Below are 144,179 nucleotides of genomic sequence, written 5' to 3'. Positions count from 1 at the left end.
GTGGAAGTGCTGTGCTGAAGACAGAAATTAGGCAAAGTTTATATGATGAACAGTGGAACCCTCGGCCCCTTCTTTCTCTCAGTTCCCAGAATGCTAGCAGCTAGGCTCATATCCCTCAGGAAAGACAGTAAAGAAAAACTCTCTGAAACAACTGACCAGCCTAAACGAGAAATAAAACCTACAGATATTACCATTTTGAGGACCCTAATCAAGAAGCCCATTCAGGTTACTCAACAATTCAGGCTGCTTTTCGATAAACCCTTCCCCTCCACACAGAGCTTACATGAAGTTTTTTTTACTCAGTCTCACACACTTCAGTATACACCAACGGCCTTGGGTATCATACGTTCAAGGAAAGGTACTAACAAGAGAGAGCGAGACCAAAACAAACAAAAAGAAATTAGGACTTTAAGACCACATACATAATCCAGGAAGACAAAGCAAATTTTGTATCCATCCAAGAAATAAAAGGTGCTGTTTTTTAAAAAGTTAATTTTCCTCAAAGTTATAAAGTTTATGTTTAAAAGCTAAAATACTTCTCTATGAGATACATGAAAGTAACTCTTCAGAAGCAAACATAGTCACCTCTCCTAGCTATTTTTCATGCTAGTTACCTCCATATTCTAATATTTTACTAATAGTTCTTGATACTTCAATTTTAGATCTCATTTATTGACCCACTTCTATTTTAAAAAAAATAGATTTAGCTCTTTTATGTGAGACTAGGCAAGTGTGTTATAGGAAATGATATCATTGCATGTTTATAGTAAAGAATGGTGGTTTGTTCACCTGTAAAGTGTTTGTATAACAGGACTTTTTGATCCAATTTAGAGCATAGATGCTGCTGGGGTAAGTTTAACAGCTGCGCCACCTAGGTTTCAGTTGCATCCAAGGATTTTATACAGAAATAGAGGGACATGGAGAAAGAATAAAAGAAAGAGAAAGCAGAGATTCCAATCCCGTCACTCTGAGGTTTAAAGTGGTAAAAATCTCTCTAGGGACCAGGGTGGCCCCCAACTGAAGCTAGATGGCAGTAAAGGACACTGAGCTTCCTGGAAAAAAAAAAAAATCCTCTGTGCAAGCAGGGGGTTAGATTAGATTGAACGAAGACAGCAAAGTAATGCTCTGAATAAGAAAGCTAAGCGGCTCTGAGAGCTCATCTACGTTCAGTGAATATCAGCCTGGTGGCAGCACATGTTTATGTGAATCCTTACCCTCTTCTCTGGGGACAGCTGAAGCTCTTCTACACTTCCTGAACTTCTCAAGAACTGAGCATCAGTAAATCACACTACGGGCATCTGAGAATGACTAAGGCAACTTGATACCCATTTTAAATTTGGACTAAGAGGGAAATATGAACAAAAGGTGGGGGAGAGAAGTAAGGAAAGTATCTCAGAGAAAGAATACTGTTATTTTACAAGGGCTCAGCATACATGGCCATGCTTTACCCAGAAATGGTTCTTTGGATCCCAACTGCAGGGGCGGGATAAATGGTCCTTCCAAGCATTCTGAGAGCAGAGAGCAGAGGAATCATTAATATCTTTACCATAAAACTCAAGAAGCGAGCCATGTGAAGAAAAGTCCAAGATCAGGATAAAGATTAGAATTATTTGTATTTAATCAGCAGTAGGATTAATTGAGTGGGCTTGGGGATGGATAATTAAATAAGAATACTCCTAACTATAATTAGTTATAGTACACCTATGTTGATTAAGTATATAATTTACCCATTGTAATTTGGTATCTTTTCAATAAATTGGAACTTTTCATAATCTCTCTTAAAATAATCCTTTAGAATGCTGCTAACATGGAAACTTCTGAGATAGGCAGGCTGCACTGACCATCTGAGACCATCTTCTTGTTGGTGGGTGCATAGAAATAACCACATGCCCCTTTTGTCCACCAGTTATCTAAATACGAAATGTATAGGTGGCCTTAGGAATAAAACCTCGAATATTGCTGTAAGTATAAGCTAGAGCGTTTTGTCACAAGCAACAGAAACCAAGTCTAACTAACTTAAAGCCCAAAAATATTTATCGAACAGATATGGAGGGAGATCACAGAATTGTAAGAACAGATGAACAACCAGGCCTCAGGAAGAACAGGCACCTGGGAGCTCCTGCAGAAGCTTATGAGTGTCCCCTCTGAGGTACTCCCCACTGATGACTGTTCCATTTATTCTCTGCTATAGAGAGACTTGAGATTCCAGAAAGGGTTGGAGCAGGACTCTGATCTGGCAGCTGGTCCAAATGGCCAAGCATAAGTGGTGCAGGGAGCATGGTGAATGGGAGAGTTGTCAGCAGAAAAAAGGGGATCAAAGAGGAGTTGGGCAGGCAGAACAAGTAACCCCTACACCAAGCAACCCACATCTCATTATTTCTCAAATAATGGCTTCGCTTTTAAGACTTTAGATTTAGTCCCAAAGTAGAAAATAAACCAATGTTAAATGGCTGATATCTGAATTATACAATGGTTTTCTTGAAGAAAAAAAAGTAATGTAGCAGTTCAGTACATGGGCTTTGGAATTAGACAGTCTAGGTGCCAATCTCAGTTTTGCTCTTACTAGCTGTGAGACCTTGGATGTTTTCTAAGAATCAGTGTATCTAGCTACACTCAGCCTTTATGAGCTTCAATGTCTTCATCAATAAAATGGGGAGAATGTTTACCTGTGTCAGTTAAGATGCTTAAAACCTAAATAAACAAGAGAATTTTATGTCTTATGTAATTTAAAAGTCCAGTGGTAGAGAAGGCTTCAGTGGCTCAACAATTTCATGAAACACCAAGCTTCTTCATCAACATCATTCGAACGTTGGCTGCACTGTGATGACAAGATGGCTTCCAAGAGCTTCTGGAATGTCATGTTTCCTCATTCATTTTCAATAAACAGGGGTGTACCTTCCCTAGCCATCTAACCAAACTTCTGGACTGCCCTTTAATTGAACTGTCTTTGTTCATATGCCACCAGTCACTTTGGCAAGAAGGATAGGTCTGAGAATCAGAGCAAAACATAATGGGAGAGGGGCAGAGGAGATACTGAAAAGACAACCACAATCCCAAATCCATCATATTATGTCCTAAAGTTAATCTGTGGACTAAACGTATATAAAGTGCTCAGTAGGTGCCTAGCAGATAAATGTCAAATAAGTGTGTGCATATGTGTGACCAGAGGCCTAGAGACAGAACTCAAAATAGAAGTATAATCTCTAATTTAAGACCAATAGAAGCCCTAAAAAAAACTAAAAAGTTATAGAACTACTACTTCCAATATATACAATATTAACCCATAACATAAGTGTAAGAAAATCTATTAAGGCTAATTTTTCTCAGAATAATTTTACTCAGGTTTTTCATGTATCAAATATCAAATTCTTTCTGAAACACTTTTGGTACCACTGCTAGATAACCCACCGAAATGTGTGTGTATCTGGTGGATGTTAGAATGGAATGATAAATAAATGATAAATAAATGGAATGATAAATAAATGAAAGATACATAAATGAATAGAGGATATCTTTAACTGCTCACATAATATTTTAAAGCCCACTTACATGTGGGTAGGAGATTAATACATTAGAATGTTATCTATATGCTTTAAGTACCTCAAAAATGACTCATTTTCCGCAAAGGCAGATTCTAGAATTCTAAAAGTGGAAGAGACTCCAGAAATTATTATACCAACCACTTTCCCAATGACAGCATTTAGGTTCTAGAGATTCCTTAGCCAGGATCATGAACTGGTGAGAATTAAACTAGATCTCAAATGTCCTGACATCCAGGAAAGCACTTCTCCACAATACAATCCCACCTCCCTTGATAATATTAAATGTTTTAGCAAACAAGATTTTCATAAATGGTGCAAAGATAAACTTCCTCTCAAGCAAATAATCACAATTTTAGAATTAGTAAAACCCAGACAATGTAAACATCATCCTCCATTCAAGTTGTCCAGGATAGGACAGTCAAGCTGGAAGAAAATTTTATTTAATAGCAGTTTCCCAGGTCTGGGAAACATGGTAAGAGGTAGGATTTATGATTGCGTTGGTGTTGCTTGTCAATTAGTGAGAAATGACATGTTAATCGGCGAGGGACAAATTATGGCTGTCATTTGTTTTTGCCCTAAAAAGTAAATTATTATTAACAAAAATCATGTCCACAAGAACTTTGTTTTTCACAGTCGCTACCATCAGTTTGCTCTCTAAGTGAGGACCCAGCTTTAAAATAGCTCTGAAATGAATGGCTACTCCAGGTATGAAATATTCCATGGAGCAAACCCAATATCCCACTTTTCTTGAGTGCTCTATTATTCTCACTTCTGGGATGGCCACAAATAGCTTTTTGAAACTGAACCAGGTACAGAAGCTAGTCAAAGAAAACAAGAGTAGAGGATAAAATTTGGAAAAGCCTGTCATAGATTTTAACTTCCAAGCACACCACCAAAACTTTAATATTCAACAACTTAAGCAGACCTTCTCAATGACTTAAATTGACTTAAACAAATCTTGCTTCAGCTTACTTGCCATAAAACAGTACACCAAGGGAGGCATGCTACAGAGAAGGACCCTCCTACGGCCAAACCAAACCAACTTAGGTCTGAGGTCCCAATACCAAAATCTAAAAAGCGACAGAAAAAATTCATTTGCTTCTGGAGCCTATTTTTTGGGGGGGCGGGGGGAGGGAGGGGTGAGATGTTTCACTCTTTTACCCAAAGTGGCAGAATCCACTGTGTGTTACCTTTGCATGCTCCTTGTTGTCAGCCTGACCTTTAGTGGAACATCGAAAGCCTTTTTTCTGCTGTGAGACAGATAATGAATCACCACATTATACTCGCTGACCCTGTGGGGCCATAGTACAATATTATAATGTCAAACTGGGTCTGAAAAGAGCTTTGTGTGGCATGAGACAAGACTCTAAAGATAGAAGAACTGCTAAATCACTTAGGATATGACCACAAATAGTGCTGCACTCAGCTCGTTGGGTAATGCTCCTATCAGAAGACCCTGGTAAATCTCCGTGCTAATTATGGAGGGTGGGAGGGTGACCTTGCAAGCAAGTTGTATTTAACACGGAGATCAGGAAGCCTAAGGGAAGAAACCCATGTTGTAAATCTGATAAATAAAATCTCAAATTTGCTGATTTAATAAAAGCATGCTGTCATATGACGAGGTAGTTTCCTTAGGAGCAGGTGCATTGCAATTATTTTTTTAATATTAAGTCTTCAGAGAGTTTACACGATAGATGGCAGACTGGAAATAGGCTGATGTGTCCTGGCAGAATTTCAGATATAATGATTTTTTTTTTCTTTGTAAAACCTTCCCTCAGTGGGAAGGCAAGCCCTGCCAAAACCGAGGAACCCAAGCTGGAGGCAGAAGGCTCCGCCACTCAGACCGCGGCGATGCGCCAAGATTTCAAGGCCAAATCGGAAACAACCACATTGAGCTCATTAAAACGACTGAATGATCAAAGGCGTGCAAGCCTTCACAAAGGCAAAAATTAATCTGTTTAATACTTGGCTAAATTCTCAACTGTTGAAGTAAATTTGAAACGAAATTCATCAAACTTCCCCCTTCCTGTGGAAAAATCCTTTGAGTTCCTCAGAGTGTCCAGGAGATGGCAGAAGCGTTCTTTGCTTCAGTTCATGAGACACAGCTACAGCTCCGCCCCCAAAATTAATATGAGTGAGTATATCTGGGGATAACTATAAATAGGAATATAAATATACATTTTCAGGATATCGTAAATTATATTCAAACATGGGTAAGCCAACCCTCACGAGGCAATCACTTTTTGAGGGAGGAAGTGATAAGAATTAAAAAATGAATCTTGGCTATGGATGAAAAGGCTGATAGAAGAGCAGCCTGAGGATTTGCACGCTGTTCATGACTTCCATGAGCCTCAGCTCTTCCAATACACCTATCCTTCAACTACCGGTCCTTAAAGATGTTACACACATTCCTGGGTCATCGGTGACCTATGGCCTCCCCACTAAGCTGATGAAGCTGGAAGACAGGCAGGGAAATCCCCTATCCCAGCGACTCCTAACCTCTCCTCAACCTGCCTTCTCGGAAAGGTCAACCTCCACAACCTGGGGTTTATCCACTGCCCTGAGCATTATGAATGTTGATTCCTGTTGGAAAAACTGAAGCTGGTGTAAGATTTCAGATTCCTGCATTTCCTGAGAGGACAATATATAAAAAAAGATATTAATACTGTCTATCATGAGAATCAAAGTTCATTAAAATATATAGAAATTCATGAAAAGTCACTGTTTATTTCATGAAGTGAAAACATTTATTCCAACCAGATCAAGGAGGGAAAAAAATGTTTTCTATAGCTCCAATTTTACACACTCTAGTATGAAATGAGTCAATAGTAGCTGGGAGGAGCGAAATCAAAGATTTCCTTTTCAACAGTAATAAATCCAGTCAAACCCTATTTGGTATGGCACTTAACATGGCTTGTAAAATCTGAAGTTACTAAATTATGTATTACAATAGTAATCCCTTACAAAATTAATAGGAAGTGCTAAATTAGGACAAATGGCTTCCAATGGGATCCAGATGGTTAACCCTAGACTAGGCAGAAAGTGTGAAAAATTAAGAACTGTACTGATTTTTCCCTGAGTTCCCTGAAGGAGCCAGAGTTCTTCAAACATGGAATGTAAACACTTGGGAAGGTAGCCTAAGAAAAGCGTGTGTTATGTAGCAGCTTGAGTCCCAGCTGTGTTTATACTAAGATTCCAAAATATCTAGGCCTGGAAGGAGAACTGTCAGAAGGGATAGAGGAGCCTCCTGGGACAGCCTGACCCCAAGGGGAAATAAAGAAGCTGGTTCTAGACAAATGGGGGGGGGGCGTGATTGTTGATAGCATACAGTGCCTGTCCCTCAGCTTATCATGTAGCGCCCTTCCAAGACTCACAGAGACACAGTGCCTTAGGGGGTGGAGAGATGTCTGTGGTACCTTTTGTCATTGGTGGCAAAAAGGAGTCAGCAGCAAGTGAAGCCACATTCCAGTGACTCGATGTAGGAAGAAGAAAATAACAGACATCATGTTGTAACCAAGAGACTAGTTCTCAAAGAGCCGATTGTGGCAGGTTGAACGAAGACCTACTAAAGATGTCACATCCCAATCCCCAGAACCTGTAAATACATTACCTTACATGGCAAAAGGGACCTTGCAGATGTCATTAAGTAAGAGATCTTGAGATGGGAAGATTATCCTGGACTGTTGGGGTGGGACAATGTAACCACAAGGGTACTTCAGAGGAAGGCATGAAAATCATAATCAGAGAAGGAAATGTGACGACGGGAGCAGAGGTCATAGAGAGAGATTTGAAGGTGCTATACGTACCGCTGGCTTGGAAGATGGAGAATTCAGGTGGCCTTTACAAACTAAGAAAAGGCAAGGAAATATGTTCTCTCCTAGACCCCTGCCAACCCATTGTAGACTTCTGACCTCCAGAACTATAACATAATAAATGGGTATGATCTAAAGCAATTAAGTGTGTGGTAATTTGTTATGACAGTACTATAAAAATGATACACTAGTGATACACTCCTTCAAGGGCTTTCACAATCATTTGTGAGGATAAGGTGGCTTAAATCGCCGCAGAACAAGGAGAAGCAGAGCCTAAAGCTTTGGGGGCCATTCTCACTCACAGTTGGTGTGCATAAGGGGATAGAGGTTAGAATAGAGAAGACTAAGTCTACAGATCTGTTTGACACTCCAAGTTTCCTTGGCGGAACACTTTATCTTAAATCTCACGTTGAATCTTCATGTAAATCATCAGCTTGTTTTCTGCAACACTCTAAGATTCCAAACCAAAGCATGCATTACTTTGCTCTCTTCCCTTCCCTTCAAGGAATTCTGAGAGGCAAGTTGTGCCATGAGTACCTCAAGGAATACCACACATGTCCATAAATGAATTCCCAAGTCATTTGAAATCCTGAGAACAAAGCCCATCCTTATCATTTGGATACCAATAACGTAGCATTTCTCAGAACTAGATTTTAGTTCAACCCTTAAAAGCATTCTGCTGATGAGACATTCTGGAAATGTCTTCAGAGGTTTGTCCTATGACTACAAAAGAAACCCAGCCTACCCACCTGAGTTTTGAGACTCCCTTTTCAGCCAGATCACCATTAAAGATTGAGGGCTGTTGTTCAGGGCTCAGAAAAGTATTTGAATTGGCTGTACTCATCCAGTACTTTCTGCCAAATGAATCGGTTATCTCTTCTCCAAAATCCAATGTGGTTCTCGATGCAAAGAATATATAGTCTTCCTGTTAGTAGCCATTACAGTACACTTTCCTCATATCCAACTCTATTATCTCTGATAACAATAAGGATCAGGGAACACACAAAAGGTTATAATTAATAAATGACTTCCAAACTTCATATTGGCTTTTATATAACTTCTCTTAATCCTTATACAAGAGCTATCAACAAGGGGGAAAAAATGATGTTTATTCAAATTCCTCTTATTATTTTCTCTGACCACCTTTTGGCAGAGTACTCAGATAATATAAAAAGAAGTAATGGTAAGATAAAAGCAAAATAAACACTTCTATTCAAAGTCTAGGGTCAACCTGCTCCACAGCCCATTCCAGCTGGACTTGTCCTCTGAGCAAGTTAGACAACCTTGGACAAGTCTCAAACCTTTCTGGGCTTCTGTCTCTTCAGCTCTCCTTTATAATACTTCTGCATTTGTCCTAATAGTAAACATTCAGTTCACCTGTCAGTTAAATTGTTTAATATTTCTTCTTCACATTTTCAAGTTGAAATTGGAGCTGGAGGAAATGCTCCCCATTTTATCGTGCAGTCAGGCATTCCATCAGCATGGGCCCGTGTACTTGCTGATGTCTCTAACACCCCCCGATGTCTCTAACACCATAGGCACCTATATGCTTTATAATCCCAACTTCACTGCTTTGGTTAATGTCATTTTTTCGTCTTCTACTTCCTTGGCCATTTGGAAGTGCCCTTTTCTTCCTCCACTTTTCCTACCTTTGAAGGACAATTTATGTCCCTCCTCCACAAAGCCTTTCCTGACCACAACTGCCCAAAGAAGTTCCTCTTTCAAATTCATGGCGTTCATCCTATGTAGTATTCAGTCAAAATATGGTTATATCTACCTTGCCTTTTACTGTTACTTAAATCTTACATTATTTCTCTTGTTTTTGTATGCCTCTGGTCTTCCAACCATATCAAAAACATCCTAGAGATCAAAGGCCATGGAAGTTATTGTCCTGTATTTCCCCACAGCACCTAAATCTGTGCCTTGCACATAAGAAGCACTCATTCATTTATTATTTACCTGTTCAATATTTATTCATTAAATCATGGGCCAATTCATAATTGTTGAATGAATAAGGGGAAAAATGATTCACATAACCTAAAAACTGAATAATTCAACTCTTAACAACTCAATCTATCCTTCTCATTTCATGTTTACTCTTTGTTATAATTTCCCCGATTGGAAAAACTTAAACTGCAAATATTCTAAACATGTTTCAAATATGGGATGACGTATATGTTCTTGTAATCTGACACAAAGTGTTACAGGTTAATCAAGTACCTAGAAGAACTGATTTTGTAGACTTATAAACTGCAGAAATCAAGACTAAAAATGAGAATAACACTCCCTACGAGTGCTCAGTCAGTAAAATGCATGTTAAATGACAACGTAGTTGCTTTTATTTAGCCACAGTTTGTCTTTTATGGAACATAAGTGTGTACTTGTTCAATTCTTTCAGGGGCAATAAAATAGACATCCTTGCTCCACCGTGTAATCAGAATTAATGGCTACCTGCCATTTCTACCATGAATCTCAAGAATCAAGAATTACAGCTAAGTACCTGAAAATTATATTAAACTGAAGCTTACCACCAAAATTATTAACTATATGCTAGTTCCATACATATCAAAGTAAATTACATTCATTGAATAAATCGTGTACCTAACGACAGAAGTCCCAAAATAATCCAAAGGGTTATTCCCATATTTTTCCACATAGAATACATCAAATAGAAACCACTTCAAAAATAAATCCATTTACTGCATTTTATGGACTGCTGCCTTTTTCTATTTCACCTACATGGAACCTGGCAAATTATTTCACTTTAGAATGAAGCTATGTAAGGGGTTCTGAGCTGTGAGTCTAATTGGAGAACTTTGGTCAAGCGCCACCTGGTGGTAAGATTAATATCTTTTCAACCATAGTTACGAGTTTGGCTGAGAACCTAGTCAAATTACATCAAATTACCAAAAATAAATCATTATAATCAATAATATTTTATAAATCCTTAATCCTGTGGAATATTAAGCTACTAGAGGAAATATTCAGATCAGATTGATATTGGTTCAAAATCTCAGCTCGAGGATTTTTTTTTTCTTATCAGTTTCTTTATCTCGGGCCAGTAAACTCCCTAGGGCTCAGTTTTCTCAACCATGTCATAAACTTAATTTAAGGAATAGGCGAAAGAAAGACATAAAGGGAATAAAATAATGCTTTGGATATTATTTTGTGGTATCAACAATTGCTATTATTATCACTTGTGTGTATTGAATGTTTATTATAGGCCAAAAGCATAGGTTCTTTACCTACATTACCTCAGTTAATCCTCACAATAACACTATCAAGTTGGCATTATTATTTACCAGTTTAAAAATTAGGAAGTTAACAATAAGAAAGGTAAATGATTGGCTCAAGATCACACAGTAAGCAGCACCTAGCTCAGAGTGGCAAGACAAGAACAGCCACAGTTCAACAAATGTAAAATAGTCCTGGGTACCTGGAAAATACAATAAACAGAGAGCCTGCAGGCATGCTGGTGGAGGCTAATGAGATTGTTCAAGCTGCAAATGTAAATGTCTCTGGGCCAAACTAGTATCCGAAATGAGCAATGTGAGCTGAGTGGTACCTGTGGTGAACTGGGAGTGCATGTCCTGTCTAGCAAGGGCCACTGCTCCTCAGCACCAGCTGATGGAGGCTGGGTGGAGCCACAGAGCAGCGGAAAGGGGTGCTGGGCTTAAGGCAAAGCATGGACAACATCTGACACTTACCTTCACTTGGTACGAAATGGGAGACTAGCCAAACACCCACTCTCGAAATGCCTCCAGGAGAAATCTAATATTGGTCCTGAAATTCCAGATCTTCAAGTCGCTGATTAACATTCCAAGTCTGGCATCTCTACAACTGCTGCCGACTCTTGAATAGCACGGGGGTCAGGAGGTCTAAACCACACACAGTCAAAAATCCTCATATATCTATCTTGTGACTCACCAGAAACTCAACTACATTCAGCAGGTTAGCATGGGCAGATTCAACCAATCACAGATGAAAACAGTTCTTTGGATACCTGGTAGGAACCCACGGATGCAAATGTAGAAACAAATTTTTCAGCAGTGGTTGGTTGAAGCTCTGGATACAAACCTACAGAAAGGAAGGGTCAAGGACCAAGTAAGTGGACCTGCGCAGTTCAAATCCATGTTGTTCAAGAGTTAACTGTATAAATATGTAATGGGATATTGACTTCAGCCCCCACGAAGAAGCTGGTGACACACGCTTTCCTCAATGAACCAGGAGTGCCTATCAAGGTTCTGGGGCAAGGGGATAAGTGACGAAAAGTAGGAGCGCCTCAGCACAGGCTACCACTGCTGGCGCCAAGAAGGCAGCTCACTTTAGGGTGCTGCGTCTGGGTTCAAGACCTGCTAGTTAAACTGAAGAAGGACAGGAGCAAAAATGACAAAGATAGGTAAGACTTCCCAATTAAAACCAGAGATGGTTTCAATAACTCGGCACACGCATACATAGCTAATGGAGTTATACGTTATCTCCTGAAAATCAGTTGAGTAAATCATGAATACCTCACTTAGTGCTCACCTGTCCAGTCCTCATGGATTAGTGCTATAGTCGGCAGCAAAGTAGCATGGGCACAGTGGGACAAAAATCACAAGCTATGCCACTTTCCTTTGTCCATGCCTGTTTCCACCATTTAAACAGATTTTTCCTCTTACAATTTTTGAATTCTAACAAATGATTGTTTTCTAGAGGAATAAAAAAACCTATGATTATATCAATGGTTAAAATACACACTGAACGTTACAGCAACTCAAGGAACATAAATCTCAGGTAGATGTGGGGTCATGCACCAGACCTAACCCCACTGACCAATAGGACAACCAGAGAGAACGCCAACTAGTTCAGACATTAGGCAAATAAACCTCTAATTAACATCGATTGTACGCAATAAATTGATAATGTCAGGAAGATATCTCCACAGAGATCATGCTGTGATGACCTCATATAGTTCTGATTTAGTCAGCATTCCCATTTCTAAATATGATTCTAACATTAAAAGTCTCAGAAATCATAGAAGTGGTTGGCTCATTGGCCTGGTAATCTCCCCACAAGGTTCCTAGAAAGAGAACTACTGTGTCAAAGATATGGATATATTTAATTTTCTTGGTATACACCCGATTGAGAAACTCTTGCTCATTACATCAAAAATATATGAACAAAAATATTGTGACAAAAAATTAAAAGCAACCTACATGTCTCAACAGGAGAAACTGTGGTGTATTTAAACAATGAAATACTATATAGCAGTGAATATTAATGAAGTAGAGCTACTTCTATCCAGATAGACAAATATCACAACATAAATTTGAATGGGAATAAACAAGTTGCAGATAGATATGAACATTATAATACCATTTACATTAAGTTTTTAAACATGCAAAATAATATTATATTGTTTATGGGTATATACGGATCATATTGTGCTGGGGTATACATGTAGTAAAAGATTAAAAATACACACAGGAATGAGGAAAACAAAGTTTAACATAGTGTCTACGTCTGGGAAGAGAACAGAGGAAAGAGAGCATGCAAGTGACTTTGGTTATATCTGTAATGTATTTCACATAGTAAAAGCAATATGAAGTGAATATCATAAAACATTAAGATTTGACAAAGTCGAATGTTGAGAGATACCTGTTGTATTATTCTATTTACTATTCTGTATCACAGTGGTATACCAAGGGTGAGACAATGGGAATACTCTGTTATAGGTATGGGCAAAAAGAGGGAGTATTTTCTATAGAATGGGTCAAAAGTAAATATCACAGTATGACTATGTCCCCTTCAGCTAGCAATTATAACAATATCACTAATAAAAGACTCTTCCCAGCTAAGTAAAGAGCTCTCACCAGTCCCAGTCTTTGCCTTGCTAAGTCATTTGCTGAATCTTTGAAATATTTCTTAATTCAGACAGATTCAGTTCATTAATGTAAATATTCTTTATCAATCACAGTGCACAATGAAATCCATATGATCATCTTAAAACATTTTAAGATCTCAAATTGTCTTTTTTGGTTACGGTCTACTGAATAAACCAGGAGAAAATATACATTTTAGAAATGTTCAACAATTACGGTTGACATTTAAAGCATCTTCAGTTCACTCCTTAGTTTAACTAGAAATATTTCAATGTACCAGAAAGCTTTAATCACTTAGTAAATCGTGACATTGCTATAAGAATGATATAGAGATTATAGATTACGTTAGGATTAGATTGCAAAAGCAACATGGATGGCAAAGGCAAAGAACAACTGAAGAAAACCCTTAAATTGCCCATAAAATACAATAAGCACAGTTTCATAAACACAATCTTATCTTCATACTAATTCTTATGCTCACTCAAACTTAAGACTTGAAACAATAGGAATGTCTAGATTTCTGGGCCTGCAAACCACTTTGCCATAAAGGTAACCGTCAACCCCATTCAAGGAGGGTGTGGGTGGATGGAGAATGCCGCAAAGAGTCTCATACTTCAGTGTACATCAGAATAGCCAGAAAACTTATTAAAACAAGATTCCTAGGCCCTACCATCACAATTTCTGATTCAGCAGTCTCAAGAATTTGCATTTCAAACGAGCTCTCAGGTGATGTTGATGCTGCCTGTCAGCAAATCACATTTTGAGAACTGTTTTAAGGATTTTTTCCTACCCTTTTTACTTTGCCCTACAGGGTGCCTTTAAAATCTAATTCTGGCATCATATTAGGTATAAAGTAGTGCCCAGAAAAAGCCAGGCCACAATAAGACCATTATCACATATTAGGTAATCAAATTAAATCATGCAATATGTAACAACAGAACCATATTTTATGTTATTGTAAATATTTGTATAGAACCTCCTGTCTTTCAAAGAGCTCAAGGTGCTTCCTGTCTCCTCTCACTACTGGATATATGAGAATTATAAAATTTATTTGATAAAGAAGGAATTTACAAAAACAACTGATTTCTAATTCGACTACCTGTGACTGCTTATACCATGTAGCTAACTGTTGTGTTTTTTATTAACTTGTATACTTGAATGGTTTAACAGAAAAATTTAATGGTGGTATTACATTTGATAGTTTGCATTTGATAAGATATATGCCAAATAATACTTTATTATCAAAATAATTGAATCATGTCATTAAAATGAAAGAGGAAATTTACTTCAAGAAAGCAGGGATATTTTGATCTTGAAACACAAAAAGAGAGTCAGTCCATTATCTACTGAAAAATACCTACTGCTGTAGAATTTTATTGCAGGATCAGTGGCTCTTCTCCAAAAATAAGCTCCGTAATTACAGTATTAGAAATACACATGTATATTCTGTTAATTATGATGTTCCAGCTTATAGGTGAGAAAAAAAATGTTATTTGGCAGCAAGAGACCACTTCTTAAAATTTTATTTAAAAACTAAGACTTCAGGAAGTAATTTAGCTAAAATGTAAAGACAACAGCTGAAAGAAACAGCAAATTGCCTTAAAGGGAAGTTTCCATAATGTGATATTTACTTTTGACCTATTCTAAACATAGGATACCCTCCCTAAATTCAAGGACAAAATTTCCCAAAATATTTTCTGAAAACTTCATTTAAAGATATTGAATCTTTAAATACTAAGGGTTTTCTCTAATTATTTTGTACAACTGAAATATGTAAATGATTTAGTAGATATTAAGAAATACAAATTCTGTTACATTAAATAGAAACTGAAATCCATATTTTATGTTTCACGTTTGCTTTTTTATAGATCTAAGCAACTTTACAAGATAAACCTAAATTCTAAACATTAAACTCTACTTATTGGCAGTTTAAATATCTTTCTGACCTTATGTAGGCACTATATATAAGTGAAGAATTATTTTTAAAAACACACAGATATAAACTCTACCCCAAATGAAAAAGCAAAAAATTTTTTTAAAAAAAAGGTTTTTATAACTACAGAATTTAATATATAAATTACTCAATATAGGACATTATTACTATATGTAAAAGAGAGGATCTAGTATAGTTTTCCAAATTATTCTGAAAATTCCATAGCCAAATGAGTTTTGGAAACACTGACTCTGACCCATAAAGTCATAAGTAATTCTAATATATGATAGAAAGTGGCAAGGACCATTAAAAACAAAAAAACATGACTTTTATAAAGTTGACTTCTTCATTTGTCTCCCCTTCCACTAACCATCACCAAATCTTATGATTTTATTTATAAGATATATCTCCAATCAGTTCATGAAAAGATACCATGCAAAAATAACCAAAGGATTTATATATAGTACAGTATATGTTCTCTTACTTCGTTAAATTAAAATAGAGCTCAATAATAGAAAGACACTTAGAAAATATCAAAATATTCAGATATTAAGTAATGTACTTCTAAATAACAATGACTTAAGCAAGAAATCATGAGTAAAATTAGAAAATATTTTGATTAAAACAACGAAAACACAATATATCCATACTTATAGAATATGGCTAACTCAGTGCTTAAGGGAGAATGTATAGCTCTAAACACATTTATGAGAAAAGAAGGACAGTAAAAAATATGTAATTAGCTCCTCCACCCCTCCCCCAAAAAATAGCAAGTTAAACCCAAACAAAGGAAATAATAAGAAAGAGAAAAACTCAGTGAAAGAGAAAACAACATGTAACAGACGATGAACAAAGACAAAAGTTGGCTCTTTGAAAAGCTTAATCAAATCAATAAACTGCCAACAAGACTGATCAAGAAAAGGCACAAATTACCAATAAAATAAATAAAAAAGGAAACATCACTGAAAAGATAACAAGAGACTATTATGAATAATTTATGCCAATATCAAATAATAATCAATAAATCAGATGAAATAGAAATAGCCCCTGAAAAATACAATTTACCAAAATCAGCACAAGAAATTTAAAAAAACCTAAATAGTCCTGTATCTATTAAATCCTATTGAAATTGAATCTATAATTAAAACTCTTGTACCAAAAATCTCCAAGATTCAAAAGCTTTGCTTGTGAATTTTCCAAATACTCCCAAGTTCCACACAACCCTGTCACATTTTTTACCCTCCTTTCACCTCAATGCTCTGAACCTCACCATCATGCTCTGCTTTGAGACTGACCACAAGGACCAATGCCATCATTCCCAATACACCTGTTTATGTTAGTTACTACCAAAAGCCCAAGATCATCTCCCATCACCCCTCACCTCCACACAGCTCTGTACATTCCTCAAATGAATTCATTTCCCATCCTTCTTTAACTTTCAAAAACCTTTGACTGTGCCCTCTGGAACTCAGTTCACAATCAACTGGACTACCCATAAACACAATCTCTTCTCTGAATAATCTTTTCATCTTAGGGCTCTAATTGAAACTGGCTCTTTCCTGAGGACATCTTTTGCCCTTCAGCCCTCTCAAATGGTGGCTGTATTCTTTCCTACAGCCCTTGTACCTGAGTCTGGAGTGTAGGTAGGGCACTAACCATACTGGAGTGCAGATAGTCTAGATCTGGACTGGAGTACAGACAGAGGGTCACCTCTTGCTCCTCAGTGCCACTTCTATAACATTGTTCTTACTTTCCTCCTAAAAAAAGCTCGTCTTGAAATTGTATCCTCAGACTCCATACTTCCTTTTCCTCATTGTTATAGCTGTCTACAGACCCCTGGATCATCCCTCACATGCATTGAAGAATATTAGTACCTGGTCACTATCACTCTCAACTGTACTATTTCTGATATATTACTTGGCGATTTCAATATCCATGTTAATTTCTCTAATTTCTAGCTTTTCAATTCCTTAGCTTCCACTTCCCAATCTTTTTCTCCACTCCACCTCAGTCACATGCCCCTGTAGACACACCTTAGACCATGTTTTTATCATAACTTCTTTGCTTCACCTACCCTTTTTCTAGCTTAGATGCCATGGACTATTATTATAATCATTTCCTTCCTTCAACCTCCTTGTCTCTCTCTCCCTTCATTATACTTCTCTACTGTATTAGTCAGGGTTCTTCAGAGAAGTGAAACCAATAGGATATAGATAGGTAGGTAGGTAGGTAGGTAGGTAGGTAGGTAGGTATGTGGATATAAGAGATTTATTATAGATTGACTGATGCCTACTAATGCGGGGGTTCACCAATTCACCCAGAAATGTTTTAAGAGCTGTTTCCCTTAGCCAATTCAAGTTGACACATAGAATTATCCACCACACCTACTAAAATCTAACTCTCCACCCACTCTGCACCTGCAGCTGAATGTGGGCTGAGAAGAACACATAAATATGTTAATTAGTCTCAAGTAGGTGTGCTTCTGGGCAACCATAGTGCATCTCCCTACTAGTGGTCACACCTTAATCTTATTACTTTAGACTTTCCTTCTCTTCATAATCAGTTCGTGACCTTGCTACCTATTTCAGTGAGGAATTTCACTGTGAGAATTTCCTTGTGATTTCCCCACCACATCTCCCCATTGCTGTACACTGATTTTCCTTAGCTCCTAAGCTAGCCTTTCCTTAGCTCCTAGCTAAGCCTAACTTGCGCACCATGTCAAATCCCCTTTCACTTACTCAAAGATATCATACTAGGAAATGTCCCTCTCATTCCTAAATCACTGAATGTTTCCTCATTACTGGGTTGCTCCCATAAATCTGCTATACTATCTCCCATTATGAAAAGAAAAAAGTAGCCCCACTTTCCTCTCCAGTTGCCACCCCATTTCTATGCTCTCCTACACATGAAAAATTCTTGAAAAAGTTATCTACACTCACTGTCTCCATCTCGTCTCCTACCATTCTCTCTTGAAACCATTCCTGCCACAATTTTTTCCCCACCTCCTCTGCAACTACTTTTGTCAGTCATCAGTAATTACAAGTCAAACTGTCAATTCTCAGACTTCGTTTTATTCAACCTCACAACATCTGATCCATTGATTACCTCTTCCTTCTACAGCTGTTTTCTCCTCTTACTTTCTAAGATACCACTCTCTCAGTTCTCTTCCTACCTCACTGATGGCCTATATATCAGTTTCCTTTGCTGGAAACTTTCTCTTTGACCTATAGATGTTATCATTCCCCAGACTTAGCCTTTGGGCCTCCTTCTTTCTTTGTTTACATATTTCCCTTAATGATCTCTTATATTTCTATAACCTTATAGTATGTGCATGTTGACAATCCTCACATTTCTCAATTCCTGGCTTTTACCTTGGGTTCCCAGCTTACGAAACCATCTTATCTTTGGGCATCCAACACCCAAACATACTCTTCCCATTGTCTTCCCCATATTGATAAATGGAAAATCCGTTCTTTCAATTAATCTAGTTTGAAAACTTGGAATAATCTTTGACCTCTTGTTTTCACATCCCATATGCAATCTGTCTATTCTATTCCAAGTATTTCTAAAATGCCACTACTTGCAACAGTTTCCACCATTTCCATCCTTCACAAACCACCATCTCCCTTAAGTTTAAGAATAACTTCTTAGATGATCTCCCTGCTTCCTCTCTTGCCCTCTACTTTTGGTCGTCAATATAGCAATCAGAATGATGTGTAAAAGAATACATCAGACTATGACATCCCTCTGCTTAAAACCCTTTGAAGGCTTCCCATCTTCCTCGTAGTAAAAGCCTTACACTGACCTCAAAGCCCAATGTGATGTGTTGCTGGTACCTGATCCTGCTTCCTGTAATTATCCCCCTGTTTAAGAGGAATAAGTTCCCCTTCTTTTTCTGGAAAAAGGCCACACATGCTCCCACCTCACAAGTTTGCACTTACTGATCTTTTTGGCTAAAATGTTCTTTCCTCGCTAATCACTTTGCTTTCTCCCTTACTTCAGCTCTCTGCTCAAAAGTCACGTTATCATCAAGTCCTTTCCCGACCAATCTATATAAAATATAATCTCCTCCCCATCCCAAAGATAATGTTTCCCTTATCATGATCTTTTTGCTCAAATCCCTCATTTATCACCTAACATTTGATATATGTATATTTAGATTAATTGTTCTCCCTAAGAGAACAGCTTTAGCTGTTTTGTTCACTGTGATATACTCAGCACCCAGAACTTAGTATAGTAAGTACTCAATAAAGAGTTTTAGATGAATAAATCGATTTCTTTGCATTATCTGTGTACACCTTAGTTGTGACTTGATATTCCTTTATAGATATATTTTTATTATAACAATCTTTGTTATAAATAAGTTATGTTCTTTATAGCTTTCAAGAAAATTTTCATTCCAAATGGAATCATCATAAAATAAATCTTCTTATGATAAACAATAACTTCTAAAATGACTTATTAATAATATACAAAATAGGTCCATGATAAGTGGTCCACATTTAAGAGGAAAGAAGATTTCAAGAAAGTAAGATTTAAATAAGAGTATGTAAAATTTTTAAACCAACTCTCTTGCAAAGAACAACTAGAAAAGCTAGATGAAATATTTTTTTAAATCTGCTGACAGGCATTGGAGACCTCTCTAAACAATGAGAATTATAAAATCCAAATCCAAGAGAAAAGAAAATCCAAGAGGGTAGTAGAGCATTTGGGGATGATTTTTCAAATTTTCTGATTCCAAAAGCAGCATTTGAGTTTCTGAGTAGCTGAATAAAGGATCTTTGGGACTGGCTCAGAACCTCAGAATTGGTATAAAGATTATTTTAAGATGAATACATTTGAGATTCAACAGATAGAGAAAGAAACCTTCTTGGAGTTTCACATATCTGACTGAAAACAGAGACTTCTGAGAAATGAGGCTGCAAAAAATTCCTTTTTCAAGTTGGGTCTATTCCCAGGAAAAAGCCCAAGAGTAAACCTACCATAAATCCTCTTTCCAGAAGAGTTTAATGGCTGTGAAAAAGACAGAAAGACCACTTGCACCTACATAAACAAATACCATAAACTTATCTTCCATTTGTTTTTCTAAATACTTATTTGTTCTTTCCATAGAAGCCTTTTCTCCCACTTTCCTTTCTTCTACTATATTAGGTATATAAGCCCCAAATTCTAACCACCCCTTTGAGGTACTTATTACCAAACACTCCTGCATGCATGTGCTTTGCACATGTAAATATCCTTTTTCTCCTGCTAATCTGTCTTTTGTCAGTTTAATTCACAGTCCTCAGGAACTTAACCTAATAGGGTAGAGGAAACGTTTTTTTTCCCTTCCACCACAACTTAAATAAACTAACAGGCAGGAGGACAAAAGAGGGGTCAGGGTCCAGAAAGAAGAGAGATCCTGGTAAGTACAAAAGATTTTCATGAGTGACACCAAAGAACTATACTCTAGGATAAGAAAGAACTGTAAATAGACCAGTCCTCACAATAACTGAAAACCTGATTTGAATCATTCAGTCCTAATTAGAGTGTGGTGAGCTGGCTTTGATTACTATTCTATGGGTAGCTGAAAGACAGAAACAAAAGTAAATTCTCTCTATAGTAAGATATCATTACATAGAACTGAAATAACCTTTACTGAGTTTTAATGTATAATTTTTAACTTTTATATTCTTAAAAGCATACAAAAATATGACATAATTGAAACCCAAGAAGGAAAGAAAACCCCAGATAAATGAAATAGATTGGGTAGGGGAGGTACAGAGAATGGGGAGTCACCATGCTAAGGGGTATAAGATTTTGGGGGGATGATAAAAATGTCCTAAAATTAGATTGTGGTGATGGCTATACAACACTATAAATATACTTAAAAACATTAAATTGTACACTTCAAACAGGTGAGTTTTATAGAATGTAAATTATTTCTTAATAAAGCTCTTTTTAAAAATTACTAATTAACTGAAAGGAGTGGGGAGAATGACTGACACTTTTGGCCCAAAACACAGAAATAGTGAAGCTATCTTAAACTCAGATGGAAAAATCTGTGGGTGATACAGGTCTGGGAAGAAAACGAGGAGCTCATCTTTGGATATGTAAAGTTTGAGGTGCCTATTTTACATCCAAGTGCAGATATTAAGTAGAGAGTCGAAAATATAAGTCTAGAGTTTGGAAGAGAGATTTGGGCTGCATATATAAATGTTGGTCATAATACATAGATGGAATTTAGAATTGTGAAACAGGTGGAGATCACCAGGGGAGTAAGTAGAGTTTTAAAAAAAGAGAGAAGATGAAGAAGTTAGTACTGAGTCAATCCAAGATAGAAGGGAAAGAAGGGAGGAAGAGAAGGACAATAAAAAGATAAAGAAAAAAACAATGGAAAGCAATAAGGGGGAAAGAGGAGGGGAAAGCAAGAGAGGGAATAGGGAAAATAAGGAAGGCTTACAGCTGTGGGCAACTGGAGCTTGACTCCAGCAAGGACCCTTGGAGAAACCATGTGAAACATGCCTCAAAGTAGCCCAACAGAGGACAGGAAAGTGAGGCTTTAATCTACCCATTCCCATTCTCATTTGGTGAAGAGTCACTATTTGGGGTATTAACTTGCCAAAGTAGCTATATTAGACCAAGTCTAAGAGTTAGCTCTTGAGTGACCCTATAGAATCTTTGGTCTTTAACAGAAAAGGCAGCTGATACAAGATTGTTGAAACATCTGTCTTCATAGAGTACCTTAGAATAAAATGATTAATTATAGATCATTAGCATGTTTGTATTCTATTGCTGCTATAATAAATTACTGCAAATTTACTGATTAAATAACATAAATCTATTATCTTATGTACCTGTAGATTATAAGTCCAACACAGGTCTCACCAAGCTAAAATCAATGTGTCAACAAGGATGCATTCCTTTCTGGAGGTTCTATAAAATAATCCCTTCTTTGTCTTTTCCAGCTTCTGAAAACTATCCATAATCCTTATCTTGAGGCTCCTTTTCTCTATTTTTAAAGCGGGCAATGTTGCATCTCTCTGACCATTCTTCTGTAGTCAAGTCTCCTGACTACAGCCAGGAAAGATTTCTCCTCTTTTAAGGACCAGTGTGAGTAGATTGGGCCCACCTGGATAATCCAGCACAATCTTTCATCTCAATGTCCTTAACCTTAATCACATCTGCAAGGACCCTTTTTCCATGTAAAGTAACATATTCACAGGTTCTGGAGATTAGGACATAGACACTTTTGGGGGAGCCTTCTCCATTATTCTGCCCACCACAATTATATAAGAATTTTTGCAGTATCCTTGTTAATTCTTATTAATTGGTCTACCACATACCAGACACTGTGCTAGGCAGAGAGATCCAATGGTAAACAAGAGAGACCTTCATGGAGCTTCCTTTCTAGTAAGAAGACACATCAGTCATTCTTCTTTTTAAAAACTATACCAAGTATTATAATAAAAGAAGACTATAACACAAGACCTAACTAATCTCTATTGAATCGGGGGAAGTTTTCATGTGGACAGAGCATTCAGGCTGAGCCTTAAAGGAAGACAGAAAAGTAAGAGTGGCCCAGGCAGCTACATGTGAATGCCCTTGGTCTTTTTTTCGAGATGTTAACCCGTAGGGTTTCTGCTGCCCAAAGAGCCAGGTAAAATGCCTCAGTCTGGCCTCTGCTCTCAAGGGATGCCAGTAAGAGAAACTCAAAACTCAACTCATGATCTCCTTGTTTCAGAAATCTAATGATCTTCTTCGAGGTTGAGTTTAATTGAAACTTAAATTGTCTTCGAAAAGTTTACACTATAATTTGCCATTGGATAAATTACACACACACACACACACACATACACGCAACACATACACACACACTCATATATATATATATATATATATATATATATATATATATATCATATACAGAAAGGTATAGAAGCAGTGCAATAGAATGCAAATTTGATGAAAGGAAAGCAAATATCTTTGTTTGATAAATGAGTGCAATGTTTATTTTGTTGCAAAACAATAACCAAGTGCTCTGATGGACCTATGAAAGGAAGATACTCACATGTCATTAAAACTAGGTTACATCATTTACTAACATACTTACTAAAGGATTGCCTATCATTTGTGATCATTGTTATTAAAGGTGAGGCAAGAGAATGCAAGTCTCTCAGTATCGATAAGAGATTTCACTTCATTAAGAAGCTGTCATGATCGACTCAGCCTTCCACAGAACTATCATTAAGGCATCGTGCCATAGTCTTAATTGTATACAAAATAATAATGCATTCTACAATCATGGCATTTACAAATTGATGAAGTGCAGAAGTCTTAAAGCCAGGCTTTATTGCTGACAAAGAAAAGAATTTTTTAAAATTATTAGCCTCCTTTGGCATTCCAAGATTCAATCTTGGTGCCCTAGATCATGAGCTTTTTACTTGCTTTGCTAAAACGAACTCAACAATATAGAGGAAATAGAAAGTCTGTCCCTTCTTGCCAAAGAACTATAAAAAGGAAGAAGATGTAGCTATAGGAAAAATAGGTGGTAAAAGTGTGTACTCCTAGTAAAAATCCTAGAAAAAGAAATGTATTAGCTTAAGAAGGAAGCTGAAGGCAGAGTATGAGGAACTTTTCCCTACTTCCTAAAACAGAACTGTGAAAGGAAACCCCCTTAGTGGTTGCAGTGCCGTTAAAGCCAAAGGAAGTTCTGAGTTCAGGGTCTTCCTCTGCAGATATGTGATATGAAAGCTACCCAAAAGTTCAAAACTTTTCATCTGCCCTTGAAAAGTAAATGGTGCTGGCTAGCAAACCTATGATAATTGTCTTAACAAGAACAAGTGACCCCGTAGCTTAGAGCAGAAGGGTAGATATCCCTAACTACGGACCAATTAGGAGTCGCAGTCAGATTTCAAGGAGGCATTCAGCACTCAACACACCAAGGCGGACTGAAGGGCACTGTGTAAGCAAGAAGAGGAGAGAAAGAGTTCACAAGTTGTCGAGTTTGGCCAAATGCCAATTAGGATGAGCAATGGCCAGAAATACAAGGGACGTTATCTCTACATAGACCAGCAAGGACTAAGGAAAGGTCCATGCGCACCATGTGGACTCAGGGACCACTGGCCCTCCTCACTACAAGGACCTGTCAAGTGCCCCAGTATACACGATCACCACCTTGGGAGGGAGAAGGAAAAGGAAATCTGAAAGACAAGTAATTTATTTTTTAAGAAAAAGAGGCAGGTGGAGACTTTAAGTTATTACATTGGACTAAGTTGATTGAATTGGTTCCCCCCCCCCTTAATCTCAATCTTTTCATAAATTATTATCTCATTTTACATATTGCTTGAAATTTGTTTATTTTACTTGAGACCATATCTTAGAGATATTCTAAGTCAGTACATGGATCTCCCTCATTCTTTCTACCCACCAAATGATATTCCATTTAATATAACAACTTATTTAACTAGCACCCTAGAAAAAGAGAGTTAAGTTGTATTGGATGTTTTTCCCAAAACAGAAAGATCTGCAATTCACATCCTTGGGAAGCACTGATCCTGTACCAAACTCAAGTGCCTGGTTCTCATCCCACAATTTCCCCAGCTATCTTCTCAGTCCCTCATTGAGACAAGCTCAGGGCCCATCAGACCTGCCCCGGGAGGGAATACAACTTAAACTCAGATTTGACTCCCTGGTACCAGAAGTAGAAAGTCGAAGTCACCTGAGAAGTGCTGTGGCCTGGTTATTATCGCCATTAACATAATGGTGCTTACCATGCTCCAGGCATGTAGTTACACGTTGTTCTATGTTTCCTCCTTAAATGGATGGGAAATACGTGGCTGGCTCAGAGCTATTAAGCATGATTAATTAATCACATGCCAAGAGATTGAGGCAACCCCCACCTCCCAAAATGAGTTTCCTGAGTCTCCCCAGCTGTCCTTCTCAGGTTATGCCTCCCACAGCGAAGAAAAGTCAATGGATCAACCTCTGCCACTATTTCTCCTCCTTGCTGCCTAATGGACCCAAAATCAAACCAGTCTCCCTGGAGCCCTCCAGATTACCCACGAATCTGGATTAAAGCAATTTCCTTTGCTGGAATGGGTCTGAAATACAATTTAAGGATGTTAGCTCTGGGGATTCAGATCTGGGTTATTAAACGTCCTCGTATGACCTGGACTGCCCACCCACATGGCTATAATGTGCCCCAGACATGAGGCACTACAGTGTTTCAAATAAGGAACACTCATCAGAATTTAAAAGTAATTTATTAATTTATTATTTAATTGAGAGCCTTGAACTAAAATGATTGACTATATACATTGTTCAGAAATTAATGAGTAATTGGTATAGCCACTATTAATTGATTTATACTAACATTAATAATGGATCATTCCAAGCAAATCACAATTGTGGGTTTACTTTCTTCCTGTATGCATATTACTTTTTTTATTGATGTAAAATTGGTATATAACATATTAATTTCAAGTACACAATATATTAACTTGATCTTTGTATACATTATAAAGTGATCACCACAATAAGTCTAGTTACCATCAGTCACCATACAATTGACTCCCTTCACCCATTTCTCCTAACACTGAACCTCTTTCCCTTCTGATAAACATCAATCCATTCTTTGCATCGTTGCTTTTGGTTTGGTTTGGTTTTCTTTTGTTTTGTTTGTTCATTTGTTTTGTTTCCTAGATTCCACGTATAAGTGAAATCATATGAAATTTGTCTTTCTCTGTCTGACTTATTTTATTTAACATATATATAGATATATAAATACACATATACACACATCACATCTTCTTCTTCCCTTCATCCATCAATGTATGCTCAAATTGTTTCTATATCTTGGCTATTGTAAATAATGTTGCAATGAACAATGAATTTGTGTTTTCATTTTCTTCAGAGAAATACCCAGAAGTGGAATATCTGGATCATATGGTATTTCCATTTTCGTTTTTTGAGGTATCTCCATACTATTTTCCACAGTGGCTATACCAATTTACATTTTCATCAAAAGTGCACAAAGTTCTCTTTCCTGCATATCCTCTTCAGCACTTACTATTTCTTGTCTTTTGCATAGTAGCCATTCTAACATGTGTGTGATGATATCTCATTGTGGTCTTGATTTACATTTATCTGATAATTAGTTGATTTTGAACATTTTCTCATGTACCTGTTTGCCATCTGTATATCTCTGGGGGAAAAAAAAATGTCTATTTTGGTCCTCTGCTCATTTTTAATCAAATTGTTTGGGGGGTTTTGTTTTGTTTTTGTTGTTTTTATTTGTTTGTTTTTGTTATTGAGTTCTTTGAGTTTTGCATTTATTTTGGATCTTAACTCCTTATCTGATATCCTATTTGCAAATATTTTCTATCATTTAGTAGGTTGCCCTTCTATTTGTTGATGATTTTCTTTGCTGTGTAGAAGCTTTTTAGTCTGATATAGTCCCATTTGTTTATTTTTGTTTCAGTTGCCTTTGCTTTTTAGAGTCAGATCCAAAAATTCAATAACAGAAATAATGTCAAGGAACTTTTGGGAAAGGGTTTCTTCCTACATAAAAAAATAAAACCTTTTAAGAGATTCCCATTGCTTTCCCCTATGCCTTGCCTTTCTGCTATGGTTATAATTATGAGGCATTATTCTGAACTAAGGTGAGGGCCATGACTTAACCAGTCTGAAAATGAAAAACCAATATACTCAGGATGGCGAAGAAAAAAAAAGAAAGAGTTTGAATCCTTAATGATGTCGTCAAGCTGCAGCACTGGTCCCACAGTGGCTTACCCTTGGACTTCTTTTTAAATGATAGACCTTAATGTCTTTGCTGCTTAGACACATTTGATTGAGTGTTCTGTAGTTTTAGCTAAAGATATTCCCAAATCATACTTTATACTTCTGTTACATGCCTCACAATCAGCTAGTATGAAGCAAAACTGAAATATGAACCCGCGGCTCTGGCCCTAAGGTCATGAACTCTCTACTCCAGCATTAAGATGAAATCAAGACATTCTTCCCTCGTTCCCCACAAAGATGTTGTTATGAAGGAGAAAGAGAACTTGTGCTTTTCCTGCAATTTATTTCCTATACATACTATAAACACACACACACACGCGCGCGCGCACACACACACACACAATTTTGGCAGCCATAGCCAACAGAATCCATTTCTCTCTCTTTTGTTACTCTTAGATGCCTGTCAACTTTCCTCATAATTTGACAGAAGCGTTCTAATGAAGACATTTCCAAAATGTCTATAAATGTTATTCCTTCTTGCCATGGCTCTTGATACAGCAAACTTGTATGTAGGTGTTTGAGAAAGGAGTGGTACCTCCCCCCAAACATATTTTTTTCTTGCCTTGTTTCTGACTGGGTTAAAAATTAGTTGGTTTGTGAGGTTCAACAAATGGTACTTGACCCTTTACTTTACTCGACATATTATATCACTAGATACCTTTGATTTTGAAACTGCACTTTCTCCAGTGCAGCCCTTTATTCTCCACTTGATATCCTCTAGCTGTTTGCTTAAAAAGAAAATAAGTCAATAGAAATCTAAAATGGTAACAAGAAGTACATAGCTGAAATACTGTCTGTACTGTCCAAATCACCTTCAGATTCCTATACACTTTGTGTCCATGTAACACATTTTTCACATTTTTTTTTCACTTTATAACTACATAAAACAAACTTCCTCCCTCTGGTCACAGGACTCTCTGGCACAGATCTCTTTTGCTCCCATTTAATTTTACTCCCACTTAAGGAGCACATGAGAGGCCAGCACATCATTTGAAAGGATGTTATCTTGCTCATCTGGAAAAAAAGGACACTTTGTTGTTTAAATTCAATGTCTTAACCTCAAAGAGATGCTCTGGAGGGCCCCATCTGTGATAATCTTTCAGATTAAGAACTATGTTGGGCATTTTTGAGATATGCAATCAAACACTGTGCGACAAGCTTCTACACATCCTCTGCCACCACCTATTGTATAGGAGAAGACATGGCGAAGGTGAATTCCTCAGATACAAAAATATGTCCCACTACTGAGAAGGGCAATCAGGCTCCTGCAGCTAAATAAATAGTCTACAAAAGGGAAATGACACATATGAACTCTGTTTCTTTCCTCTGAATTCAGAGAGTTAGCAGGCACCTCAAGTCAAGTAGAAAGACACAACTTAAATTTTTACCTCATTTAGTGGTCAATGAAACCCAATCATACAGAATGAGAGAGAAAAATAAAACTCTGACAAGTTGACTTTTCGAAAAGAGTCAGTAGGAAAGAATTCAAACTAAGAATTTGGACTCTCAGCTCTTAGTTCCTGGTCTATTACTAACAAGCCTTTCCGTCCTTAGGGAAAATAGTTGGCCTTTCTCTCTTGTCTTGGTTTTCTCACATGCAGAATGATGGTGGTGATAATAACATATTCACAGCGCATTTCATGGTTACAAGTTTCTTTTACATACAACAATCCTCTGAAGTAGGTTAGACAAATATTATGCCCAATTTAGAGATGAGGAACTAAGTAAGACTCAGAGTTTTAATGACGTGGCTGAAGTTTATACAACTGGTAATCGTAAGGCAATATTCAAATGTAGTTCTAAGTCTAAAATCAGTGGCCTTTCTGCTAAGCCTTTTTGAGCAGGAAGATCTTCAACATGATTCAAAACCTATGATGCTATAATCAAAATTCCAAGAAAGTCAGGTTAAATTATTTATGCATGTATACTGAGATTAAGTAATTGGTTTTCTTTTTCTTATTCTTGTCTATTTGATTCTTAGAACAAAGTCCACATACGTGAAATGAGAGTAAGTAGAACTACAGAAATAGAAGAAGAGGCTCTGTAATTACACAAAAGAAGAGAGAGAGTAATGACAAGTTCAAGACACTACAGAAGGAGTTGTTGAATGCTTCCAAATAAGATTTTTTTGTGTATGTGAAACAGGAATTATTTCGATTCCAGCAAATTAGTTTTTCTCCCTCATGAAAGATGTCTTAAATACTTTCACGAAAAACTTTTTTTGTTCTATTTTTTTGCATTCACTTTTTCATCACAGGCATTTTTATCATCTCAAAAGAAAATCCTGCTGCAGATTGAGCTGTACAGCATAATCAGCTACTATTATAAATGTTTTCCCCCTTCACTCATAACCCTCTTGAGATATACAAATATAATAAGATGAATTAACTTAGCAAGCTTTATTACTCCCCTGATCTAAACTGTTGCTCATTCTGAAAAAGAGAAAGAACCAAGATATAAGATTTCTGAGACTTGAGACATGAGGGATTAGAATCTCAGAGATACAGGTGGGGCGAGGGGGCGGGATACTTATACTGTTTCCTTCATGAATTTATTTAAACTTTTTAATATATAAATATATATTTTCTAAAATGAATTTGAGGCATCTTAGAATAAACGGTACATAGGTTAAGCCACTACAATTGAAATAGAAACAGCCTCTATTTTTTTCTCCATCTTCTTTATTTTCAAGGGAAAGTTAGGAAAGTTAGGAAAAGTGAATAATATTAGGAACCTATATTGCATCCTAAATAACAATTTTAAACCCAGGAAATATATTTCTAGTTTTACTGTCTACTAGTATAATTGAATGAGTTCAGCAATGGGAAACAAATAAGGATTTGTTTCTCTGATACCATTATTGTTGTCATCAATCTTATGAAAAAGTAAGTGCCTAATTGCAGAAGTCAATATACTTAAGGATTATGGTTTCTTAAAAAGTTGAATAGACCTGGTCCCTATCATCATGGAACTCAAAATGTCACACAGGAGGCAGAATAAGAACATTAAGCCAATCCTTAACTGGACAGCAAGATACTTTGGCTAGGTCGAATTCCCATTTGACCTATCAAGGCATCTCTTCCATGGTCATCTGGGAAGGCTTCATTAATGAACTTTGTTTTCAGGAGCTTTTTAAATAAGGGGAAAGGAATGGCTAATTAGTTATAGAACAGATAATTTTTATTAAATGGTATTGCCTTGAAGAGATTTAAAGGTTGCAGTGGCTGAACTAGTCTAACCAGACCGGCATTGGTTGACAGGCCGTGGAATGAATGTCTTTACATTGCTGATACAGAGAAAAGATGGGAGGGATATAGACATGGAAAATCTGCCCACAGATACTTCAGGGAACTTAACCCAGACTACTTTTCTGAAGAAATGTGGCTCTGTCCATATCCATAAAACTCAGGGTGAAAGTAAAAACAGAACAATCACAGTCATTTGATCAAGATAAACACCCATATTCAGATAATTTTATGACAGTCAAATATTTGCCAAAATTCCCCTCTATGATACATGTATATTAGCCAATTTTAATCTGATTTATGAAAATAGATGGTATGTCTAATTATCAGAATGGTGATAATCATGTAAAATGGTACAAGTCGCTCTAAACATCAGAATGCTATGAAGGATAAAATGAATAAAGTATTAATGATAAAGTGGAAAGTAGATAGTAGAACGTATCCTGTAATTGGCGTTAGCAATATAATGTGAAATCTTTTTCACATTTTCAATTCCATAATGTAGGATTTAGTATCTTCCAATTTTCATTACTAGACTTAGAAAACAAATAGCCACTTCTTAATTTTGTCAATTCAGAACATGGAAATCTCTGAGCAGAAAGAAATTAACATGTTTATCTACAGAAGCAGAAATGAGGAAAGATAATAATTATCCTATAAAGTCTAACACTGATATTTCTGATTACTACGTTGAAGAGATTTATTATTTCAGAATTCTTATCCCACTCTGATAAAATTCCTCTATCCCCCTTGCTCTGATCACTATTTTTCCAGCTCTTCACTCCTTTATTTTGACCTCATTACTTCCTACCCCCCACAAGAGCTCCAATCCCATAGTTCCACTCTTTTGATCTGATTTATTAGCTCTCAACTTCCATATTCAGCCAAAACAGACCCGATGGTTCTTTAGTTCTGCTATGCTCTTGAAAGAATATTCAGACCTCTTTTTCTTCACCCATAAATCAATCCAGTTATCTACTGTATATGCTCTACATGTGGCAGCCAGGTGGGTTGCTGCCAAAATAAATGCATGATCTCCCAATGCAGCCACTTAAGTGTCACTCAGAAATACCTTTTCCCTGCTCCTGTTTCTCTCACGCTCCTACTCACACTCCAACTGTCACAATAACCTCCCGCCGTTGCTCATCCTCCCACACATTCTCTGAACAAATGCCACTTCTCCCACTTACCAAAAAAAGAGGCTATCTCTCAGCTTCAAGGCCTCCCAGCCTACAGGTTTACTTACACACTCTTCTGCACCAGCAATATTTTTCCTTCTGATTGAGTCCAGTTCCCTTGTGAATGCTCTGAATTTTTATCTTCCGATTCCTAAACAATGTGGCTGCAGCAGTTGACTCCCATTGTCTTATCCCTCTCACTTCTTCAACCCGTCTCTGTTAATTCCTTCTTCTTGCTGATCAACACATTCAATGATCTCCCATGTGACAAAAAATAGTGATAAACTAAAACAAAGCAAAAAGCAAATCCTGTAATAAAACACTCCTACAACCCAGGAAATCTATTGTACTTTTTGTCCTGTCTCTCTCATTTTCCCCTCCATACAAAAACTACTTACTTTTGAAATAATGTCTATTTATGTCGTCATAATAGAAATTCGTTCTCATTATTTTTATATAAAGATACATACAACTAGAAAAAAAATCACTCATAGTTAAATGCTCTATTAATAATTCATTGCATTTAGGTACAGTCTTTTTGCTATTATATTAAAAGTAATTTTAATGATAGAATATAGTCACGCATATATATATACATATATATATACAGATATATATAGTGATTTTTTAAATTAAAAATGTAGTAAGGACTTCTAGATAAGATGATTCAGTGAATTCACCCTTCAGTTTACTCTCCTCTAAATATAAAATCACTAAAAATAAAATACAAAAAAAGAGAAAATTAAAAAGAGTTAGCTAGATAAATCACATATGTGAGATTAATATTCAGAATATATAAAGAACTCCTACAACCCAACAACAAATAAACCTGATTAAAAAATGAGCAAAGGACTTGACTAGACATTCCTTCAAAGATGATATACATATGGCCAGTAATCACATAAAAAGATGCTCAAACATCACTAATCATTAGGGAAATGTAAATTAAAACCACAATGAGATACCACCTCACATGCATCAGGATGCCTACTTTCAAAAAAAAAAAAAAAAAAACCAGAAAATAATAAATGTTCATGAGAATGTAGAGAAATTGGAATCCTTGTGTACTGTTGTCAGAAATACAAAATGGTACAGCTATTATAGAAAACAATCTAATGTTCCCTCAAAAAATTAGTAATAGAATAATCCAGTAATTCCATTTCTGAGTATATAACTAAAATTTAAAAATAAGGACTTGATCAGATATTTTGTATACCTATATTCATAACATTATTATATACGATAGCCAAAAAGTGGCAGAAATCTAAGTGTCCATTGATAGATGCATGGATAAACAAAAGATACTATGTCTATATAATGGAATATGATTCAGCCATAAAAAGGAAGGAAAATCTAACATGTTGAAACCTGGATGAATCATGAAGACATTACGTTAAGTGAAATAAGCTAGTCACAACAGTACAAATATTGTATCATTTCATTTGCATAGCACCTGGAAGTGTCAAATTCATAAAGACAGAAAGTAGAATGGTGGTTCCCAGAGGCTGAGCAAGGGAGGAAAAAGAAGTCATTACTTAATGGGTACAGAGTTTCAGTTTTGTAATATCTCCAGGGTACGAAATACTACTATGAGCTTATTAATTGACTCTAAATTGATAATAATTATTTTATTAGAAAGTTGAAAGACTCTGGGGAAAAGTCTACATTTACTCAACAAAATATTTATTGAATACTTAGATTATTCCAGGCACCTTTCTATATTCCAGGAATGCAACCATGAACTAGGATAAGGGATGAGAGGGAGGAGAAAGGAAAGGAGCTGAGAAGGGAAGCAGAAAGATAGATGGCCATGGTGTACCCGAGCTAAGAAACTAGATAAAAGTTCCCTTGTATGACCTCTGGCACATTCTAAAGAAGTCTTTCTGCCAAAACTACTTGCCTTTGGCTCCTTCCCTGGGTCATGAACTGTTCCTGCCATCTCTCTATACTCTCTCCACATCCCCTTTTCATCCCTTGGGATAAAAATCAAAGGTATAGTCTAGTTTGTTATTGTTGTAATTAAAGCATTAATCTATCTTCTTCCTGCATAGATTGTCACTTTAATAGGGCTCTATGATAATGAAAAAGCCATTTAAAAAGACCCAAAAGAATGAAGTTATTATAATAAAATGAGGGGCAATTGGAACAAATATTTAGGGAAAGGAATGCTTGACTTCTCTGATCACTTCAGGTGGACAGCACACTAAACTTAATATAAATGTTACTGCTTGTAACAAGAGCTCACTTTGACCAATGGGATAAAATTATGGAAGAAGGTGATTATTTTCCTGTGTACAGGAGGATTTAATCTAGATCAGTTCAATTCGATGAATGTTTATTGAGCCCTATGTCATACATTATTAGGCAGAGAAAGTAGGGAGATGAGTAAAATGCCTGTCTTCAAGAAGCTCAAAGTCCATAGAGACAGACCAGTTAGCCAAAACTTACATGAGAAACCATTACACATCCATCAGAATGGGTAAAATTAAAAAGTCCCATAACACCAAATGTTGGTAAAGATGTCAAGCAACACATTTTTGGTGGAAACGTAAAGGTAAAACCACTTGAGGAAAATCTGGCAGTTTCTTATAAAACTAAATGTAAATATTCGATGACCCAGAAATTTCAATCCTAGCATTTACTCAAAAGAATTGGAGACATATATCCACAAAAAGACAATACAAGAATATTCATAGAAGTCAAAAACTGTAAACTGTTAATTGTAAAATCAATGCAAAATTCTTTTAGCTTTTCTGTCTGCTTGAACATTTTCATGATAAAATGTTGGGGAAAATTATAAAAGAGTATGGGAGATATATGAGGTTCAGAGATGCAGAGAAGATATTTCACTCTAGTTATGGAGAAGAGTGGATAAGGTATCAGAGACAATGTCAATGAGATGCATGAGTTTTACTAAATGAACAGGGTTTCATCAGGCAGTCAAACGAATTGGAGAATAAGTATGTTTGCCTGGCTACGAGTAGTCTGATTTTGCTGGAGACTTGGGTATGTAAGGAAGAGTGTGAACAGAAGTAGGGATAAAGTGGTAAGCAGAGGCCAAATCATAAGAAGTTGTACATACATTGTTAAATTCTTATCCTGTTAGTGATGGGGAGTTATTGTAGGTTTTAAATGTAGGTTGTGGTGTGATCCACCTTGCACTTTAGAACGATCACTCTGGAAATAGCATGAAAGAGAAATTTCTAACTGCAAGGCTGAAGACAGGAAAACCAGAATGAATGTTGCCAATAGCCCAGATGAGGATTGAGAATGGCTTGAATAAAGACAATGGAAGTGCAGGGAGTGAGGAAGCACTGGATTTGAAAATTATTTAAGAGGTAATATTGAGAGGGTATAAAATTAACAAATTGATGATTGACAGAGTGAATTGTGGGGTAAAAGAAAGAGAAAAAGTTGAGGATAATCCTAAAGCTGAGCAAATAATGATAGAATATAAGGGGTGGGGCGGGGAGCAAGTTTTAGGAGAGAATAAGCATTCAGTAACCTCTTCAATAGGAGGTTACTGAACATAAAAACTAGGCTTCAATAGGGATTCAAGATGGCATACAATGTAGAGGCAATGCATACTTCCTCTAGCGACCACACCAAAATTATAGCAAAACTGCAGAGCAACCAGCATATGGAGTCACCAGAGGTCTGGCTGAATAATAGCTCTACAACTGGGTCAGCTCAAATTAACAGGTCACCTCAAAATGGTAGAAGGGGCGCAAATGTGAAATGTCTGGTCCCACAGCTGTGTATGGAGATCCAGAATCGGGAGAGCTATTTTGGCTGCAGAAACCCCTCCCTGACCTGAGGAGCAAGGAGTCCTGGCCTCACGCTGGGCTCTGCAGCCCAGGGTTCCAATGCGGAGATTAAAAAAACAAAAAACAAAAAACAAAACAAAACAAAACAAAACAAAACAGGGTTTCTCAACCTCTGGCTGTGAAAAACAGCAGTTACAGCTGAGTGAGACGGAGAGCTGTGGGAAGCAGAGACCTTTTGAAAGAGCCCACACCCAGCCTTACTTGCTGATGGGCTCACTCGCTCTGAGCTCCAGCACCGGGGCAGCTGCTCGAGAGGCACCAGGAACATACGGGGAGGTGCTGAGCTGTCAGGCTTCAGGGAGAGGACTGGAGGGGTGGCTGGCTCCTGGACACAGGTGCAGGCAGGAGTCTAGATAACACAGGTTGCTCTGCCCAGGGGTTCCCTGGGACCCTGCCTCTCCCAATTCGTGGGCCCATCCAAGTTTCTTCCAGTGATTTATTCCATACAAACAGGCTGTCTTGGCTCCTGCTTCGAACTTTCATAAAATCTCTCAAAGGCTCATAAAACACAAAGAAACAGCATCTGGCCTCAGTGTGCCCTGTACCTCTTGCTGAGTGGCCCCAAACCCCACACCAGTGGCAGACAGCCTTAGTTTCTGGCTTGGCCTCTCAAGACACCTATAAGCCCAACGCAGGTGGCAGCCATATGTGGATTGCTTAGTGACTCTTACCAGGTGGTCTGGAGGTGCCCAGGCTGTGGCTGAACTTTACCTGCAGCTGGACCCCTCCTGGGTCTGTGCCAAGGAGCCCCACAGGACACCTACTACATAAAGCCACTCTACTAAGACTGGGAGACTTAGGAACCCTACCTAATACATTGAAACAGACTCAGGGAGGCAGCCAAAATGGGAAGGCAAGAAAGTAAGTCCCATATGAAAGAACAGAACAAAGCTCCAGAAAAAAAATTTACCAAAATGGAGACGAGCAATCTACCAGATGCAGAGTTCAAAGCACTGGTTATAAGAACGCTCAAGGAACTTAGGGGAAGAGTAGATGAACTCAGAGACAACTTTAACTAAGAGATTTAAAAAAAGAAAAGAAAATATAAAATTGGAGTTGGAAAACATAATAGGGAGCCACTAAGAGATGAAGAATATATCTGAAATGAAGAGTACATTAGAGGGAATCAACAGAGTTGATGAAACTCAGAATCGAATTAGCAACACAGAGGATGGGGTAGTGGAGGACACTCAATCAGAACAGCAACAAGAAAAAAAATCTAAAAAAAACCCACAAAGTTTAAGAAGCCTCTGGGACATCAAGCGTGACAACATTTGCATCATAGAGATACCTAAAGGAGAAGAGAGAGAGCAAGAAATCGAAAACCTATTTTGAAGAAATAATGAAGGACAACTTCCCTAACCTGTTGAGGGAAATAGACATACAACCCCAGGAATTCAGAGAATCCCAAATAAGATGAACCCAAAGAGGCCCATACCAAGACACATCATAATTAAAATGCCAAAGAGAGAATCTTAAAAGCAGCAAGAGAAAAGTAGTTATATACAAGGGAATGCCCATAAGACTGTCAGCCGATTTCTCAACAGAAACTTCGCAGGCCAGAAGGGCTTGACACAAAATATCCAAAGTGATGAAAACCCAGGACCTACAACCAAGATTACTTTACCCAGCGAAGTTATTATTTAGAATTGAAGGACAGAATTGGAGGGATTCCTTTAAGAAAAAGAAAAAAATATGTATCAAAAGTCTAAATAAAGAATGGCAATAACTACATATCTATCAACAAATACTTCAAATGAAAAAGAATTAAATGCTCCAATCAAAAGATAAGGTGGCTGAATGGTTAAGAAAACAAAACTCTTACATGTGCTGCCTACAAGATACTTCAGATTAAGAGACACATACAGACTAAAAGCACTGGGATGGAAAAAAATGTTTCATGATGGACCTAGAGGGTAGTGTGCTGAGTAGAGTAAGTCAGATAGAAGAAGACAAATGCCATATGATTGCACATATACATGGAATCTAAAGAACAAAATTAAAAAAAAAAAAAGAAACAAACTCATAGATACAGAGAACATTTTCAGGGTTACCAGTGGGAGGGCAGTTGCGGGGGGAGGGGTGGGGCAGCGGGCAGTGAAAAAGGAGGAAGAAATTATGAAGTACAAACTGGTAGTTACAAAACAGCCATGGAGATAGAAAATACAGCATAAGGAATATAGCCGATAATATTATAATAGCTATGTATGGTATCAAAGGGGTGCTAGATTTATTGGGGTGATCACTTTATGAGTTATATAGATGTCTAATCACTCTCCTATACATCTGAAACTAATATAGTTTTGTATGCCAACTGTAACTGAAAAATGAAAGATTTTTATTAATTAAAAAAAAAAACAACTGAGCCTCAGTAGAGAAGTCAGCATCGGATCGATTGACTTTTTGAATTTACTTTTTATCATCAACCTACTCTAACTCATTCCAAAGAGAATTTTGGAAATAAAAACCAATGTATAAGTAAAGCCATCAAATTGAAAATGATGTGGTATATTTACTAGCCCTTTACAAAGGGAAAAATCAATCATTATATTCTATAGCCTCTCAAATATGGTTTGTGCTTTCTCCCACAGGGATATAATCTATTGTATGTCCATGGCGTAACAGACACCAAGAATCAAACAAGGAGTTTGAAAATGTGGTTTCTGGTTTTACCTTCTCCATTAGCAGCATAACTGAGCACACACTTAAGCTTTCAGAGGCTTCCGATATGAGAAAGCCAAATCATTAGATTTTTATGATCTCGTCTAGCTCTCGAATGAGAATTTTCTTTTTAGTTCTATCTTATGGTTCATTATTCAGGCACTTTCCCTTTCTTCAGTCATCTCAACTTAGCCTCCAAAGTACCAATTAGCGCTTCAACTTGAGAAGAAGAGAAAGGAGAATAAAAAGCGTTTGCTCTTTCCTAGATATTATGATAAAATATAAAAATGGAAAAACTGACAGTACTAGAATTAATGATTGGACCCAGAGGTTTTGATTTATACAGACTCACACTATTCCATAGGTCATAGGCAACATAAGTCCAACTCCATACCAAGAAAGACCATTTAAAGCAGTTTTATTTAAAGATAAATAAGGATGTCCTTATGCTGTGGTCTTCCCACACATTTCTATAGAAATCACAGTGTTTTCCAACTATAACAAAGAGCTTTCACCCAACTGCAGAGTTTAATTTTCAAAAAAGAAAATAATCAACCAACCAAACACAAAGCTCTCTCTTTAAACGTGATCGATACCATGACTTATGACCAAAAATAGACCTAAAAAAAGAAAGACTAAGCTTCACAGGACAATAAAGATGCATGGAATAAAATGTTGAGCAAAACCTTTAGGAAATTTCTAGTGTAATCAATACGCTGTGGTCAAGCCATGGCGAACTTTATAGTACATTGCAAATGAGCTTTATTCTGATTTGGGACAGTTTTCCTGCAATGCTCTTTCCCCCTCTCCTCCACCCGGAAAACACTTACACCCACTATTCTCAAACTTGAGCATGTATCAAATCCCATGGAGAGCTCATTAAAACACAAACTGCTGACCCCTACCTTCAGAGTTCATGGTTCAGTAAGTCTGGAAAGTATTCAAGAATTGCCATTTCTAGTAAGTTCCCAGGTGATGCTGCCACTGGTGGTCCGTGAACCATATTCTAAGAACCACTGGCCCTACACTTACTTCTACTTCAAAAACCCAGCTTAAATCATATTTCCTGGGTGAAAAGGAGATGGAAAACAGAAGGGTTTCACCTTTCTCTTCTCCTCCCAGAAGACTATAGAAAGCTCTATATTACGGCTATATTACAGCTCTGGTCCTGAACCTGCTCACCAGTCTCCGCCCCACCCCTATCCCCAATCCTTTGCAACCTTCTTGAAAGGAAGACCCAAATATTATTCATACTTTTATGTTTCCCAATATCTAGAGCAGTGTCTGCCTCTACCAGATATTTAATAAATGGACCAAGAAAAAAAATACATGAATGCATAAACAAAAGAATGTCTATGAAAGAAAGCACTTTTAAAGTCAATATGCTTTGAAAACTATGCTGCAAATCAATCTCTTCAAAATCTAGTTAAAATGCAGATTCTGATTCAGGAAGTCTGGGGTGGAGCTTGAGAGTCTGAATTTTTATAATTTCCACACTGTCCATAGACTACACTTTAAGCTGACAGGTTTTATAACAGGGGTTCTCAGCCTTGACTGTATATTAAAATTACCTGTGGGTCTTGGACAACATAGCGTCTATTTCCCAGACCAATTAAGTCAGAGTCTCTGGGTATGAGGCCCAGGCATCAGTGTCTTTAAAAGCTCCTCAGTAATTCTAATTCACAATCATAGCTGAGAACACTTGATTTCTAAGCAATCACATGTTATATAGTCAAATTACCTTAAAATACAAATTTGTGTGGTCCAAATAATTGGAGTTTAATATTAGTTATGATTGTATTAATGCTGATACTTTCAAATATATAATTTTGTACTCTTTAAGTTACCAACATAAAATCATATCCTTATCCAGCAAATATTATCAAAACTCAGCTAGGAAAAAAAAAAAAACCAGCTAAAAGAGAAATTTCTGACAGCTTTTAAAATAAAGTTTTTCAAAAAATTTTTTTTTAAATGAAGTTTTAGTTAATGTTTACTTAATGGTTCTCAAATTACAATATTAAAAAATATCAGTAACTATTTTAGACAATTATAATTATGATATATATTTTTCTTAGAAATAAGGCAGTGTACTCCCAAAAAAGATACTGTCAACATTAATGGATGCCAAATGTCAAATTTCAGGGCATCTGGCCCTGAAATGCTGTCTTCCAGCATGAACCATTGTGTTCACAGTGTCTTAAAGAAGTAGAATAAAGCTTTTTAAAAATTCATTTTAATAAAAATTATCAAATAAAAATCCATATTTACACAAATGATATATTAGTGTTCTTTTACACTACAAAAGAAAGATCTTAATAAATACTTTCAACTATTAAGCTAGCACAGTACCTTTAATATATACTGCAATCTACCACTCAATTTCCATCAAGTTTTCACAAATGCACCTGTACCACGATGTAAGGAACTTTGATCTCGGTGTTCAGAAAGAGCAGCCTGGATAACCCTAATCCTTCCAGAGCTGGGGTGATCTGTTTTAATATTGCCCTAGAAATAGGCTGCATAATCCATCCCAGGTCTCTGATTCCTGGCCTCCAGTCGGCAGGTTCCAGAATCACCCTTTACCAGAATATGTCTAAAAATATCACATACAGTACTGGGTAGAGGTACTTGGCCAAGACTTTAAACCCAAGTGTTCTGTAGCTGATTCTCAGGATGATAAAGAGGAGCTTAGTTATGCATTTGGGCAAACCAAAGCTGAGTGCTAGGAATTAAGCCTCTCACAGCTCTCTTATTCTTTAAGAATGAAAGATAGAAATGAAAAGCTTTGAAAGACTAACAGTTGAAACTCTCATTAGGTAAACTCTTATGATGTTTCTTTTCTGATAATCTTAACTATCCAGGCAGTTTTAATCATCAAAGACATTTGAAAAGCGTGACTTGTATATAAGAAAGGGTAAGAATGGTGCCAAGTTTAATAAAATGGTGCTGTTATAAAATAGCCAACTGATAGAAAGAAGTGCCAGAAATAAATTTCCTAATGGACTGAAATTCTTATTCTTATGGATGAACTCAAAACAGAATGGAGCTTTGAACATATTAAGGGAAAGCATTATGAATCTAAGATTTTGCTTTTATTCACCTCTAATTAACACAATACCTTAAAACCTGGTTTCCAGTTTTATCCTTTTTCTGAAATTTTTCTAGATCATCAATAGCATCCCACAGAAAAGAGAAGAGGTGCCAGAAGTCTAGAGTATACCTTTTTTTATTATTCCTGATTTTCAGCAAAGGGAAGGATATAGATTTTATAGAACCAAAGTGGGTGGTAGATAAGCCTGCCATTAATTCTGGAAAGAAATCTAGAATGGATTATTTAAAAGATATTAAAGAAGAAATTGTGATCACTAGGAACTAACCTAAATTCAAGGACTCATGAAAAAAAAAAAAGATTTTTTCTAAGAGTAGTGGTGTGGTAGGAATTGCAGAGCTACTATAGGTATTATAAATCTGCATTTCAGCAATCGGGATATCTTTGAGAAAAAGATGAATTATAAATGTGGACTTCTTAAAAGCACAGGTAGAGCTAAGCCCAAAGAATGCTGAGTTATGAGTCACAGTCGACCCAGAGAGCGATTTCCAAAAGCATTCAGCACAGCTTTACTCTTATTCATGCTTTTATAGACTACTTGAATGAGGGTATTTGTAGCCCAATGATCAAATTTTCAGACAACTTAAAGATGGAATAGAGCTATAATGGCAAATGAATTCAATCACAAAAAGTTCACAACAGTGTGTACAAACAGGCCAAATCTAACTGGGTTGAAAGTAAACATAAAGTTCCTTGATCCAGCTCATCTACTATCTCCTGGACCAGAACTGGAAAGCTTGAACCTCTCATGGCCACCACATGAGAATAAACACTGGATAGGAGAAAATGCCAGGAGAGTGCTTAGCACAGGGCCTGGCACATAGAAAATGCCTCCTAAGTGCTAATTATGATTTGCATCTTGATTAGTCTTTATGAGAGACTGCTAGAAAAATAAATCTACCTTTTGAATGAGTTTCTAGCAATTGAAAAACAGAGTCATGCCCTTTGCTCTGTGTCATGTTTCAACTCTAGTGAATGTTTGAATATATGTCCTCTAACCTACCTTCTTATATTGGAGGAGGAGAAAGGTGTCAATCATGCACTTTGTTTCTATGTTAATATGTTAGTAATCTGGCCTCCCACAAACCCTTTATTTGGACTTAACTAAATTGCCTACTGTATAACTATTTCTAAGAAAATCTGAAAAATATTTATGCTCATAATACCTACCATTTATTCATTGTTTCTTTCGTACCTAGCACTCAGCTAGGTATTTATAGATAGATTATCTCTAAACCTCACCAAAACCCAGAAGTGTAGTATTATTACTTCCATCTTATGCATGAGGGAACTGAACCTCAGAGGATCTTGAAGACTTTCATGTTCAAAGAATTAGAGGTCAAGTGCCTAGGTAACCTTCCTTCTTCTCTGTGAGGCCAGAAAATTGTCTTCAAATATTTAGACATAGTACAATAGGTAGCCCCAACTCCAGGTCCCAAACCATCAAGTTCCCCAGTAGTTCCTAACCTTAGTAGCATGTCTCTAACAGATGCATTTCACACTTTGTCACCTTGATGCAGAATGTTCATAGGTTTACCTGATTGCTGAGGATCACCTGAACCATAGCTGTGGTGAGACATCCAAGATTCTGAAATATTTCCTCATTAGAGCTTCAATTCTCATTTTGCTGGACTCATGAAGGCCATTCCTTACTGAGATTGATGTCTTTTCATGATGGTCACAATAGGACTCCTGAACTAAGGCCCTCCCTTCCTGCATTGTCTCTCTCCCAAAAGTTAAATGCTCTCCATGTGAGAAAATAAATTTCTGACTAAAAGACTGCCTTTGAGCACCCAAACCCACCTTATGGTAGAAATAATGCCCCTAAGGGATAGATTTCATTGAGTTACATAGAAAGTATCAGGATAATATGTAATGAAAGATCCATTTTCAGCTGAGATTCTATTTAGGAAGTAATTAAAGAAGATTTTGAAGGCCTCTTCACTGCAGTGTCCCAAATTGTTTATCCGTAGAGACTAAATTCAAACATATGCACAGACATCTCTCATGAGAGACCAGAGCTAAAGCAGCCAGAATTCTTGGCTGATAAATTAAAGCCAGATTCCCAAGTCTCCAACCTTCTGGGTTCATCTTTTGTTTAACATCCAAATTCATCGTCTGAAACTCCCATCCTAAGTATTATGGGCAGTTCAGAATCTCTAGTGAGAATTTGTTCATTCATTTCAACAACTTTTACTGAGTGACTACTGTGTGTCAAGCTCCGTTCTAGGAACTAGGAACTAAAACAGAGATAGAGCATGAAAAACTCCTGCCTTCATGGATCTTACATTTTGTGTGTGTGTGTGTGTGGGTTTGGAGTAGGGAAGTTGGGAAATGGATAGGCTGTTCTGGTGGGTCCACTCTGAAGCCCACTTCCCTGTAGTTCCCTGTATTCTGATAGCTCTCTCCCCTGGTGGGAAATACCACCCCCACTTTCTTCACTCCCCATAGAGCACCACTAATACTAGCGGGTGTGTATAATAGGCTTTTGTAACAGAAGGAGATCATAGCATAATGAAATGTAAGCAGCAACTTAAAATGGAATATTAAAAATTGCTGATCTAAAAAGCCTCTATTCATTCTTCCTGGTGGACAGTTCTTGCTCGCTTTATTCTCCCCCAATATTCTCCCACCATATTCTGGCCTATTTCCACCTCCTTCCATCTTTCTCCCAGCATTCTTTTCCCAGCCCCTGCTTCTCCTATCCGCCAGCCTCTGACCCTTAATTACCTTTTATTTTTCTCACGCAAAGCAATTCACCCATAGTGTCTGGGGTGAGACAGATGAAGAAAGAGGGGCTTCACTTTTCCCATCCAAAAAATTTGCCCATATTTTTTAAAACAAAGGGCCATCTTCTCTCTTGTGATCCATGCCACTCTCCTACTATGTGAAGGTGGCTGCTGTCTGTTCTAGTTTCAATAGAATTTTTTCTCATTGGCTGTCAGCCAGCATTTTGGGGAAAATAATATGCAAAACGAATTGTTAAAGACTACCCCTCAGGTGAAATGTAAGCACTATCATTAACAAAGACTTGGAAAAACAAAGTTAGAGATCTTGAACAAGTAAGTAATCAATTCCAGTACACTCAATACTGAACCAGTAGAAAGTGAAAAAATAAAACTGAATCACTACCTCACATATTACAACAAAACAACTTTCAAATATATCAAAGATTCAAACATAAAAAAAGGGATCACAAAAGTAACAGAACATGATTGAGATTTTTAAAATAACAAAATCCCTGGAGTAGAAATGACTTTCTAAGTATAATATTGAAATTAAAAAAATACAGAGGAAAAAAAGGAATCTGAAGCAATAAAGGAATAAAGCAATCTGACTCTATATAAATATTAAACTTCTGTAGAAAATTACCACCAACCAAATTTTTAAAGTATGAGAATACCTGATAGAATAGCTATTAGCAACAGGACAAGTAATAACAAGTGTTAGAGAGGATGCAGAAAAAAGGAACCCTCATACACTATTGGTGGGACTGCAGATTAGCACAGCCACTATAGAAAAGTGATCTACCATATGATCCTGCAATTCCTCTATTGTGTTTTTACGCCAAAGAATTGAAAACATATATCCAAAAAGATATTTGCACACTGATGTTCATAACAGCATTATTCACGGTGGCCAGGACATGGAAGCAACCAAAGTGTCCTGCAATAGAGAATTGGATAAATAAGCTGTAGTATATATATACAATGGAATATTATTCAGCTATAAGAAGGGATGAAATACTGCCATTTGCAAAAACATGAATGGACTTTGAGATAATCATGCTAAGCAAAATAAGCCAGACAGAAAAAGTTGAAAACCACATATCACTTATGTGTGGGATATAAACCAAAAAGCAACAAACGAACACGACAAACAACCAGAGACTCATGGACATGGACAGTAGACTAGTGGTTACCAGAGGGTGGGAAGAAGGAGGAGGTAGATGGAATAAATGCGGTCGAATACATGGCAACAGAAAGAAATCTAATTATGGGAGGTGAACATACAATGCAAAATATATATGACTTACTGTTGAGTTGTACGCCTGAAACTTACTGGATTTTGTTAACCAATGTTACCATAATAAATAATAAAGAAATAATAAATAAATAAATGTGAGAACACGTTGCAACACACACAATCAATTAAAAAATAATTTCCTCAATAAACAAAGACTTCAAATCTCACCAGAATAAACAACAAAAAAATTTAATGGGTAAAGATACGAACAGTCAGCATACACATACACACACAGAGGTACACGTGCACGCAAAACTGGTCACTAAAGATATGAAAATATCTTTCAGCTTCACTACTAAGTAAATAAACTAAATTGGATCCTTAATTCTTCTAGTTTCCTCAAATATTTGGCTGTACTTTCCAAACTAATGTTTTCAATTTTCTCCCATCCTTTGATTTGAAATCAAGGGGAACTAAAATCGCCCTTTTCCCCAAAGTCCTGCAAACTGCAGCTAGATTACTTGATATAAACTTCAGAGAAATCGCCACAATAGCTCATGCTTAGATAATCTTCATGCCTGATATTGTGTAAGACACTAAAATTTTGCCTGAAGACCCAATGACATCATCACAGACATTTCAAACTGCAAAAGATGCTTTGATCCTGACAGGTAGGAATCTTCTTGACTGGCTGCCTTCCAGGCTCAGAAACTGGTTTATAATTTGCTTTAATCATTAACTTTCATTTATCTTTTGTTTCCATAGGAATGGCTCTTATTAAATACCTGACTACTTGGTTACACAATCCAGGCCAACCCTAGGAGCCCACCTGCATCAATGCCTCCTGAAGTGAGACACAATGGTTTAACTGAACTTACCTATTCTTAAAACTGAGTAATTGTTTCAATGAAATATGGATCAATTGACCAACTTAGCATCTGGATTGTGAAACTTCTAATTCAAAATTTCAAAGGCAGACAGGGAGAACAGAACATACTTTTCTGGAATAGTGATTTTTTTTTTTAAGCCGGTTATTTTTAACAAACAAAAGATTCAGAATTTTTGTCCCTCTAGTAGCAAACCCAAATACTATTTCATCTTTGGTGCCTCTGAAGTTGTATATTTTATAGCTGTAGATCTGTGTTTTGCTTTCTTTAGTGTTTTTTTGATCAAAATCGTCAGTACTTGTTTGCCATATCCTAGGAAAATCAGTAATATACCTGAACTGTTAGCCCTCAGGGTTCATTGAGGTACTCTCCTAGATATCACAAGTCTTCCACAAGGAAGTGTGATTCTGTTCTCATGTAATATTTGGAAGACCTTTTTGTTGTATCCCACAAGTGAGTTAAGTTGCTGTTTTAGCTTAGAAAGATGGGAGATTTCCAAAAAGAAGTTATAATTTTGTTGTTAGCTAGGACAGGGTTTATCCAGAGGCAAATCTCTTACTCTTAACAGACTAGAAACAATTAAAAAATTTCCCAGACTGGTAATAAGAGATAATTAAGAAAATTCCCGGATCTCACTAGCAACTGAAATTGCCATGCCATCATACGACTTAACTAAGTCATAGGGAAACAACCGCTTCTCTGTGACTCCAAACATTAAAAGGGCTGGGCTTGCCTAATTTAAAGTCTACTTTTTTTTACTTGAGAAATCTAGACTAGTCCTTGTTGTTCTGATTCACCATCTTGGAATTCGTCAAACACTAGTAACTTACTACAATCTCTTGAGTCAGTAGTAAAACCTACTGGCCTTGTCTAAGGGTGACAGCTACAGCAGGTTAAGTATTGGAGGTTTCTGTTGACTTGGTTTTAGGGTCTACTTTAAACCTAATGCTCCTTTATGTTATATAATCTTTGCTAAACACTGAAAATATGCAACGTTCTCAGCTAGTAGGGTTACCACTTACAAAATCCTATTGTATTCTCCTATTCATCATGTGGTCCTTTAAATTATGCTATTCTTCCATTATATGAAGGAGAAATTCATGGCTGGTCAACCTCTGTTTTTGAACTGTCTGCCCAAAAGAGACTTACTAAAATTCCTTTAGAAAGTTCAGACTTAATCTTGTTAGTTCACAGGTTATACCTTAAAACTGAAACATGAACATATCAGAAGGAATATACTATAACGGATCTCACTTCATCTCCAATATTTGACCCCTTGCCATTGGCAAAAGTCTGTGCAGGCAGCAGAATTCACTGCACTCATCAGAGCTTGTCAATTAGCTAGGGATAAGAGAATTAATAAATACATATATTGGGTAAGTTGATGGTTTTAGAATGCTTTGGATACAAGAAAAGTTTTTAACTTTAGTAGGAAATCCTATTAAAAGTAGTCAGAAGTTTAAAGAACTTTTGACTATTCTAATACTTCTTTAGGAGGTAGCTATCATAAAGGTAGGAGCTCATGCAAAAAGTGAGTACATGAAAGAAATATTCTGACTGATCATTATGCTTGATTGTCAGCCCTTGCTAAGATCTTATCACCCATGAAAGCCAGAGGCTGAATATATGCAGAAATTCAAAAAGGCTATTATAGAATGGCAGTGATTGATTTCAGAGTCAGAAAAATATACTGAGAGACATCCAGATGCCAATCACATGAGAATAGTCTTTGGGACTATGGTTCTTGACAGCACCAGAGGTTATCAAATGAGAACTTTTAAAAATTTTACATGAAATTACCCAACAGAGTAAGGATAAATTGGGTGCTATACTTAAGGAATATTGGTGTGGGTGTTCTGGTTCATTCTCATTTGTCACTGGTATAATCCTGGTAAAATTGTGAAGGTAGGATGTGGACAAGAGCCCAAACCTCAGTCCCCTTTGAAAACCTTGTTGGAGTGGAAAAATAAATTTTTCTTCTACCCTCCTAAGTTCTTTTGGCTGGACTTGTTGCAGAAATGTTGCAAAACAAGACCAGAGAGAAACCAAGCAGCACTCGGAGAGCCAGAGAACTCAGGTTTATTATGCCTACAGTCCCAGGAGAGCTAGTGCTCTGAAGATCTGGGCTCAGAGCTCAGGGGCGATTTTGCTTTTACATCCCACTATTACAGTTAGCATGGGCTATGGGCAGTTACAGAGCACATGATTTAAGAATTTAGGTAATAAGTCTTTTATCTAGATAGAACAATCACAGGGGAGGATGTGTCTTCAGTTGTTCTGGAGATCACTCTGCCTTAAGGCCTATGTAGTAAGCACATCCACAGAAGCAGAACAAAGAGGGGATTAGCTTTTCGAGTGCAAATTCCTCTTCAGACTAATAATGAAACTAACATGAGTCAGCTTAACAAGGGAAAATGTCAAATTTATTATGTATGCACATATGGGGGTTACATGAAAATATGAGATTGGAGGATGCATTGGCAAATTGAGGTTTACTTGCCATTCTGGACAAAGAAGAGGGAAGCGGGAGTCTGGGACTTCACAGAGAAAGTAGGAATTGACAAGAGCAAATATTCGGTAAGCAAATTCTTTCTGAGCCACCAGAAACAATGAGATACACAGGGGAGTCTAACAAATAGACTTTGCTCGATTTCTTCCTGTTTGCCACATTTAGTTTGTATTACGATGCTAAGATGATGATCCCTTCCTTAAGCAGGTTTTTCTATTTGAATTCTTATAGGCAGTTAAAGGGGGGAGATTCAAAGGCTTTGTGTTTTATTTTTTTCCTAAGTCTTTTGTTTCTTAAAAATAACCAGTTTAAAATAATTAAAATCCTAAAAGACAAATTCGTGGTTAACAAACTCTGCTTCCCTTTTTCCTTCAGTCCCGCTTTTGAAACTTTGAATAAGAAATTTCACACTACAGAAGCAAAATTGGGAGATTGCTTCATATTTCATTGAACCAATTCCTCAGTCCCAAGAATAACAGGTCAGTTCAGTTAAACCATTGAGTCTCATTTTAGGAAGCACTGTTGCTGGTAGGCAGGGTTAATGATTAAAGCAAATTATAAACCAGTTTCTGATCCTAGAGGGCAGCCAATCAAAAAGATTTCTAACTGTCAGTCTCAAAGCATCTTTTGCAGTTTGAAAGTCTGTGATTGGATCTTTAGGCGAAATTTTAGTGTCTTGCACAACATCAAGCATGGACACTATCTAAGCATGAGCTATTGTGGCAATTTCTCTGAAGTTTACATCAAGTGATCTAGCTGCAGTTTGCAGGACTTTGGGAAAAGGGCGATTTTAGTTCTCCATGATTTCAAATCAAAGGATGGGAGAAAATTGAAAACGTTAGGTTAGAAAGTACAGCCAAATATTTAAAGAAACTAAAAGAATTCAGGATCCGGTTCACTTTACAGCTAAATAAGAAAACTTAAAGTAGTAGGACTAGAATTTAATATACGTAAGTATGTATTTTATAAAATTCCTCTCTAAAATCACTCTGAATTTTATCAAAGATAGCCAAATTAAAACTAACTTACTTGTAAAATAAGTCTAGTTTCAAAAAACTTGCCCTTATTATGTGTATAAGTACAACAAAAATAGAAATAGATCATATAGGCTCTTTTAAATCTGCTTGGCTGGAATTTTTCAGAAGGAATATCCAGATTGAACTTCTAACAGCCTTTTGAGGCTAAGAGGCCTCCAAAGCTAAATACTCGCCATCAGACTTTGCCTGTAGCAAGCACATTTAGTTTGGGGTTAATTCCTCTCCTCTTGAGGTTCCCCCAAATATCCTGTGTTCTTACATCTTCCAGGAAGTGACCTTCTTCACTCACCTGATAGTGTTGCTGGGAACCCTGTAAGCAAGATACCATGCTGTTTTACCAAGAGCCTTTTTTAATTCCATAAGTTAATCTGGTTCCTTAAAACTGTCTGGTCATATCTGAGTCTATGCAAGTTTTTAGTCTTTCATGTTTTTAGCTTCTGGTTTTAGAGAGTATTGTGTAAGTTTTGGTAGAGTTTTGGATAAGTAAATCTGAACTTTGATGGGTTCAACTCCAAAATCCTACCAATATTATTACAATTTTTGGGGGTTGGCATTCTTGATATCTTCAATTTTGGTTTGATTTAGGCTCAAAGATACCTGTAAGTCAATGTCCAAATTGGCTATGACTTTAGTATAAATAATGGAGTCTCTAGAGATTTCAAGGAAGAGACCATTGCGTGAGCATTTACAACAAATGTGACTACTTTGATCAACTAGTCAACAAATACCAGGTTGGCATGATGACCTTACCCTAAGAAAAGCAAACAGAGAGTTCTTGTTCTCCTCTGTGCCCCTGGAAATCTGTTGAAAGGTCACCTCAGAGAGGTTGCTCCACTAACAAGGTCATCACAGTAGAAATTGGTAGAAGAGCAGATCCAGGCAGAAAGAAGGACCTAAGACAATATTCCTTGAAAGCCCTCAGCCTATTCCTCTATGAGTGTGAAAGAAATCCTGAAAGTTATTATTTTCAAGTAGAAAAAAGAAAAGAGCTAGTAGTGAGAGCTGGTGGGCCTGCCATGGCCATGTGATGTCTGGCCTGATAGCCCAGGCTACGAGGGGATGGCCCAAACCCAGAACTAGGCTGGAGTGTGAGCAGGGCCAGAGCTGCCAAGTCAGAGGTGGAAGGCTGCCAGGTTCTCCTTGAACAGTCTTGCTGCATTGTCAAGGCCGACAACACAGACAAGTACCCAGCAGTGAGTGGATATCAGCAAAAAGAGCGCGCGCGCGCACGCGCGCGCACACACACACACACACACACACACACACACACACACAGGATAAGCACCTGGAGCTGAAAGTAACCCCTGAAGAGACAGAAAGAAGGAAAAGGAAGGGAGACCTGAACATGCCTGTGCCCTGAGACTAAGGTTCAGTCAGGTAATGACTGAATAAATTTAAATGACACAGTTAGGTTTTAATCGTCAGTGGAAAAAGGGACAAGAGAGTAAGCGCAAAAGTTTAGCTGTTTTTTGAACACTCCAGGAACACTCCAGCCCCCGAGCTTTGCCCTGGCTGCTATCTCCGCTCTTGCCCCAGATATAGTGTACCTCCCTCAGTCTCTGCTCAAATATTACCCTCTCTGTAAGGTCTACCCTGATCGCCCTGCTTAAAACCAAAGTCTTCCTTGTCCCTAAACTCCTGGTATCCTTCGGCCTGCTCTAGTTTTTCTATGGCACTTTTCACTTCTAACATACCCTGTGTCATCTTGTCTTTCTCATGGTTACTGTTAATTGTCAATCTGCTCACTCCTCAAGAGCAGGAATTTTTTCCATCGCTTTCACTGATGTATCCAAAACAGCTAGAAGAGAACCTGGCACATGGTGCTTAAAAAATATGTTGAACAAATAAAGCACTTTAAAAAGTACCCAGTCTGTCTTAGTCCATTCAAGCCGCTAGAACAAAATACCACAGACTGAGTAAATTATAAGCAGCAAAGTTTTATTTCTCATAGTTCTGGAGGCTGGAAGTCTGAGATCAGGGTACCAACACGGTGGCATGAAAGGCCCTCTTCTGTATCTTCATACAGCAGAAGGGGTAAGGGAGCTCTCTCAGGCCCCTTTTATAAGGATGTTAATCTCATTAATAGAGCCATCATAGCCTAATTACTTCTCAAAGGCCCATCTCCTAATACCATCACCTTGGGGGTTAGGATGTCAACATGAATTTTGAGGAGACACAGACATTCAGACTACAGCAAGGCCCATAGTCAGTGCTATATAAGAGTTAATTTTCAAAGAGGACTCTCTAGAGAAAAAGGAAGAAGAAGGAAGAATTTTTTAACATAAAAATAAATTTCTTGAATTAAATTAGCAAAACTAAACCTTCCTTAACTCACTTTAATTTAGGAGAAACCAGCTGGTAAAAAGTTACATTTGTGTGATGATTTAAAAGAGTTAGTTACCTATAATCATATATAGTGTTAACCTAAAAATAAAATAAAATAAAAAGCCTTTCAAAGTGAGAGGCAAGCAAGCATTTATTTAAAATCAATAAGAATAGCTATTCAGGAATCATTGATTCAGACAGAAGCCCAAATAATGTTTCGATTAGGAGACAAAGGCAATGGGTATTTATGAGAAAGGGAAGGGGAACGACTACATCTGTAAAAGGAAGGCATTTCTCCTGGCGCAGAAAACATAACATAGTGATGTTAGTTCTAAATATTGTTTTCAATTTTCAGTCCAGTAGTCATTAGTCCAGTAGTCTTCACTGCTTTCTTGTTATCTTGCAAACAGTTATTTTGGGAAATAAGTTTGCTTAAGCCCAGCCCAAAAGTTATTTTGCTCTGGTTTTAACATTTCAAGATTTGAGGTATAAGACGGGCAAACCAGTTCCTCTGGTATGGCGGCTCCAGCTCCATTTAAAAGTGGTTCTGTTTACATCACTGCTTACAATAGCTACTCTTAACAGAATGTCAAGGCAGCAATTCCTCTGGATCGGCTTTAAAAACATATTTTAATTAGTGGATATTAGCATATAAACAAGCACTGAGTCAAAGCCCTTATAACACCCCATTTCAGAGACAAGGGAAAAGTTGATACCTACAAGGTCATCTCTAGAGCAAGATTAATTTTGTTAGTTTGCTAGGGCGATTGTAACTAAGTACCACACTTTGGGTGGCTTACACAGCAGAAATTAGGTTCTCACTTTTCTGGAGGCTAGAAGTCTGGAGGCTGGCGTCTTTAGAGACTTCTCTCCTTGCTGTAGATGGCTGCCTTCTCCTGGCGCCTTCACCTGGTCTTCCCTCTGCACATGTCTGTGTCCAAATGTCCTCTTCTCATAAGGATATGAATCATATCGGATTAGGGCCCACTCTAATTTTAAATTCATTACCTCTTTAAAGATCTTATATCCAAATATAGTCACCTCCTAAGGTACTGAGGGTTATAATTTCAACGTATGAATTTTCAAGGAACACAACTCAGCTCATAACTCTAATAAAATTAAAATCCAAAGATATTCATGTTGACAAGAAATAAAATTAATCTAGGTCTTTCCTTAGATAAGCCTAAGAAGACAAGGAAGATGGATAAGGCACAACATGGATCTCTTTTGAAATCAATTGTTAACTTTAAAATACACACTTAGAACAAATTTGAAATTTCTTCAATATTTTTTGCCTATAATTGTACATTATACTTAGACAATGTGACTTTTTAGGAACACTATTTGAGCAGCTTCTGAAACTTTGAAGAAGGGACTCTTATTTGAGAAAAAAAAAATGCCTTTTTGTAAATGCCATCATTTTTTCCTCTATTAAAAATAAAGGAAATGGATCATTTTTAAATATCTATATCCAGTCTGGGTTTATACACTTTTGTAAGAAATCTGGCATTTTTTATTCAAGTTGTGTATTATATTTTAAAAAGTCATTATCAGTAAGTAATACATTTTTGGTCCTCTAAGCATTAGTGATTCATAATCTCTAGATTAGCATATATCTTTCTATAATAAAAGAAAGTGACAGAACTACTATACAATTGTAGAGATTCCCTATTTGATTGTATGCCCTGCCCAACCTCCTTTCTGGGAATTGTCTTTTCCCTCACTTGACACTGTTACACAGAAAGCAATTGCCAGTGTTGTTCATCATTTGAAAAGTGGATGTCTGTGCAAACTGAACCAGTGAGACTTTGATATCTAGATCAAAAGTATATTCAGAAATCAAGAAATAAAAAAACAATACCCAGAATGAGAGAAAATGTTTGCAAATCATATATCTGATAATGGATTTTTACCCAAAATACTTAAAGAATTCCTATACTTAACAAATATTCCAGTTTTTAAAATGGGAAAAGAATTTAAATTGATATTTCTCCAAAGCAGATATACAAATGGCAAATAAGCACATGAAAAGATGTTAAACATTATTAGTCATCAGAGAAATGCAAGTCAAAACCACCAAGAAACACCATTTCACACCCACTAGGACCACTATAATCAAAAAGACAAGGTTTAGCAAATATGTGGAAAAACTGGAACTTTCATGTATTGTTGGTAGAATTGTAAATCAGTGCAGCCACTTTGAAAACAAATGGATGAACCTTGGAAACATTAAGTAAGCCAATTGAAGGAATGGAGACACAAAAGACCACATACTGAATGATCTTCTTTACATGAAATATCCAGAATATGCGAATCCATAGAGATAGAAAGTAGATTAGATTAGTGGTTGCAAGGAGCTAGAGGCGGAGGGAAGTGAGGAATAACTGCTAATGGGTATGGGGTTTCTTTGAGGGATAATGAACATGTCCTAGAATTAGACAGTAGTGATCGAAGCATGATTTTGTGACTATACAATAAATTCTCAGTTTTTATGGTACTTGTGTTCCATAAAGTTGTCACAAATACTGAACTAGGAACTTCTGAGCTATTGCTTGGCATCAGGAAATATAGGACTAGGTTCCCACAAGCTTCTGGTCATAACATTTCACCAACCAATCAGTACATAGCCTTATATAATGTGTTTCTATTTAAAGACAGCTTATATAATCTATATTTCTTATCATTAATTATATGCAGTATTTCTTTATACTAAAATACTGGCTAAGAAGAGCTTAGCATTTTCCTCGCCCTGGGTAATATGACAGTAAATTTCTTTGGCTTTCAGCCTTAGAACAATGCTACTCACTATACTTTATGCCTTTTAAAAAATGGTTATCATCTCATGAATCCGCAAATTTAGCCATTTTTCCATCTTCTCCATACCCTCATCAAACACTATAGATGTTACTTTAGCACTTTCCAGAGCAACCTCATGTAAAGATTGGCAAGTTTCCTCTTCCTTTTACTAGATGTACTGCACTGTTGATCCATTAACATTGATTGAACTCAGAGCCAACAGCATTATAATTCATGCCTGAAAAGAGCTAATCTAACTTACGTATTTTTCCATAAACCTTCTTTGCTTGGGAACACAAGACAGCACCTCAGCACTATACTTGGGGGTCATTTTAAACAGCATCATCACCAATAAAAAGCACAAAAATGCAAAAAAAAAAAAAAAAAAAAAAAAAGTACACTCAATAGACCACAAAAAGGGCATTTGTATTTAGTATGAGAGTGTTTCAACATCAACTGGAAAAGTGTGCATCCAGTAATTTGAATTTTTTGCCACTCTGTGAATACCCATGAATGATCAACTATACAAAAAAATCACTGAGTTACACACTTTAAAAGTAAACTTTATAGTATGTAAATTTTAAAATTACATCTCAAAACCGTTGTTGTTGTTTTTTTAACTTAAAAAAATATTGAGTGTTTCAGTGGGCAGTTTCATAAGCAACATGTAAAATTCATGATTGTGGCTTTTTTTCTCTGTTCCATGAGAACAATGAGACTGGCTAGAGGAGAGAAGCAGATGGAGAAGAAACACAGAAAGAGGACTTCCTAGTCTCCTTACAGTACTCTAGACCCTGGTTCCTACCCTTTTTGAGGCCTCCTTGCCCAATTCTTTCTCTGATCCCACTGTTATCAACACCCCCTTTTTGCTTAACTGGGCTCAAGTAGATTTCTATTTCTTGCAGCCAAAATAATTCTAAATAATACAATTGATTTTTAGAGAATTTTCTTGACTCTTTTGATAAAACAACATTAGGTCTTCAACTAAAACTTGAATAGATATTAAAATGACTACGAACCATCAGTCTGAATTTCTTGTGAGTAAGATATCATCTTGATCTTTGGTCTACCCAGATTTTAGGCCTGCCATCCATTTCATGTAAGGAAAATGATGAAATTTAAGTGTTTAATGGTCTTAGGTATTCCTGGCACGGTAGACGGTGTGTTAGAATCCCTAGAACAAGCACTTTTTCATGAATGGAAATAGCTTGGTCTGTGGTTCTGACTTTATCACTAACTGGCTATGAGACCTCTGTAAAATAAGGAGATCAGAAAAAATAATCAGTTCCTATGGCCTTTTGCACCTCTTGATATTTTTTTGTTATATAAATTAGACATACTTAAAATAGTTCATACATTATTGATTATCTTATTGAACCCCTTCATGGCCATCACAAAAGATAAATGTCAACTCAGGCTGGCTTAGCCCAGTGCATGCAAATCAAGTCACAGTACCATACTAAGTGGTATTCCAGCTCTCAGCTGAATTAACAAATTCCCATTAAGATTAGAATTGATAATTTAAGTGTTATTTTAGTGGAGAGACCTTTGGGGTATTTCTATTTTAATAAGACAAAAAAAAAAAAGAGTAAGTTTCATTCTCCTTCTCACAAACATTCATTGTCTCCAATTGTTCAAAAGCCTATAGCCCAAGGGAAATTCTCCCAGGTGATCTGAGCCACTGCACAGCAACAGGAAGGGTCAAGGTGAAGCAGTGTTCTCAAACTTTAGCCTGCAGCAGAATCACATGTAGGGCTTATTAAATAGCAGGTTCCACCACAGGGTTCCAGATTCAGCATTTCCCAGGAGAGTCAGAAAGTGTATATTCCTAACCAGTTCCCAAGCAATATGAACCATTAGTTGTTGGTTCACAACCACACTTTGAGAACCACAGATTTAGAGAATGTCAAGTAGTCGATACTTGGGACCAGGTTATATGGCCTCTAAGAGGTTGTCACATTGGAATGTTGTTATATCAAGAGATTTCAGGTGAAGAAGGCCTTCATAAAGGCTTCATTGTGGCCTTCATCTTTCCTATTTTTAGCTTTCCTGAAGAGGTAGGGAGCTTCTTTTAAGAGCTCTCTAAATCATTAGGTGTATCGCCTTTCAAAGTCCCATGGGATGACATACCACTTGAAAGAAACCTGTTCCCTCTTGAAGCATCCGTCTAATTGCTATGTAATGTGAGAACAGTTCTTTAATGAAACTGGTATGTCGAAGCCTTACATTAATGTTTTATGCCACATCCTTTATCAAGTAGTGACTCTCACCCCTTAGGTTAATCTTAGAGGTGTAGTCTTCTGACACTCCTTTATGGGAGCCTATTATGCACAAGGTACTAGACTAAGGGCTGTGGGAGATGCAAATGTCTAAACATACTGGTCACAATGCATTTACATTGCACTGTGAAATTAAGGGTTAAGTAGAAAGTACAAAGTTGGCAGTGGGGGCGTACAAGCAAAATTGTATCAGGGTCTAGAAGGAGTCACATTTTGAGGAGGGAATCATGGATAGCTTCATAGCATTAATTTTTTTTTTTAAGGTTTTGAGCTGGAAATGTGGCCCTTTGTCACTTGGTATTTAATGCTTTTTACAGTACTAGGAATGATTAATGTAACATTAGTAGTATAACATTGTCTAAGTGATAAAAAGAGAGCTAGCCACATAAAATAAGAAAAAGTAAAGGGCTACTTACCAAAAGGGAATTTAGAAGTAATAGTAAGATGACTGGTTACCCATAGTAGTTCAGTAGGACACACACTCTCTCTCTCACTCTCTCTCTCTCTTTCTCTCTCTCTCTGTCTCTCTCTCTCATGCATGAGTATGCACACACAGAGACCTCCACCCACACTCCCTTTTCAGCTTATTAAAGGGCTAAGCTAGCTGGGCAATTTGTAATTTTAGAAAGAGCAAAGAAGAGCATAAAAACAGGTTGCTCACTTTGTGATTTGAGGCCTTGTAGCTACTGAAACAAATATACTTGCAATTCCACTGGGATTTGCATTCATATTTATAAATAGCACTATGCATACTAATTCTTGAATATTTCAATACAGAAATAAGTAAGAATGTGTATGAAATCCAAACTGTGTCAAAACTTTCCACTCAATATGTATTTAGTTTGTTTAGATACAAGTTCTTAAAATTGGGATGAAGAGGAAAATAGTAGCCTAAAAAGCAAACTTTGAAGATTTATGGTTTCATGACTCAAGGTATAGAAATTTTTCTTTACTCATCATGGATTCTTTATTTTCCAAAGCATTTGAATATTCATTCTCTATTTTTATCCATAAGACAGTCTTTTGAAATACACTCAGAAGGCATTTTTATTCTGATTAAATAAATAAACTACACAACAGATTGGATCACCTTTCTTCCATGAGCAACTTGAGTTCAGGAAATATGGATGATCTTCGTGGCCCCAATGCCTAGCGCACTGCCTGGCATAAAGTAGGTATTCAAGAAATGTTAAGATAAGTGAGTAAATGGATGTGTTGCCGCCTCCTTCTCTGGCCAACTCTCCCAGGCAAGAATAGAGAGAGCAATCCAAACAAGTGACTGCCTCGACTGCTCTGAATCTTTACACAGGGTACCAGAAGAATAAGCACCAAACTTTCCTAGCTTGGGGTTCCTAATTTCTGTGGTTTCCTTCCAAGCGGTGATGCAGAGAAAAGACCAAGTGAGACACTGGAATTGCAACCACATGATTTATTATTTTCATTGCCTTTGACTTAAAAGATTCTTTTCATTGCCTCCTGGGGCTGCCTCAACCTCGCTTGCCTTTTGTAGCAGCTGCAGAAGCTACAACTTCTGAATAGTTCACAGCTGCTAACAGCTGTTCACACTTACTCATCTTTGTATGCAGGGCATCTAACACAGTGCCTAGATTTCGGATCAATGGGGATTCAATAATGTTGGTAAACTGAATTGCAGGGGCTGCTATGTCTAAAAAATACAACTTCTATGCTTAGAGATTCTGATTTAATTCGTCTTGAGTATGGCCTTGCCATAGAATGTTTAAAAGTTTTTCAGGTGATCCTAAGGAGCACCCAAGGCTCAGACTTCACACACACTCCTTCTTATTAAGAAAGAGAGATGAGTTAGTTCATCAAAGTCACAAAGTGTTAAAGAGATTAGCACCTAATAGAAATTTTCTCTATGATGTAGTCAGAATTCAAAGCTTAGAAATAGGTGATGCTACAGAGAGATATGGGCACAATTGTCACTCCCTTTAATTACACCTTTTGATGGCATCACATTACTCCCGAGATAAGATCCAAAATCCTTAGCATGTTGTGGTAGTGGCAGAGCCTCTACCACAACACCGACCTGGCTTTCCAAACGCATCTGGTACTACCTCTTCCTTTACCTTCTTTGCAGCAGCCTTCTTCCAGTTCCACATCCCTTCTCACTTTAGATCCTTCCAGCTATTGTTCCCTCTTCCTAGAACATTGCCCACTCCTCATCCTTACTCCCACTCCACCCATCCCTTTGTCCTGCTCACCCCTACACACTGTTTAGGTTCACTTTGCCAGGGAAGAATTTTTTCCTTGACCCTTCAGACTAGAGGTTATGTGCTCTCAGCACCTACATGGCATTCATCAATGGCTATCATCAATTATGTATTTGATTAATTATTCAACGTCTGTCTTCTCTGTTCAGGGCTGGGATGAAATCTATTTTGTTTACCTCTCCATGGGGCTCTGCTGCTGGATTATTCTATAACTTTGGGCATATCATTTAACCTCTCTAAGCTTCAAGTTTCTAATTAGTAAAAGGGTGATATCAATAGTACCTATTTCATAAGATGGCTGTAAGAACTAAATGAGACCCTCACACAGAAGCTTTGTGGTTCAGTGCCTGTCATGTAGTAAGTGCTAAGAAAAGTGTTAGGGATGATTATTCTGCAGAAGTCTTTAGCTTAGATGTGGTTCCCGATGATCTCTTAAGGGCCCATCTAAACTTCATCTTACAATTGTGTAGTGCCATATAGTTTTGGAGTTCAGGGTCAAAATAAATAATAGCTCCTTTCTTCCTTTACAGAGTCTATAAACAAATAAGATATAAAACACAGGAGACAAACTATAAATATCTGTTAAATTCATAACAAATAAAGCTGATTGGATAATGTGATTTTATATATGAAGCCAAAGGGACTTATAACACCCTCCCAAATTAAATTTACCCCAGCTCCAAAATAGCAGGCTTCAGTAGGCAAACTATAGGGAAGAGCAGAGGAGGTGGGCATCCTGAAGACAGAGTAGCTCTAAGAGATAAACACAAAAGGCACACAGCAAAACCAGTTCTCCAATCAGATAAGTCATCTTATTTCCAAGGAGAAGGAGAAAGTGAGGGGACAGAAGATAAAAGGGGTCCTGGTGTGCCTATCTCCTCTGGGGGGGAAATAGATGGCCCATTCTCTCTGTGAAAAAAATGAGGAATGGGAAATAAGTACTCTCTTCCTCACAGTATAGTTTCAATGCCAGTAGAATGGTGTTTTTCATAAAATAATTACAAAATTTACTTTGAAAAAAAATCAATTCATAGTACACTAGAGGTGGTTTGTCTAACATTAGCATGCAAGTAAAAAGAAGTTTGCCGAATGATGTCTTTGGTTGTCTTTTAAACCAACTTGTGTGTCTTTCTGTCTATATGTAAACATTATTTGAAGATAACATTAAAAGTCTAAATTTGAGGTGCCTGATGAAGTTGACACCCAATCCTACTCCAACCTCCCACTCCCACCAAATACCTCTTGCCCCTTCTTCAAGAAATACCCTGATTTTCAGATGAGTGCAGGTTTGTGACCATGTTTTCACCTGCCACTGTCAAAATTAGAAAGATAAGTTATATGAGCATTGTTTTACCAAAGCTACATGTACATAAGACCTTATTAAGTAAGGCTTTTCACATTGTTTTTAAAATCATAGACTCTAGAGAAATGAATCCTAACTCTACCATATGAACTGTGTTACTTTAGACATGTACCTCTTTGTATCTCAATATTCTCATCTGCAAAGTGGGAATAATAATGGTATCTCTCTTACAAGTTTATATGAGTAAAATACTACATTCAAATGGCTTAAAATAGCACCTTGCATGTGTGTTCAATAAATGTTAGCCACTATTGCTCAATTTGAAAGACGATTCTTTATTCTGAAATTGTATCCGCCCTTTTATTTTGGTATTCAAATGTCTTTCTTCATGAAATTATTGCAATAGTTAATAGCAAATCTCTTTCTTAATTTCCTTACTTGACAAAATTTGCAAAGAAGTTAGCAACCTTATATCAGTCCTTTTTTTTTATGAATTTAACTAATTCGTGAATAATAAATATCTAGAAGCCTCTGAACAATAGTACACTGCCTCCCCCTTTCCTTTTTTGAAGACCTTAAAAGTAAAGAGCAATATGTATTTTGTAGTTAAATAACTTTTAGAATAGTACCAACCCTCCTGCACATTTATCCATGTAATTTGCCTTTGTTGCAAATTAGCACCCTTTCAACGTCCCATTATGGTATTTCACAGGGGTCTAGAGTGCTCTGTGAAATGATCTGTATGTTAAACAGTCTTTACTCACAGGCAATTATTCTGTCTATCTTCTTCGCCTTGGCATCATGTAGTGGTGAATTTATGATAAATACTACTCAATGACAATAATGTCTGTGGTGACAGTTATTCTTTGACTTGAGCCAGTAGAGGCACTGAATGGACAAACCATTCATACATGTTAGACTGAAAGGCAGTGGAAGACACTGAGTGAAAACCTTATGAAATCTCTGTCACTCTTATGGTCGCTAGTGGGAGGTAAACTTATATTTTGAAGTAAGTTGATTATAAAATAAGAAAACAATAAACCATATAATAAAGAAGTGAGAATCTGTGACAGCAATAACACTCAGAAGCTCTACAAATTTTATCGAAATGAATTTTAAAAGGCTAGAGCAATTTTCCGGGATACCTATTTGCAGATTAAAGCTGTGATTAATTCTGGCCATAATAACACTTAACGAGTAATATTTATCATACAAACATATAAGCTTTTTCTTCAAATTAATGTATGTAAGTGTCTTTTACTATTAAAATATCTGGACTTCTCCAGCCTATTTCTCAAAGCTAGCTCTGAGCACCTGGCACATCTCTACGACTGGGCAAAGGAGTGATGGCAAAGCATCAGTCCCTTATCTGAAGGCTTGATTCGCCTTCTCTTACAGCCTGCTGGGAGAGGAAGAGAGAGATTAGAGAGGTGCCCAGCTTCTGGGAATGTGACAAGTGACAGTTTCCATCAGCAGTTATCTCTAGTTGGCAAAAATAAGGGAAGTCTGGAAACTGGCCTCTGTGAAACACATTGACAATCACAGACAATTCTGAGCTGGGGCTTCAAATCCAGGAATATTTGTATATTATCTGTCATAACCAGATAAAGAACCTGGCAACTGTGAGAGTGATTAGAATTTGATCTTCTTTCACTGAAATAAAAACAATCATTTAATGACCAAGAGATTTATGTGCATTGTCTTTAATCACAATACCTGAGATCACAATACCTCTCAGGTGAGTATTACTACCCCTGTTTTATGATTGAAAAAACTGAAGCTGAGAAAGATTTGGTCCTCTCACCCTAGAAAACACACCTGATCTATGGAGGGGCCAGGATTTTGACTAGGGCCTGTCTGGTTGTGACCATGGTGTGAATTGACCTTTTGCTCTCTGAGTAAAACTGGGTAAGACTGTTCTCTGCAAGATAGGGCCGCTTTTGTGAAACTACCTTTTTCTATAATCAACCTTGTCCAGAATTGTTTCTCAGAAAGGACCACCCTCTGAGGGATCTTAAGTGTTTGGCTGGCTTGTTTGTTCCTGTCATTTTTCTAGAATCAAAAGCCAAGAATAATGTGTGTATTCGTTTCCGTGTACCAATTTCCTCTTTGGTCTGAAGTTGACTTGTGCTAACTGTCATTTCACTGCAGGAGAGTCTCCCAAGCAACCTGCAGCCAGTCATCTCTGTTGCTAATAATTCTTAAGAAGAATCTGATTCTAAAAGTGTGTTCTGCTGTCTTGTCACCCAGAAAAATGGAAGCACAGAAAATTATTTGTTTTATTTCAATTAACTAACCATCAGTGATGATAGGACTACAAACGAGCTATTGTGAAGAAGTTTTTATAGGGTTACTAACATAATGGTATCCAAAATATGATATTTTTTTCAATAAATGAAAACAAGTACAGGGAATTAGATTGTGGCTTAAATTTCTTTATTTGGGTTCTACTCCCAATCCTGACCTTCATTACCCTAACAGCTGGGCAGTAATATACCAAAGAGAGGTCCTGGGCTTAGCACGTGCATCCAGAATCTAGCCAAGAGAAAAGAACTGCAATCAGGAAGGCAGGCAAATGGTGCTGAAGTCTAGCATCACAACCGGCCATTAATCTGGAGGGTTGGCTAAGCAGATGCAGATGCAAAGAGATGAGCTAAGTCTACAGAGACATTGAACCAGCTGTGGGCCACTCAGTCTGGACAGCGGGTACCTGAAAATTTTCTAGGTGATTGCTTTTATACTGACCTTGGCCTACTTTTCCGGGCCAAAGGTGAAATAAAAGGATTCAACTATGCTGGAAGGTGTTAGAAGAGGCAAGACTATGTTAATGTGCTGAATGCTTGTGTCCCTCCAAAATTCATATGGTGCGATCTTAACCTGCAATGTGATAATAGTAGGGGGTGGGACCTTTGGTAGGTGATAAGGTCATGAAAATGGAGCCCTCATGAATGGAATTAATGTCCTTATAAAAGAGGCCCAAAGGAGCTCTCTCACCTCTTCTGCCATGTGAGGACATCGAAAGAAGATGGCTATCTATGAACCAGGAAGCAGACCTGAGCAAGACAGTGAATCTGCCAGTGCCTTGTACTTCCAAATTCCAGAACTGTGAAAAATAAATTTCTGTGATTTATAAGCCACTCAGTCTATGGTATTTTTATAATAACATCTCAAATAGAATAAGAAAGACTTCTTACAATTTTTACAGTGAGACTATAGGTCATAAGAAGATACATCCGAAAGCCATTATATTAAGATGAACTTTGCTTGATAATTAAGGAATATGCCAAATAGTAACTCTTGAAAATAATTTCTGACTGTATTTCAAAAACCGAGAAATAGCACACTTGCAGGGCAGGGGTTTTCCAAGAACACTAAAGAGAGTCCACTTCCTTCATCATCTTGTCATGACCTCCAATGAGTCTGGCTCAATTCCTTTAAGCCCACAGCACGTGCCAAGTGCCACATAAAGCACATCTCCTTTCCTGTTTCCTCTTGTAGACCCCACCAGGGAAGCCCCTTTAGTATTTCTCAACCTGTCCTAACATTCTAGAGTAGCAACTGGGTTCCACGCCCAGCTCTAGTTGGCTCTTTCAATCTGCAGCTCTGTGACTCTGCCCCTCACGTCCTTGCAGATACTCTCTCACATCAGTGCACTCTGCATTGGGGCGCTCCTTTGAGTTGTTCCTCCTTTAGCTGATTTGTCCCAGCCTTTCAGGAAAGGGGGAGAGAGTGTCATTCCTTTACCCTAAACCCTGGAGTAGTTACTTCTATAGTGAGAAAAAGGTAAAACTATCTCCCCTCCAATTATCTTAAATTCCACTTTAACTGATTCATTCCTTTGTAGTAATTAGGCTAATTAAAATTTAATTTCTCTTGCAAGACAAAGACTTTTAGCATGAATGAGTTTATCTCATTTTTCTCCCTGGGACAGAAGAAACCGAGGTGACAGAAGCAACGCAGGGAAGAAAAATCACTAAACAAAAGAAAAAGAGAGAAGAAATAGAAAATAAAAGCAGTAGGCAACATCATTCCTTTCCAATTTCACTATTAATATGAATAACATCGGACTTTTGAAAACAATATCCTATCTTAGCTACGTCTTTGGAATGAAAAAGTCAAAATAGTTTACAAGTTTATTATTGCTGTCTTATGCCAAAAAATAAGGATTAAATATGGACTCATTAATATTGTATAGTGGGATAATATTTTGATATATTAGCCTAGAGTTCTCCCCCTCACTCCCACCCTCCTCTACCCTCTCCTACTCACCCCTAGACTAGTACAGTTGACTCTTAAACAATGTGGGGGTTAGAGGCTCCGACACACACACACACACACACACACACACACACACACACACACGTACTCCCACTCAGTTAAAAATTTATGTATAACTTTTGAGTCCTCAGAAACTTAACTACAGTTGGCCTTTCACATCCATGGATTCAACTAACCACGGATGAATAAAATGTATTTAACTGTAAATAAATTGTATTTATTAAAAAAAAATTTCCATGTAAGTGGACCTGAGCAGTTCAAATCATGTTGTTCAAGCGTCAACTATAGTTCCTAGTACCCTGTAGGCCCTTCCCTAGTACCCACAAATAGGACCTTGTTCATTCACTTTCCCAGGGGAGAGCTAAGGGAGCCTGCTAGGACTGTCATCTCTGTATACTCAGCCGAGAGTGAGAGAGTAGAGATGGTTACACAATGTCTCCCCTTACCTCGAGGGCCTAAGACATCCTCACAGTTTTCCATATGCCACTGTGATACTCAGGTTTAACAATGCTCAATCTACAGCTGAGAGAGGATTAGCAGGCCTAAAGAGGGCCTGAGGTTGGGACAAGGGAGACCCAATAGTGACCCCTTGATAGACCATCAAATATCTGATAGGAATGTAGTCATAGATGTTGAATTTAGTAGTACGAATAACAGCCATAAAAGAAATGACTTTGGCTCAATTTTCTCATGTTACAAATTAGAAAAGTCAGACTCTGTGAGGGTAAAAAGGTTTCCAGGGATCACATGTCTAGTTAGTGGCTGACCTGAGTCTATAATCCAGTTTTCCTAATTTCCTTTCCCACACTTCTGCCACTCCTTCATTCCCACATGCTGCTGTTTACTATACATCTTGAAACACACATGCTTTCCCTGATGTCTGTCAATAGTACCAACTTTTTTCTTTTCATTCTTATGAAAGACACTGCTAAGGACAGCTGGAATCAGCAAGGCCTGCTGTACAAAAAGAAAAAAAAGTTACTATAGCCCAAAATTCTGTTTTTCCATACATATAGCTCTGCCTGGAAAAGTTCTGAAAAATATTTTCATTCAATAGTAATAAGTAATTTTTTTAAAAGTAGTTAATTCTATAGTCACTTGAGCACAGCTGACGGTCTGGATGACAGCAGGCCTCAGTTGGGGAAAGGGTAAGCCATCATTGCATCACCAGGTTCTTAGTGGGGAACATAGTTAAAATAGAGGAAGTAAACAGAAGAAATCTAAGCAGGAAAAAAATGGAGTTTTGCTCAATGTTATTGTCAATTAAGCAGAATTGCTATTTAGCTATTTCTTTGAAAGAAAGAAACAATATTTATGTTCATTTAGGGAACGACGTCTTCTAAGAAGATTGCAATATTTTTTAAAAAAATATCTATCAGAAAACTCTTTGTCCTTGGAGGACAGCCAAATTCAAGAAACCCTCATAACAGTAGACTATCTTTGCAATGAAGCATGCCCCTGAAAAATGAATGGCACACCCATTGTAAGAAGGCTGAGAAAATTGTCCCTTGTGGGTCATGGACATTAAAAAAATAAAGAGAGAGAGAGAGAGAGAGAGAGAGAGAGAGAGAGAGCAAAAGAAAAAGAAAGGAAGAAAGAAAGAAAGAAAGAAAGAAAGAAAGAAAGAAAGAAAGAAAAAGACAGAAAAAGCAGTTTTTGAAAATGGAAATCCCCTAATTTTTATGCTTTTGCCTCTTAACTTTTGTGGAAAGACAAAATTCTTTAAAAGGACACCTCTTTTTAATTTGAAAAATGAGCTTGGGGCTGTTCTTTCATGATAGCAATTTATACAGTCTTATGATACATTAGCATCACTTATCAGGCAGCAAGGTCTGCTGAAAGACAGAATAATGGATGGAAAAAGTCAGTGCATAATTCAGTCCTTTCTCATGGGTTTTTCCAAAGCTGTATCTCCAACAACATGCCTACACAGACCATTTCTGAAACTGTTTCCTCATCTTTACAATTACGGCAAGCAATCTCATCTTCTTTAATTCATCCTATACCCCATTGATTAATTAATCTTCCTTTTTAAAAAAAGAGAGGGAACTGAGATGATGTTACTCTACTGCTAAAAAAAAATCTGTCAATGTCTTCCTATCACAGAATAAATTCTGGCCTCATGACCATAGCATAGCAGGTCTTCTGTGACCTGGCACAAGGTTTGCTTGGCACAAAGTGGCATGCAATTATTGTTTTACTATATATATATTTATATAGTTTTATTTTGTCCACGTGCCAGATGAACCTTTTATCCTATTATTTTAAACATTTTTTAAGTTTTCATTTCCTCTTTGGCTAATTTTCTATTCATAACTCTGCCCAATTTTCTGATGGGGGCTTATTAATTTTCCAATCCATGACTAGGAATTCTTTATAAAGATTTGTAATCTATGTCGGTCATATTTATGACAATTTTTTTCAGAATTTATTGATGATATTACCTTATTGATGGTTTAGAAAGCCAAACATTTACAGTTTAATTCATTGGGCCTGAGTTTGTCTTCCACACAATTCACATCTAGAATTTCGTTTTGTAAGCTTTCCCTCTTACCCTCTGCCCTTCATGTTTTCTACCAGATTCATATAGTCCCAGCTACTTCATACATTGACATTGACTGGTCTTAAGAGTTTCGTGCCTTTGTTCCCTTACCAATCTAACAAACTACTGGGAATTTATTGGGTTAATAGAAAAGTGCTATCTTTTTCCTTTCAGCTGGCACAGCTTCCTTTGGGCTCAGGTGTGCTAGCTAGGCCTGGGCTTTAAGATTTTTGAAACCTGCGTGAATATGAGTGAGGAAGATGTGATTTAAGAATTGCAGTTTCTTTTGTACTCAGAAGTAGAGACTTTTTCTTCACCTTTAGAGGAGACCCCTCCTCTCTTTCGCAGAAAAACTATTAGGATGCTTGATCTTGTTAGTGTATTAACTTGACAACAAATGCTCTAGGTTTCAATATGATCACATAATGTTCCATGCTGGTTAACTGCAAGCTTTGTCCTTGAGGCTTTTTGAGATTTTACTTTAGAAGGGGAAGAGGATATATAGATGGGGAAGTGAAGCTAAGAGTTGACCCTGGGGACTGAAAATTGAAGTGAGAGGTTAAAGGGGAAAGTTTGCGACTATAGGCAGAGTAGCAGTTCTCTAGGTTCTAGGTGAAAGGTTTGGCTCAGAGCTGGGAGGAGAACTCATTTCCTTTCTTTCCAACTCAGCCTGGTACTGTTCTGACGCCTGGATGTGGAGACTTAGGGGGATTCAGAGTACAGCACCTAGGCAAGGTCATGACCAATATTGGGAAGGGACAACATCATTAGCAAGGCAACAGCAAGCTTCTTTCAAGCTACTTGGATGCCATGGCAAACACAGTGTTGTCAGAGCAGGAGAAAATAAACATGGTGGATCAGAATAATTATTGTAGTGCAGAGAACAGATTGTAAGTTGATATAAGTCATCTTTTTGGGGCACGCATTTGACTAGCAATCAAGTCAGTGGAGGCCCAAGATATAATTTGGGCAGTAAAACTTTAATATGACCTCGTTTATACTTAGTAAAAAACCTGGCCATACCAATTGCACACATTTTAAGGATACATATATAAGAGCAATGCTCCTACCTACTTTTTATTATATAACTCAAGACAGTGCTTCAAGATGTGGGTGTATGTCAAACCAGGTAGGAGGGAAGAACCCACCATGGCAGGCCAACTGAGCAAATATTTTAAAGCAAATTGAGCTTTGCAATGCCCTTCCCATCAAAACCCCAACAGTGACTTACAGAGATGAGTCCCTGGTAGGACCAGGTGAAAATAATGGCAAGGTCAATACAGATCACAAATGAAATAAGTACCTGGAAGTGCCCTGGTTAAGTAATACAAATTGAGTGGCAATTATATGCAAGGCTCAGAACTAGATTATGCAGCTATCACAGTGCTTACAGTGGGGTCATTTAAGGAAGGTCATGTCTCTGATCATTGCTAGTGACGTAAGCCCACTATTTAAATTCAGTGTGATGTGATCATCTCAAAGTAGCACACATAAAATAACTTTTCATTTTTTAAAATACATTAGATGTCTGCAGTATCTATATGACCATTATTTTATATTGTTCAGCTTTTTCAATAATCTATATTTGCCCATCTCTCCTGCTCTACTCTCCATCTTCTAGTTCTTCGAATCTTTCTTGATTCTTTCTACCTAGAATATTCTTTTGCACCCCACTTCTACCCTTTTTTCAGCTACCTTTTATTCATCTTTCGGGTTCTGCTTTAGGCATCTCTTTTTCTGGGAAAGTTTCTAGGACTGAATATCCCCATACTTGCCCTCACAGATGAGTGGGGCATCCACATTAAGTGCTGCAACGGCAAACTTTCAAGCTCTTCTCGTGACTCCTTTTAACCAAACAAACATTTGATATATATATTTATTCATTTGAGTTGATCTTTTGTCAGTTTCCCCTAATAACTAAACCCCTTGAGAGAGAGAGAGAGAGGTTATTTCAATTGTCCTTCATTTCACTGGCAGGAAAATATTGCCTGACTATTATTTAAAGAAGCTGAAAGATGCCACTGAAAATAAAATTCTATGGTACAAATTAGTAGGCGATAGATGGTCATAGAGATGGGGAGGATGGCATAGGGAATGCAGTCAGCAGTAATATAATGGCTATGTGTAGAGCCAGAGGGAAGAGAGACTAATCAGGGGGATTATTTCATAAACTATATAAATGTTTAACCAACATACTGTATACTTAAAACTAATAATAATAAAATAATTTTTTTACAAGATAGAAAATTCTATTTGCGTCTTTTTCCTCCCTGAGAATTATAATAATGACTTCCACGTTTTCACCTCTGACTCAGACTACTAAGTCTTCAAATCAGAAGTTTGTAGATACTAAAGAATCTTGTGGATCCCTGGACTCCTCGAAAGAAGATTTCAAAGCACGTTGGAGAGTGAGTTCAAACTTAGCTCTTAACCCCACACACTGTGTCACTCATATTAAGAAGGCCTGGTCTAGGCCATGCTACCCTGAACAAGCCCGATCCCGTCTGATCTTGGAAGCTAAGCAGGATCGAGCCAGGTTAGTACTATGCTGGGAGACTACCTAGGAAGACCAGGTGCTGTAGGTGTAAAAAATAAAAAATAAGGGATTGTAAACTGACAAGGTCCTTGCAATCTGAGAGGTCAACCAAGGGTTGCCACGCATTAAAAAAAAAAAAAAAAAAAAAAAAAGCCAGCAGTGTTAGGTAGGGGAGAGGGCAAAGTTGCAACAAAGGATTCCATGTTACCTAAAATTCAGGCCTATGGCCTCTCCAAGGAGTTGCACTAAGGTAGCAAAGCCAAAATGGATTTGTGAACAGCTCTGGAGAGGAGGTTATGAGTATTACAGGCCCTTTAATTACTGAGGGGTTGAATCCCTTTCCTCGATTACTGTGTGGATTGGCCAACAGTTCTAAGAAGAAAAAGGCTAAGTAATTGAGGAATCACAGAGCTAGTTAAAATGTAAATTAGTAAGGTACTTTAGATGCTGAATACCACCATTCTACCATTTATAGGTAAATAAGAAGGATGCAAGAACAGAAAAAAAAAAAGGAAACTTTTTAAAACAGAGGGAGGTTTTCTGTTGCATAGTGTGTCTGCTGCCAGCTATGGCAGGCGACAGTAGTGGGAGGCCCCATAAGAGCTTTCCTATACATTATTTCATTTTGTCTTAAATAATCCTTACCACACAAAGTGAGGCGAGCTGTCATTATTCTCATGTAACTGATGGTGAATCTGAGGTTCAAAGCTCACATAGTCTTTGACATGACAGAGAATCGAACCTAGATCTGTCTGCAACCTGTGTGTGGTTTCTATGACACCTGTGGACAGTGAGTTTATTTTTAAAATGTTACTCAACTAGATTGATGCAGAGAAGAGAAACCTCTAACGCAAGTGGGAGTAGTCAATACTAACCAATATTATTCTCCATTTTATCTCGCTTGCTTTTAAAAGTTATTTTTTTAATTATACAAATAATATATAAATGTATCCTAATCCTATGAAGTTCAAATAATATAGAACTTAAGGTCCAACTTCATTTCCTTCCCACCATCCAGAAGTAATTATGTGGATAACTTGTAGCTATCAATGATTTATATATGTAGGTGAATATCTACAAATATATAAACATTTGGAGTGTGAGTTTGTTTGAATTTTAATGTAAAAATAAGATCAAAACACAGGTCATTTTTCTGTAACTTGCTATTTTCACTTAAAATGTGGAGATCTTTCTGTGCCAGTTTGTTCTTTCTAACTGATCTTTGCATGGTGTTCCATAGTCATAGATGTACAATAGATTATTTAACTATTCTACTTTCAATCCAGCGACGAGATATTTCCTACTGTGGTTTGGCTTTTGGTTTTATTTGTTATTATCATTTTGTTTTCAAAACAAGGATAACACAGTTTGAGTTATATTTTCTAGTACTATCTGTCAGTTAGGGTTTTAGAAGGATTCTCTTATTGCCCCTCCCCCAAAATGTTTCATAGAAAATCTATGACTTATCTAAGAAATCTCAGAGAAGAATATTGAGAGAAAAGTATTACAATAATATATTTATCACGTAGAATTCTAAAGATGAAAATAAGTAAATCCCTTTGCTGAATAATGCTTTATTTCCTTTTTTACATAGAAAGAATATCAATAACCAATCGTTTCATCTAATTAAGACTATGGATTACATAACCAATCTAGTGGAAAACTCAGAGCCAAGTTATGGCTCATCTCTATTTCGCAAATATATGGAACTTTACCTAGTATGTGTTATTCCCAACTTATTTTTTTTTAATCTCACTTGTCCCCTTTCTCCAATTTTCTCACTTACATTCATTATTTTGAAGGTATTTCTCAAAATCACCTTACATTCTTTTTGAAGCTGAGGGAATGAATAGATAATTGGATGAATAGATGAATGGAAATAGTTGAATGAGTTAAAAGGCACATTTTCCTAAGCTACCTCTGTCAAATAGTATTTGTTTTGTAATGAATCACTGACTTTACTGTAGTAAACACAATACAAAATCTCCTTTGTGCAACACCTTTTCTGTATTCAGAAGGTTGAACTCCTGCATCTGTATTTATGATTTTCATTTTCATTTAAATATACAAAAGTGCTCCAAGTGAAAATTAATCTAGTAATTGTTCATATGTTTAAAGGTTGTTTAAACACTTGTGCTTGCATATTCACATTCACTGTCTATAGTGTATTGAATAGTGTCCTCTCAAAATTCTTGGCCACCTGGAACCTTAGCGTGTGACCTTTTTTTGGAAATAGAATCTTTGCAGATGTAATTAGTTAAGATGAAGTCACATCGGATTAGAGTCGGCCCTAAATTCAAAAGCCAGTGTCTTTTATAAGAAGAGGAGAGGACACACCGAGGAAGACAAAGAAGGAAGAAGGCCATGTGATGATAGAGGCAGAGACTGGAGTCATAACTGAGGAATGCGAATACCAAGGACTGTCGGCAACCATCAAAAGCTAGGAGAGAGGCATGAAACAGTTTCTCCCTCAGAGCCTCAGAAGACACCAGCCCTGACAACACCTTGATTTGGGACTTCTAGCATTCAAATTGAGAGAGAGTAAATGTCTATTGTTTTCAACCACACAGTTTGTGGAAATTTGTTATGGCCACCTTCAGAAATGAATATACTGTTTCCTATGTCTTCATTAAAAATTATCTGAAGAGCATTTGTGGATTACAGTTTCTAACCTAGAAGAACAGTGTGAGTAATCAAAGTTTATCATTTCTAACTTGAGATTTAAGTAATGTAAGTAATCGGATGAAGGGCTGTTTGTTAGGTCTCGTTGGTGATTAAGAATTAGTTTGAATCTAAAGTTAAGAAGAAAGGATCAGCTTGATTTTGAACTTAAGAAGAAAGAATAAGTTATAAATGCAAAGCCATTGTTATTTCTTATATTTAAAATATAGCTTTAGTCTTAAAGAAGATTAAATTTCTGCAGAACTTTGTTTTCCTTCCATCCTACTTTAATTTATTAATGATACAACTATAATGGCTATCTAGTATGGCTGAAAAAGCCAGTGGGAGATCCTGTAGAAGGGGCTTCTGAACTTGTGAGTCCAGAATCATATATTGTTCAGACTGAACTCTTACATTTGAAATGCTGACTTATGGATAAACATGCTTTCTTAAGCAGCAGTTGCAAAAACAGCGAATCGATTCTGCCATTCAGTCTTTAAAAAACTCAGCAAATTACCCAGAGATGAACTAGTGAAAATCCCTATTGAAACATAGCATTTTTTTTCCGTTTCACTTGTTATATGAAAATTAGAATAAACTACGCATATGCAAAATACTACTAAGTCTTTCTCAGCACACTACTATGATTATCAATTCCTTTTTGGTGAAGGCCTATATTAGTTATACACTATATATTTTGTGAATAAAGATGTACTTTCAGTTTATCTCTGAGATAAGAGAAGAAAAAATCCTGGAGCATAAAAGTCATCAAATGCATCTACAATAGATGCATAATGTGGACTTCACAGCAGCCTGTGCTACCATCTAACTCACTTTTTTACAATGAAAGGTCAGGAATATAGCCAAATCTTCTCTTCGATATAAATAAGCTGATAAAGATTTTGTGGCTGCCTCCATAGAGTATGCATCAATATTGTATTGATTTATATTTTCTTCCATTCGAATATATATCTTCAACACCATTGACCTTTATTTCTAGAAGAAATATTTTTAAAAATTATGGGGTTTTGGTATGTACAGTTTTGTGAGCAGATCTCTTACAAATCTTTAAGTAAATGCATTTGATAATTCCACATTTTAAGTATGATTCCATATAAACATAAAAATAAAAACAAACTATTGTCAAAATAGCACTGGACAATAAATATTTGTTGAATGAATAAATAGAAGCATAAATGACTTTATTCATTACATACTCCTATGTTATTTCTGCTTGCCTAGCTACCCTTTGGTTGTAATTTGGCTTCCTCTATTGATCTGTGTTTAGTGAAAGAATGGCTCTTGTGGTCATTCTGGCATTACATTATATTCCTCATAAGAATAAAAAGTTGTCATTATGGGATTTATTTAAAGATATTTCTAGACTGTATATGCTTCACTGTAGGTCTTAGTATAGTACCTGAAACTTAGTAGACATCTAATACATATCAATAAATGTTCCCTACTTCGGTCTAGGTTCTCTTCCCATTTAGTCTATGCACCAAAGAAGACACTCTCTGGTATCAATGTTTGTGTCCCCCGCAAAAAAAAATTCACATGTTGAAATCCTAATCCCCACAGTGATGGTATTAGGAGTTGAGACCTTTGGAAGATGAGTGGTTCATGAGGGCCCTCATATAAAAGGCCTCACAGAGCTTCCTAGCTCTTCCTGACACATGAAGACCCAATGAAAATATGACCAGGAAGCTCTCATCAGACACCAAATCTACTGGCACAATAATCTTGGATTTCCTAGGCCAGAATTGTGAAAAATAAATATTTGTTGTTTAGAAGCCATTCAGTTTATGATAGTTTATTTTCACAGGCCAAACAGACTAAGATGGTCTAATTTTAAGAAACTAGATAAATCATAATACTAAACATAAAAAATAAAATAAAATTTAAAATGTAGTGGATGGATTATCAAACAAGAGATACAAGAGATGATGGTATGGTTATATAACTGCTCTCTTTCTTCATTCTAAATATTCCATCATATGTTTAATCAAAGCCATTTCAAATGCAGGTGTAGGTTATTGGCGCTGAATAAATTACATGGCATTAGGCTACCTCTAATATTTTTATGCAGGCAGAAAAGTGGTTAAAATGAACAATAAGGACACTCTTTATGGGAGAAAAAAAGAGAAAGGTGGCAGAAAATTGCATCATGTAACTTTGGAGGAGTGGGGAGGGGAAGATGGCTGTTGCTTGCCGGATAGCCCCTTATCATATGCCAGCAGGGGAAAGGAGGATAGTAGGATTTGCAAATGAGCTGCTTCAGTCTTCTACAGTACAAACCATCTGGCTTTGCCTCTTTTATTATCTGGCACCAACCACTCAGGTTTGGTTCCACATTTACCTGGTTATTGCAACAGCATAGGTCCACAGATGCCAGAAGTCTGAATCAATCATTCTTATCTGGTTTAAATGAAAGAGGCTTGGTCTTCGGTAATCAGTAAAATACAATAGAACGCTTTACATACAACCATGAAAGTTCATATACTGCTGTGTCAATTGGATGCACTAATGATATAGAGTAGAGAGGAGCCACCGACACCTGTTTCAACAGGTGGGGACTGGAACAGAGGAATCCTTCCCCCTCTTGTCAGGATTATATGACCTGAAAGACGCTCTAGAACGCAAAAGTAGGAGAGAAGCAGCAGGAAGAATAAGATAAAGGATGACTTTTTAAAGCAGAAAAAATAGTTGAGGAGAGAGGCTTTGGAGCCTTTGCCTCGATATGGCTAAGGAATAACAAGGAAATACACACATACAGTTAAATGAAATTAGATATTATACATTCAGGTATCTTTTACTGTCAGCATGGGGCTGGCTACTTGGATCTGTCTTTCTAGCCCCAGCTCATTTCCAAGGGGCAGAAGCAATCTCACCTCCCACAAACACTGATTAACATCTCTCCTCACCAAAGGTCTAGCTAGACCAAGATAGCCAGGTCCAGAGAGAATCTGAGGACTTCACATCCAACTGCATTGTGGTTTGTTTACTATTGTTCTTTTTCTAAAAATCATATTTGAGGATCAATACAATGGGCCACAAGAGGCTAACCTTTTCAAGATAATGTAATAAGCACAAAATTTAAATACTGGAAATTATCATTCAATACAGAACAGGGAGTAATTTTTTTACGGAGGAATATTCATAATGAATAACATTATTTCTATAACTGTACTTTAATAGTTAAAATTCGGCTACAATAATCTGACCGGATAGTAGTACAGGTAGGTTATGTTCCATTGAGAACTATAAAGGGATAGAAATATTTTAAATATTGTAATATCCCTTATTTTAAATCAACCTCATAGTACTCTTCACACTGTACTATAATGTACCTGTTTAGTTTGCTGTACCTCGTTTCAACTAGGCTTTAAGGTACTTAAAGAAGAAATGAAGTTCCTCTCATGCTTTTTTGTATCAGAAACTAGCACAGAGATTCCTATCATATTGATGACCATCAGAACACTATAGAATGAATGCTTTCATCAATAGTAAACAGATGAAAGTTCATAGCCAATTTCATATTCTGCACATTGTCAGTAGAAATACTGAAGAAATTGATAAGCATATACCCAAAAAGCAATCTAAATGGAAACAAGGTCTCTGATGCTTTGAGTCAGGGCTGCAGTGTCCAGTTGGGCAGGTTGTTCATTGCTTATTTAACCAAGATAATCCAGCCAAGGGCACAAACTGGGGCAGAAATCCAGTCCATGAACACTGGCTCTGTATCTGCCCATAGGAAACAAAGCCATTTTTTTTTTAATTCATTCATAGATCCTATACAAGTTTGAGACAGGACTGCTTAATAGTAACTTAATTTCTGACAGTTTACATTCCAGAAGCAATAAAAACTATCCTATATATCTGATTCTACAACAAAGGTAGGGGGTGGAAACAGTGAATACTGTCGATCTTGATTACAAACACTGAGTTCGGAGAATGTTTTTCTCTGGACTCTCAACACAGAGTGATGGGGTTATAAAACTTTTCGTGTAATATGAAAAAACCAGGCAGGTGAACCTCAGCATTCAACCTGATCCCAGAAAATGAGCTACAGAATCAGAGATACGTAAAGAACAGGTAGAAACCTTGAAGGTCATAGACTTCCATTGCTAGATGAGACTTTAATGATTATCTGGTCCAATAATGAATATTTTACAGATGAGGAAACCAAAACATCAAGGAGATAAGTGACTTGCTTGTGTTTAGTTAGCAAAAGTCTAGAGCCTAGTTGTTTTCTGGCTTTCAGTCTAATAATCTATCACAACTCCCTGGATTTGCCATCATTATAATCAACACTGTGTACCACTATGGGGGAGAGGATGAGGCACATAGACTTGGTCTCCATCAAGGGCCTTGCAATCAGGTTAACAGGAAATAAGCACTAAAAGATAAGCAATGATATACACTTGCATGTGAATTTGAGTAGGAGTGGTGATGCCAACCACAGGAATCAGTAGCTATGAGGTGGACTGTCTTCCTGTTGGCCAACAATTCTAGTAGGTGCAGAACCAGGTGATTAGAAGGACCAGCTGAGGCCTTAGGTGGGTCTAAGGTCACAAAACTAAGGTCAGGAGAATCCAACTACTGGGGTCCCTCTCGACTTGTATCTTAACTAAACCCTTGAGGCGATGACCAAATTGCAAAGATGACCGGTGTAAAGTCTCTCCACATCTAGGCTCTGAGCCCCAGAAGGGCGGGGGTCGAGGCAGATGTGCAGGGGAAAAAAGGTAGAAGCGGAAAAGAATTGACAAATCCTAAGAGCGACCGGGTGCCCTGAGGTGACCTCGCACCAGCAGCTAGACCGGCGGAGAGGGATGATTCGTCTGAGGCGGCGCCCAGGAGACCCGGCTTCCGGGGCGGCGCGCGCGGCCGGCGGGGCGGGGCCGGGGCCAAGCGCCTCCTACGTCGGGCAGCGTGACAATGGGACCGACAGCCGAACGCCGCGGCGGCGGCCGTAGGCCTCGGGGGTGGGGGGAGGGGGGCGGAGCCACCGCCGCTGCCGCCGTAGCCCCGGCCGGGATTTGAAAGATTAAAAACTCCCGGTGGAGAGGGCGGCGGCGTTGAATGTGTAGCGGAAGCGCTGGGGGCCACGGCTCGGCTCCGGGCCGGGCAGCAGGCAGCGTCTCCACACCATGAATTTCCCGGGCCACGAGTCCCCGCGGAGCCCTGAGCATAACGGCCGCGGCAGCGGCAGCGCCGCCTGGGAGCTGAGCTCGGATGCGGAGCCGGCGTTCGGTGGCAGCGTCTGCTGCTTCGACCGCCTGCCAGGCAGGAACCCGGGCGACGGCGAGGTGCCCCTGGCCCTTTTCCGCGGGGAGCCAGGGCTGCACTTGGCACCTGGCGCAGACGACCTCGGTCACCACTTGGTGCTGGACCCCTGCCTCAGTGACGAGAACTATGACTTCAGCTCAGCCGAGTCGGGCTCCTCGCTGCGCTACTACAGCGAGGGCGAGAGCGGCGGCGGCGGTGGCAGCTCCTCGTCCCTGCACGCGCCGCAGCAGCCGCCACTGGTGCCGTCGAACTCGGGGGGCGGCGGGGCAGCGGGAGGGGGTCCCGGGGAGAGGAAGCGCACCCGGCCGGCCGGCGCGGCCTCCCGGCATCGCTACGAGGTGGTGACGGAGCTGGGCCCGGAGGAGGTGCGCTGGTTCTACAAGGAGGACAAGAAGACCTGGAAGCCTTTCATCGGCTACGACTCGCTCCGCATCGAGCTCGCCTTCCGGACCCTGCTGCAGGCCACGGCCGGTCGACCCCAGGCCGAGGACCCGGGCGGCGACCATGTGTGCGGCCCGGCCTCCAGCTCGGGGGGAGACGACGACGAGGACCGCGTCTGCGGCTTCTGCCCGCGCACAGGAAGGCACGAGCCCGAGATGGAGGAGCTGGTGAACATCGAGCGGGTGTGTGTGCGGGGCGGCCTCTACGAGGTGGATGTGACCCAAGGAGAATGCTACCCGGTGTACTGGAACCGTGAGTAGCCGGCTGGGGGAGGGAGCGGGACGGGCTGCCTCTACAGGGGTCGGACACGCACCCGGGTGGGTCGGGTTTGCAGAGAGCGAGGCGCGTGAGGCCTGGTGGTTGGAACACGATGGAGATTGTATAGGCAGCGCCAGTAGGTGAAAGGTAAACCAGCAGATGGCAAAACCTAAGCTGCCTGGGGAGAGAGGGGAGAGGGTACTGTACAGGTAGCGCCTGCCCGGTGAGCCGGTGCTGCTGCCATCCCCTGGAGATGATCTAGAAACGGATACCCATCCCGAAAGGTTTAATTTCGTGATCCTATCTGAGCTTTGTTCGCCCAGGGATCTGATTCGGTCTCATTTTCCCAACTGCCTGTGATTTAAATAGCTGCCTGCCCTCTGGAGTGGGAATGTTTTAGAGGATCTGCATGAGAATCAGCAGTTAAATCATGAAATATAATCCCAGGCGGGAAAGGAAAGGTTGTTCCCTCTGGGTGCGTTAGGGAGAAGTGGAAAGCACTCCGTGAAGCAGTTCTAGCAAGTGGGTCCCGCTCACTCACTCTATGGAATACTCGTTTTTGTCTCTTAGGTCCTTGTTTACCTATTTTGATTTTTGCCTATTGACCTTGAAAAATTACAAGACCTGTGCCTTGGTTTCTTCATCTGTAAGATAGGGATAATTTTATCTACCTTAGAGAGCTGTTGTGGATATTAAATGAGATAATACACCCAAAGGGCTTGAAATTGCTTGGCACATACGTCTGATGTAACTGTTAACAGTGGGTCCCTTACTTAATTAGACAACAATAAATTTCGGTAATATAATTAGATTAAGGAGGAAGGCTATCAGAAATGTCTGCCATTGCATGTAGCAACTGTTACATATGTAATATGTAGTAGCTATTCTATAGTAACAGAAACTTTTGGCTACCAAAAATTTGTAATATACAGTTTTAATTTTTAGAGTCCAATGTCCTAACTCAAATATCTTCATTGATTGTCATTAACCTTAGGTCCTCCATACATCTTACAACATTCTGCCTTGTATTAATTATATATATATTGATGACTTAGCTTCCTTTCTATATGTTTAGCATCTTCTGGGTAGAGTCCTTTGCCCTTTTCTTTATACTCTTATAGGGCTTAGTGCAGTAAATAGTCAATAAGTAGGTATTGAATTGTATAAGTGATTTTGATAATACTAAAACATGTTAAGCATGAGTCACTAAAATAGCAATTACAAAATTTATGAAATCAAATAAAATAAGCATAGCAGGAAATTTCATTTCTTACTACACTTTAAGATTACATTGAAGGCACTTATTACCATTTTCACAATTCCAGATTCATAATGAGATCTGTCACATCAGTCCTTTTGAATATATAAGCTCACTATGGACAGGTTATGCTTATATTCACTCATTCATTTAGCTCTTTCATTTTACCAAGTATTTTTATGTGCATAACTCAGTACTCTTGTGAAGGCATTAGGAAGGGTGGAAAAAAGAACCATCTTTACCATTCAGAAGCTTCCCACTTTGTCTTCTTTTCAAATAACCTGTGCATCACTACAGACTTTTTTCCTTTGAAGATAGAACTACAAGGACTTAGCCAGAAAGTCAGATAAAATTCCAGGCGTCCTTGAAGAGAGAACTGGAAACCAAGAGATGACTCTTACGCTTAGGTCAACTGAACTATATTCACCTAGAATACTGTGTACTCTTTTGGCTTATGATAAAATTGTTAATGCTTGCATAGTCTTTACTGTTTACAAAGTGATTTTTCACATTTATTTTTTCATAGCGACATCAAATTATTGCTAACGTTCTGTATGGAAGAAATGGCTCATTGAAATTAATGAACTTATTCAAGGTTACTCAGCTAGAAAGTGGTAGAGCAGGTCATAGTCTAGTGGGGGAATACAGTGCAGTGGCCAAAGAGCATTTGACCCACCCAAGGGTGAAGATGTCAGGAAAGCTTCCCAGGTAATTTAAGACTGAGTCCTAAAGGAATCAGGGCAAAAGAAATGGGGAGAGGAGGGAAGGGCATTCTAGCCAGGTGAGGTAACGTATGCAAGGACACAAAAGCATGAAACTGTATGGCATGTTGAGGACATTAGGGCTGCACCTGCAGGGGTCAAGAGAGAAAGGGTTGGTTTGGATTTGACCACCACAGAGACAGAGGTGTTTGGTCAGGGACAGGAGGAGATGGTGAAGTGACCACCTGCCTGTGAATGGCACATTTGAGAGAGTAGCAAGAAAAAGAACAAGGATGGATACACAGTGCTAAGGAGTTTGGACTTTATCCTGTGAGTAAAGGGGACCCAACCAGTTGAAGGTTCTCTATTACTTAGGTGATTAGTGACAACAGAAAGGTCGAATTGGAGTTAGAGAACATCATTAGAATATTATAAATCAAGTATTATAAATCAAGTGAGAAATAGTGAGGGCCTACAAAAGTTAACCTGAAAGGAAACTTAGTTTTTTCAAACAGCAACACCCATTTTAACTTCATTTTAGCCTTCTCTAAAGAGTTTTCTGCAAGATACGGTCCCGTGGGTGTCCCAGACCTTCATATGAGCTACAGTGAAAATACAATAGTGCTTTTTGTCCATAATGTACCACTTCTCACAAAATCCCATGTAACTTTGACCTAATGCATTCTCTGTTTATTGTTTAAGTTTTTACACCTTTTTAGGAAGGTTCATTCCCAGTATGGTCTCTTCAGCCTTTTTTTAAGTGGAAGGACTCTTACTATACTTACAGCTTTGGACCTTTGTCTCATTTTACTTTTTTTTAAAAAAACCTTTCCAGAAACTTTCTGAATAGTAGTAATGAAAGATTTAAACAACAACAAAAAAAAGTTCAACAAGTTCCTACATAGAATAGTTGTAGCATTAAAGTGGCCGTTTAGACTTTTGTGACCTAATTGAGCCTCGGCATCTGGGTGTCAAGGCCAACAAGTTAGCTATGCCTGGTCTAAAAGAAAAGTGTTGATTTAAATTTATATTTACACTTCCTTTACTAGTAGATAAAATATGAACCAATTTGGGGGTACAGGAATCAGAAGAGGAACTGAATTTGTCTTTTATAGATAGGAAACCAGTATTATTACATGAAAAAGTATTAATTATAGGAAATTTATTTTTGTTTCATTGTTTAGATATTTTTCTGACAGCATGTGGACATTTTAGATAAAACTAATCATTGCTGAGTAATGCTTAAGTGAACTCCCTTGCTCCCCATGTTCTTCCTAAGCTGCCTGTAACTACCTCGTAGTCTTGTTTTGAGAATTATACATAACATACATAGAACAATGTACAGAGTACTTGGTAAAAGTCCTAGGTGTTAACTATATCAGTGTGGGTCACAGAAAACTATATAGAAAGTTTATAAGGCTGACCAGTGAAAATTGTAGAGTACCCAGTGTTTGTTGTTATTGACCTGTACCTCATCACAGGTGAAAGACTTTTTGTAAAAAAAAAATATTAGCAAGAAAGGGGCCAATGCATTTAGTAATAGTTATGGGAAGGCATATGGGACATTATAGAGATATATAATAAGTTTAGAATAGTCTCATAGCAATTCTGATGATAGTTATATATGCAGTATGCACCAGGGAATGTGTAATATCCCTTCGTTGACTAAGTTAAGTAATATAATTGACCAAATATTTATACGAATGCATAGTATCCAGAAGCAGTCATTAACTATAAGCCACAGCTTTCTTTCCCTCCCATTTCTGATGTACTTATAAGGCCTACTTGCATTATTATAATTCTAAATCATTTTAAGATTCAGACACTTTAGAAATTAGTGAATCTTTATAATATTGAAGAGAAAATAATATTCCCAATAAAATGAGGTTGAAAAATTAGGGTTTTTTTTCTATAAGCACTCAAATTATGTGATATTTATTAACTTGGCTTGCTGAAACCATCTCTGAGGTCTTTTGCATTCGAGGGTTAATAACCTTAATAATTAATAATCCTTTCTGAGGCACAAGGCATCATGGGAAAGTAATGGAATAGAAGACGCTCTTTCTTGGTCAGTTTCTACCTTCAGTAAAGCAGAATTACAGGAAATAGAAACCAGGGATTGACATGCCCAAGTGAAAAAGTGTTAGAGACTTCTGTCTCTTACTCTTTTTAACTATATTTCCTCCCACTAGCCCAGGCTGGAAAGCAGCCTTAGGTGGCATTAGAATTTTGGCTGCTCAGGTTTGTGGTATCCTGGCAAAGTCATCTGAGAATCCCATTCCAATCAAACCTGCTTTAGACTGCATTTCTCAGTGACCTACTGAAACAGCCAAAGGATGTGAATGACTAAAGAGTGACATGTTTGGAGCACAGGACTTGGCACTACTTGACCTAGATATTTAGGACTTTAGCACTTGAGACACATGATTCAGGACAAAGAATGGATGCACTATGCTAAGACATAAGACTTCTAAATCATATGTCATGGAATGTGCTGCTCACTAACTTTAGATGATGCACAGGAAACAGGGTTAGAATTACTTCTCACCCTCAATATGGACAGTTTAAAGCAATCTCACCATGTATTTTTCTGCTCATTACAATTGATCAACTTTCAGTTAGTATTTTATTAACTGAATCTTATTTTCTTCTCATTCTATAAAGTTGCTTCTAGGTAGGCCTAGGGTATCTCACATCCACCTGATTCACCCACCTAGACTTTAGTAAAACTTGCATTTTAACATCTGGTATATATTTTAACATGAAGTTCCCCTAAGTTTGTTTATGTTTTGGAAAAGAAAATCTTGGCCGTAAATCAAAAGCATTCATTGGAAAGAGAGAGTCTACTTCAAAGAGATTATTGAGGCTCTCTCAAATTGAAGAAAGCACAAGATGAATGCTCAGGCACTTTCAATGGCACTCACTCTTCCATGCGGCTATCCACTGCTGAAATGAACTCTTACTATATGGCCAGCACTAAATGAGACAGGTGTACACGTCTGTAAGATTTATGAACAGTTACGTCCTTTGCTTGACTTTTTCATGGTATGCCAACCACTCTTAGTCTTCTAATTTAAGATTAATACCACCCTCCATGGTTCTGCTCTTTGCCTTTCACTAGAAAAAACTGGGACCTTATATTTTATAATATCTTTTTTGGATGTAGTTGTATTTTGTTTTTAACCTGTTTACTATTTAACCTGTTATTTTATGTAAACTACATTTTTTTTGGTAGAGAAAGATGTAACTAACTGTACCTCAAATATAATGAATGTCCCTAATCCTGGAATACTGAATTGTGTTGTTTGGAATTCTGATTACCTGACAGGATTCTGTCTTTGATAGAACCTATCAAAGGGTGGACCTGGTTTACATTTACTCATCAGTTTGATCTCTGCTACCTCCATTTCAGTTCTTATTGTTTTTTCTGAAGAGGTAGCATTATATAGTGTTTATGAATATAAATGACTACTGGAGACAGACTGTCTGGGCCCAAATTCCAGCTCTGCCATATACTATCTGTGTAACTTTGGACACCTTAAATTCTTTGTGCCTTAGTTTCTTCTGTAAAATATGCATAGTAGTACCCTACCTCTTATGACTGTAGTAATAAATGAGTTAAAATATTTAAAGATCTTGAAACATGATAAATAGTAAGCTCTATATAACAGCTGTTATTACTTCTCCATTTTCCTGCTTTTTCTGTCCTTTCAAATTTATAACCCACTTTACATTTTGGCTTTCAACTCTCGTATTTCAATTTGTTGTCTCATTCCTGATGTGGGATTTTCTTGGCCTTGACTCATAGTAATTGACTCTCAATTAGGCATAGCCCGAGAACCCCTATAACTGTTGCCTGCCCTTGTGAAAAACTGTGGATGATTTTTTGTCTAGTCTTTCAGGCCTCAGAGAGAGCCATCTTGAGTCTTCCTGGCTTGGTCCCAGAGAAGTGTACCAGTCATTCTCTTACAAATCTGCCTGTGGGAAAGGAGGAATTTTTTTTTCCCATAAAAGCATTCTAAATTCTTGAGCATCTACTTTTTTTGGTGTGCAGATCTCGTCACCAGATGTGGGGAGGTACAGACTCCATCCCAAAAGCTCATTTAGAACATCTCTAACTAGCTACCAAGACTTTTGATACAAGAGAGAACTTTACAGCTTTCTTAAAGACTACTCAGTTTTCAGTTGAGGCAGAGCCAGTAGTGTGCTTGGATTTCTGCCATGTCAGCAAGACAGAAATGGCCCACAATTCCCTTTACAGTGGAAACCTCAGCATGAAAACTTTGAGAGATTTCTCTTAATTGACCCGCAGTTGAACCACCAGTGATAGGGATGACAGTTGGGTTCTGGCACCTAGTGCAAGATCTAGCTTCAAATGTCCATCAGCCCTCAGTCCAGGGATTTAAAGCAGTGATTCCTTATCCAACTTTGGCAGTAAAAGCCAATTGGGCTTAGAGAATAGATCTTTGTCATCAAATTGCCTTAGTTTGAATCCTTGATTTACTCTAGCCATATGACTCTGGGTAATTTGTAATCTCACTGTTGCCCAGTTGCCCAGTTTCTCCTTTGTAAACGGGGATAATAATCACAGCATTATTATGAATATTTTGTTGAAATACACATACATAGAGCACTTAGTACAGTACCTGGTTCAATAAGTGTTAGCTATTTTATTTAAGTTGGGTTGGTAGATCGGCTCTTAAACTAGAAGTCTGGCTTCTAGAAATTAAAAAGTATGTGGTAGATTTGTTTTATTTGTAAAAAAGAAGAATAGGATTCTATGGCTCTACCAAAATTACTTCAGCCAAAATTTGATAACATATATAAACATAACACATACATATGCACATATTCCCAATACCGCTCCCCCATTTCCCCTTTCTTTCTCTTCCCCTCATCATCTACACACACACACATGTTAAACCTGCTTAATCTCACCCATAGAGGGTCCTGGGAATCACAAAGTGTCGTACTTCAAGGACCCTAATTCCTTTAGTAGACTTGTGAGGTGATGAAAGTAGAATACTCTTCAGCCTCTGAGTTAGTTGTTCCTATTGGGTTTGCTGGCCTGTGGAGGAGCATCCTGTCTTAGAGCATTAGTTTGCTGATTCCATCAAGTCTAACAGTTAAATGTAAGATTATTAAAAATGTAGATCCTTGGATCTCATCTTGAGAGATTGGATTCAGGAGATCTGAGCCTGGGGCCTGAGCATCTTCCTCTTTAATAGGTATGTCAAGTAATTCTGATTCCAGGGGGTTATAGAACGCATATTAATAACATTGTTAGTTCATTAATTTCTCCAGTCTAAGAGTGGCTCAAAGCTGATTCATCTTGAGTTGTTTCCACTTAGATTAATTACCAGTTCAAGGAGTTCTAGAGTAGGGGTCCCCACACACTGGTCTTAGACTGGTATTGGTCCATCGCCTGTTAGGAACTGGCCATAGAGCAGAAGGTGGGCATCAGGCAAGCGAGCAGCTTTGTCTGTATTTGCAGCTGCTCCCCAGCGCTAGCGTCACTGCCTCAGCTCCAGCTCAGATCATCAGGCATTAGATTCTCATAGGAGCACTGGTCTCTGCTGCCAAAGAGGTTGGAGATTACTGTTCTAGAAGCATTAGCCTTCAACCCACAAATTGGTGTGTTTATTTCATTCCTGTTTTTCTTTTACCTACCTATTTCTGCTCTGACTGTCCAATTTAAAACTTCTATATCCTTATTTATTTTCTTTAAACTTGTTCTGTCTGTTATTGAGGAGGATGAAGTACCCATCTATAATTATAGGTTTATTTATTTACTTATTTTAGTTCCGTTGGGTTTTGTTTTATGTGTTTTGAAGCTCCGTTATTAGGTACATGTGCATTTAGGATTGGTATCTCCTTTTGATGAAACAATGCCTTTATCATTTTGAAATGTCCCCTTTTATCTCTGGTTTCAATTTCTTGTTCAGAAATCTACTTTGATACTACTTTAGCCACTCCCAACTTTCTTTTCATTAGTATTTGTATGATGTATCTTCCTGTTCTTCTAAACTTATAATGTTTTTACTTATTTGTTGGTTTTTGCTTTTTAAAATCCATTCTGACAATCTCTGCCTTTTGTTTGGTGTTTTAATGCTGTTTGAGTTTAAATCAACCGTCTTACTCTATTTGTCCCATTTTTTTCTATTTGTCCCATTTATTCTTTGTTCCTTCTTTCCCTCTTTTCCTTCCTTTTTTTGGATTATTTGTTATGATTCCCTTTTATCTCTATTATTAGCTTCTAGGGATACCTTTTACATATCCTTTCTGGTTGATGTTTTCTGAGATTTTTGGAATCCATTTATATAGATATTAGATCATTTGATATTGTCCCCCACCTGTTGGATGCTCCATTCTGTTTTTTAATTTTTCCGTCCGTGTGTGTGTGTGTGTGTGTGTGTGTGTGTCAGTCTGGGTGATTCCTATTGACTTATTTTCAAGTTCACTGATTCTGTCCTCAGCTGAGTTGAGTCTACTAATGAATCCATCAAAGGTATTCTCGTTCTTATAGTTTCCATCTCTGTGCAGAAATTACCCATCCGATTATACATGTTGCCCACCTTTTCCACTACAGTTTTCAGTATAGTAATCGTAGTTATTTTAAATTCTCTAATAGTTCCAACATCTGGGACATCTCTAGTCTGGTTCTGTTGTTTTGTCTATTGATGGTATTTTTTTTTTAATTTATGTCTCAATTTTTTGTTGAAAGCTGGACATCTTGTGTAGGATATAGAGTGTTTATGCCTAGAAATAAGTACACCTTGTCTTTTGTTAAGCCTTTAGTGTAGGAGGTTGATCAATCTAGTTAGGAGTTGAGCTGGGTTTGGAATTTGTTACTATAATAGTTACTATAACCATCAGTGTACCATAAAGCTTCAGATTCCCCTGGCATTACTCTGTGCTTAGGTGGGGGGCTGGTTAGCCAGAAGTTTTTCTTTATGTTCTTATCCTCCCTCCGCAGTAGATTAAATTCTTGTTACATTGGCGATGGTGGGAGTGGGAGTGGAGAAGGGACATTGTCTGTTTTCTGAATCAGCCTCATTCTTAGGCACAGTTCTCTGAGTGTTAAAGTGGGACCTTAGTGATTCTGCCCCTACCCCAGCTATAGACCTCATGGTCTAGGACCCAGGGCAGTGTCCTGCCTCTACATCAAGGGTAGTTTTTTGGTTTTGTTTTCCTGTAGCTTTTTCCCAGCAGCTACAGGTCGATATCTGAAAAGCAACAGTGTTTGCTGCTCTCCTAACAGCTGCTGAAGGCTTTTTTCCGGAAGTGAGACTAGGAATGATCCAGGTAAGGCTTCGCCCCTTTTACACAGCTGCTGCCTTCCCTTCCCCAAGACCTGCACCATGAAGGGATACTTTTTCAGGTTTCTCACCCTTTTCCCAGTCTCTCTATGAGCTCCTGGTAAAATCTTTAAAGAAGAATGTGCAGGGGTATGCATTAATTACCCTTTGTGTTTTAGGCCCCAGGGACCTACACTCTCATTGTTGCCCATATTTGACTTTCAACATTTTGTTTAAAATTTTAGCAGAAATTGCTGGCTTTTATGACATCTGACGTCTACTTCCAGTAAGCAGGTGCTTCCATCTTGTTTCTTCTTGTCATTGCTTAGATATTATACTAGTTGCTCAGTGACCTCCAGGCCTCTGAAGGATATAACACTTGATCTTAGCCAAAAGGCCAAGAAGTGATCTGAAGGATATAAGAAAAATTATAATTTTGCAAACTAAATGTCTCTCGTTTGTTTTAAGGGTAGGAACAATCCTCTTTAGCTTTCTATATCCTAAGCAAAGGCTGAAATTCAGTTATGTCTTTGTTTTTATTTTGGTAATGGTTGCTCTAGGATTTTCAGTGTATATCTTTACCTTTTCACAGTCTGATTTCAAAAAGTATTTGTCGTCTATAGCCATGCTACCCTGAACAAGCCCAACCCCATCTGATCTCGGAAACTAAGAAGGCCAGGTGCTGTAGGTGTAAAACATTTTTTAAAAAATAAAAGATCGTAAGACGACAAGATTCTTGCAATCTGTGAGGTCAACCAAGGGTTGCCTCACCTAAAAAAAATTAAAAAATAAAGTATTTGTCATTTCATGTAGAGTGAAAACTGTATTAGTATATTTCAATTTACCCCTTCATAGCCTTTTTTGCTATGGTTATACATATTTCTGTATGTTATAAGCCCCAAAGTATTTTTTGCTTTAAGTAGTCAATTTTTAAAAGAGATTTCTCTAAATGAGAGAAAAAAAAATCTTATATTTACCAAATATGTTTCTGTTGCTCTTTTTTCCTTTATGTGGACTCAAGTTTCCATCTATTATGGGATTTTTATCAAGTTCTTCTGCTCAAAATTCCTTCAATGTTTTTCATAGTGCACATTTGCTGGTGACAAATTCTCTTAGCTTTTGTCTAAAAAAGTTTTTATTTCTTTCTCATTATTGAAAGATATTGTTGCTGGATATAGAAACCTAGGTTTTTTTTTTTCCCTTCAAAATTTTAAACATGCCACCCTATTGTCTTTAATTTGGATAGTTTCTGATGAGAAGTTTGCTCTTACTTTTATCTTTCTTCTTCTAGATATCATCCTTTTTTCTGGCAGTTTTCCCAACCCCCTTCTTTATTGATAGTTTTCTGCAATTATGATTTATCTTGGAGTGCTTTCTTCATATTTCTTCTGCATAGTATTTGTTGAAATTCTATAAACTATGGGTTCTGAGTACTTAACCGATCCCCTTCCTCCTGAACGCCATCTATGACCTCAGAGCTTCTGCCATCTGAGCCGATGTCAAAGATTATATGCCAGCAGGACCTGATATCTTGGATTATTTTGTAATTTGTGTATGAATTATCTACTTTGACTTCTACTTATCCTAGTTCATCAACTAGAATATATTTTAGAATATATGTTTTCAAGTTTTTGCTCTTATGCTTGTTAACTTTCTAAATTTTAACTATACAATTTTTTTTTTCTCTCCTATTACTCTTTTTTACAAAAGGTTTTTGTTTTCCTTTTACTTTCATTCCACAAATATCCATCTAGTGTCTACTAGGTAAAAGAGGGGAGTGAACCACCTTGAGTTTACAAAAAGCTTTCCAGAGACATTTATGCTTGACTCAAATATTAAAGAAGAGCTTATTATTGGCAGAGAGAATGGCATGCTTAAATGCTTGGAGTCATGAAGGGCTCATGCCCTCAGAGGACTTCAGAGATTCTGTTTGGCAGGAACATTGGGAGTAAGGAAGAAAAATGTAGAAGGAACTGGATAGGCAGGCAGGGACTAGATCAGGACAAGCCTTTTCATACCAAAAATTTAAATTTTATCCTACCAGGTTGAAACATTGAAAGGTATACAAATAGGGAAATTACTTGATCAGATTACATCTTTGATCGTTGTGGTAACACTGTGAAACAAATGGAAAGCTTGAGAAGTGATATCATAATCAGGGAGACTAAGGAGTTATTGCAGTATTGCAAGTAAGACACAGAGTCTAGGGTGATGTTTTTTGAATAATTATTGGAGGGCTGGAGGTAAATGTTAAGGAAGTATAATGGGTACACCATCAGTGCAACACGAGTAAGTGGAAGAGTAGTCCAGATTATCTCTGTTTTTAGTTTGAGTGGATCGTGGCTGTTCCTCCACCCAAGTTCACCTTAGAGTGGCAGAGGGGAGCTAAATAATCATTTATTTTGACATGTTGCATTTAAGGTACCTACTGCATACCCAGGTATAGAAGCATCCAGTGGGGTAGTTGCATATGTAGGTCTGAAGCTCAGAAGAAAATAGTGCTGCAATTAAAGATGCAAAGATCTTCATAATTTAAGCCAATGGTCTCTAAACTGGGGAATAATACTCTGTTGAAGGTATTACAATGAAAATGTTTGAATTTCTATTTGCTTTCTGTTTCATCCTCTCAAATTTTTTATTTTTGTATGTTTTATAACATATGAAACATTTTAGAACAGTACATATGCATAATCTATAAATAAGTATGTATATGTGAGAATATGCTTATAATATTTTTGGAAATTACTAATTTAAACTGAGTAGTCACTTCTGAGCATTTTGCTTTACAATAATAATCTGGAGAACTTTTTTTTTTTAAGACATATTTTTGGACCCTGTCTCCAGAGACTCTGATTTGTTAAGTGTGTAGCAAGGAATTTGAAAAATCCATCTCTTAATTTAATTTCTCAAATGATTCTTATAATCAGCCAAGTTTAAGAACCACAAGTTAAAACCATGGAAAATATGTGGAGTATAAAAAAAGAAGATAAGGAAAAGAAAGACAGGCTCGAGTGACACACTGCTGATTTTGAAAGTGCCAGCTATGTTAATTCATATTTTTTTATTCTAATAATCTGATAGAATGGCCATAGTCAATATTGAATTATCTCCACTAAGCTAAAATTAACATTAAACATTCAAAAGTCTGTTTTAATGTTATGCTACATTTTTAGCAGTTTCCTCTCTCATATCTATGTAGATTATATGCAACATTTTTGACTAGCCAAGTACCTAGAGAGAACTTTTTCCCTAGCATGTGAAATTCTGCATTGCCTAGAACCACTGAAATATTAAACTTGGACGGCTAAGGACAAAAGAGCCTTTGATTTAAAGCCTGTTTTCTATTTTGAAATGAATAGATTGCTAAATCTAAAATCTGCCTTCTGTGTATTAAAATTTGAGAAAAGAATGGAAATGTATGTGAGTGCCTAAAAGGATCATGTAATAAAAACTTTCGAGGACTGTTATGGGCTGAAATTGTTGTCCCTTTAACAAACTCATATGTTAAAGCCCTTACCGCCACTACATCAGAATGTGAGTGTATTTGGAGATAAGGCCTTTAAAGATAATTAAATTTAAATGAGGCCACATTTAAATCTGTTGTCCTTATAAGAAGGGGAAATCTGGACACACAGAGACATCAGCAATGCACAAGCACAGAGAAAAGACCATGTGAGGCCACAGTGAGAAGGCAGCCATATGCACGCCAAGGAGAGAGGCCTCACAAGAACCCCAGTCTGCCAACACCTTGACCTTGGAGTTCTGCTTGTCAGAAATGGAAGAAAATAAGTTTCCCTTGTTTAAACCACCCAGACTGTAGTGTTTTATTATGACAGGTCTAGTAAATCAATACAAGGACAGTAAGCCACTTAGGCAACTTTACAGTTATACTAATGAAGAACTAAGAAACAATATGCAGATTTTAAAACCCTATGGCCTTGGTTCTTGAACCAATAAAAGCAAACAATATTTAAGATATAATTATATTGTCCAGAGTTTCTCACCTCTATGAAATTGGTTTAAATTCTGTGAGTGGTAGATAAGATTGATAGTAACCCTTGACTAAACATAATTTAGAGTTCTTAGTGTAATTGTTAACTTTCAAATGCGATCAAATGAATAGTTTAAGGGATATTTCTTTTATAAGATAGAATTTTGTATGGTTGGTAACTACTAACCCAATTTTGCGATTGTAATACTGTAGCAAGGCTAAATGATGATTAAGATAATGATTTATTTTTGTCCTACATTATCCCTCCAGATTATAGTTCCCATCTAGTGAATGAGCACATGTTCAGGCATTCAAATGGAAGGCATTTTCATATATAGTTCCTAGTTTGTTACCTTTCATTTCATTTACTAATTAAATGTCATTCTTTTTTACATGTTTTTATCTAATCACCCACCTTCTAAGAACTGTTTATTATTTTAACTATTTCCTTTTTTATGAAATATCTCAAATATATAAAAAATGTCTAGATAATATGACTAACAATCAGTATACCCGCTCACTTAGCTAAGAAATTAACAGTACAGATATAATCAAAATATCTTCTGTGATCCCTTTCCCTTTCTTTAATCTAGAAGTAACCATCCTCCTAAATTTGCTGTTTATTCCCATGCATTTTTTAGATTATTATGGCCATTGGCCCTCTTTTTTTGTTTGTTTCAACTTTATATGAATAGTGCTATTCTGTTTGTATTCTTCTGCAGTTTGCTTTCTGGATCAGGTTAGGTTTTTGAGATTTATCTATGTTAACATGTAATTTTAGCTATTTGTTTTCACTATATACACTAGTATTCCATTACATGAATATACCACACTTTGTTTTCCTCTTTGGACACTTAGGTGGTTTGCAGCTTTTTGCTATTACAAGTATTGAGATAAAAAAAAAAAATCATATATATTTCTATATAAATATTTATATATATACACACACATACATACACACACATCTTTTACATATATGCATGGTTGGCTCTGGTTTATAAGTTTCATATTAGACTGGCAATATAAAATTTCTTAAATTATTTTTAAATTCCAACACAACTAAATAGCCTGTATTTCTTGGGGAGAGAGGGTTAAAAAGTAAAAAAGGACTTTTCCTATTTGAGAATATAGGTTGCATTGCATAGTAAGAAGACCTTGAATGAACTTTGGGGTCAAACTTTGGTTGGAATCTTGGTTCTCATATTACTTAGATATGTGCCTTTGGACAAGTTTCTTAGTTTCACTAAGACTCAGCTTACTTGTTTGTAAAACTGAGATAATTACAGTCGTCTTTTAAGATTACTATTAAGATTAAATGAGATGAGCCTTTGGTTCTGGAAGGTAATGGCAACTGTCCAAATTTGACTTTCTCCATGCATCCTCCCAAAAAGCCATAAGACCAAAAAGGACCACACACACACACACACACACACACACACACACACACACACACACGCTCACACAAACCATACCTAACTCACACTTCCAGCATTACTACAAGATGGACAATACCATGAATTTTAAATTACTTATATATAAAGAAACAAATTACAGCAGCTCTTGTTGCTGAGTCTGGAGAGTAGGGGAAAGGAGAGGCTTAAGAGACAGTGAAAAAGAAAAGAGGAGATCAGAGGTTAAAATGAAGCATAAACAAAGTTACCCTCAAAAAGAAAATTTCCCCTACACAATTGGGAAAATGTGTACATGTGAAACAGAGAGGGACCAGAAGTAGCAGCATCAGAGAGACATTGCTCCTGTGAGCAAAGACAGAAAAAGAACAGTGCCCCTTGAAGCCATGCCAGTGAGAAGACAGAAGGAGAAATTTAAGGGTCTTAGAGAAATGAGTGAGAAGCAAGGCACAACAGCCCCACGTCCACCCGCCTGCCAATCCCTACTACCATTACAACGTTGTCCATTAAAGCAGCTGCTCTTCCTAATCTGCAGAAGCAGACACTGTTGAACCAAGAACTCTATCTGTAAAATGCTTAGGAATAGTAATCAATCAAATGCCATACAAAGCTATTTTAAAAGGAATACAGAATAAATTAAATATACAATTACTGTGTTGTACACCTGCGACTAATATAATATTGTATGCCAACTGTAATTGAAAAATATATTATTATAAAAAATAAAATGTTAAAGGATGAATAGAGGTTCGTCTACTAGATGTTGGCATTTGTAATATTACATACAACTTTTTATTCTAGGTCAGGAGTTGTTAGTCTATGGGGCCATCGGCCAAATCAGGCTGCTGTCTGTTTTTATAAATAAAGCTATATTGGAACACACACACACAAAGGAAAACAGAAAATGCATTTTTCACTGATAATTCTTCTTTAAAAAGCAAACACAAAACAAAGAGAAACTCTATTATAACACTCCAACCAAATGAAATATCCTTAAACTTGTGGACATACTAAATAGGGGCATTCATCTAAGGGGCATTGATGAAAGGAAGGAAAATGACCAAAAGAATAAAAATGAAATGCAGAAAAAAGTAAAAAGCTTCAGAGAGAAAGTGTTTGAAGTGCACTACAGGCAAAGGAAGACCCAATATACTTGGAGTCCCTGAAGAAGAAAAATCAGTGAAACAGAACTAGTTTTCAAACTGTAATCCAAGAGAAACTTTTGAGAAATTAGGGAGAAAACTGAAATGTACATATTAAAAGGGCCTACCTTGGACAGGATGATCCAGAACAATGTACTCTGAGTCATAAACTACTAGACTTTAAAGACTAGTAAACTATTACATTTTAAAGATTTTTTTTTTTTTTGCGCCTCCTAGGAGGAAAAAAAAAAAAGATCACATTAAAATTAGGTGTACATCACACTTCTCAAGAACAACATACAAAGGAAGACAACAGTACAGCAGCATTTTTGAAAACTCAAGGAAACAAGGTTCAAGCTAGCCAATCTGTCCTTCAATTATCAGAGCCATAGACAAAACAATTTTGAACATGAAAGGATTTAGGAAATATTTACTGAGAATTTAATATATTTAATTGTAGCTCCAAGACTACAACAAATGGTGGGTCATAGGTATAATTGTTATATGTTCTGACAAAGTAGAAAGAATGAAACTAAAAATAAGTGAATGGAGAGGGAAAGAGACAAATGGAATAAATCATTCCCTATTGTATAAGTAATAAGTGAGAGTTATACAACACCACTTAAAATAAACAGACCAGATCGCAAAAGGTTAAGTAAGCAAAAAAGAAATTTAGGAAACTCAAAAATACATGCATACGCACACATAAATGCACATATAAACACAAATATGCAAAGGTAACCACTGAAACAAAAAATGCAAATCTTCCTGAATACCAAAAGAAAGTTCTTAAAAGGCCAGATACCAACTAGAGAAAGAAAATGGGTAAACGTGAATAATAAAAATGGTAATTATAGAATACAGAATTCAAACATATTATCATATCCATAAATTTAATAGGCTTAACTCACCAATTAAAAAGATTTTCAAATGGCTTTATAAAGAAAAACCCAGTTCTATGCTATGTACAGGAGACACATTTAAACAGTGATTCTTAAGGCGAAAAAAAAGGTATGTACAAAAACATCACAGGCAAATGGAAACAATAAGAAAGCATCTCAATGGACAAAGTAGAACCTGGGCTAAAATCATTAAACACATCAGAGTATACATTTTAATATTAAAAGCCATAATTCACAATGAAGTTATCTTTTAGTATGTAAGTACCAAATAACATAGCAAAACCTAAATGTAGCAGAATTGCTGTAGCAGAATGCAGTTGACCCTTGGACAACTCAGGTTACACAAGGGTTAAGGTAACCAACCCCCTGCACACAAAAATCTGTGTGTAATTTTGACTCCCCCAAAATTTAGCTGCTAATAGCCTGCTGTTGAACAGGACTGCCTTACACCAATAACAAAAAGTTAACGTATTTTGTATGTCATATGTATTACATACTGTATTCTTACAATAGAATAAGCTAGAGAAAAGAAAAAGTGTCAAGAAAATCACAAAGAAGGGAAATTACATTTATTGAAAAAAGTCTGTGTATAAGTGGGACTCATGGAGTTCAAATCCATGTTGTTCCAGAGGCAACAGTATAGGATAATACAAGAAGAAATAGAAACACATAATAGATTTTGAATACATCACTGTAAAAATCTTGTACAACAAGATGTTTCAAGGCCATCTAGTAAATTTCCTGTCCCAAAACAGGAATTAGACGTTTCTTCAAAAATCATTAAACACATCAGAGTATACATTTTAATATTAAAAGACTCTTAGTTCTTTTAGTGGGAAATGATAAGAGATCAGTCTTTATGTCAGGAGTGCTCACTTATACTGATTGGTCTTTGTTTCTAGGCTTTAACAGTGAACAAAGTTTAGGACATTTTTAAAAGAAAACATGCATCATTAGTTTATATTGACATTTCTAATCAAAATTTTAAATTATACAGTTTTCTTTGATTTTTATATTTATATCTCTTTTTCTTGTGCTAGAATAGAAATCTAGGGTCCTAATATTAGTAACAAAATTAATATGTTCATCTTAACCTACAGTTTCAAATTAACAATACTGATATTATTATAACTATTAACAATTATAATGGTGTAGGTACTGCAGAAGTTTTAAGCTATATTTGTAATTTTTTGTCAATGGGATATATCCTAATATGTATGTACAAATAACCACGTTTTAAATCCACTTTAAATAATTTCTCTGTATGTGATTAAATCATCAGCTCTCTACATAATTAACATTTGTTTCATTTTGCTTTTTATTTTTAGGACTTTGTTTTTTTAATTTTATTTTTGTTTTAGTTTTTAAAATTTTTGAAGGATTCAAGATACCTTAGCTGACAGTTGTTTGTTTAAATAAACAAATAAATAGCAACTATAAGCCTTGGGCTTATAGGAACAGTGTTTAATCAAAGAAGTATTTATTCAAGAAAATTTGTCTCAATTTTTTTCTAAAATAGGTAAAAAAAATCGAAGATTTTAGTTATCCTGTGTACTAACTGGGAAACTCCAAGACTGCCCTAAAAAGTGCATGCAATGCCCTATTATTACACACACTGTTACTAAACTACTCTAGAGGTTTATATCAATATTCTCTAAGACATTGGAACTATCAGCAGAGTCTTGCATGAAACTTCTCTTAATCCCTTAGCTTACTAATTTTGGTTACTCAGGGCCTTGGTCATACCTTTCTGATGCCAAAATAATTATTTGTAATATTTAATACAAGTAAAATAATATGCTGAAAAAAATTATATCCTATGGCTTAAAATCTAAAATTTGAAAATTTTTAGTCATGAAAATCTGTTTTTGCCACAGCAGTAGCAAGAAATGAAAATGTAGTTACTATGTCTCCTTCTGGGAGGTTAGATCCTAAAATGTATGATTCTGTGATTTCTTTTAGAGGCCGATAAAATACCAGTAATGCGTGGACAGTGGTTTATCGATGGAACTTGGCAGCCTCTAGAAGAAGAGGAAAGTAATTTAATTGAGCAAGAACATCTCAAATGTTTTAGAGGTCAGCAGATGCAAGAAAGTTTTGATCTTGAAGTGTCAAAATCCGTAGATGGAAAAGACGGTAAGACCAATTAATACATTTAATATGTAAACCAAGTAAGTTGGTAATAAAGTTTTTAGAGTGGTGCCTAAATTGGACATAGTAATTAATTTAAGAGTGTTAGAATTTATAAAATTTCTCATTATTTTAAATTTGATAATTGTTTAAAATTTTAAAACAATTTCTGAACTACCTTTTATTTTACCTAATATATGTTTAATAGCAAGACTTTAGCTATCATGATTTACTATAAATGACAAATTATTATAATGGTTCTCTGAATTCATCCATTTCAGTTATTTTCAATTATCAAAGAAAATTGAACTTATAAAAAACATTCCTTGTCATATCAAAAGAGTAGTTTTGTTAATATTTTAAGGTTGTTTCCTTTTCTGAAGTTTAAAAAAACTTTAATTTCTTTTGTGTAAGTATCTCTAGATGTCTCTATATTGATAAACATATCATCTTTTAATTTTAAACAATCTAGTTCTTACATTTCCTTATTCAGCATTTGAATATGTTTGCAGTAGTTAAAAATATTTATATAATAGCCAAGATTACTGTGTTTTGTTATGTGCCCGCTTTTGAATAAAATTCAAAATATGTGGTAAAGTTAAAAATACTTCTATTGTTCCATTTATGCAGGCAGTGGGATCAACTATTCTGGTGAGTATAGCAGTACAGGTGGATTAGCACTTTTAGATTTCTCTAGATTTTTTTTTTTCTAAAAGCATTTCTTCATTCATACTTGCCTTTATTTGGGAGGTTTCTTGGCAAGCCAGACTAAATCTAATGAATTGAGTAATGTTTTTCCTTCCCCTATTTTTAAAGCAGAAAAACTCAATATTGATCAAGTAGTCAAGTAATTCACAGACTGTAGCTTGGAAGAAATGAATTTTGTGGTTGAAAGTAATTGTTTTCACAGTTAATGGCAAAACAATAAGCTTTAAATTTACTTATTTTTTTCTTATCGTTAGTAACATCCCAAGCCTTTTCTCTCTCCTCTTCTTTACTCTTTTATCTCTCTCTGAACACACACACACACACACACACACACACACACACACACACGAACACACACAAGCAAGGAAACTGTGTAGTTTAGCTTATAACAAATTAAAATATCTTTTGTATCTAGTTGAGTAAAAGTCTACATAACTGAGGAAAGTTGTGGCTTCTGAAGAAATCAGCAATTAAGTCTAACAAATATATATAATAATAGATGTCTATTATGTGCCAGATACCAACTCTAGGCATTTTATTTATTTATTTATTTGTTTGTTTGTTTGTTTGTTATTTTTAGGTGAGAGAACCCTTGGTTGACCTCACAGATTACAAAGACTTTGTCAGTTTACAATCCCTTATTTTTTATTTTTTACATCTACAGCACCTGGTCTTCCTCGGTGATCTCCCATCCAAGTACTAACCCACCTGACTCTGCTTACTTCTGAGATCAGATGGGATCAGGCTTGTTCAGGGTAGCATGCCCGTAGACTCTAGGAATTTTAAATATTTCATTCTAAATATTTCATTTGCCTAATCTGCGTTTAAATATATCATTATTTCAGTGTAAAATCCAAGCTCAAGGTTCTTCAATATGTAAAGAGCAGTTCAGGATCTACAGAAAAGAGCTATATCTGCATTCCTGCAGATTGCCATAGAGACAATACTTAGTTATGGCACACATACTAAATTTTATATATCTGTGATCTTTTATTAGTGACGAAAGTATTTTGTAGCCTCTCCTTATTTATACCAAAATGAACACTTTTTACTATAATTTCACTGCTATTGGAGAAGACTGAATTCTGGATTTTTCCTTTCTATTAATTTTCCTTATGTCTTGCCTCAAAAAAAATGACAGTTTATCTTAACAAATCCAATTTACCCACCCAAATTCTTCACTATTAATACATGAAAAAAAAATAAAAAACTTAGAGGAGAACAAGGATGAGTATGAATAGTAAAAATATAATTAGATTGTTCCCCCTTTTCATACTGTGTTCAAACCATTTTTTTTCCACTTGCTAATTCATCCTGTGGAAGTTAATCATCAAGCTGTTTCATTTCTAGATCCCAACTACTTAGAATCTTGTTTCTATTAAAATAAAAATTATAATTTCATGTGCTCTCTTCTGTTCCCTACTAAAATGTTAAATGTAGCAGAATATTTTTCTTTCAAAGTGCTCTAATTTTATGAGCCAGTTATTTAAATAATTCTGAAAGAACATAGTTTATTTGTATGAGTAGATTTTCATTATGCCTTTGAGTGTGTGTATTGATTCTAGAGTATCAGTCTAGGATATTATATTTTTTGCTAGCTTTAAAAATATACACTGACTAGTAAAATTCTGGTTAGTAATAACAGAAAAAGTGTTAAACTATTACATTTTTGTGTTCTAATCTTTCAAAATGATGTTTCTTTGCGGTTCATCAGATGAAAAATTGATTTTTTAAAATATACTACAGCATATAAAGTATCAGCATATTTTATTATTAACAAAGATTGTAAGTTCAATTCAGTATATAGTTATCAAATTTCCAACTATTTTATTTGTTGTTCAGTATTATGTAAAACACATTTATATGTTAAGTTGTGACATTTGATTTTGAAGATTTTGGGAAATTTGGTAGTACATTTGAAAATGATCACTGTTCTTAAGGAAAGAACATTTGCTGTTCAAAAAGCTACCATTGTTGGAAAAATAACTCAAATTTACTGCAACTACAAAGATAAAAAAAATCACAATCTTTTGATTATTTTGCTTCTCACCTCCAAGTTTCTAAAATTTTTATTGGGTTAAATTGAGGAGGAGAAATACCTTTTCCACCTAAATTTTGTCATATATATATGATAAAGTTTGGACTCTTCATATTATATGTCAGAAGATCTTGAGTGCTTTCACATGCAGATAATACCGTGCTAGGCACTTTTGTGAAAGAAATTGATAGTTTCTATCCTCAAGGAGTTTTAAACCTATTGAGGAAGACAGAGCCTACAGATGAGAACAATTACAAAGAGTAAGTATAAGATAACACACTAGACATTGAATATTATACATTCTGAAAAGAGATTTGGAATAGAGTTGGTGATTATAGTACACAGTGGAGTTATTCATCTAAGGTTTTCTGGGAAAATCTCATTTAATAATTAAAAACACTTTAAAATATTATATTTAAGAACTCTTGTTAAGTGTTCTGGAGAATTTCTAAGAAAGTAAACAGAGCTCTTGCCTTGAAGAACATTAAAATAAAATACTAATTCTTTTTTCTTCTGACCTTACCTGTGTTTTGGTTACGATAGCCATTGCCATGAATAAATTGGATATATTTAGTATTTTCTCTTTATAAATTTTCCTACTAATCTCAGAGTACACATTTATTTAAATAGACTGATAAAAGTTTAATATAACTTTTTTAGAATACAAGGTAAGATTTGTGATTTAGATACTTTAATCTAAATTTTACTTTCTCTGAAATTTAAAATAATTCTCTTACCACCCCTTCTCCTAGGCTGGGAGACATTTATCTAGCAGTCTAACTAATGAAATCATAGAGTTTTACTGGAGTGAATCATACAGATGAAATCAGGCCTTCAAATAAGTAATTTTGTAAACACTTCAACCTACCACTAGATTAGTGTTTCACTCATTTTATAGTTTATCTATCCAATCAGGAATTAATAAAAACAGTTGGACTAGAAGGGTTAGTCCTGCATCTCACTCTGGCTAAAAAGTGCATAATCTCAATCCAATTATGAGAAAACGTCAGATAAACTCAAATTGAGGAACAATGTACAATATATAACTAACCAGAACTCTTCAAAAATGTCAAGGTCATAATTAACTAGATGGAGAGAATCCTTTCACAACATATAAGTACCTCATCACCACCATGTACACTTTAAATAGTTAAATATTTGTCTTTTATATGTTGATAAAGCCGAATTTTTTTTAAGTGTCAAGGTCATGAAAGACAAAGAAAGATTGAGGAATTTGTCACAGTTTAAAGGAGACTGAGGAAACATGACAGCAGTAGTACCCTGGGTTGGATCCTAAAACAAAAAAATATAAGTATTAGTAAGAAAACTGGAGAAATCTAAGTAAAATCTATATTTTAGTTGATAATATTAGTACTAATGTTAATTTCTTAGTTTTGACAGTTGTACTATAATTATGCTAACATTAGGGGAAGCTGGATGAAGGAGATATGTTAACTCTATACTATTTTTACAACTTTCTGTAAGTCTAAAATTTTAATATTCCATAATAAAAGGTTTTGTTTTTAAAAATGACAGTAGAGGAATTAAAATAGTAAAAAAATATTTAATTAACTCAAAAGAAACCGAGACAGGAGAAACAAGAAACAAAATACAGATAAGACCAAGAAAAAATAAATGGGAAATGGTAGACCTAAATTCATCCACATCGAGAACTCCAGTAAATACATATAAGTGAACTAACACTCCCATTAAAAGGCAGAGATTGACAAATTTGTTAGGAATAAAGGATCCAAATATATGCTGTCTGCATGAGTCACACTGTTAATAGAATGTCACAGATGTGTTGAAAGTTAAAAAATGGACTTTTTACTGTTTAAGCTAATTGAGTGCTATGACAGCACAGATGCTGGTAAATCTATAAGGATTTACAACATTTAGCAATTTGGTGTGTAAAGTGCATATTTCTATCACTGTTGCTGGGTAAGGATATCCCACACTGTCTTTATAGAATTTTATAAGTCAAAAAGACTGGGACAGGAGAGAAGCAGGGAGAAGGATTAGAAGATTGTTACCTTCTAGCTTTTAGCTAGTATTTCATTTTTATAAATTTATCTAACTTAATTTCTCAGAGATCCAAGAAGATTGCCAGAAGTTCACTCATTATAGTTGGCAGATTTGAGATGTGAAAGCCTACTTCTCCTAAAGTTCAGATTATCCAGGCTACCTAAAAGGAAAAGTTATTGATTTGCTTCATTCTAAGGTTTAGTATGTCATTCACAACCCCTTTTTGGATACTCTCTTGCTTTTAGAATTATATAGTGAAGAAAGTTTCTTTAAGAGATGAGTTATAGTAAGACTATTTATTGAAAATACTATATTTTAGTACTTTAAATCATTTTCATTGCTCTGTAAGACTTTAGTATATGAAAGAAAAAATTATTAAACATTATTAGCATCTTAATAATTTAGCATTTTCATTTGTATTTTGAGTTTATGCATACTTTTGCTAACACTACACAAGAATTCCTAACTAAAACTTTATTTTAGAAAAAAAAAAGTAATGCTTACTGGCACTTGAATTTCCTTAAACAACGTTGATCCCCGTTTGGAATGATAGTAAGCCCTTTTTGTCTCTACTACACTTAGGTGGTGCACCTAATTCTGTGCTTTGGGTTGAAGAAATTAAGTTCTAACTATGCTAACAAGATGTAACAAATAGAGCAAATGACTTTCAAGTGAAAATGAGAATTAACTTTGATAAGAAAGTAAAGAACCATATATATTTAATTTTGTAAAAATGTTTTAAATAAACATGCTTTTCTGTTTTTAGTATATCGGGGTGTTTGGGGTTTTTTAATCTCTAAAGAAAGGAAAGCCTTTCATTTTTGCATTTTGACCAGCTTTCTGAAAGCACTTGCATAATTTTAAAGTGTGGTACAGTGGTCCATATGTTTCCCATTAGTTCTCTTTTAGCAAATATGGAATTGGTTCACATTAGTTTTATTAGTAGATTTAGAGAATCTACATTTTATTTCTTTGAGTAACAAATTCTCAAATTTAGGCCATTTTGATCTACTTGGATTTGTCAGCTTTTTTCTAATAAAATCTTTGTTTAAAAATGTTTCTTGCAAGTGGTACATCTACTCAGAAACTGACCAGAAGACACATGAACGAGGAAACATTTTGTGAGGAAAATTGTTTTGGTTGTCATTTTCCATCCCTCTGTGACAATGAAATGTTTTTATACTGCTTATGTTACGACCCAGTTTTTAATCCTAGTCTATAGTTTTTTTATAGCCATTTAATTATGTCTAGTTTTACATAGTTATTAGGTGCCTTGTAGCATTTCTCGGTTGCCTTGTTTGCACATATCTTTAAGTATACTTTATCTGTGTATACAGCAGATTTTTATATGTCTAATACCATACAACAGGAACTAAATATTTTCCTATTTGAGCAGTATTTAACCTTTGAATGTTACATTAATGTAGAAGGGAGTGAAGATGAAAATCAAATATATTAGAACAAATTCGAACTAAATCATAGAAGTCCTGTAGTTCATTAACCGAACTGTTAAGAAACTGATTTGTAAGGTTCAAGATCAAGTAAATTTTAAAACAATTGCTTACTTAAATATATAAAAAAAATTGTTGTCGCGTAACTAACAGTATTCGACAGGGAAAATGTCAATTTAAGGTTATCTACTGACTTGCCAAATATCAAATCTTTGTTTAGCTTTACTCAGTATTGTCTGTTCCATGCTTACAAGATGGCACAGCATATATTTTTACTAATGACCTTTTTTCTTATTCTGTCACTATTAATCTTTCATTATTTTATCATTGAAGATCAGTTAAAGGTAGAGCTTCCAATTTGATTTCAAAGTTTCATTTTTAAGAGTCTTTTAATAACTTGAACAGAGTTGTGCAAAAGATATTTTGTTTCTGTGAGAAGGCTCCATTATACTTCCGTAATGGAAAGCATCTACTGGAATGTATACTGTGGTATCTTCTCATGAAAGCTGCATTCAATATTTAAGATGTTGTTTATTACATTACACATCAGCTGTTGGCTATGTCATTGTCACAAATTTGGTGAGAGTAAATAACCTTAGTATTGTAAAGATGGGGTTTATAAATCTCATGCACATATAAAAATGCCATGTTCTATTTTTTTATTCTTTCTACGCAGACATGAAAAATGGTGATTGCATACTTGTCTTTGATAAATTTAGATATCATTTGCCTTTTTTTCAGTAAAAGTAGAGCATATATTTGATAAACATTAATGTTTTGCTTCACTGATTTTAAATTAAAAATTGTATAAATAAAGCATTTAGAATAATGTTTGTCAAATACAACTCATTTTTTAAAGTTGTTACAACAAAAAGGCAGAGTAGCAAAACCTCATTTAAAATTTACTTTGAAGCTCAGTTTTTTTGCTTCCTTAGTTGTCTACCACCTCCCTCCCTTCTCCCTCCCTTCTCTGTTCAAATGGAGAGGATTTAAGGAGAGTACAGATGCAGCAGGTCTTAAACGAAAGCGTTCCCAAGGTACAGTAAATGTAGTTTTATTTCTCCATGTAGTTATATTCCTGGCTTATAGTATTTAGTTGTAGTTAGAGCATTCGGTTGTATTTAAAGCATAGAAATTGTTAGTATTAGTGTTTAAAGCATAGAAAGGTATCCAATGTGCTATTTTATTTTTGTGTTACTTAATTATAAATGGCATAAACATTTGTAAATAATGTGTGTAGTCCAATAATGAGATGTTAACCAATAGTAAAATGTTTTACTTTAAAATAGTATGTGGATTATTTAAGGAGGAAGGAAATGTTGGCTTAACACTGTTCTTGTAATATCTTGATCTTGTAGTTTCAGTGTTTTAACCATATGTTGTTCAAAACTATTTTAACAAAAATGTGGTTTAGAAACATTACATAAAAAGGCTTAACATAGTGAATTGGATTGAACATAGAAAAGCAAATAATTGTTAAATTTATGCAAAAGATTTTTTAATTTATGAAAAGTTCTTTTATTTATAAAGCCGAGTTTATACATTTTCTTTGGAACAGAAGACATTGTTATGTTAATTGTATCTTGGTCTTATATTCAGTGTTAGTAATGTGTCCTGGCAGGTGAGTAAAATATAAATTGGTTTTTCATAAATTTTTGAAATCACATTTGTAACATAACTAAGAAGTACATTTTCCTGGAAAGGATTTACTTTTCCATGTGCTCTAGTAAGAAATAGATTTTCACAAAAAAATGTCTTAGGATCTTAGATCTTGACCAAGGCTATATATATATTATCCTTTCATGTCTAGCTTGAGGTTATTTTCAACCCATCTTCAAATCAGAAGAGTTTGACTCTGCCAATAGCAAGTTATGTGTCAAGTCACTTAATCTTTCTATACTTCTGTGTCTTTATATATAATGAGAGATAAAATTTTGCTTAAAGAGGATTTTAAGAAATAAAATCAAGCGTAATGATTTGAAAGTGCTTTGGTTTTCTGAAGATGGGTATGTGAATTTTTCTTACCTCTATACCAGAGATGGAGAGGAAAAGTTTAAGTTCTTCATAAGAATTATCAAATTATGAATTGGTGGACATGTTATGACAATTTTTTTGATCTATTGCTTTCACAAGCATTACTAAATTTGTGATACATGTCGGGCACTATGCTAGGAAACTGTGTTTGATGCTAGTGATTCAAAATTATCAAGACATAGTCCTTGCCTCACAGAGCTTATGTATTTCTGGAGCATATAGATCTGTTATTTTTTTTTCTTTTTAGAGCTCATTTTCACCAAGCATACCTCTGTTAACAGAAATGCAATAATCATACTGATTTGAACATAATAGTAGAAAAAATTATTCGATTTCTTATTAAAACATCTTTCTCTTTGGATTTCTGTTATGGTGAGCAATATCTAGTGATAATTGGCTGTAATAATCCATTCCAAAAATACCTTATATTCTAATGAAGTAGATTATTCTCTTCCTAGTTTAAAGGTAAACTTTTTTCCCCTCTGAGACTTGTTTTGTAGTGAGTGAAGTTTTCACAGATCCAAAAATAAAATCAACAGAAGAAATGGAATTTAAGTTTCTGCATCAAAGCTATTTAGGACTTTCATGAAGGTGTATAGCTCTTAAACCTGAGGAATGGTCACATCACCTGTGAAAGCCATTTTTTAATCATCAAAATGTTTTAACTCTGTGTTAGATGTTAAAATTATGGCCCTTAAGCCAGTTATTCCATGTCATTCTAACACCTTGCCATTCCTTATAACATGGTTAATCTTTTATAAAGTTCCTAGCCATTACTTACTTCACCTCAATGTGTGTTTCAATGAAATAGTTTTTTTACTTAACCGAGTTTGAACATCAATTCAAAAACCTGTGTATTATAATTTTTCACACAAAGAAAGTTAGTCTTGGAGACCTTAAAAATTAGTTTTTCTTTTTGCAACAGCTGTTCATAGTTTCAAGTTGAGTCGAAACCATGTGGACTGGCACAGTGTGGATGAAGTGTATCTTTATAGTGATGCAACAACATCTAAGATTGCAAGAACAGTTACCCAAAAACTAGGATTTTCTAAAGGTAGGTGTTAAATATTACTATAGTTTGTCAAAATTTGGAGAATCTCAATTTTTCTCTTATGTTCAGAATAGACTATTCAAATTCTATTTTTAGTATATTTTAAATATGTATTAAATTTAATGATAGTTACTGCTCTGCTAGGTGAAACTTTTATTAAGGTGATTGAGTTGACATGTATTCATCAGTAAATAATTATATATTTAGAATGATCTGACAAGATTAATAAATATCTTTTATACTTCAAAAAGCATAAGAGCAATCAAACCAGAACCAGTTGTGTGAAAATAAAACATGGCCATTGAAACATAGTATCAAAGAAGATGGAGACTGAAAATTTTCCATTGGATTTAGTGAAATTAAGTCATTGGTGACTTAGATCGATTGATGGGACAGAAGCCAGATTGGCATGTATTGAAGCTTAGGTACAAGGTGAAGAAATGGAGGAAGGGTTAATAGACAGCTCTTTGAAGAAGTTTGACTGAAAGAAACAAAAAACTGAATGGAAGATGTGAGAGCAATGTCAAAAATTAAATTTAAAAAAATTTTCTGTCAAGTCTGATATAATTTTTTATTATACCATTTTTATTTTAATTTCTTTGATAAGAGATGTCCTTGAATATCTTTATATTTTTAATAGTCAATTGTATTTGCTTTGTGAATTACCTTATATTGTTAGCACATTTTGCTATTTGAGTGGTTGCATTTTCACTCTTTGGTAAGCTTTCTTTGTATATTCACTTAATTAACTTATGGTATTGTCATTCATATTTTGTAAAATTTTTCCCAGTTGTCATCTTTTATTTTTGTTTCATGGTACTTTTTATAGAAGTTTAAAATTTGTCCTTTCCTTTCCTCCCTCCTTCCCTCCTTCCTTTTTTTTGTTTTTTTTTTTTATGGTTTCTGACTTTGGTGTCCTGTCCAATTTAACACTTTATATCAGAGCCAATCAATAACATCATCTTACAAATTTTATCCCTTCCCAACCTAGCAGAATTTTTTTATACTATTTTCTTTTCTTTTCTTTTTTTTTTTTTAATATATTGTGAAAATGCTGTTTCTGAAATAAATAGTGAACTTAGAATTATATTTTGTCTACAGCATCAAGTAGTGGGACCAGACTTCATAGAGGTTATGTAGAAGAAGCCACATTAGAAGACAAGCCATCACAGACTACCCATATTGTATTTGTTGTACATGGCATTGGGCAGAAGATGGACCAAGGAAGAATTATCAAAAATACAGCCATGTGAGTTCTTCGATGAACACATTCCCCAACTACTGTAGAATCCAAATTCCAGTATTCACTATCTTCTTTCATCTTTCCTTTCCTTCTTTTTCTGTTTTTAAGAATCACTCCAGATAATTACAACCAAGTGATTTAGTAGAAATAGCTTCTTGCCAAAATCAGTGTCTGCATGTGTAACCACTTGAGAACTATGGTAGTGATTCTTGGAGTGTAGAATTGTGTAAGTTTTGTGTATAAAAGGACAGTATTATAAGCAAATGTAGTGTTTCTTAGTTTGTAAGTCAAAATGGGTTCCTCAGCATCATCACTGTTGACATTTTTGACCATATAATTCTTTGTTATGAATGGCTGATCTATGCACTGTAAGATATTTAGCAGCATCCTTGACCTCTACTCACTATATGCAAATAGAATCCCTAATTGTGACAACCAAAAAAATATCTCCAGACATTGCCACGTGTCTCCTGGAGGAAAAAATTACCCATGGTTGAAATCACTAGTTTTGGGTTAACTAGATAACCATATGGATAAAAAATAAAATTGAGTCCATTTCTCACACTAAGATAAATTTCAGTTGGATCACATTTAGACATTAGAAATGAAACTATACAAGTACTATGGATTTAAAAGGTAGAGTTGAGGGAGTTTGAATTCTTGTATACCCTTAGGAGTAGAAAAAGCTATCCAATGACTTGATCCAGAAACAGTGAGAAAAAATATAGATAAATATTATATCATCCCAAAAAAAGCCATATGGCAATAAAATAAGACAAACTGAGAGAAAACATGTGCACTTTATATCACAGATAAACTGTTAGCATTCTTCACATATAAAGGACTTCTAAAAATAAAGGGGAAAATGTCCGTCTACCTTACAGAGCTAAAGATGTTACAGCCATTTTCCAGAAAAGGAAATATTCAACCATGCTCATAAAGTGTATGTTAAAATTACATTAAAATGTCATTTCTTAACTACTAGATTATCTAAAACCAAAAATTTGACAGGATACTCTTTTGGCCAGGCTATAGGTAACAGGCATTCTCATACTGCTGGTGGAAAGCAATGAAGGAGAGAGAATGTGGTAATATCTATCAAAATTATATATGCATTTATTCTTTGGCCGAGCAAACTTACTTCTGAATCAAGGATAATATAAGCAAAAATACAGAAAGTTATATGCACAAGGCTATTAATTGCAGTAGGAAACTACCCAAATGTTCAACAGTAAGAGACTGGTTGATAAACTACAGCTATTTATATAGTAGAGAACTATAAAGTTATGAAACAATGAGGAAGATGTCTGCATATTTCTGTTCTTTGAAAAGATCCACAAAAGTGAGAAACCTTTAGTTAGACTGACCGAGAATAAAAAGAGAAGATTCAAATTACTAAAATTAGGAATGAAAGAGGCCATTACTACTGACCTTACAGAAATCAAAAGGATTAAAGGGAATACTGCGCACAATTCTAAGCCAACAGATTAGGTGACCTAGATGAAATGGACAAATTCCAGAAAGACACAAACCAAACTGATATGATAATCAGTAAGAAGAAATAGAAAATCCCTATCAACCTCTAACAAGTAAAACTTCCTTCCAAAAGAAAAAGGCTAAGACCAGATGGCTTCATTGTGAATTCTACAAAACATTAAAAGAAAAATTAGCACCAATTCTTCAGAAATTCTCTAAAAAAATAGAAGGAAGAAGACTTCCCAACTTACCTTTTTAGCAGTTATTACCCTGATACTAAAATGAGATAAAGACATCATAAAGGGGGTGAGGGGAACTATAGACCAATATTCCTATGAATAAAAATCAATACTACTTATGGACACAAAAATCCTCAACAAAACTGGCTACAGCAACGTATAAAGAGGATTATACACTATGACCAAGTGAGATTTATCACAAGAATATAAGGTTGATTCAATATTTAAAAGATCAAACAAGGGTACTATACCGTAGTAATAGAATAAAAAAGGAAAAAAAAACCATATGGTCTTGATGCAGAAAAATCTATCATACTTTCACAATGAAAGCACTCAAGAAACTATAAACAGAAGGGAATTTCCTCAACTTGACAGAGGGCAAGTCCACAGCTAAAATTATACATTAACAACAAAAGACTAGAAGCTTTCTCTCAAGATCAGAAACAAAGCAAAGGTGTCTTCTCCCGACGCTTCTGTGCAACAGTTGAATATAGGTTTCAGCCAGGACAATTAGGTAAGAAAAAGCAATAAAAGACATTCAGATTAGAAAGGAAGACATAAAACTATTTTGCTTACAGCTGACATGATCTTACAAATAGAAAATTCTAAGGAATACACACACACACACACACACACACACACACACACACACACACTTAGGGCTAATAAATGAACTCAGCAAAGTCACAGGATACAAGATCAATATACAAAAGTCAATATTCTGTATACACTAGCAATGAACAATCTGAAAATTAAGAAAGCATTTCCACTTTAGCATCAAAGAGAATAAAATACTTAGGAATAAGTTTAACAAAAGAAGTGTAAGATTTGCACACTGAAAACTGTTATATGCCATTGAAAGAAAGTAAAGAAGACCTAAATTAATGGAAAAGACCCATGGTTGTGGATTAGAAGACTTAATGTTGTTAAGATGACAGTATTTCCCAACTAGATCTACAAATTTACCATACTCCCTATTAAAATCCCACCTGTCTTTTTTGCACAAATTAACAATCTGATCCTAAAATTTTCATGGAAATGCAAGGGACACAGAATAGCCAAACTATTTTGAAAAAGAACAAAGATGGAAAACTAACATTTCCCAGTTTCTTAACTTACTACAGAACTACAGTAATCAAGATGTTGTGGTACTGGCTGGTGTACAGATAAATATGCATCAATAGAGTAGAATTGAGAGTTCAACTGATTTTCGTCAAGAGTGCAAAAACAATTCAATGAGGAAAGAATAGCCTTTTAGTAAATTTTAGCTGGGACACCTGGATATTCACATACAAAAGAATCAAGTTAAACGCCTACCTCATACCATATAGAGAAATTCAAAATCAGTCAAAGAGCTAAAACATAAAACTGTTAAAACTTAGGAGTAAATCTTCATGACTTGGAATAGGCAGTGGTTTCTGAGACATGACATCAAAAGTAGACACCATGAAAGAAAAAATAGATATATGGAACTTTGTCAAAATTTAAAATTATGTTCTTCACAGGACACTCTCAAGAAGGTGAAGACAATCTACAGAATGGTAGGTTGCAAATTAAATATTTTCATCTAGGATACATAAAGAACTCTAACAATTCAACAATAAAAAATAACCCAATTTTTTAAATGGGGAAAGGATTTGAATAAACGTTTGTCCAAATAAAATATACGAATGGCCTATAAGCAAGTTAAAAGATGTTCAATATCATTAGTCAATAGAGAGATGCAATCCAAAACCACAGAGAGAAATACCACTTCATACCCCCTGGGATGACTCATCAGAAAGATGGAAGACAGCAGGTCTTAGCAAGGTTGTGGAAATAAAACCCTCATATGTTACTTGACGGTATTGTAAAATAGTACAGCTGCTTTGGAAAATAGTTTGACATGTCCTCAAAAGTTAAATGTAAAAGTAGCATAGCAATTCCACCGTTAGGTCTATACTCAAGAAAATTGAAAACATCTATACAAAATCTTGTTAAAGAATATTTATAGCAGCATTATTTATAACAGCCCCCAAAATGGAAACAATCTGAATGTCCATCAGCTGATGAGTGGATAAACAAAATGATGTATTCATACAATGGAATGTTATTCAATCATAAAAAACAATGAAGTACTGATTCGTGATACAACATGGATGAATCTTAAAACAGTATGCTAAATGAAAGAAGCCTGACACAAAAGGTCACGTATTGTATGATTCCATTTATGTGAAATATACAGAAGAGGCAAATCCATAAAGACGGAAAGCAGGTTCATGGTTGCCAAGGATTGTGGGGAGGAAGTATGGGAACTGACTGCTATGTTTATGGTGTTTCTTTTGGGGGTGATGAAAGTGTCCTGAAATTAGATAGTGATGATCGCATAACTCTGAATATACTCAAAGCCACTGAATTGTTTAAAAAGGAACACAGTTAGTGAGGTTATGTCAAAAATACACAAAAGCCAACTTGAAAAGACTCACTGACCAAAAAAGAGAACAATTTGAGCATCATTAAAGATAATATTTACAGTGGGTTTAAACACTTAGATATTTTTAAATCTATGAGTTAGTAATGATGTCAAAACACGTAATACCTAACAACTCAGTATTTTTGAAGATTGTTACTAAAAGGGGAGAATTATCCATTTAGCTTTCCTTTTCTCAGAAACTATTTGTACCACAAAGTAGCCAAATACTTGATTTGAGGAAATTTCTCTTTTTAGAAGTATAAGAAGTAATGGCGTTTAAGAAGCACCTTTTTGCAACCGTAATAAACTAATGGATCTTCAGTGATCATCATAATGTCACCAAAAAAGAGAATAAACTTCATGTTTTTATTTACCTATGGCATAGTAGTCTTGCCAAAACAGTAGAACTTGAATCTGATAAAAGCCCTATATCTTACTCTATATCTTACTATCAGATTACAGGCAATAGTGGACAAAGAACATGTTAAATAACACCATGGGGATACAGTCATTAAAAATTAGACTCTGAGAAACTCTGCAGGATGAAAAAAAAAAAATTACAAACCTAAAAAGAGAGAGGAACCTATAGAGTAAGACACTTAAGAGACACATCTACCAATTACCATGCATGGACTATATTTGGAGTTCAATTCAAACAAGTGTAAAAAAAGTTTCAATGTTATTATAAACTAACATTTATAATCTAACTGGGGGAAAGGGATGACTGAACTATATATTTGCAGAAATTAAAGAATTATTCATTTTTTTCGTATAATAGTACTGAATAGGTTATATTTTCCTTAAATTTTAGAAATATATACTAAATTACAGATGAAATAATGCAGTGTCTGGAATTTACTTTAAAGAATTATGGGGAGAAATTGCAACTATAAAGGGAAAGCATGATGGAGTCTGGGGGCATGATAGAATTAATCTGTATCTTAACTGTGGTGGTGCTATTCATGAGATTAGCAGACATTTCGTCCTGTGCAAAACATCCATGGAGACTTTTGGCCTATGCCAACCTATGTGCCATGACCAGCTAGGCTACCGAGGCAAAAGGGTTATTACTGGGGATACAACCACAACACTGTTACTGGACCAATAAAACATGAGGGTATCTTTTATGTATTAATCCTGTAAACCAAAACTATAGATAAATGTTATGGGCTGTTTAAATCCAGCAACATTTTTTTAAGCATGGACATTTTGGACAGGACCAAATATGAAGGACCATTTGGCATGGACCAAATATACTTTGAAATGAAGTTGTCTTAATTTTGCTAACTATTGCATTGCATAGTGTTAATAGAAACATAATTGGATGAAGTTATAAGCAAGTGGAAATGTTATAAGTAAAGACATTTTATACTATATAAAAACAGGTGAAGTTACTCTGATAAAGTTCTCTTTTGTTTTTCTTATTTTTAGGATGAGAGAGGCTGCTAGAAAAATAGAAGAAAGGCATTTTTCCAACTATGCAACGCATGTTGAATTTCTACCTGTTGAGTGGCGGTCAAAACTTACTCTTGATGGAGGTACATTTTGTTTAGAAATTAAATGATTTAGCCAATGACAACAGAATGATACTTGTTGGGAACAAAAGGTCTTTCATTTGGTTGTCTTGAGGTGTATGCACTCTTTGTTCTGGATTATTTAAGAAAATAAAATCCCTTGTGTCGAACTATGTCATTTTGGACCACAGATTTGGACCATAGATTTCACATATACCACAGTTTTCATGCGTGCACTCTGTGGATTAAGGGGCATGTGGAGGGAACAAAACCTTTTCTAAAGTTTTTAACAGAAAAGTAACTTGTCAGTACTTTAAAGTATTGTCACAATTTCTATTAGCTTACATTTTCTTTCCTGTTTTTGGAAGATAAAATATCAGGTTTTTTGTTTTCTTTTGTTGTTATTCCTGCACTCCCTGAACTGGTGAATTATAATCTAATGTGGAGAAATTGTATAATATATTTGTTTAAATAAAATCATTTTTGTTTCCTTTCTTAAAGAGCTGTTAGCCAAACTATGTGTTTCTTAAACAAAGTTGTATTCTTTTAGTAGTAAAACCATTAAAATAGAATGTTTAAGTTATTTACATAATCTGAAAAATGAGTCTTTCTAGATGTAAGAGCAGCTGCCATTTGTGGAGCCTTTACTGTATGCCTGGCACTCTAGTTCATTTTACATGTAGTACCTCATTAATTTTCTCACAAATCTATGCAATACCTACTTTATTTTCTCTATTTTACTGTTAAGGAAACTAAAACTTAGTAAAAGTTGAATTTACTAAAAATAGCAGGCATAGTCTAGGTCCGTACGATGCCTGAGCCCTTATTCATCACTTTGCCAAACTGCCTCCCTGGATGATTTCCAAGGATTCTTCCAGGTCTGTGATTCTGTCTCAGAGTCAGTTAGGAATATCAGTTATAGCTTATAAACCAAAATGGCATCAAAAGTTATAATGAGTAAAAAAAAAAACAAAACAGAACAAAAACTAGTGACCAAAAAAGACTTCTTAGCAATAACAATCATATATAAAGTTTTAGTGTAAATACACTATCTTTCACTATTTTGGGGGCTTTTCTCAGTCACCTTGATAAATTTCTTAGGCTGCTCCGGAATGTAGACAACATGGGTAAATTAACAATTAATAAAACACATAAGTTTGTAATTTTCTATTAGGTTTATATTGCTATTATAGAATCTTAAAAGCATTATGCTGAGTGAAAGAAACTAAAGGAAAAGCACCACTATTTCTCTTCTAAATAGTTCTGACACCAAATGTGGGGGTTGGGAGGGATTTGCTCATAGCAACCAATTTTCCAGTTCTTGGTGAACACTACTAAATGTCCTGCAGTTTAACATAGACTATCCAGAAGAATCTACAGAAAAATAATTAGAATTAATAAGACGATTTATCAAGGTTCTGAAATAGATCTATATATAAAACTAATTGCATTTTTATATACCAGCACAATTAGAAATAGCATAAAAAAAGATTCCTAGAAATAAATATAATATGTATATTTATATTAAAAATGAAAAAAGCTGTTAGTCGATATTAAATACAACTTAAGATAATTTTCTTAGAATGGATAATTTAGTATCCTAGAGATGTTAACTCTCCTAAATTGATTTATAGATTCCATATAATTCCAATCAAAATCCCAGAGTTTTTCATGAAACTTGACAAGCTGATTCTAAAATTATTATGAAAGAGCAAAGGCCCCAAAATAGACAAGATACAAATCAAGAGGAAGAGGGGGAGTTAAGTTCTAGTAGATAGCTGAATCTCAGAAACATGATATTGGAGGTGCAACAAACTATGAACGATAACTCAATTTACATAGTGTTCAGAAATAGACAAAATGAAATAAAATATTTAGGCTCTGACACATGATAAGTGCCACAGAATCGTCCAAAATTATTAACAGACATGAAAGAAATCTATAAAGAAAAGCAAGAGTGTAATTAACACAAACTTCATATTGGGGGTTACTTCTAGAGGTGGGAGAGCAGGGGGCATGTGATCATTTAAAGATATACTGTGGCTTTCAGATACTGGCAATATTCTAAATTAAGTTGTTTTTTTTTTTTTATAAATCATCTTTCAGCTATACATATACATGAAATACCTTCTTTTGTATGTATATGTATTTCACAGTAAAATCTTTTTTTTAAGAAGTTCATTAAAATGACATTTAAACTTCTTTACCAGCATGGTAGTCACATCTTTTACTTTTACAATTTAAAATAAGCACAGGCTATGACTCTGTTGTGCTACCTACCCATGAATAGCCACAATATTCTCTTTTAAATCTTTGAAAAGACTTCTAGGTTTTGCTTGAATTACTGCCTTATAGTTGTTATTAGGTTGTATAAAAGGGGAGGAATAAATAAAAATAAAATGATTTAAATACTGCAGTGAAAAACGAAGATAAGAGAAATTGGACTAGACTAAAAATATAAGCCTTCTCTGCCCACTTTGTGCTTTTATACCATGATATTCATCCAAGCATAGGACTTCTTTGTACTTCTATAAGAAATGCAGATTTTTCTGCATCTCTAATCATTTTTATTAGGCATTTAATAGAATAATTTTCGTATGGTAGAATTTCCATAGGTTAGCTGTAACTCACAGAAGGCTAAATGTGTTTATAATGCAGTTATGTAATAGTTTTTTTCTTAAGTAAATTACACCAACTTTATCTTGTTTACTGATTTGCTGATTTGCTTTTGCGCATGTTTGTAATTTGACAGCTCTTGCCCATAGAATCTTTGGTTCACTAAAGAGAGATACATGTAAAGGAGAGGGAAACTGTTCAGTTTGTTGCTGATTTGCCACCAGTGGCTCTAGGCATTCCACGTGGTTATGGCCAGGCCTGAGATGCATAGGCCAAAAAAGAAGAGAGGGGAAACAGAAAAGGAGGTACAGAAAACGTGAGATTGTGTCCCTTGTTACAGGAATAGAGATGGCCTGGTTTTGCTCTGGGTGCTCCCTGAAAGTCATGTAAAAGCCAATACGTACAAAAATGGTGAGGCTTTATAGGTTCGATAACGGCCTTCATTCTTTAATGTTCCTTTTCTTCCCATGCCCCCTTTTTGTCTTTTACAGTTTTTATTTTGCTATATGTTGCAAGAAGGAAAAATTCATTAGATCCAAAGCTAATCTTGAATATATTAACTTAAAGACTTTTTATTTCAGGGAGTATAATTTTTTTTACAATTTATTTTTTTTCCTAAAACATATCTTCTGTAAGTTTTGTTTGTTTTTTATTTGTAGACACTGTTGATTCCATTACTCCTGACAAAGTACGAGGTTTAAGAGATATGTTGAACAGCAGTGCAATGGACATAATGTATTATACTAGCCCACTTTATAGAGATGAAGTAAGTATCATGATTATCTTATTACTGTTAAGTAAAATTCATGTGTCCTGAATTTTAACATTTTATGCTGTTTTTATACAAGTAAATGAGAAATTATAGGACTCTATTAATCTATAAATAGCCTATATTTAATAGTGAATTTGATAGTCTTCAAACTGCACATCGAGACCCTTAATAAAATTAATAATCTTGGAAGTGGGAGAGTGGTTAAAAATAGCTCTGAAAAATATCAGTTTTCGTAAATCTGATTCATTATATCTGATTATTGTCCTCACAAAAGAGTTAGAAATTTCCTTCAAATTTTTTGTATATAATAGACTTGTTTTTGTTGTTTGTTTTCTGTAGTGGATTCTCAAATAGCAATGTTACTTATGCATCATAAAGATAACCCTAAAGGGGAATGAAGGGTGAAAATTTGTTCAGACAGATGAGAGAATCTTTAACAAATGTGTTTTATCGTTTTATTGGTAAGAGAAAAAGAGTTCTGTTTCATAGGAATAACCTTGTTAATTTCCTAACACGAGTTATCCTCCGCAAAACCCTACAAGGTAGATAAGATTAGTGCCCTCATTTGAAGGATGAGGAAACTGGTGCAAGGAGTAATAACCAGTAGAGCTGTTCTGTGCTGCTCCAAGCCATCCATTTCTGATTTTGTTCATTTGTAGTCATTCCCTGACTTCACTCAGGACATCCTTTACTTATCTACAGAAGTATGTTTGGTTACGTGCCATAGAAACTTCCTTTTCTTCTGTCTACCATCCCTTTAGGATTTTTACCATTCTTCTTTCTATGCCCCTCATCGCCAAACACCAGTATTGGGCAAAGTCTGCCTTGATCTGATTGACACCAGTAAAAAACAAAGCTACATGGCAAAAGAAGCTACAAGAAGAACTGCTATTCTGGACCTAATTCTAACCTAGGAAAGCTTAGGTGATGAAGTAGAATACTAATAATGTACAAGTTCATATGTGCAGTGGGCATCGTTAGGTATGCTCCAGAAGCTCAGAAATTGAACTATATGTAATATTGCAAGTGAAACCAGTAAGGAGAAAAAAGGAAAGAGAATGGCTGTGAGCATATTACTATACACATACGCATAAACACATTCCATATGTGTATGCCTTATAAACACACACACACATATATCATCGGTAGTACTCCTAAGCAGGTATCTAGAATGTTCAAGACTAAAATGTGTCCCCCCAAAAGTAATAATGAGGACTTTTTACAAGTTTTAAGTTGACATTAACAGCAAAAACAACAACTAGAAAAAGTGTCAGACTGAAAGCTCTGGCCATTGGCTAATGATGACTGAGAAAATGGTCACTTTCTACTTTGCTCTTATATCTTTAAAGGTAATTATTCTCAGAATGGAATTGAATAAAACAGATATTCAATAGAAAGAGGAAACTGATAGATAAGTTAAATTAGGTTTTTGATCCAGTTGAATTTTGTGGAAAAGCAATGAAGACTTTGAGATTCATCAGCAATCTTTAGCAGTGTTTTCCAAACATTTGTAATTACAACAGTCACTTGGGCATAAAGAACCCCTTGGGGGAAAGGGGACATTGGAATTGAGGGAATTATTGTGAATTTATGATCTTGAAAATATGTGGATGTTATATAGATATTATCTATATATTAAAAGTGTATATTGTATGTACATGCATATATTTCCTACCTCTGTCTACTGAAAGGGCCAGAAAACAAAGACCCGCCCCGCCCCCCAATCTAATGAGCATACCTAATACCCAGTCTTTTCCTCTGGTGCTATTATTCATTATTCTTACTTATTGTAAGAAATTAGTAGTACTTTTAATATAGAATTATAATAAGGATAACGTAAAAAGGAATTATAAATCATTGAAAAGTTCATAAGTCTATGACATTTATAAATAGGTAAACAAGTTGGGGAGGGGAGGTCCTTCGTTTATAGTAGAATGTTAGAGGCTTGCTGGTAAATGTGGAAGGAATGCTGTAGTTGGAAATCTTCAGTTTGCAGCTGTCATGGTAGGATTAGGTAAGAGAAGATTGGACAAGAATCATCAAAGGATGCTAAATTGAGGGTAAAATTTTGATGAGGAACAGGATGTCTGCATGGTCTTAAAGTGTATCCTCATAGACTGCTTATTAGTTGAAAAAAGGAGCAAAGGTATACAATGGAGAAATCAGGCAACATCCTTTACTATGTATTACTGAAGGACACTCAGGACACAGCATCATTTCTGCAGTATTCCAATCCTGAAGAAACATCGGACAAACACAAAAGGAGGAAGTTCTAATAAAAACGTAAGAATGGGACTATATTCTTTTAAAATGTCAATATCAGAGAAGACAAAGAATGGCTGTGGAAAATGTTCCAGGTTAAAGGAGGCTAAAGAGACATGATAGCTAAATACATCTCATCCTAGGTTGTGTTCTGGACTGGATGGGAGAAAATGCTACAAAGGATATTATTAGATCAACTGACAAGATTTAAATTTGAATATTAGATTAGATAAAATATTCAATCAAAATAAATTTGTTATGAAAAAGAATATTTCTAGTCTTAGGATATATATACACTGTGGAGTATTTAGGGATAAAGGACCACGACATTTGTAATATATCCTCAGTTCACAAAAGGGGGTGCACGTGTGTGTGTGCGCGTGCGCACGCGTGCACACAAGTATGCACACTATAGAAACAGAAAAAGTGATAAAGAAGATAAGATGAAATGCTAACAACAGGTGAATTTTGGGTAGAAGATATGTGCATGATCTTTATACTATTCTTATTTTGCAACATTTTATGAATTTGAAATTATTTCCAAATAAAAATTTAAGAAAAGGGAATGACAAAAAGTCCTTTCCCTGGAGAGTCTAAATTAGTAGGTCTGAGGCGGAGCCTGTATATTTAACAGTTCCCCAGGTGATGCTATCAGAGAAGTTTGGGAAACATTGCTAAGGCATTGTAAAGAATGAAAGAAAACAACAAAATCTTAGTGAGAAGTGGGCAAAAATTGTCCTTTTTTAAAAATGAAAACTACTGCAAATCAAGGTTGGTGTTAGGCAATATACTAGAATAAATTATTTTAAACAGTATATGTTTTCTTAGGGAACTTGTGATAAGTAACAGCCAGCAGGGGTCATTTATGATTAAGTATGCCTAGGTGGTGAATAATGATCCTTATTTGATAGGCATATGAAAGAGCCTTTTTCTCCTCCTCTGCCTTTGGAGTAAAATAGAGATTCAAAACCTGCCACTCAACTACTATGTGACCTTAGATCAAATTTCTCAGTTTCTCAGCTTCCTCACTTGTAAAACGGACATAAAATGCCTACAGATAAAGGTTGTCATGAGGATTAAAAATATATATATTTAATCTCACTCCTTAAATGATATTGACTAGAATTTCCCAATACAATTCCTTGGCCTTAGCTTTTCAAGTGTGATTAAGTATATATGTCTTTATGTATTTCAAAGCTACCATTTTTAAAAAATGGAATGGACCTATATTTTAATTCCAAAAGTAAATTAAGGATCCATGAATAAAAAATATAGAAAGGAACATGTTTGTTTACTAATGAAGAACTTTGTTATAATTAAAGCTGCCTTTTAAAAAAAAGTAGAAGTATCATAAGGAAAAAACTTTGTAAATAATTTGAGGTGATAGGTTTTAACTAAACTTATTGTGGTAATTATTTTACAATGTATACATATTTTATAGCTTAAACTTATATGTTGTTATGTATCAATTATATATCAATAAAACTAGAAAAAAAATTTAATAGAAGTGACCACTGTAGGATGGAGGTACTCACTGGGGTAAATGCTGAGCAACCTTTCAGGGAGGCTGCTGAAGGGACCCCTCCATTCACAGCAGTTTAAATTAGATCATCTCTGTGGTCTTTCACTGGAAATTCTGAGGTGCTCATAGGAAGATCCTAATTAGTGATTGTACAAATAATCTCTAAAAACCCATGGTTAGGGAAAAAGTTTTATATGTAAATCAGTAAAGTGGACCAATTTTTAAAAAATAACTATTGTCAGACTTTCAAGACACCATTAGAGAGCCTTTGGCCCCCTTGCTTTAACCCTAAAGTAACATGAAAATACCAGACAAAACTGTACACCCTGTGTGCATCTGAACTCTTTTCAATGGCTTTTAATAATGAAGAATTATAAGGAGAATGGTCATGGAAATATCTTGCCATTATTAATTGAAAATTAATTAATTGCTATGTATGACTAAAACTATCTAAATTACTTTTTCTCTTTAAAATTTCCCAGAGCAAGGACAAAAGACTAATTATATTCTTCAGCCATATTTTTGTGTTTGTTGGATTTTCTCTTAAAACCGCTGTTTTTGTTTTCGTTTTTTTTCTTTTGGGTTGATTTTCTTCATAAATTTTAACTTTTGAGTAGTGGTTATGAGAATTAGAAACTTTTAAAATTTTGAAAAGCCTCCTAATGCCTACTATGTAAGAGGTTAACTGACTTGATTAGGTGATATTGTAGAGCTAATAAAATTAAGATAATAGGGTATGTCATTAATGTTAGTTCACATATCCCAAACGAATATACTTGGTCGCAAAGGGATACTAGCTGAGAGAGTATAATAGGATCAGAATGGAGAAGGGGAAACTGAAATAGGAAAAAAATGCTAATTAGAGTAGACTATTTGGATGCAACATAGAGGTAGGTGGATTTCTCCTTTTGCTGCTAAGTGGATGATTTATAAAAGCATTTAGGTATAGTGCAAAGCCATTTTAAAAGTTGACTTTCAATATCATAATGTGTTGACCACAAATGTCTCTGTATGTGTGAGCTATAGTCAAAGATTAAAAATGCTACCATGTCTAGGTAAGTTCTAAGAAGAAGATACAAAGACCACTTCTATTGAAGTATATAATTATTAAAACAGATAAAAGCAACAGCTCTTCAGAAACTGTCCATTCTGTTTCACTCCATGGTGAAATATTTTAATGTCTGGTATATGTTCTCTGTCTTGAATATTTACTCTCGTTTTGTTGTCCATATATGATTGCTGGACTAAGGAAGTATAAGGTATAGTGAGAGATGCTTTAAAATTTTGAAATATGAAATAGGTTAGTCATTGGTAGAGATACTGATAGATCTTTTCCTTTTTTGAAATTTTAAATTTTAATTTGGAGGGGTTGGTATTTAAAAAATATAAAAATATGAGGTATCTTTTGCTAATGAGATTACTTACATATATATCTTTTAGTGTTTCTATATTTATGTGGTGAGTCTTAAAATCAGGCCTTCTAAGGTAAAGACTATTAACAAATTGCTTTTAGAGGAATTTATCTAAACTAGCTTTTTCTGTACCTCCCTTTACATAGATTGTAAATCAAGAAAATTATAAAATTTTAAAGTTTAGTTGGTATTCTTATCAAAGCCAAATCCAAAACATTACATTATAGCTCACTTCAAACAAAGCATGTAATTTCATGTCACACTACCCTCTCTTTAAACTATATTGACTAGCATTACCTACAGCTCATGTCTTAAAAGGCTTTTATATACGTTTGCCACTAAAGCAGGAGTTCCTAAAGTGTGGTCCCCAGAACTGCCGAATCAGAGACTCTGTGATGGAGCCCTAGTAATGAGTATTTAATGAGCCTGCCAGGTGATTCTGGTGCACATTGAAAGCTGGAGAACTGTTGCACTAAAGCATGGAACTCTTTTGCTTTTCTTGGGGAAAAAAAAAATATATCCAATTAAAGTAAAAATTTTTGCCTTCCTACGCAGAGAAAAGGCAGCTTATTATACTTTCACATGCTACCAGCTTGTCTTGTCTTTCTCTTCTTGTTTTGGCTGAATATATTTTATCAGACCCAGTACATGCTTTTAGTAGTTATAACCAGACCCTCAGTGTGTTGTGTCATAGCTTCTGAGTTATCAACAGTCAGAACACCATGCCTTCATTCACGTCCCTGCTAATCCTGCCAAGCATGAATTTTCAAATGATTTTCACCTTATGTCAACAAGTAGAGGATGTTCAGTAAAATCTGATGAAGTCTGGTTGTCTCTTGAGATAAAATAACGTTGAAAATGGAAGCAATGTATAGCTAATACGTGTATGTCAGAGTAACAGCTGGCATATTAAGAAGTACTGAAATGAGAAATTGCATATCAAACAGGAAATTTATAATCGAATAGTGGTAAAAAATGATAGGAAGAAAACAAAAGAATCTCATTCTTCTGACTTTATAGAATATTTCAGTAATATTTATTAAAGCTAAATTTCCAAGAAAAATGACTAAGATACTTTCCACATTACTAACCTCTAAAACTTAAAAAGCCCTGTTTTCCAGCCATATAAAACAACTTTTACTCTTCTCTATGTTGTCAACCTAATAGGAATTTTGAGATATCAAATAGATCAACATTGACGTTTCATTACTTTATTCTTATCTAAATGCATAGTGTAATAATATAATATATTAGTATACCTATTATCATAAACTCAGATACTCTTTTTGTAAAATTTACTATAGCCTAAAAACTACAGGGTATAAAAATTTTAAGTATTTGTGAGTAAGTTGCAGTTTCAGGGGCTCTTTTGAAATCTTATTGGAATTTGCATGGAACTTTTTTTTTTTTTTAACTTGCTCAACTGCTGGCTCATATAGTTAGTTTAAGGTCTGTGGAAGGATCTGTGTGGGGGCAATCTACCTTTATTGTTTAGTGATACTGTGGATTATAATATATACCTCATTTTATTTTGTGCAAGGTTTTGAAGCACCTGAGTTAATATTAATAACCTAGGTATATTTGGCCAGTAATGTATATTGTTCTTTCTTAATGTATTTGAGTTTAGAAATAAAGTTTATAGTGGTCAGTGATTACTCTAATATGATAATGTTCTCTTGTTTTAAACAGCTAGTTAAAGGCCTTCAGCAAGAGCTGAATCGATTATATTCCCTTTTCTGTTCTCGGAATCAAGATTTTGAAGAAAAAGGGGGAAAAGTCTCAATAGTGTCACATTCATTGGGATGTGTAATCACTTATGACATAATGACTGGCTGGAATCCAGTTCGACTCTATGAACAGTTGCTGCAGAAGGAAGAAGAATTGCCTGATGAACGATGGATGAGCTATGAAGAACGACATCTTCTTGATGAACTCTATATAACAAAACGACGGTAAAGTACCCTAGTCTCTTAAAATAATTTAAAATATCCTCATGGAATTGATGGACTTCTTAGGAGAAAATCTTTAAGATTTTTCATGATAAAGAAAAATATATTCAGGGTACAAAGATTATTATATAACTTGCTCAATCAAGCAGAGACTTAATTTTCTTGCTAATTATATGCATTTCCCTATACCATAAAATAAATGATGTTTTCATCTTGCTCTTTTTCCTTCTATATATCCTTCACAATTTATTAGCAGTGAAATCTAAAACATTCCAAGCTGAGTCACTGTGTAGAATCCTTGTTGAAAATGTTTATCAGTTTGTAATACTTTGTAGTTTTACTGATCTTAAAGATGGGCCTGTACCTTTCTTACTAGTTTTGAAATAATTTTAAAGCTCTTTTTTTTCTTGGCAAATCTGTTTTTGACAGATTTTATAATTATCTGATCGCTTGTGGCCTTCCTGATACTCTCTTAGTTCTTTGTTGCATTCCTATCTTCATCTGTAATTGCATGCTCATCTTGTCTTCTTAATGAATGTCCAGTTGATTTTAATAGAACAGTGGAAAAGAAATTTTGAGTGAAATGTCACTCATTTTGATAGCATTATATAAAAACCAATTTACTCTGAAAGCCTTGGATTTGTTTTAGTCTTATGAAAGTTGCCTAAGGATTTCATTTAGAATCTTATTAAGTACCATAGGCTAAATACATAAAATTTATAGTTGCAAAATAATCGACAGTTGCAAAAGAAAATGTCATTTTGGCAAGCCTCAGAACAGCATTTTAGATATAAAATATAGTAAAAAAAAATTTTTTTTAAGCGTCTTAGAAAATAAACTGTACTTTTTAAAAAAAATAGTTCCATTGTTTAATAAATATAAGTAGGGAACATTGTTCTGGGACAAATTTAAATAATCCAAATGTTCATTAGCAATGGAGGATTAAATCAACTGTGGTTCATTCGTATGATGGGCAATTACACAGCTGTTATAAAAATGGAAGTGTAGATCAGGAGGCAGTAAAATGACCTCTAAGATTCATTTTTAATACAGAAAAAAAGAACAATGTATGTGGTATGAACATTTGGTTTTATTTTTTTTAAAGGTGTACATATGCTTTTAAAGGTGTACATATTTTCTCACATTTTTACTAAAAGATCCCCCAAAAAAGTTATTAAAAGCAGGTATTATGGAGAGTAGGGGTACTTTTACTAATTATTTTATAAACTTTATATATAGACTTTCTGATGGCAGGCGCATTTATTAAATACTGTCAATAGAGATTAATTTGAGGGATTGAATAATGAGTCATCATGTTTTCCTTATAATTTAGTGAACTAGTGAGCATCTGATATTTACGAAATTATGAATACAAATGTGTACATAATTTCATACTGCTTCCTAGGCTGAGAGAAATAGAAGAACGGCTACATGGCTTGAAGGCATCATCATCTATGACACAAACACCTGCCTTAAAATTTAAGGTAAGGACAGACAGATGAGATTTTCATTATTTATCTCACTTTTTTCACAAACATCATTTGAAGCATGATAGTAGGATTCAAATGAAATCTTAGTTATTGTTATTTTAAATTAATATTTATTGAACGTATACTGAGTGTTGGACACTACTAGTTTCTGGGTTCTACAAAGGAAAGAATGGAAAAGACTATTCCCCAGCCATCAGGATATATAATACAGTGTTATTAGTGCTGTTAGCAGTGTATAGAATGATACATGCATCAGGGAGAGAGGGGTTTTAATTTTGACTGAAGGATTACAATGGAATGACATTTGTACTTGTTATGAATAAATTGGATATTGCCAAGTGGAGGAAAGGAAAAACGTTCTGTGTAAAAGAAAGAATATAAAGCATGGAGAGATATAACTTTATAGTACCTCCAGGAAACACCAAATAATCTCAAGTAATGGGGAAAGAAAAATAAAGACAGATCTCAGAAATATTTAATATTTAGAATTAACAAACCTTAATGACCAACCAGTTGTGGGTGGTAAAAAAAAATAAGTGGAAGTATATCAATGATAACTCTAAGGATACAAGCTGTCGTTCCAGTTAATGAGAAGTGTATAACAAAAGCACGAGAATGGGGTGCACAGGTCAGTTTAGAGGAGAGTGAGCAAACCAGTTTGGCTGGAATATATAGGATACTGCCAGGGGGCTGTGGAAGAGCAGGAAGAGGTAGAAATAGAAAACTTACATTTGATAGAGGCAATGGGAAACGTTTTAGGGTTCGTAAGCATCACAGCAGAGATGTCAACAACGATGATTTAGAAGAATTAAGGTGGCAGAGAGATCTCAACATTGACCTGACTGGTGAAAAGGACAAAGCCTATAGCTGAAAGATAATTTGTTTTCATTGTTAAATGGAATATGGCATAAGTTTCCTAGTATTCATTTCCTGGTAAATATATGGGCATGTCCTGTATACTATATTATCTCTTCTTAAAATTTTTGTTTTATTTTTATCACAAGAACTTAATATGCAGGTTAAGTAATGGAATGATGCAGAATTTGTTTTTAAACCATAAGGATTTTCTTATAGAATCCATCTCTACAACTTATAAAGAATTTTTAAAAACTTATACATGTAAAAGCCATTATGTTAAATTTATAACATTTAAAAGTCATAAGAGCATGGTCTTTAGAATCGTGCCCACCTGGAATTTGAGTTCCATCTCTACCACCATTATTATATATAATCAGTGTTCAATATGTATAATTAATCTGATAGAAAAAGTAAACTCTTCTATTTTATGTACTGGGTTTTTTACTGGAGAGTTGAGTATGATCCAGTAAATATATTAAGATCTCAAAGTTTAGTATTTCATTACTAGAATTATGCACTATAATTGTATATCCTTCTAATACATAGTCACATGTAGTCTAGTAATGTAGATTTTAACTCATTTAATTATTCAGGGAAAAAATAGAGAAATCCAAATTTTAAAAAGGAATATCTGATGAATTGGCAAATTAACATATAGGACTCCAGAATTCTAAAAGGAAAAATGTCTTTCTGTACCTATTAACTGGCAGATGGATTTACTTTCAGAATACAGGTGTTATAACTGTTACAGGTGACCACTGAACTTAAAAAAAGAAAAATGATATTAACAAACTTTGGTCTGAAGAAAGGGAAACTTTGGTTCTGAGCATGAGACTTTGCCACTGACTAGTTATGTAACATTAACCAAATCATTTAGCATAGTTGAATTCACCTGTTTATCTGTGGACAAGAAAGTCAAACTAAATGTCTAAAGCTCTTTTTTATCTCTAAAATTCTTTGATAGATATAGATATCACTAAAGCAGTCTTTATTCTCACCTGAGAATATTTATTTTTGTTTATGAAATGGTGTTTTAATCTATCACTACTCTATTTCAAATGCTTTTTCTTATATTTTTAATTTTTCTAATACAAGTTAATTTTCTTCATCCTTCAAACATGTTGAAGTTACCCAATCCTTTCAAAACAAATAGAAACTTCCTTAAACTTTCTTTAACATAAAGGTACCATTTCAAAATATGTATTCGTTCACATATTTTTTTCATTGGATAAAAAGAAAAATGTCTCCAGAGACATTTGGGGAAGGGATTAAAAGTATAAAAAGTTGGAGGTAAGGGACACTTTTAAAATATAGTCCAAATGAGAGTGTGAGGTGAAATGTTAGAATTTGTTGGAATTATTTTTTAGATGTTGGGGATAAGAGGGAAGGATGAATTTGGGTGCCACTCATCAAGATATGGAACATATGAGAGAGAGAGGGTGGATTTATTAGGGAAAAGTATTACATTCTGTATATAATTCAATGCTATTGACTACCCTATTTTTCTTGAAGCCCTCTGTCCTCCCTTGGCTTTCAAGATACCATTACCCTGGTCCTCTTTTTCCTTTCACTCTCCTTTTTTGCAATTTTACCTTCACCTGCTAACCATATGTAGCCATTCCTCATAGTTCTATCTGAAGTTATTTTATTCTATGCACTTCCTAAACAATCTTACCTTAAGTCTCTTGGTTTTATACGTCACTTTTATGACGATAACACATAAACTTGGATGATGACATATCCAGTTCTATATCTCTTGCCCTAAATTTTCAGCTACCTGATATGTTATAGATACCTCAAACTTATATATATAAGAAAAAAAGCACTTAGTTTCTTGTTACAATCAATGGAACCACTAGCCTCCAAGCCAGCCAGACAAATCTTGTGAATTGCCTCTGACTCATTCCTCATTCTCATTCCATTCAGTCATGTTGATTCCACCCTACCCTCTCAAATTTCCATTTCTGAATGAAGCAGCGTCCTGCCCAGGTTCAGATCATCTCTTGCCTGAACTCTTTCAGTAGTTACCTACCTTGTCAAGTCACCAGCCTCTCAACTTTCCAGTGTATCCACAAGCTACTACCAGGTTTACTGACTTCTCAAAACATGGATCAACTCCTATTCTCCTTTACTACCTATAAAATAAATTAAGTCTAATTTTCTTAATCAAACAGTTAGGGTTCTATATAACATTCTCACTACAAGCTGCATTTTCCCCACACTGCTGAGGGAGTAAAGAGCTTCATCTGTATTTTCTGCCACTTCCCAGCATTAGTATGAGTACCTCAGCTCCACCTCAGATCATCAGGCATTAGATTCTCATAGGAGGACCAGTCCCTGGTGCCAATAAGGTTGGGACCTCTATTTAGAGCACACCTTCCCTGTCTCATACACTTATTCTGCCTCCCACACAGATTATAAACTCTGAGTGCAGAAACTCTCTCTGCCTTATTCATCTTTATATCCTTCACAGGACCTCGTATATTACTTCACACAAAATGGTAGTTTAATCCTTGATTAGTGTATAGAAACACACAGTGAAATGATCCTTCTGCTTTGCTTTTCTTCTCATTATTCATTTTCTATTAGATTTAAAGGTGCTCCTGGAAATAGATTGTGTAGAATAATTAACGATTGGCATATAGTTAACAAATAATGCAGATACCATCTAGGCAAAGCTCATCGAAAAAGATGTATATTTAAAGATGATTTTATTATTTATCTTTTACTGTATGTTATATCATGCCCAGATTCTGTTGAAAAACATTTAGCCATTTTTAAAATTTCGGATCACTCTATCGCTTTAGGTTGAGAATTTCTTCTGCATGGGCTCTCCATTGGCAGTTTTCTTGGCATTGCGTGGCATTCGCCCAGGAAACACTGGAAGTCAAGACCATATTTTGCCCAGAGAGATTTGTAACCGGTTACTAAACATTTTTCACCCTACAGATCCAGTGGTGAGTTGTAAACATAGACATTTTCCTCTCAATATTAAATTGTTCCCAAAAGAATCTATAAGAAATCTTGTAAAGTAGTACTGAATTAATGAAAAAGAGTTCATTTATCTGATGATATCTGCATAGGTTCATATTTGTAAAACATTTGTGTTTTGTTGTAGAGATGACCTGTTTATGTTGTACTTGTAGCGTAAGAGCATAATGTATATGCCCTCTTAACAATTAATACAAGAGACAGAAGCCCTCTGGACTTTCAAACCTTAACCAATTTTAATACCAATAACCCAGTAATCATAAATTTTAAAATCCCACTTTAAATACTTTTTTCTTGAAATGCGTTTGGTAGATTGTTAGAAATGAAAATATTTAAATATCATGTATTAAACATGAAAAAGTAGAAGAGTTTATTTTAACCAGGTGGAATTATAAAATTTTAAATTTTTACATTTTCTGTTATGTTCGTATTGTAAATATTTTTTTTTAATGTAAACCTTTCAAGGATCTTACATCTAGGTAAACTGTCTAATATATCATTTTTCATATGAGAAAAATGTTTCCTTAAACTCTTTTTGGGGACAAGGCTAGATATAACTATATTTAAAACAAACTTTTAAATAGCATTATATAACGGCTTATATAATTGTGTAAAATCTTTTAAAAGATTGTTAGCTAGAACCAAATAAATAGAACATTGACTAGACACTAGGATTTTAGAAATTTTCCCTTATGTTAAAGAATCAAAACTGCTCTATTTAAGAAATAAATTTTGCTGAGCTGGAATCTAATACTAGATTTAAATACAGGCAGTATAGTCTTGGCCAAGCAACTTCTGAGACTGTTTCTTATCTGTATGATGCGGTTGTTCAGATCAGTAAAACATATGTGAAAACAACCAGCTAGACGTTGTTTCATTAATACACATTTATTTTACTCATTCTCTTGAAAGTGAACTGAACTTGTAGGTGAACTTCGATCTTTCATTGTCCCTTGTATAATCTTAAACTTTGTTATATTATAAAGGAGGGTTTGAAACACGTTTGATTTTTATAAATTATTTTTATTATTCATTTTATAGTTTTTCTTAGATTATTTTTAAAGTAATGCTTTTTTAGTAGTTTATGTCAGAACTGTACTAGGCTGTTTTTACAACCTTATCTGTCCTTTACAACATCTTTGGGAGGTGGGAAGTGTTATCTCCTTTCTACAACTCAGGAAACTGAGGCTCTGAGACCTTGTGACTTGGTAAGTGTCATAGTTAATAAGTGACAAAGGCCAGAATATGAACTCAGGAAATTCTGATGCCAAGTCCATTGCCATTTCTGCTATATCATCTCCGCTTCACATTAGACAAATAGTCTTGTGTCATAATCTAACTTATGTGTTACTATACCAATCTATTTGAAAATAGAGTTAACTGAGAGCTCTTAAGATATTAAAATTTGACCTTATTTGCTGTGTTTTAGTTTACTCTTTACTGCTTCAGCTTTGTTTATGAGACTAATATAAGTCTGTTAGATGATATCAGAACATAATAAAAATAATCTATTTCTCTGAAAAAAAAATAGTGGGCATTATTAGCCTAAACTGTTAAGAATGAACAAATAGGAATACATGTTAGAAATATCAGGTTTTTAAAATTCCCTACATTCTGCCGAGCATGCAATAGAATAAGAATAAACAGAGTTTACTAAAATCTGAGCACTGTGCCTTAATGTTGTGTTTCTTTGAATTTTTTTAAATCAAGGCTTATAGATTAGAACCATTAATACTGAAACACTACAGCAACATTTCACCTGTTCAGATCCACTGGTATAATACTTCCAACCCTCTACCTTATGAGCATATGAAGCCAAGCTTTCTCCACCCAGCAAAAGAAGCTACCTCAATTTCAGAGAACGAAGGCATTTCAACAATACCAAGCCCTGTGACCTCACCTGTCTTGTCCCGCCGACACTATGGAGAATCTATAACAAATATAGGCAAAGCAAGCATTTTAGGTAATTTCTCTTTGGTATTCTGTATCAGTGAAAATAGGCACTTTTTATATAGACAGTAAACTTTGGGTACTTGGAAATACTCTGTTTTACAAAACATCCAATAGTTAATCCCCATGTTTAGAGTTAACTACCCTCTCACTGTTTATATTTGAGGGCCAAAGGCCATGAAGTTCTCTAATTAGATCATATCCTATAGTTTTAGAATGAGATAGCTAGATGTACAAGAAAGGGTCTGGGAATCAAGTAAACTCTCATTTTAATCTCGACCCTACCACTTACTGTGAGATCTTGGGCAAGTCACGTAGTTTTTATTGCTCTGCTTCCTCATCTGTGAAACGAGGAGGTACTTGAGTTCTAAGGGTGCCCCTACGAACCAGTTCTCTGATTCATGTCCTAAAAGTCTCTCAAACTATGGCCTTTCCTGAGGGCAACAGTATAATTAATTTATCTTTGATATCCAGTACCAACCACAGTGTTTGGTGTAGCACTGGAGCTTAATTATGTGCCACTTGAATTTGTCCATTGCTTTTGGTTGCAAGTTGCTTTAATATAAAACGCCACAAGATGGCACTATAAATAGGCTTTGTCTGCTGGACTCATTGGTATTTTACTTCATCATACAGATTGTTTACTGATAGCTTTTTATAACATATCCATTTAACTTCAATATTGAGAACATCAATACTAAATATATGCCCATGTCAATGACATGGTTCTTTCATTAAAGTTTTCAATCTTACCAAATACTTTAATAAACAATGATCACTTGAATAAAATAGAATATTCCTTTGTAAGCTATATTCTTAGAATTTGTATAACTCTCATTCTAATCAACATCATTTTTGTTTAGAAACCTACAGTATAAATTGTAATTTTTCTTATGTTCCCACCCTGGAAAAACATGACTAAGGCTTGATCCCTCTGCCAATTGGCTGTAATTATGGGTGGTGCTCTTTAGCTTGGTATGTGGTGTAATTCAGCAGAATAACTTATTTTGTGAAAATACAGGAGCTGCTAGCATTGGAAAGGGACTTGGAGGAATGTTGTTCTCAAGATTTGGACGTTCATCTACATCACAAGCATCCGAGACATCAAAAGACTCAATAGAAGAGGAGAAGAAGCCAGTTGCCTTGCCTCCTGCTCCCGCTGTGACCACACAGACCCTTCCACACAGCAGTTCTGGCTTTCTTGATTCTGCATGTTAGTTCATATTGTTCTTTCCTTAAGTTTATACTGTATTTTTTTAAAACTTGAGGAGGGCTGAGAGGATTAAGATACTGACACTAGCAGTCAACTCTAAAATGTAAATCTTAAGTTAATTTTTAAATATGTTTTTCTCTGCTTACATTTTTAAGACTAATCCCAGGTAAATGTAGTTTTACTCTCTTTGTTGGTGAATTAATAGTTAAGAACATTAATAATCATGGCCTTGTGGTGCAAGGCTCTTTGAACATTAAGCATAGAACAAGTTTCTTTATGTAAGCATCCACATTTTTATAAAGTAGATTTTTAAAAAATATAGTTTTCTCAGCCTTAAAATTCACATAATTGCATCAGAACTATGTTGTACCTACTCTTGATACTTTTAAAATTTGCTGCGCCAAAGCTATCCTGCTATTGACTTAACTGTTCCCTTCATTGAACCTAATTCTAAAACCTCCAAACCTTCAATTAGTATCGGATCCACTGTATAGATTATAGGTCTATCCCAGCTACCTAGTGTAAAGTAGGTATTCAAGAAAGGAGTGAATGAATGAATGGTTATGCTGGATTTAGCATTAGAATGGAGCTTTATTTAATTTTTTTCCAGTGGATTTATAAGTTTTAAAATTTTGAAACACTAATACACTTACTTAGTATAACTTTCATGGGGCTAGATTTGACCCTTACTTTTAAGTGTCCAGTAAAATAAGACTAGTAAGTCAAGTCCTGTTTTTTCATTGACATATATAAGGAAATGTAGATTCTGAAACTAGCTACTTTCTTTCTATAACCATAAGAAAAGGAAAATTTTACTTTCTTTCTCTAAAAATTTTTAAATATGTCATTTCAGGTACTTAGAGCCTTGTTTTCTTACTATGTCTGCTACTCTAAATTTTAAAATGACCAGAATTTATTGCCATCCACAAAACCTAAAAAGGAGGTTCAGATGTGGCAGCCTTAGAGGCTGGATCTTTCTCCACAGTCATCTACTCCAGGATGGATTATCCTAGACATTCCTAAATTGGACATTCCTATTTGGGCCAGTAGCATTTTTTTTAACTTAATCCTATCTGTGTCAGACTCTGAGTACTGAAATTTTATAATTGCAAGCTTTTTGAACACTGCGTAGAAAATGCATTTTAGACTTTGATGTTTGTACAAATTTCACAATTTAGTTTTCTTTTAAAAGTTTCTATACTATTGCTGACTTAAGCTCTCCCTTCTACTTAATATCAGAATTATGATTGTGAAAATACAAAATTTTGCTGTAGCATGTAGATGTCAAAAGAAAACCCTAAAATTCTGAGGAAAAAATAATTTCAAAGAATTCTGTAAGGTGATAGGTAAAAAGTCACAATTCTTTGTAATGTTAATGCATAACAAAGATGCTAGTAAATAGGATGAATAAGAGAACAAGAGCAGGGCAGGATTCGAGCCCCAGAGAGAGGGTAATGAAGACATATAGAGAAAATCTATAGGGGAGGAAAGCTATTTTTTAGCTTTTTTTTTTTTTTAACTATTTGACATTTTTAAAATTTTTAAAATAATGTTAGAGAAACCTTCTTCAGGACAACGCTGAGGTGCTTAGCTATATTGCATCATTATGTTTTGATAGCTTAACAAAGTATATTTTCTGTTATTCTTGCATATAAGTTCTCTTGATCCAAATGGTAAATTCTTTGTCTACTGTAGATGCAACTAAATATGAGCTAATCATGGGTCTTAGTTACATATATTACTTGTTAGAAATAGATATAACTATTAAAATTAGGCAACTACTACTACCATAGAGTTCTGCCTTTTCAATGAAATCCTCAAGATTATCCTTACTAATTCTTGGACTAGCTTCAATAATATACTCTTCGATGTAATCCTGATTTAGACAAATTTCTTAAGTCTTAATTGCTATTTTGGCTACCTCTTGCAAATCATAAAACTTTTCTTCCATAAATCTTCTTTCTGGAATGTGATTAAGTAATTCTGGCTTCTTCCTTTCTTCTTTCTGCTCACCTTGATTGCCTCAGTTCCTCTCCATAAACTTTATTTTGAAGCTACCAACTTTGATTCTCTCACTCTAAGGGTAAGATAGACACAGACTTTGAATCATGATCAATCGGGGTTTCTCTCTTTGAAGATTAAGTGCTGTCAGCTGAAACCACTTTATTGTCATCAAGTCGAAACATCTTACATAGCTATTTTTTCTGCCCCTTTAAAAGTCTAGGCTGTTTCATTTCTTATGCTCCCCTGTGTTTGTAACCTTATGAAAAGATCAGTTTCTTTTATTATTGTTTTGCCTCTAGGTTAGAATGTAAATAAGCTATAAATTTTGGGGATAGCTGGGTGTTAACAGATTATGACATGATATTTCAAAATTAATTATGCTTACATTTTCCATGAAAGAATTCTTCACAAAAACCAAAATGTGTAATTACTTATATATGCTAAGTTTGAGCAGCGTATTTGGGAGTATTGTTCTAACTTTGGCCACTGCATCATTGAAGGCCATTTGTAACTATCAGCCAACACTTTACAGCATCTTGTGTGTTTTTTTCACAGATTTCAGACTTCAGGAATCGTTCTTTAATCTCCCACAACTTCTTTTTCCGGAAAATGTAATGCAGGATAAAGATAATACCCTCGGTATGGTATATGTCAGGAATAGCATTCAGAATACTATGAAAATTATCTACTTAGAGTTCTTCTGCTCACTGAAAAATTGGATCAGTTCTTCTATGAGATCAGTTTATAGGCTATATATTTTCTTCCTGTATTTTCTAATCTTAAATGGTAGTGGTCCTGAAAACTGACTATTGATTAGCGCCAACTGCACTAAAATATATGATACTCACATATGCTCCTACAAAAGAGGATCCTTTTAGGGAGGGGAGGAAAGCATAAGCCGTTTTTTTTCTTCTGTGTTGTCCTAAAGGCTTCAAAGAGTTTCACTATTCTTTTCATGTAATACACTAGATACAATAGGGATTTCATAGTATAAAGAATTTAATCATTCCCAGTTATTTCATGTGTCTTAAACCTATCAATTTTCAGCAGATTCTAAATATCACTCAGGATTAATCCCAGTTATCAATTAACTTCTCATTCCTATTTCCACAACTCCTCTCTCTTTTTCCTTTATTTAAAAAAATATTGGATTATTTTTTGACAAAAAATATTACAAGTTTTTCTTTGGATTTTGTAACCCCATTTAATTTTATGATTTCTGTATTTAATTGCTATTTTCACACATTTTTTAATAATTTTTTTCTATTTTCAAAATAACTCTCACTTGATGCAAGTTCCAAAACAGTATTTTAGTGTAACATGTTGATTTGGAGTTTTTTTGGCACCCTAGCAATAGTTTGTGTTGATCTAATTCAGTGGATTTCCCCTCAAAAAATGATCTTATAAAAGCACTCATTCTGGGCCCCTGCTCATGTAATAGTTATTTCCATAAAGAAATAATTTTATTTGTGATTTTTGCACATTTTGTTGGAGAAAGGGCAATTAATCCACTCATTCATTTGTTCTGTGTTCAAGCAGCCCTTATATCCACTATCTAAACCCATCCCAACTAATCATCACTATACCAAACTGATTCAGATGGTAATATGTATATGGCTTCTATTTTCTCTTCCCCTGTCTTTATTTATTCAACAATTAATTTATAAATGAAGCAAGATACCAAGATGTAGTCTCTAGAAAAGATTCAAAATGAAACACACTTCATTAAAGCCCATAAAAATGTTAAATGCCGGTGTGGAGATTACGAATTTTCTAGAGGACATATATTCTAGTAGGGAATGTAGATAACTACATAAATAATTATACATAATGGAGGTACAGAAACAGGACTCCATTAGTTCTAAGGAGTGAGAAAATGCTTTCACCTGGAGAAATAAAAGGCTTCGTGGAAGTACAATTCGGGCATGCAGAGATGTGAAGACATTGCAGGGAGAAGAAACAGCATAAGCAAAAGCGGAGGTGGGAAGCAAAAGTATGTAGGGAACCACAAGTTCCTTTTCTTAAGACGTGCCAAGGATGAGTGGGAGGGAATAGTTCTGAACATGATCGGGAAAGTTTCCTGAATCAGATTATAGAGTTCAACGAATCTGGCCATCTCCTGGAGTTTTTCTATATTCAAAATTTACCCAGAGAGCCTGTATTTGCCCACATAGCCCATCTGTTGTCAAATTTAGGTATTTGACTGTCTTTCAGGGTAGATTAGTGTTGGGAAATTTTTTTGGCAGAAATGACAACCGATTATAAAACTCATTTTAGAGTTTTTGTTAACTTTTCTCAAAGGATGGTTGGAAAATACTCTTAAATATATTTGGGACTGTGATAACTCACAAAATATAAATATTCCTTGGATGTCAGACACCCAGCCACATGAAATGCATAGTCGCCCTGAGGCAACACAAAAATAAGAAGACATAATTTGCCAACGAGAACTCTGAGCATATGATCTTACTTATTACTAATGAATCTTTCACCAGCCATTCGGAAACACTGTTTCTTTTACTAGTACTTTAGGTATTTTTCTTGGTGTCTGACTGGAGCCCCAAATCATGCAATTATGACCATAATTGTTACTTACAAATAAAATAGCTTTTAAGATTCATTTCACTAAGCTTTTTTGAAAATGTCTCTCTAGAGAAGATGCTTCCATTAAATAGTAGTAACCTGTCCAGTTAATACACCTTATTATGTTAATATGCTTACTTTTTATTCACATGTTATTATACCATATTCATGCTGACAAGCCTTGTGCACAAGAGAGTTCTCTGATGAAAGCACAGTATTGATGACACTTTGTCTTCACAGTAGATGCAGGCATTTGCTTTGGGGAATAGGGAGGGAAATATGCCCACATGCGTGACTCCCCCAGAAAAGAAAATAATTCCTATTTTAAAACAGTATAAACAAACTGCTGATGACTTTTAAAAGCAAACAAATGTTTTTCTCATTTCCATTCAGGAATCTCAGTCTTTTCTTTGTGGACAGAATTCTAGCACTCAAGAGAGAGAAAGGACAAAGTGATGATTTTATGTTCATTCTTTTTGACCTAACTCAGTAAGAGAAACGGGAAAAACTACCAACCCGTGTGGTACCATCCTTTCTTTATATGGTAACCATGAGAAAATAGGTCCAAGGTAACTCTGTGTAGATTTGGGCCCACTTTGGCCAATACCACATTTCACAACACATATAGAATGTGCTGTCATGTAGAACCTCACTCCCTTGGGAATTCTGGAACCTTCATGAATGGGAGAGAGAATATGAGACAGGCCCAGAATATGAGACAGGCCCATCTAGTTCCATCCATTCACCAGCAAAATGAGCACAAATGTGAGGTTAACTACATTGGCAGCCAGACTACCTGGGGTAAACCTGTTAAGGAAGATAAGAGACTAAAACAACAGATTCATCAGATACAGGCTGGCTACCTAATTCCCATTTTTATGGGAATAAGCTACAGATAGAAATAAAGAGGGCCAATCTAGTTAACAATCCTTTTTAAAGTCCCTATAAGTGATAAGAATAACAAAGACATATAACAAGACAATAATTAAATTTAGTATTCGAGTGTCTTTGTATATGAAAGACTGCTTTCAAGTAGCCTTGAAAAAATTTCAGATATATAAAATCAAAGCAGAGCCAAATAATGCTTATTATAGTATGAAAAATCTCGATTTCTTTAAAGCAGTTCAACTTAAAACTGTTGGACTAGCAAGGCATTCTACAGTGCCATTTGAAAGTGAATTCTTAGAAATTATAACTTGTCAGTCTTCAATATTAATGCGTATGTCTCCCATCTCTTCTGTTTTCCCTCTTATTTCTCCTTTTCTCTTTACAACTAACTTCACCTTGACTCTTCTTCATCGTGCTTGAGAATTTTTTTATCTTGTCTATCATGCCAGAATGTACCTACAGATCTAACACAAATGTCCCATGGAATACAAAAGATAAAAGATTACGACATTACTACTCCTTAGTTTCACAAATGGATTTCAACTATTTCTGACTTGTTATAGATTAGCTTATCATAATTCAAATTAGAAAAATAGCAGTTAAAGAAACTTCATAGACAGCCTATGTTAATATGTTTTACAAGTGTTTTAATAATTTACTCGGTTATGCTGCTGAAGTGTAAACCTTATCTGAAAATCTATAGATAGATAGATAATGGACATTTCTTGTCAGAAAAGCATAATTAAGTAGAATAGCTGCACATGCATTTTAAGTCACCAAATGGTATTGTTGCAAAATAGCTGTTTAAAATAAGCAGTAGCTAAAGATTTATATGAAATCTTCCTTTAGAGTGATATGCTTTCCTATACGTAATCACCAAATTTCCAATGTAAAGCAAAACCTAATTTTTTCTTCAACCTCCTCCTCAATTTTTTCCAGTTTTTAGTTTTCACTTCCTCTGGCATTCTGGACACAGACTTTGAGTGTCTGAGTGATAGTGATTGGGTGTTTTTGGTTTTTAAGATTAGACTCTTCAAAATACTATAAGACTCAATGACGATTTTAAAGAAGTTCCTAAAGATCGAAATATCATTTTTCTAAGTGTTTTATCTCTAGAGTTATTAAATGAGTCGATTAAAATTAGTAGCCTTGATTTGTTAAACTCACAGATAAACTCTGTGATGCCAAATGAAATTTTTTTTTTTTGTTTTCTTCTGTTGTTATTCCATGTTGACCTGAGCACATGAAAGGACTCACCAAATAGAACACCGAAGTACAAAGGCTGTTTTGAGTGTTCTTTCCCATACAATTAGAGTAGAAGGTCATTAGGAGAATCAGGTCTATCAGCTAAATTTTTATCCTCAACTCTAGTAAGTCTATGTCAAACCTATCTTACTGTAATATTTATTCATTTTTTTTATTTCTTTTTAGTGGAACTGGATCACAGAATTGATTTTGAACTCAGAGAAGGCCTTGTGGAGAGCCGCTATTGGTCAGCTGTCACATCACATACTGCCTATTGGTCGTCCTTGGATGTTGCCCTCTTTCTTTTAACCTTCATGTACAAACATGAGCACAATGATAATGCAAAACCCAACTTAGATCCAATCTGAACTCTTGAAGGACATTAATAATGGCCCCAAACTGATTTTTTTCTGTTAAAATGTGTGTCAAGATATGGAAATTTCAGGTTTAAGTATGTTTCACTTTTGTTTAGGGCAAGAAACATTTGAATTTAAAAGCACTTTATTTTATTTTTAAAACTTTTTTTTCAGTCCGAAAGAAGCTATTTAGAGTTTTCATCATTATAATTATGAGTCTAACAGAACCCCCTGCAGAGAATCAAGCAAGACCTGGAAGTGAGGAAAGTTTGAGTGAACTGCGAGGTTATAAATCACAATCTAATTTCTCCCAAATATAAAGGCATATTAATGGGTTGAATCTAATGTATTAACCAAAATATGTTACAAATCTAAAATGGTCAAGGTCTAGTGTATTCTATGTAAAGATCTCAAGGTGGCATTATTGTTTTAGATTTCTATGAAAGCCTCCATTTCCACAGTTCCTTTAATAGAAGAGTATAACAGACGTAAAGTGTTTTGAATTTAACCTTAGAAAAACTAATGCTAAAATACAAACTATTTGAACTACTGTATTTATAATTTATTACCTCTGACCAGTTGCTTTATTTCCATATATGAAACATTACTTTTTTTAATGTTTCCTTTGAACAATTTAAAAACCACATTTTTTTCTGATAGAGTTAAGATCCCTTTTTCTCAGAAATTCATCTTTGTACTCTTCAGATGAATACTATAGACACTGTGGCATAGTTTGAGTATTTTTTTCATTAAAAACTTGTAGTTCCACACAAGTTACACTAGTTCAATTATTTTGGAAAAATAGTAACTTTTTATTATGTCACGTGTACCTCGGAGCTAAAATTTTCTAAACTTAACACAAAATACTCCATAAATGGGTACAACTCATTAACTTTATGGAAAATTTAGTATATCTTTGGAGTAGAAAGTATGACAACTTTTAAATATATAAACATCCATGTGCCAAACACCATATATAAAGCGGTAGAGTGCCACTAACAAATTTTAAAAGTGTTTAAGAAAACGTGATTGAGACATAAGGCACAATAGATCAGGATTTCTAGGCATTGGAAGAGTTTTCCTCAGCTGTAATTTCCACAGTGCATTTCATCTGAGGAGCTCAAAGTGCTTTAAAAGTCAATAATCTGTAGTAGCTTGAGGTAGTAAATGAGTGTTATTCTCACGTTACATGTTAATATATTAAGGCACCAAAAGAGTTAAAGTGCCTTGAATTAGATTACAAAGCAAGTCAGAAAAGCTTAGATTGAAGCCAGACCATGTTCTTTTATATGCCATTTAGTGACTAATAATTCATATTACCTCTTAGTAGTTTGCAAACCATAATAATAACAGAAGTTGCAATTCATAATTTAGAGAAATGACTGTAAAGCCAGTGTTTTACTCTGCTTGTCTCATACATTCTTGGGTTCTCACACACAAAGGAGTTACTTAGAGGGAATCGGTAGCCATCTCTGCCACAACCAACCCTCACTTCTGAGTGGCTACCACTAGGTTCCACTTAAGGTGCTGGCTTTGCTTATCTTACAAGGATTTTTCTTAGCTTCCCAGTAATCGTCGTCAAACTGGGTATGAAGTTGCTTAGTTGCACATCTCACCTACTCCTTTCTTTATAAGATAGTGGAATCTGGGGCTTACGTGTAGGTTTTACTCAGCACCATCAGTCCTCTTGTCTGTTTTGGCCTTTTATTGGATTTGCACAACATAAAGCACTTCTTTTTAGTGTTTAAAAAGATTCCAAGGCTCCATGACCAAATATGTGACTCAGTAAGAAACTCTGGCTATAAAAGGCTTTTGATGAGATCTTAGCAAAGCTGAAGCAATCTCTTTTGAATTTAGAGATTCCTGTGAACTCAGGTCATTTATATACCCTGTTTATTTCATAGGTCCAATGTAGTTCTCAGGAAAATTAAAACTCATGCGGCTGTATTATTAAAGGTACTTGAGCATGTGTTGCCGTGGGTGGTATGACACTCGAATGCCTAAGAGCTTTAAGGAATTCATTCTTAACCACTAGAATGTGAAGAGCCCTTTTTACCTGAGAGGAGTGGAAGTCTATCGACCCTTTTAATTGGACATTGAATAAAAAGAAAATTATATTCCTGTAACTATAGGAATATATCCGCTTCCCTTTTTCCACATTGAGAAAACAAGATCAAATTTAGCCACAAGGAGTTTGCGTTCTTGAAAAGAGCAACATTCAAAACCCCATTTTCGAAATGAGATAATCAGGATTACTGGACAGGTGTTTTGTTTTCAGTTCGTTACTTCATCAGTATAGACGGCGGTTTTGATTTTACAGTACTCTTATTTCCATGCCTCTGCATGTTATCATGGAATGTACTTGTATATACTCAAGTAATATACAGAGTATGTGTAATTCTGGCTTGATTTAGAAGCTAAGTCAGTTACTGAGTAACATTTTGCAACTTTATTCCAAGCAAGTACTAAATTGGCCAAAAAGTTCTGTTTTTGATACCATTAAAATTTTATTCTCTATTTTGTGTGCATGCTATGATGATTCTTCTGAGTACTGGTCAGATTCTTCAATTGTAATTCAGTTAGAGTCCCAAGAGTTATTTAAACTTAGAATATGGAGAATATTTTAGATTATATTTTCCTTTATTTTTACCTTAAAATTAGCCTTTTGTTTATAACTTTATTTTCAATAGCAATTATGTTTATGTTAGAATCCAATATTGCTATATTTTAGAACATAATTACAAAATGTACTTGGTTTTCCAGGCACTACTTCATAGGTGAGGTAAGACTGAGAGTCTTAGGTTTTACTTCTTTCTATTAAACAGCATCTGTCAGCCTTAAAGACTTCTCACACTGAGCACGTCCTGCGGGAGCCCTCAGACAGCAGCGCACAAACATTCATTCACATTCTCGTTTCCTCGCTGTGGGCCAAAGCGCCCCGGCCCTTCCCTGACACACCACATCCCAGCTTTGCATTCCCCGAAGAGCAGACAGAGGGAAAGGAATATGGTCAGCGAGGGGTCACAGCCAATTCCACCATTCATTCCAGTGGGTGGTACTTGAGCCCCTGAAAGTGGAATTAAACCAGACCTAGAGATTTCACTGTAAGGCCTATGGTAGAGGAAAGAAAACATAATTGCTTTCCGATTAATTAGGTTGGTTAATATTTCTGTCTTTTCAGCTACTAAGGCGTTTGGACGGCTGAGAAAACTAATTTGAGTGTACGTCTTAAACTTACTGTTGAATAATCTTTTGTTAGCATGAGAATGGGATTAAAGAGGAAATGTGATATTAAAGAAAGGCCCAGATAGAGATAAAAAGAGGATAGTAACAATCATACACTGAAGAAAGAACTGGAATCTGACTAAACTGTGGGTAGTTGACTTCTGCGGTTATCCTCAAATTGTCTCTTATCCACGTAAGAGACAACTTGGCATCCCAGGGCCTCAAGCGTCTTTCAGGAATGGGATGGTACTCTGCCTGAGTTTGAAACACATGCATTAATAATTTTTGTGGTTATAATTTATGTACATAAAAAAACTTGCTGTACCTACAAAGAGCACATTTGGCAGGAAACCCCACTGAACTTTTAACTCTGTTACCTCTAGGATGGGACGTGTCAATTTTCCATTCTGGTGACAAATGAGAACTTGGTAGGAAAACAAGTCGTACAGTGTAAAAGGTTTAATATTGCTTTCATTTCTTGCCATAGTGTCGATATATTGGCCTTTTATCAATTCCTGACAAGTAGGTCCCTTCTAAAACCATTCCAACATAGGTTAACTAATAGAAATTAAAATTTTTTTAAGTACTCTACTTTTTGGAAAATAGAAGAATTTTTGCTGCGTGTGTGTGTGTGTGTGTGTGTGTGTGAGAGAGATCTCCAAAAATAGTCTCTTGGCAGATCGTTAACATGAACTTTTCCTCTGCCTTTGTGTTTGAATAAGGGTGGGAGTGTGCTCAGTATTGTCTGTTACCTTATGGTTTTTCATTTATACGTAACAGAGTGCAGCTTGCTTCCTCCACACCCTACAGTTGTCAGGATATGTTGGGAAGCTGTTCTTTAGGAAGATTAGATCTGGTCTTCTGTTGGAGTAAGATGAAAAACAAGTATACTAGTACTTCACCTTTAATGCCTTCTCCTAGAAGATATCAGATATCTATGAGCATCATTCATACCTTCCCTTGACTGCGCTCACACATACTACCATCTCTGCCTGATCTCTGAAAATAATCTGTGAGCTTTGCGTTATAAAGGTATAACCATTTTCTGGTTCTAAAGCTGTCATAATAAAACCAAACTCTGCCAGTAAGAGTCTGGGGAGTTTTTTGCTTTTTGCTCTGAGGTACACTTCTCAGAAGCAGCCAGTTCATGACTCTCCTGAGACCCTTAAGATGTTTTCCTTTTATTAGCTTCTATGACTTCTCATGTTCACTCTCCCTTACAGTACTATATGATGGCAATGACTAGTAACAGCCAAGAAGGTGGCCTTTTTCCTTGCCATTATTACCTCTCATTTTGTCAAGGCAGGTGAATTTTCTCATAATCTTCATTTTACTGAAGGATTATTCCTGTTTTGTCTCTGCAGTAATCAATTTGGATGATAAACATAACTTTCATTGTAGAATTGTCCAGTTTTGATTTTTTTCTCAATTGGAACTAGTGCATGCACATTGAATAATTTCAAGGTAGTGGGAGGTAAAGGTAGT

General features: G+C 35.7%; 1 protein-coding gene and 1 pseudogene across 5 annotated transcripts; both read left to right on the top strand.

Moving 5' to 3' along the window:
* The first annotated feature begins 69,578 nt into the window (after window positions 1–69,578).
* On the top strand, window positions 69,579–69,696 carry LOC118600902 (annotated as a pseudogene).
* Window positions 69,697–77,267: 7,571 nt separating this feature from the next.
* Window positions 77,268–141,986, top strand: DDHD1 (DDHD domain containing 1). Of its 5 annotated transcripts, XM_016142151.2 has the most exons (15): window positions 77,289–78,290; window positions 96,960–97,133; window positions 97,758–97,778; window positions 104,285–104,386; window positions 106,309–106,437; window positions 107,536–107,683; window positions 113,276–113,382; window positions 116,634–116,740; window positions 123,632–123,894; window positions 125,297–125,375; window positions 129,047–129,196; window positions 130,941–131,193; window positions 132,202–132,393; window positions 134,953–135,036; window positions 139,300–141,986. In XM_016142151.2, exons 1-15 carry the CDS (start codon window positions 77,459–77,461, stop codon window positions 139,479–139,481), a joined length of 2,823 nt encoding a protein of 940 aa, XP_015997637.1. In that variant the 5' UTR covers window positions 77,289–77,458; the 3' UTR covers window positions 139,482–141,986. The 5 variants fall into 5 exon arrangements, with proteins under 5 accessions (XP_015997644.1, XP_015997637.1, XP_015997638.1 ...); XM_016142152.2 differs by lacking the exon at window positions 97,758–97,778; XM_016142153.2 differs by lacking the exon at window positions 134,953–135,036 and having other exon boundaries at window positions 77,290–78,290.
* The last annotated feature ends 2,193 nt before the right edge of the window (window positions 141,987–144,179 follow it).

Source organism: Rousettus aegyptiacus, unplaced genomic scaffold (assembly GCF_014176215.1).
Source record: "Rousettus aegyptiacus isolate mRouAeg1 unplaced genomic scaffold, mRouAeg1.p scaffold_m13_p_3, whole genome shotgun sequence".
NCBI classification, from domain to species: Eukaryota; Metazoa; Chordata; class Mammalia; order Chiroptera; family Pteropodidae; genus Rousettus; species Rousettus aegyptiacus.
Note: the sequence above shows the minus strand (reverse complement) of the source record. Positions and strands in the feature narration are given on the sequence as shown.

Bases quoted from the DNA above. Each gene is read 5' to 3' on its own strand.
- DDHD1 (XM_016142151.2), top strand. From the start codon at position 77,459: ATGAATTTCCCGGGCCACGAGTCCCCGCGGAGCCCTGAGCATAACGGC. The intron at 104,387-106,308 runs GTACAGTAAATG...TTTTTGCAACAG, and splicing joins TAAACGAAAGCGTTCCCAAG to CTGTTCATAGTTTCAAGTTG. The intron at 129,197-130,940 runs GTGAGTTGTAAA...TTTTAAATCAAG, and splicing joins TTCACCCTACAGATCCAGTG to GCTTATAGATTAGAACCATT.